This window comes from Papilio machaon, chromosome 12 (assembly GCF_912999745.1).
Source record: "Papilio machaon chromosome 12, ilPapMach1.1, whole genome shotgun sequence".
Taxonomy (NCBI): Eukaryota; Metazoa; Arthropoda; class Insecta; order Lepidoptera; family Papilionidae; genus Papilio; species Papilio machaon.
This window is the reverse complement of record NC_059997.1, coordinates 1,573,043-1,717,221: the sequence shown is the minus strand read 5'-3', so window position 1 is coordinate 1,717,221 and position 144,179 is coordinate 1,573,043. Positions and strand designations below refer to the sequence as shown.

The 144,179-nt window shown below is 32.3% G+C and overlaps 15 protein-coding genes and 1 pseudogene across 17 annotated transcripts; 10 read left to right on the top strand and 6 right to left on the bottom strand.

Moving 5' to 3' along the window:
• Positions 1-21,447: 21,447 nt before the first annotated feature.
• On the bottom strand, positions 21,448-24,428 carry LOC106718940 (prolactin-releasing peptide receptor). 2 transcript variants are annotated; one of them, XM_045680270.1, is made up of 3 exons: positions 24,305-24,428; positions 22,051-23,456; positions 21,448-21,692 (listed from the first exon to the last, which is right to left on the bottom strand). In XM_045680270.1, the coding sequence occupies exons 2-3, from the start codon at positions 23,360-23,362 to the stop codon at positions 21,664-21,666; spliced, it is 1,341 nt and encodes a 446-aa protein (XP_045536226.1). In that variant the 5' UTR covers positions 23,363-23,456; positions 24,305-24,428; the 3' UTR covers positions 21,448-21,663. The 2 variants fall into 2 exon arrangements, with proteins under 2 accessions (XP_045536226.1, XP_014368629.2); XM_014513143.2 differs by having other exon boundaries at positions 21,637-21,692; positions 22,025-23,456.
• A 15,822-nt stretch (positions 24,429-40,250) lies between these two features.
• Positions 40,251-46,977, top strand: LOC106718911 (peptide transporter family 1-like). Its single transcript, XM_045680334.1, has 14 exons — positions 40,251-40,315; positions 40,465-40,546; positions 40,650-40,791; positions 41,431-41,517; positions 41,711-41,985; positions 42,326-42,408; positions 42,898-43,068; positions 43,160-43,285; positions 43,487-43,609; positions 44,303-44,622; positions 45,315-45,534; positions 45,812-45,898; positions 46,293-46,442; positions 46,768-46,977. Exons 1-14 carry the CDS (start codon positions 40,265-40,267, stop codon positions 46,975-46,977), a joined length of 2,127 nt encoding a protein of 708 aa, XP_045536290.1. The 5' UTR covers positions 40,251-40,264.
• Positions 46,978-55,880: 8,903 nt separating this feature from the next.
• Positions 55,881-63,125, top strand: LOC106718910 (uncharacterized protein MAL13P1.304-like). Its single transcript, XM_045680161.1, has 8 exons — positions 55,881-56,039; positions 56,231-56,469; positions 56,996-57,113; positions 57,403-59,990; positions 60,504-60,661; positions 61,137-61,411; positions 62,230-62,434; positions 63,031-63,125. The coding sequence occupies exons 2-8, from the start codon at positions 56,241-56,243 to the stop codon at positions 63,094-63,096; spliced, it is 3,639 nt and encodes a 1,212-aa protein (XP_045536117.1). The 5' UTR covers positions 55,881-56,039; positions 56,231-56,240; the 3' UTR covers positions 63,097-63,125.
• Positions 63,126-67,920: 4,795 nt separating this feature from the next.
• Positions 67,921-76,531, bottom strand: LOC106718909 (drebrin-like protein). Its single transcript, XM_045680236.1, has 9 exons — positions 76,360-76,531; positions 73,409-73,580; positions 72,628-72,865; positions 71,457-71,554; positions 71,291-71,374; positions 70,217-70,356; positions 69,189-69,757; positions 68,603-68,701; positions 67,921-68,148 (listed from the first exon to the last, which is right to left on the bottom strand). The coding sequence occupies exons 1-9, from the start codon at positions 76,440-76,442 to the stop codon at positions 67,997-67,999; spliced, it is 1,635 nt and encodes a 544-aa protein (XP_045536192.1). The 5' UTR covers positions 76,443-76,531; the 3' UTR covers positions 67,921-67,996.
• A 2,376-nt stretch (positions 76,532-78,907) lies between these two features.
• LOC123721449 lies at positions 78,908-84,699 on the bottom strand (annotated as a pseudogene).
• Positions 84,700-84,946: 247 nt separating this feature from the next.
• On the top strand, positions 84,947-86,728 carry LOC123720937 (meiosis-specific with OB domain-containing protein-like). Its single transcript, XM_045680222.1, has 6 exons — positions 84,947-85,255; positions 85,329-85,390; positions 85,557-85,710; positions 85,897-85,977; positions 86,079-86,172; positions 86,461-86,728. The coding sequence occupies exons 1-6, from the start codon at positions 85,009-85,011 to the stop codon at positions 86,633-86,635; spliced, it is 813 nt and encodes a 270-aa protein (XP_045536178.1). The 5' UTR covers positions 84,947-85,008; the 3' UTR covers positions 86,636-86,728.
• LOC123720941 (meiosis-specific with OB domain-containing protein-like) lies at positions 86,672-88,820 on the top strand. Its single transcript, XM_045680333.1, has 4 exons — positions 86,672-86,705; positions 86,788-86,947; positions 87,176-87,278; positions 87,664-88,820. Exons 1-4 carry the CDS (start codon positions 86,672-86,674, stop codon positions 87,820-87,822), a joined length of 456 nt encoding a protein of 151 aa, XP_045536289.1. The 3' UTR covers positions 87,823-88,820.
• LOC123721510 (dynein axonemal intermediate chain 2-like) lies at positions 88,126-89,309 on the top strand. The gene is made up of 3 exons (XM_045680332.1): positions 88,126-88,340; positions 88,730-88,883; positions 88,953-89,309. Exons 1-3 carry the CDS (start codon positions 88,126-88,128, stop codon positions 89,307-89,309), a joined length of 726 nt encoding a protein of 241 aa, XP_045536288.1.
• A 967-nt stretch (positions 89,310-90,276) lies between these two features.
• On the top strand, positions 90,277-103,668 carry LOC106718936 (protein FAM166B). Its single transcript, XM_014513140.2, has 5 exons — positions 90,277-90,448; positions 101,993-102,094; positions 102,192-102,344; positions 102,777-102,973; positions 103,210-103,668. Exons 1-5 carry the CDS (start codon positions 90,378-90,380, stop codon positions 103,440-103,442), a joined length of 756 nt encoding a protein of 251 aa, XP_014368626.1. The 5' UTR covers positions 90,277-90,377; the 3' UTR covers positions 103,443-103,668.
• Positions 103,669-104,697: 1,029 nt separating this feature from the next.
• Positions 104,698-109,179, bottom strand: LOC106718930 (RAB6-interacting golgin). The gene is made up of 4 exons (XM_014513134.2): positions 108,932-109,179; positions 106,904-107,384; positions 105,306-105,446; positions 104,698-105,101 (listed from the first exon to the last, which is right to left on the bottom strand). Exons 1-4 carry the CDS (start codon positions 109,002-109,004, stop codon positions 104,807-104,809), a joined length of 990 nt encoding a protein of 329 aa, XP_014368620.2. The 5' UTR covers positions 109,005-109,179; the 3' UTR covers positions 104,698-104,806.
• A 221-nt stretch (positions 109,180-109,400) lies between these two features.
• Positions 109,401-116,520, top strand: LOC106718920 (proline-, glutamic acid- and leucine-rich protein 1). The gene is made up of 13 exons (XM_014513122.2): positions 109,401-109,544; positions 109,615-109,762; positions 109,901-110,021; positions 110,214-110,354; positions 111,282-111,427; positions 111,941-112,096; positions 112,358-112,453; positions 113,045-113,192; positions 113,574-113,695; positions 113,766-113,865; positions 114,394-114,573; positions 115,342-115,511; positions 115,582-116,520. Exons 1-13 carry the CDS (start codon positions 109,541-109,543, stop codon positions 116,498-116,500), a joined length of 2,451 nt encoding a protein of 816 aa, XP_014368608.2. The 5' UTR covers positions 109,401-109,540; the 3' UTR covers positions 116,501-116,520.
• Positions 116,521-116,879: 359 nt separating this feature from the next.
• Positions 116,880-119,837, top strand: LOC106718934 (probable tRNA N6-adenosine threonylcarbamoyltransferase). The gene is made up of 6 exons (XM_045680271.1): positions 116,880-117,081; positions 117,457-117,678; positions 118,002-118,152; positions 118,410-118,516; positions 118,628-118,794; positions 119,400-119,837. The coding sequence occupies exons 1-6, from the start codon at positions 116,967-116,969 to the stop codon at positions 119,640-119,642; spliced, it is 1,005 nt and encodes a 334-aa protein (XP_045536227.1). The 5' UTR covers positions 116,880-116,966; the 3' UTR covers positions 119,643-119,837.
• Positions 119,838-123,200: 3,363 nt separating this feature from the next.
• On the bottom strand, positions 123,201-125,394 carry LOC106718943 (respirasome Complex Assembly Factor 1). Its single transcript, XM_014513147.2, has 4 exons — positions 125,210-125,394; positions 124,747-124,850; positions 124,451-124,580; positions 123,201-123,470 (listed from the first exon to the last, which is right to left on the bottom strand). The coding sequence occupies exons 1-4, from the start codon at positions 125,309-125,311 to the stop codon at positions 123,420-123,422; spliced, it is 387 nt and encodes a 128-aa protein (XP_014368633.1). The 5' UTR covers positions 125,312-125,394; the 3' UTR covers positions 123,201-123,419.
• A 506-nt stretch (positions 125,395-125,900) lies between these two features.
• Positions 125,901-132,228, bottom strand: LOC106718922 (mini-chromosome maintenance complex-binding protein). Its single transcript, XM_014513124.2, has 9 exons — positions 132,071-132,228; positions 131,805-131,987; positions 131,109-131,471; positions 130,512-130,758; positions 130,167-130,284; positions 129,549-129,728; positions 127,861-128,104; positions 126,588-126,752; positions 125,901-126,137 (listed from the first exon to the last, which is right to left on the bottom strand). The coding sequence occupies exons 1-9, from the start codon at positions 132,173-132,175 to the stop codon at positions 125,928-125,930; spliced, it is 1,815 nt and encodes a 604-aa protein (XP_014368610.2). The 5' UTR covers positions 132,176-132,228; the 3' UTR covers positions 125,901-125,927.
• Positions 132,229-133,675: 1,447 nt separating this feature from the next.
• LOC106718941 (U1 small nuclear ribonucleoprotein A) lies at positions 133,676-135,378 on the top strand. 2 transcript variants are annotated; one of them, XM_045680145.1, is made up of 4 exons: positions 133,676-133,741; positions 134,149-134,387; positions 134,729-134,997; positions 135,145-135,378. In XM_045680145.1, exons 2-4 carry the CDS (start codon positions 134,151-134,153, stop codon positions 135,302-135,304), a joined length of 666 nt encoding a protein of 221 aa, XP_045536101.1. In that variant the 5' UTR covers positions 133,676-133,741; positions 134,149-134,150; the 3' UTR covers positions 135,305-135,378. The 2 variants fall into 2 exon arrangements, with proteins under 2 accessions (XP_045536101.1, XP_045536100.1); XM_045680144.1 differs by lacking the exon at positions 133,676-133,741 and adding an exon at positions 133,760-133,878 and having other exon boundaries at positions 135,145-135,377.
• Positions 135,379-135,856: 478 nt separating this feature from the next.
• Positions 135,857-141,633, top strand: LOC106718907 (integrin-linked protein kinase). The gene is made up of 8 exons (XM_045680143.1): positions 135,857-136,146; positions 136,967-137,132; positions 137,867-138,051; positions 138,300-138,469; positions 139,219-139,364; positions 139,700-139,939; positions 140,752-140,940; positions 141,438-141,633. The coding sequence occupies exons 1-8, from the start codon at positions 136,058-136,060 to the stop codon at positions 141,624-141,626; spliced, it is 1,374 nt and encodes a 457-aa protein (XP_045536099.1). The 5' UTR covers positions 135,857-136,057; the 3' UTR covers positions 141,627-141,633.
• Positions 141,634-144,179: the final 2,546 nt, after the last annotated feature.

Here is a 144,179-nt window from a genome sequence, read left to right as displayed (position 1 = left end):
TTGTGGATATTTTCTCTATTTATCTAAGTAATAATAATTTTTAGGAGTCTACGAATAAAGTCGAACCTGAATAAGCGAAAGTCCAAGGGACCGCGATATTATTTTCGCTTGTAGGGGTTTCTATCTAATCTGAATTTTTCGCTTATGGAGGTCGTCCGTCAGGATTACCTAGTTCTCACTTATCCGGAATCAACTGAAATTAACGAATAACATGCAAATTCATGCAATTTACTGATTTCCAATTATAATGTAAAGGAATATCAAAGAAATTGTATGTACATTCATATGTTTTAAGTAACACAATAACCTAACACAATTTCGTAACTTTATCCGAAGTTATATGCATTCATGAGTTCGATTGTACTGTTCGAGATTGGCAAATTTGTTCTCAAGTTTCCATAGGCAAACAAGTTTCGAATGTATTCCAATTTTCCCCACATCCAATTGAATTCAGTAAGCTTCTGCAAGTTCGAGAAACTTCTAATACATCGTAACAATAAATGAAGGTTATAATTATGAAGGTTAATATAAACGATAAAAAATACTGATAAACGAAATTAAAGGTGTTTCCCAATTTAGATATCAATCGATGGGTCAATCGGTCCAAAGGGAATCGATAGAATCAATCTGTCCAATGGGAAAAACAAATCTCATTGGGCCGATCGCTCAGTGAACCGATCATCCCAACAGCAAACAACCTCATTTGTTTAATGGTGAAACTTATCATTACATACTTTTTTTTTGACTGTTTTATCACATAAAATATGATAAATAATGTAAATGCACAACAAAAACACTTAAAACTTTTCCATGAGATCAAAAGAAAAACTAAGTAATACATTCAAAACATAGATGTAAGTTTTATTTGTAAAGTAACTAGGCAATCTGCTTTGTCAGCCATGACAGTTTAACGAGCTCCGCCCGGCAATACGTCACGCAAGTCTTTGTGCAACTATAGAAATATGATACTATAAAACAAACTGTCCGACCCGAAAGTCGACTATGTTTGCATAAATTGTGCCTCAACGTGAGTTAATGTTGTCGAAATAATCACACAGCAATATATTATCTCTTTCAATATTAAAAAAAAACTGACTAAATGATTCAGTTGGGATGAATTCGGCAGTGAACAATATTGATATCAGAAAGTAGCAACAGAGTGAACTTGCACAGCGAACGTTACTCTCATCTGTCTTTTAAATTTAGCAGACGTGATCAAAACAGAAATATTTTTTTTTATAAATCCTAAATAAATTGATTCTGAATTAATTACAAACTTTTAATTAACTCCAGGTTGCCTTTACATTACGAGCGCGTTCGACCAACCTATATTAAAGAGCAATGAGTTGACATTAAACTTTATTTTGGAGAAAAAAATATGCAAAGTTAATAAGAATCATGTTTCGATTACTGAGCTTTTATATTAAAATCGGATTATTTTAATAAAATTCAAAATACTTCATTTAATGGTAATTTAACCTACTTTAGTAAAAAATTATGTTAGTAACGACTAAGAGTATGGCAGTTACATCTGCAAACTTTTCCTTTTGAAAATCCTCTTCAGATACTGAATACGACTGGTCTCATATTTCATCGTTTAGTTACGCAAATAAAATTTGCTTCAATATTTCTGTCCCTTCGCAGTGATTATGTCAAACGTATGATTTATTTGAGAAATTGTGATACGGGTAATATTAATGGTCCGTGGTTAGATTTAAATGTACGAAAGGTTGAATAAATTTGTCAACATCAACCGTACAATGTGCTAAAAATGGCGCTAGTAAATTGAGTCTTGGATTTACTTGCGTACTGCGTACACCGGTACTGTGACGCTGCAAAATAAAGTTAACCTTTTGTTGTTTCTTTTTTAAAGAAGACATAAAAGTTTGAGCTGCTAATAAAATAGTATACTATAGATGATCATCCTACTAGGTATTATAAAAGAGATTAGAAGTTTGTTTATCAGGCAACTAACCGAATTATTTATTACGAAAAAAATATTACACTATATAAATATAAGTAAAGCCACGGGAAAACTTAGTTAAATTCGTATTCCGGTTACTAACAGTATTGTCAAGAATCAAAACATTTTCCTGTTTTTTACGTTCGTCTCTATACATTTTCACATAGGTACTGTGAGCCGGGTAACTGATATCCTTTCTCAGTGATCAATCATTCAGTTGTAGAGCGGTGAATAATCCGAATTGAATGATTTATGGTATTTGTGATATGTATATATTTCGTATATTTTCTAAAATTTATTAGTATTTGTGATACAATCCTAAAAGACTTAGGCCTAGCCTTCCTCAATATAAAGTACAGTACTATACCTGCACGAACTAAAAAACTTTTTACAAGATGCCAATTTCTTTTCTGTTCCATTCAATTGAATTGTTTTGTATGATCTAAACAACATGTAACATTCTTAATCTGTTATACTGTCCGTACTGTGAGGCCTAATTTTAGTCCACTTTTCCTTCTTATCCTTTTCTTACAAGGAAATGATGGAAAGGGGAATGTATTTTGCGGAAAAGGGGACGCATAGGAAAAGGAAATATTCTATTTCTGTACATGTCCTACTATGTTGATTAAATGTAACCATCGCCCTAATGCCCAAATTAAATAAAATGAACACCGAAAATTTAAAATTATATTAATTACACAGTTATAAAAAAAATAATAGTATTTATAAATATTTTAAATTAATAGACTTTACAACGAGTATATGTAATATTAAAAAATAAAATATTTGCTAGTCAAGATGTATTTGCGCAACATAAAATAAAAAAAAAATGTCTGTCTATTTGTCCGTAACTCCTCTTATTCTCAGTTAGTTTACAAAACTTAGGTAATTTTTTTAATTTCACGCACTAAAGTCGCGAACAAAAGCTAGTTTTTTTAATTTCACGCAAACGAAGTCGTGAAAAACAGCTAGCTAATAACATAATATGTTTCAATAATTAAATTCAATTCAAATTCAAATAATAATAATTAGCACAATATTGTCAGTGACAGACAACATAGAGATGACTAATTAATATTGATTATTTTGTCTGTTGTATGTGTAATTACTCTTACTAATTACAATATTCATGATATATAATTTACAATATTGTGAATATCAACTGCAGAAACACCCGAACAAACACTTGTTATCTCAGTTGCTTCAAAAATGTTAGTTAATATCTATAGTCCAAGAGCCAATGGACAAAGACTTTACCCATCTGATAATCAGATGAAAAAAAAAAAAAAAAAAAATGAAAAAATATTTATTGACATCCAAAAAATACAGTGAATTGTCCAGGATCCTCGCACTAGGCGCAGCCTGTATCGCGAGGACCCAGCTCAGTGATTTAACAAGAAACATCGTTAGATGGCAACACACGTGCACTAAACAATATTAGAATGGTTAGGAGTTAAGTAAACTACACAAGAAAACAAAAACATTCTCATTACAACTCAATCCATAAATAATCACTTAATTATTCTTATTTAATGTACTATTTTAATGATTTTCTCAGTTTCCGCATATGATAGTTTCCATAACCACGACTTCAATTTTAATTTAGCTTTGTAAAGTGAGTCTTGTTTAATGTCGCATTTACTTAAAATATTATTATACATATATGGCCCTAAGAAATGTGAGAATCTTTGTGCGAACGTGGAGCTAACTGTTGGAAGTGGTATTTTAAAAAGTCTTTTACCTTGAGAGTCCTTATAAATATTGTTTTTCATGACGGCTTTGTGCTGTATTAGAACCGTTTTTAATATATATATTTGTCTCACAGTCAGGACCTCAGCCTGTGAGTATAATGTTTGTGTCGGGAATCTTTTCTTTTTGCCGAATAGCACCTTAAGAACAGTTCTCTGAGCACGTTCTAATTCAAGCATGGTGGTTACGGAAGATCCGCCCCACGAGTTGATACAATATGAGATGATGGACTCGCAGAGCGCGGTGTAAAGATGGAACATATCTTTTATCACATGTTATTGATTAAAAGTCATGTATGTGATAACTTGCCTATATTATAGTGTCTTTTATGTACGTTTTTTTGTGTAATGTATTTTTTATCTTAAAATACAAATTTGGATTGATTTTCAAATCGGTATAATAATCTCTATTGATTTTACTTAAATACATAAGTAAGTAAGGTTACCTTGGCATATTCTCTGTGTTAAAAAAATATAACTTGAAATGAAATTCATTCGGTTCAAAAAAGAGAGAAGGTGATGAAAGAAAATTTATTAAAATTATTTATTAGATGGGTGAAGTACTACCTCCAACGGTCTTTACTACTACAAGAATTATAACAATGAATTAACAATTTAAAGCCATTCCATAGCCATTCCTTTCCAATGTAATCTTTAAAAAAATCTATGGATTATTTATTAAGCACAAAATTCTGTTTATGTTAGTTATTTTAAACTTCCTAATAATATTGCAATAAATACCATTCTAAATTTTTATTAAAAAACATTTATAAGATTTATTAGTTTCGTTAAAGTAATTAACGATATTCTTGATACAACAAATCCTGCAACTTAAATAGGATTAAAACTTAACTAAACTTCATAAAGTAACTGTAATCTGTAAAAAAGATCCAAAATTTAATTAATCAAGTTTTTAATTATTTTTTGAGTATCGACTTTCTTTCGTTGTTCACGTATTTGAGCCGTAATAACTGTTTAATTCGTCAAAACTTCAAAATGTACATATTTATTTAAATGTATCGTAATTTGTTGGCTTTCCGGTTTCCAATATCCAAAAACTTGTAGGAAATATTTCGTCATGCTTATCCATTATTTTTTTAAAGAGAGACATTAACATTCTTCAATAAAAATTTATGTTCAATTCGTGCAGAATTTCAGTACACGACGACGAAGGTAATGATTACCATTACTTTGAACATAATACCTCTGTAACTATGTCGCTGTAATATCAGCGCCGGCATTAGGAATTCAAATACAACGTTCTCAGGTATGCACGTGGATCTCACATCTTATCTGCGTTAACACGCTGTTATTTATTCAATTATTTTTACCCCAGAATAATCAAAAACTTGCCAAAGCTAACTCTGTTACAGTAATCTACTAAATGATTGTCTGTTGTTTCAAACCATTTTTGGAACGAAGTTCCTTATCGCGCGTTGTGAAAGGGGGCTAGACGAAAAAAATTCTTACGAAAAGTTGTCACGACACTTTTTGCTATATCACCATGGCAACGACGTGACAATATATAACGAAAATTCATAGAAATAAAATGTATTTCTTGTGAAGACTTAAGTTTTTTATGCATAGAATAAACATTGGTTCCTTCACAAATTAATTGAAAGGAACTTCGTTCCATCCGGGTGTCCCTTGACACCTCTCAAGTTTTTTTTGTACCCAGTTTACATTATTCCAGTCCAGCGATCGAAATCAGCGCTGGATAACAACTGGAAAAATGTCAACCCACGCTGGTATGCACTGATATGTACTATTAAGGAACGTTAATTTTGTACGAGTATTACGGAAGTGAAAACCTACGGTTATACTCAGTGTTGTGTTCATGACATTCCTAAGTAAGGTAACGTAAAATAAAGCTGCGTAATTCTGTCATTGTAACGTATAACACAAAGAGGCATCAAAATACCGCATTTAGTGAATACACAACACGAATTAAAGTCGACTCCAAAATTAAGCAGTACAATTTTTAAAATTCTACTTCCTCTGGAAGTTTTTACACGTTTTATAGCAAATTTTATCAGCATCATTTGTAAACCTATTTTGTTTTTACCTTTTTTTCCACGACAAGCTTTAGTTTGAAAGCTTATAAAATTTGCTATAAATTGATTTTTTTCATTTTATAACTCTAAATTAGCTTAACAGTGTAAAAGAAATTAGTTTCAAAAATCCGTTACTTAGTTTTGACGTTGAGTATAAGAAGGAAAGAGGTACAGTCACGTTCAATTAACAAGAATGTTACCATTCCTACGCGAAGAAACATTTGAATTTCGCTTTTAAATAGCACTTCCAAGATAAACGTTATCTTGTAATTAATTTGAAACCTTTGTATAACTTAACCCTTTAATTTGATATAACAATAATTTGGAATAATAATTGATACTTTGTATAACGATACGTTATTTACTGTAATTACCATCCATTAATATTATTTAATAACGTTAATCTGGTAAAGTCAAAATGTGTATGAGTTAAACAAGTAATATACATTTAAGTTAGTTTAAGTGAGTGACAAAGTTACAAGTTTCTTAGGAACATTAAGTTATTTCATGATGTAAACTTTGTGCACTGTAAAACTGTGACTTCTACTAAATCAACATATCCGTGATGTACTGTATAAGTTCAAATAATTGCAACGTAATTTGTTTTTATATGTAAGAGAAGAGAGCAAGCGAATGACAGGAACACCGAGTTTGTCATCACCGTCTGTGGATATCCACCAAAACCTACAAATGCGTTGCCTACGTTTTATATAGAGGTGAGTTCGCTGCTTGAAACATACCTAACCTAACCTAAAAGAATAAATATTATATTTTACATATAAATATGTTTTTATATGAATTGTTTTATTAAAACCTTGAGATCATAACTAGCAGATGAAATACGTCTATACTTATCAACTATATTTCTAAATAAAAAAATTCTTTACATTGTTACCCGCTGTGCCTTTGGGTATAAAAGAAATGTTTAACTTGTTCAAACTTTGGAATATTTACGTTAACAAAACCAGATTCCTTCCAATTATTTCCATAAAATATTTGTTAAGGAAAAACTTTTTTGATTCACGTTATCTTAAACACGGTCAATTAGAGTTTTACAGGAAAAAGACAAACGGGAAACACATATACCGTGAGTTAAAAGATGACAGCTAACCTTAAATAAGAGCAAATGTCAAGGATCAAGACGTGTCATATTTGCAAGATGGAATTTCTAAAATAGAAAATTTGATGAAAATTAGGTTTTTTATGTTTGAGGTTTTTAAATGGAATGCGTGTATTAATAATGAAATATGAAATTATATACGAAGGACCGGTGTCTATTTACATTATTTACTTAGGTAATTACAAGTTTACATACATAAAATAATAAATCCTAACCTATAAACAAGCTGAGCATTACCAGAGAGCGGTAATTTAGGCGAACTCGAGAAGCCGCCAGTAAGACGCCTCTGTGACTATTTGCAAATCGCTCCCTAATATTATATCTCTATTGTCAACTGGGTTAAGTTTCGTAAATAGCAAAAATTGATACCATCTCAACAAATGTTTATTCGCCTACGAGCTATTACTTGTGACTTTGTCCGTTTCCATGAATTTATTTAATTATTCACTACAATAAAAGCTCGTCTCAACGCTCGAGGAGAAAAAATATAGTAAGTCGCTGTTGGAAGAGCTCTTTACTGGCGATGATTAAAATCAGTTTAAATACGAGTTTATCCAAAACTATTAATGAAACAAATGACATGTTAATATAGAGAGGTGTATAATTTTAATATGGAAATTAAAAAAGAAACGAAAAGAATAATTGTAAATAAGACTTTAAAACTGAATACATATTTATTAAGTAGAAGTAGACTAGTGTTTGTAGTAAACGGTGAACAGACCGCTTCACCGACAAGTTTGTTTTCAATTACCAAATCAACTCAAATTACGTACGTTCTCCGTCAAATTTACCTTTGCACAGACCAAGTTTTGATCAGCAATTTAATATAGGGACAAATGGATTATGAAATAATACGCATAGATAACTTTATGATAAAACATTTTAGTTGCACGACAAACTATTTTCTGAAATGTAAAACTGACAAAAGATATTTGTGTATGTATGTTAGTTACTTAAATTAACTACATTAAGCAAAATAATTCCTTAAATTTACGCGTTTAATTTTTCATTTTGGCAATAAAATTCAGACCGAGGAGAGCCAGACAGTCTTGACAGATAATATCTGACTCTTCCGAATAATTAATGACGTGGATACAGGAAACTAAAGGAGTTCTCGGATAATAAATTACAACGAAACGGATGCCTTAATGTTGAATCCTAGTAATAATCGTACATACTAAATTCAAGATTACATAAACTAGCTTTAATGTGAAGCTGCTAGCATGTGAGGTGCGTCAATACGGTGTCAAAATTGCACCTTGTAGTCATATCGTTTCACTTATAATCTCGTTTTCAAATATCTATTCAATAAATGTGGAGCGTCAGAACAAAAACCTACGAATCACATATTAATTTTTTTTTAAATGCCAAATGGTTGTGAACCACGTAGTTGGTCTTATTTTTACACTTTTCCCATAAAAAACAATAATGTGATCTATAGGTTTTTGTTCCGATGCTCCTCAAATGTCAGTGCATTTGGACCAAAAAAATCTTGTCTTTAAGGTGACGAATGTTTATTTTTAAATCCCGAAAACATAACAAATAAAAATATGACGTTACTGTAATCTGACAAAAGTAATATTAATCACTTTTTTTTCATTATAACACCAGGCGAAAATCCTGGAAAGAAATACCAATATGTATATTGCGTAACTATTGTCTTAAGAAATAATGGCACAGTCCTTTGTACCATCTCCAACTTCCTTAATTTGTATTGTATACAAATTGCTCTATAGAGCTTATGAACTACTCCTTACAAGTTCACTTTATTATTAAATAACTTAATTGTGTTTTGTTTTTACCGCGAACTTTTTATTTTAATCAATCAACCACCTCGTCACAAGCCCGAGAAGTAAATATTTAATGACCTTTTATAATAACTACTACGAAAGAGTTCTAGCAAATGCGGATATATATTGTGTATAACCTATTCATTCAAATAGTCACATTATTTTAACAAATACAATCAAAAAAAAAATTCTGAAAAAAAAAAATTAAAATACAATCATATTCAAAAGGCTAATAGCTTCTTTCATTCATTTATTTATTGCTGTAAATAGTTGTAAAGGGTTCATATTTTATAGACAATAAAATTAAAACATACAATAAAATTAATTTAAATAAAATACAATCGCAATTCGTGGTTAATTATTACGTATTATTATTACTATTACGTGGCAAGATATAAAGAAGAGTAATTGTTAAGGCTTTATTAATTACTGCGACGCTTCGCAAGGAAATGCGTAGCTTATTTATTCGAGACAAGTCATGCTAGCCATTTCCCAGGACCATTTTAATACACAATGTGAAATATATTACTGAGTAATGAAATATTAAGCAAATTTACTTTTGTATATTAACTAGACACTCACTACAACTTTGTAGACAATAATAAACTAATAATTCACGGAATAATAATTTCTTGGTAACCTATTTCATGCGTGGAAGATACAAACATTCCCTTTGCTACCTACTCAAACTGACTTCTAAGAAGGTTTCGAGAGCCCTTTATTCCATTACCCACGCCCTCGTAACATGTAACGTACGAATGTTTGCATACACCCGCGCAATATTAAGTCACATTGATTTCTTTTCCACATTACCAACCAGAAGGCCTTTGCCTTTAGTAAATACCATAGTAACATAATAATTTTATTAAAAACAAAAGCAGGTTAACTTACTAAATTAAAGATGTCACTAGTTCGTGAATTCAAATTATTTTTAAAGCAATGACTTCCCAATTACACATAACATTTTGACATTGCAAGGAGAAGTGAGTTGGGAAAAAATATAATGGATTATAGAAATCATACTCGCAAACGAAACTCGCATTTTTCCTTTGTTACTTTATTACTTTTCAGGTAAATTTACTTCTCCGGTTAAACCGTTATATTCACATTAACAATTTCTAAGTTGCCCTCAATCTTTAAATGGGTGGATGGATTGTACTAGTTTATCTCGCATTTCATTAGCCTGGTATAAGAAACTAGGCAGATTGAACACAGTCGTCAGTATTATATTCACGTAGTAGAAGTTGCGCAACCTGCACATATCTGAGAAGAAATTCAATGATATGTGTGAAGTCAACCAACCCGCACTGGGCTAGCGTGGTTGACTATGGCCTAGTCACCCCTAACTTGGGATAGGCTCCGTGCCCCCCAGTGGGGACGTATAGTGAGCTGATGATGATAGATGTTGTGCTCAACGTTACTAACTTGGATTTTTCATGAATATTACATTTTAAATGCTTTCAATTCTTACTCGTGTATTGATAGAAGCAAAATTCGATTACTTTGATAAAATCTCTTGCTCTCGATATCTAATCCAATTCTTATTAAACCAAATAAAGTTCATTTGGTTAGAAATATATTCATGAAATATGGAATTCTTATAAATCAGAAAGATTTAGTTTTTTTTCTACTTGATAACTTAATTACGAATATATTTTCTGAAAAACAAAAACAAGCTTGCAATAAACGAAATTTTAATGATTTTTTTTGTCTCGGATATATGAAAAAAATAACGAATAACGATTTTCATCAACCGCTCATTTTTATAACATCAGGAAACACAACTCGAAGGCATAATTAACAGCAAATTAATATTGATTTTGTTGTATATTTGTGCAGGAAAAACAAACGATTTTCCCGCTTCGTTACAAAATTATTTTCTTTACATTTCATCTTATATTTTTTTTTTCAATAATGGGTTATTAAGTAACAGGAGACACTTTATGGGATGTAATTATGATTAAACCGTACGGGACGTGCCTACTTCTGTATACTTGGGAACATGAAAAAACTTATTAAAAAGTGTTCAGAATGGTATTTCTTATGCTGTAAAAAGCGAGTTCGGAAGACAGAGGCACAGGTTAATTATAGAAATAAATAATGAAAGGATGACTTGCCACCATCACCTTGAGTGTTTGCATAAAAAAACATTCTATACAAAATACAAAAGTGGCGACTAGGGATGCCCGAAATAATCAAATCTTTATGATATAAAGTGTAGAAAAAAGCCCGTTACGGACGTTCAGTTTTATCTGAACAGTCGCAGAAACCAACTGTTGTCTTTATACATATACTAGCTATCTAACACCGTCCGCGCTGAGTTAATAAAAACTTAATAATGTATGTTCTATGTTCTAAATCTGTGCCAAATTTCATCAATACCCATTGGGCCGTTCTGGAGATACCTTCAAACAAACATCCATCCATATATCAATCTAAACATTCGTATTTATAATATTAGTAAGATGTATATCGTTTTAATAGAGTAACGGGTAACTATATTAAATCTAACTTTCTTCAAGGATTGAGTAGCCACGCGTTGAGATATAAAAAATGAAACGAAAAGGATCTTGTGACACTTATTTGAAATTTACAAGGGGGCGCTGTGATCATTTATTTATTTGATTTCTGCGCACTGGGTTAAATAGTTTTGTCGGTCTGATTACTAGAACAATGTTGCCAGTCTATTATAATTGTAATGAAGTTAGTTTGGGTGTACATATTCATCATTTTAATATCGAAATGGGCCATTTACAGCTGCGTCACGTCAAAACTTTATGTCATATGTCTGAAATTTATTGCAAATAAAGTTATATTACGAGCAATTTCATAGCCATACCAAAAGGGTTTTAATTTCGTTTCCATTTGCATATACGTTTATTGCTTTTCTCCTAAAAGTACAACTCTTTATATTCGTCTATTAAAATTTGGAAAAGTAATTCATAACAAAATTGTGATAAAGCACGGGAAAAACTCTGATATTAAAAGACTAAAGTTAATGTTAATGTTTTTATGGCAAGGCCCAAGAAGTTTAAAATGTAATAAAACCTCGAATAACTGTATAGCTTCCACTCAATATCTAATTACTCGAATTTATAGCGTTCTATGTCTAAAATATTAGTTCAAATCGTAATAAAGTTGAATGTTTAAAGTATAACACTCCGAGAATATATAATAAATTGGGTTTAGGAAAATTTTCCAAGAGAAAGGGGAACCGAGAAAAATGAAAATAAATTGTCGGATCAGTGGTTCCGGTGTTCTCGGAGGACATTTATAAAATTATTTTACGCGAGTATAATGTGACAGAAAACTCAGCTAACTTAAATAATATCTCTTTTTTTAAGTTATTACTAATCAATTATATTTACGCGATCAGCTTATTTTACTGTAATTTTAATAACTACTTATAATACTGTCAGTTTTTTTCATTAAAAAAAAATATATGTAAAACCTTTTTGAATTTTTTACCTTAGAAACGACTAAATTTCTAAGTGATCGACATCTTCATAAGAGTTGTGTAATTTCTTTAGACCATTTAAATTTTCTGTTAACAAAATGTAATATTAACTATACCTTATAATTTAAATAACATTTACGTGCATATGAATAATGCTTTCACCTTTAGTTAGTTTAAAAAAAAACAAAACGTCTTACATCGAAAGCGTCTCGGATGAGAAACGGTAATGCTTCTTGTGAAGAATAACTTCTGTCATGTGCAGGATATTGAACTCATTTTTCTTTTTCGACCATCGCCAAACTCTATAAAGGTCTAAATTTTGCTGATTTTTGCATCACCACAAGAAAAGGCATCTATGATAATGCGTAATAATGCAACCAAGACGATTTATAAAACTGTATTTAATTTGATTTATTACTTCTATAGCCCTTCGTACACAAGGCAACGAAAATCTTTTAAACCCGGCGATTTTGGTCACTAAGAGACTTAGTCTAGACTTAGGCTATACAATGTCATAGAAAGAACCGTACACGTAGTCACGCCACGTTCGTTTCTGTTGTTGTCGTCAGACAGTCGCTCGCAACCTATTTGTCAAAATCGTGAAGAGAACAGTTGCTGAAAATTTCAATATGGCGGAGCAAATCATCTGTTGATATGTTGTTGCTATGTATAGAGTGGATGGGCGACTCGCGTCGACGATTCAACTTTGTATACGGAGCGTGAGAAACAAGATTCTCGCGGCGCAACCATACAATATTAGTTGCCTTGTGTACCAAGCTTAGCAACACAGCAACATGGCAGAGAGACACTTTTAATGACTTGAAAATATTTCCCCGTGAATGTTTGGTAACAATTTTCATTAAGTTCAACGAAGCGTTAATTTAATTTTGTTCAAAAGAAGTTATCTTCGCCCTCGAGGGCAGAAAGGGGCGTTTTTTTAACTAAATTAAGATTTCAAAGATAAAGTTAACTTCTATAATTCTAATACGGTTAACTCCCAACAAAATTCCAACAAAGAATGTTGATAAAATAATCGACTACTACGACGTGTTTTTTTTAATATACATTAATTTATTTATAATGTCTGTCTTCGTCTACATTTTCATTAATTTTCGAATTAAACAGTTACAATTCAACAAATAATTTATTGCAATTATTAAATAAATATTTATACTAACCACACATTTCAAATAGGTTTAAAAAACGAATATGTATTCTGAAATAATTATGAAAAAAAAAAACAAATGAAGCTGCTATGAAATGTTAGTTGTTTTCACAAAAGACTTAACACATAAAAACGTACGTTTTAAAATTAATAAAATTGTTTTATACTTAGCTCAGTAAAATTGCCCCAAGCATGTTGTTTTAGTTTTAGTTCTTTTATTTCACAGCTAATACCAGTTTATAGGTAAACATATTAAAATTATAAAGTGGAGGGATTTGTTTTTTGAACACACGGATATTTTTGAGTGAACAGTTAGTTATACGCTGTGAACTAAAAACCGAAAACTAACTGGCTGAAAAGTACCTCTTGCATTTGGCAACCCAGTTATTAAAAAAGTTAGGTTACGCTTTACCCTATATGGTATTTAACAAGTTTATTGGGTTTTAGTGACACAGATATAATAAAGATTTTTTATATACAAAACAAAATATTATATCTTGTGATTTTTACCTGAGTAAAGACAAGAGGGTAATGATTTTCTCGTGTATGTAAGTTTGTTTTGAGTATGTGGGTTTGAAAGAAATATAGTTCTAAATTAGTTTAATACGAGTTCGAATCTCATTCGGCATAACTTTTTTCTATTTCAGTATTTATCAAATAAGCAAGTGTTAAATAACATTACATACAATTTATTTAAATGAAATTTTAAAATTGTTTTAAAATGCACATAACAGATGGAGCTGTTTTATACAGCAGTCGGGTTTTTTAGTTTTTTTTAAATTAATATTTTATTAGTCAATGTTTTTTATGTTAATCAATGCTATTTTGGTCATTCAACGGTCCATACCTATATTATCGTCGTTAATAAATTTATCTACGTAAATGTCAGTTGTAAATAAAAATAGCTCTGGCATTAGCTTAGCGGAGAAGTTTAATGAAAATTAATTAAAAAAGGTCACAGGGTATATGAGGGCCGGCGGATAAACACACGGGAAAAACACGACAGATAAATTACGATGAATTATTATTGAATAAAAATACATGATGAACATTTTAAGGCTTATTATAAAGGATGATGAAGATCCTGTATCATACATCATTGGATAGGTATTTTGGAAGTAAATAAAAGTAACTATGTTGTCAAGTTTCATATATAAAGTTTAATGAGTCCATTAGAAGTTAAAAGATTTTTCGATATCCTATTTAACGTAATTGAGAATTCTCGAAAACGACGCGCTTTAACAAAAATAGAAGACAGTTAAAAAGAATTTTTAGGGGAATATTAAAGCCACTTGCCATTAGCTTAAATGTAAGTAAATAAAATTAAATCAGATAAAAATACCTCATTATCAACTTTATTTAGAATGTTAAAAGTTCTTAAATAGCTTTACTAAGATACTTTTAGAATCTGTTTGTAGAGATTCTATTCTATTATATTAAAGGTGGGTATTCACTTTCAAAACACTTGTTTAAAAACATATTAAAATCCTTCTTACACTCTTTGAAGAAACATTGACAAGATAATATGTTTTAAAACAAATGTAACGGCAGTGGTATTTCATAGTAAATTTTGTCATCACTATGGAAATTGTCAGAAATAATGGAGGGCCCACAATATCTATATCTATACAATTAATAAAATTGGAGTGTCTGCAGGTAATATAGACAAAAAAAAACTAAAATATGTCATTAAAAGATCTCCCTTTAGACAGAGTTCCGAAGATACTGGCAGCGTTCCCCCTTTGAATGGCTAAACTAATTCTTTGTCCAAGGTAATAATAATATTTAATGATAATGAGGTAATGATTAATAGTTTGAATGTTAGAAGTTCTACGTCAAGGCTAGTTGCTTCAACGTATACATCAAATACCTCCCCGTCATCTTTAAGTCGGTCATATTTTAAAGGTTGTATAAAACAAGATTAATATCACTCAATCTCGCCGATCAACAAACTCATTAAATATTCATGATCCGGGAATTTATTCCAAAGTCTGACGAGGTAAAGTTTGCCAGCGGCATAAGCCATTTTAATGAATCTGCACAAGGTTACAGGAAAAAAACAAGTATTGAGGAACAAATGTAAATTATACCACCTTCTTTGTGGCATCGAGGGAAAATGTTCAAAGATAGCCATATAAAGCCTTGGATAAAACAGTACCATGTGAGTCTAGTCTCACCAAAACTCCCTCAGTGGGTACTAACAAATTTATATGTTTATCCATCTTCAACGGCGAGGTCGAGGCGGCGAAGAGTGGACACCGCGACAATCGCGAGGTGTGGCAGTGGGCCTGGACTTGAGGAGTGGGCTTTACCCTTATTTGACTTTTTTAGATCGGAGGTGTATATCAAAAATATTAATATTTCCTCTTTTAATTTAATCTCTTTTATCCTTAAAAATCATTTGGAAATACCATAATAGAATAGTTTTATCTAAAGCAGAGTATTCTTATTTTGGGATAAGATTTCAGTATACGGATGGCTAGTATTCAATAAACAATTTTGTATATTTTCATCTCAAAGCTTTTACACACTGTGCTCATCCATGCAAGAAAGCAACGTGTGGAGCCGCTAGACTGAAAAATACATACCTGATGACTTAGGAATAAAAGGTTTTTACCTAAAAAGCTATTTCGAGTGATACCACTTTATAAAAAAAGTAATTCTTCTTAATTTACTTTTATTGATAATTTTTCTTTTATACCATAAAATATAAATTGATTACAAAAAAATTCCTTTGACATGTAATTTGTTGATGTTTTTTTAAAGAAGTATGTTCGTCGAAGCAATAAATGATAAATATTCAAAAACATTATTACCTCTAAAGAAAATACGTAGAAAAGATAGATCTAACAATATGAATAATTTCAACGTCGCGTCGTACTTATTCTTCTTTGTTGTACAAGATTATATTTACGCGGAGTAACCGTAGGTTTCTGGGATCATAATCTCCTTTCAAAACATATTGTTATCTCTGTTTTGTCAAAGATAATGGCAGAGATGGTGATATGTTTTATACAGAGATTTTAGTCTCAGAAACCAACGGCAAGCCAAAGAAAAGGCGAATCATAAATTTCCATTAGTGCCTATGACATATCAAATCCAAACACACTCAGTCCACTCGTCATTGTAGATTTGAAGCCCAAATTGACAAAATTGTGGAAATGCGACCAGAATAATTCCGATATAGTCTATTCTACATTGTGTAACGACACAAAAAACATGCGTAATTTTTTTAAGTATATTTTATTTTGAAACTACGAGTAGATAGATAATTAGCTTTCTATCAAGCTAGGCATTTAGTACTTCGATTTATTTATTTCCTTAGAAGTAAACAAGAACATTGCTATCCTGACCAGCGCCACATGAAAACGCGTAAATAGAGAAGCGACTGCTGCCAATAGACAACCGCAATTGCAGATTCGTGGCCTATCCTTAATCGACAGAGGAGGGAACGCACAGAAAGAGGACATATCCCCTATGTGCCGCTCCCCCTTCCCATCCTTTCCTTTTTCTTTTAGGATGGAAGGGAAAAGGGACTAAAATTAGGCCGCCGGCATGCACACTCATCAGGCGAAATGCTGAATAGCTTCCACTTCACGTCTGTCTTCTGTGTGGTCGTCGTATTTAACCGGGGGAGCCGGTCCATTCGTGCAACTGATGTTATTGTTGCTGGCGTCTACAAATAACAAAGTGAAATAAAAATAATAATTTATATTTTAAAGAGTATGTTAAAATAATATATTATATTTATTAATCCAAACCGAGATCGTACAAGTGATACTTCCTCGTTTAAAATAGCTTTAAAAAGCTTTTAAGTTAAAACTTTTAAACATGAAAAATATAATAATTTTCAAAGTTACCATTAAACGCTTTATAAATTCAGGCTATGTCTCGACATCGAACCACCATTGGCAAGTTTTTACGAGCCACCGGATTCATTACTTTGAGTACATTTGTTTTAACGACATTTACTTTGTACTAACAAAGAATTATAATGAACACTTCTTTTATTGCTTTAATTTAATTTTATATTGTGTTATTTTAATAGAGTTTCATTCATACTTTCATCATAGGATGTAAAATTTTATAATGATTTTCTTATAAAATATTTTTGACCATGTTGAAATGTCAATTTTTTCGTTGGATAGTAAACTTAAACTAACGGTCGTACTGTTAGGATGGCGTCCATGTGTCCTTTTTTTTAATGATACACACTACAAACTGCTAATTTATTAATATAATTAGAAAAACACTATTACATTTGACTACTGAAAATGGACTGTTCTGAATAGACTGCTCTTAATGGACTGCCCTGTATTACCGCGAGTCAATTTATACATTTAGTAACGTCAATGATGTTTTGGAGAATTCTGCAAACGTGACAGTTATGCCATATTGTTAATTGTTCATTACAGTACCATACGTAATTATATTCAGGCTATCAATTACAAAAGAAAAATCTATAACTACAGTCAAAATCTGTTATAACGACATCGAAGGGACTACTCATATTGAGTCGTAAAAACCGATAGTTGTAACAACCGGTGACAGGTATTAATAGGAAAGATATGTATATAACATTCAGCCAGGACCTTTGATTTTGGTCAATTTAACCGGTATGTTGTTCTAAACGACGTCGTCATAAACGGTTTTGACTGTATTAATAAAATAAGCCAGTTTCTTTAAATAATGTATATTCCATTAAATTCATTTGATAGAAAATAATTAATGTTTGTCGAGAAATATAATCCAGGGTTAAACTAAATAAGGAAAGTACACACGAAGTGTTCGCTAAAATCATAAAAGGAGTGGAATTAAAACTCTTAAAGTACTACACAGTGAAATGTACACCTTTCTAGAGATATTAATATAAGAGCTTTGGAGGATTTAATACATATCATAAAAGTCGAAAGCTTTCGCTTTGTTAAAAGATTACGTGGACTGTAATATAACATATAAAACTTTACATTACTAAATATTTTTTTTTATCAAATAATTTGTTATTATAAAAATTTTATCGATTTTTTTAATACTTCTAACGAGTTTATAAGAAGTTTCCTTTCCTTTCGTTAAAAGCTAAAAGATAAAACTATAAATAAAGAAAATGCACATCAAATTTTCTATGTATAATTTCTCATTTTATAACAAAAATGCAAATTAAACCACTTTTCATCTAGACTGGAAACTAATTTTCTATTAAGTGTACATCACTTCAGGCAGTTTCATTTTGTTATTATAAAAATTACGCTTGCTTTGTAGAGAATGTTAATATTTGAATTGTTGCTGCCATTTTATTAAAGTAAATTAAGTACACATTGACTGTTTGCATCATAAATAGAATCTACGATTTAAGTCGTTTCGCAAATATATTGCGAAATCAAAATTAACTGTGTTTAAATTAAGATAATCTTCGTTTTTTTATTTTAACATCGAATTTTATTTTAGGTAGCGCGGTAAAAAATAAAGTTATGAATTTCTTGATTCTAGACATGCTAAAGACGTGTATAACCATACAATTTCATAACCACATTTATAGGTCATGAAAAAAACAAATGTTTAACATTGTACAAACTTTTACAAAAAATAAAACCATTCTTTCTTTTTCTGAACAAAAGTGTGAGAACATGTGCGGTGTATATTGAATAAAAGTGCAAAATTATTTGTTTCAGCTTTCCAACAGTAGCTACTCGTAAAGTTAAGAGAGCGAAATGTGGTTACACGTTAATTAACTCTTGTGCGACTCAAAAACAACATAAGAGAAAAACAATGATATTTTTCTTTGTAAAATCAGATGCCTATTTTTTGTTAAATAAAGGAGAAATATTGGAATTCATTTTTTTGATATCATAATAAATATCTAGACAATAAGAAACCATAAAAATCACTGGCAATTATTCCTGTGATAATTCGGAAAAGAACTATTCAAATAAACTATAATATCAATATCTAATAATATATAAAATTCTCGAGTCACAGTTATCGTCACCGTACTCCTCCGAAACGGCTTGACCGATTCTCATGAAATTTTGTGAGCATATTCAGTAGGTCTGAGAATCGGCCAACATCTATTTTTCTTTTTTTTTTAACTGCGCGCGGACGGAGTCGCGGGCGACAGCTAGTATTTTATAATCCGGAATAATTCACAAGTTAACATTAACAACAATTCATATGTTTCGTAGCCGCGTGCTACGACCGCGTAGCAATATCCCTGTTCAGCAATCCCATTTATATTACAGCGAGATTTTAGTTTAATCTTTTAATAAACCCTCTTTGATCCTCTGCAGCTCTTACGAGTCTTTGTTACAATGTAAACAAGGTAGAAAGGACAAAGGTAATCCACTAGTTGTGGACCATTTGCATATTGATTGCTTGTGGCATCACTTTAGTCTTTGATGTAATCCAATTACTCGAAACGTCTTTCTATATCAATAAACAAGATCTTTTACTAGCGGTTTTATATACTGAGGTAGGTCACACTAGTACTATTTTTTTATAAGAGAAGGGGGCAAACAAGCAACGGACCGCATAAAATTATTTGGTCCGACGCCAATGGACATCCGTAAACCCAGAGGAATCGCAGATGCTTTGTCGGCCTTTAAGATGGTGATACGCTTGCTCCTTGAAGGACAGTAAGTCGTAACTGTTTGATGCCGCTGAGGACAGAGTATTCCGCAACGCGGCTGTGCAAGGTAGAAAGTTTTTAACCTCTGGTTACTTCTATCTATCTATTCTATCTGGAATCCATTGTCTGGTTAAATTTAGTTACATTTGTCTAAATTCATTCATTAACAATTATTTTATAGAAATATTCAAACACACAATTGAATAAACAGTATATTAGAAAACATAATTCATAATATAAATTTGTTTTTTAATACATCTCTTCAATTATAAACAATAACACGTACAGTTGAAAAACCTACATTGGGACACATGAACATCAATTATATTCCTATTATTACTTTTACTTATTGCTTAACATTGACTTAGAATATTATAATTATTTTTAATAATCATTAAAATATTAATAATCCATTCATTTCATTTTAATGAAAAAATAAATCGCAACATAGTAACATAATAACTTAATAAAAGAATTGAATAAATATATTATATATAACATTATTAATAATATTTGAATAATTATAAGTTATCAAAATGTTAACACAGATATGTTTGCAGATTTAGTTAAAAATATACTTAAAATTCAATCAATTTGTTAAACATATTAATCTTTATATTTGTTAATTTATTCTGTTCCCATTACCTTTCTCTCTATTTTTTCTGTCTGTCCATTTATCTTTATTTCTATTTATTTAAGCAAAAGGTTAATTATGAATTTAATTATTGTGCGCGCAGGATTAACCGTGGGTTTCTGAGACCAATATTCCCGTTTAAAACATAATTATTTTATCAGAAATAATAACATAGGTGACGATATGTTTTCTACAGAGATTTTGGTCAGAAACTAATGGTAAATATTTTAAAATTATGCTTATCTATAGTAGAATAAGTGTTTAAAGTTTTAAAAAATAAGTATTTTTACAATAACATTAAAATATTCAATTAATTCAAATGATTACAAAATTTGTAAGTTGAAAAAATATTGCAAGTATAATAATTATATAAATTTACTAATAAACTAATTTTTAAGACAGTTTTAATATTAATTACTTGCTCTTCAAAACATCTCTCACTGTTTTTTTAGGATAGCAAAAAAATTTAATTCATATAAAATTTGACAATATAATAAACCACTAATCTATCCATAATATAATACTAAAGTACTCTAGGAGAAAATTCATAAGACCTTAAACTTTAATTTGGAAATCTATAGGATAATTTAGTAATATTAGGTTCGAAACAATTGCTTATAATGACTTAAAGCTAGATAAAGATGTATAAAATTTATTTTTTAGTTACTGTCACATAAAAAATAAGTTTTTCTTTAGTTATAATCGTATGATAGTTAACATCAAAAGTAATAAATATAATTATACTGTATAGTAATTATTTAAAGAAATTATTTCTTGTATAATTATTCATTAAAATAATAAAAATCAGAAAGCCATTTAAAAAAAATAATTACACAACTTTTTATTCATAAGAGGGTGTGTTGATATGACAAGGATTTTTTTGTCAGTGGGTAGTGATCAATAGTGAACAATAACGAACGTCTAATTGTGCTTCAAACATCTAATAATAGTTGTTTTATATTCACTTAACATATATCTAACTAGAGGTAATTAAAATTCATAAGCGTATTGAAAAATTCAGTGGTTAGTAAACCAGTAGCATAGGACTTGCTACCGATAAAAATATACAATCCAAAAATATCGGGTATTCTTCAAAAATTATTTCATTCTTCAAATTGGAAACTTGTCTACGGCTGGACCTGTAAAAAATGTGATAACCATTAAAGTAATTTAAAATAACAATTCAATTGGTGGCGGTGAATAAATATGTAGTTCGTTCTTTTACTAACAAAATTATGAGCATGATATTGAGTCTTAAAATAAAATAATAATTATTATTAATTAAATTTCAATTGTTTTGGGTGCTTTTTACTACTTTGTACTAAAACAAAAAAAAAACTATTAATATTTAGTTTGAAAACAATTAATGCATTTGTATAAAAAAAAATAAGAAAAAGATAGTCACAATAAAGTTAACATGCAATGTATGATGATAACAAAAGCAAAGAGAGAAATTAATATTAATCCTCACCGGCGATATCATCCGTTAGAACTGACTTTGAGGTGGCGATCCATCAAACGACTCCTCATTGATTAGCCTTAATTTCACCGACTCCCTCCTCAGGTTGTAACTAGTCGATATGTGGCAGTGCTTCACGTCCACTGTGAGTAGGTCCTCGTTCAGTTCCACGCCACTCTTTTCCACATCTGCTGCGGCACTGGGTTTCCTCTTATGTCTGAAAGACGCGGGTCTAGTAGAACTTGACAGGTAACTATCAGTGGTCGTATTACCATTAAACGTTTTCTCAGAAGGACCAACTCCCAGCTGTTCCATTTGTATGTTGCCTCTGAACTGCACCGATGTATCTATGCAGGGAATCAACTGCTTAAACTCCTTACGAAAGTTCTCATTCATCCAAGCATAGATGAACGGATTGTAACACGTCGAAGACATTGCGATCACGTGACCAATGAAAAAGATTAGAAAGTAATATTTGAGGTGGATAGCGTAGATGTAGTAATCGTTACAAAGATTAATAACATTTAGTGGAAGCCAAGACAGACCGAAGATTGTCACCATAGCTATTAACATCTGGTTAGTTCTTCGTTTTCTGTTTTTATCAAATTCCTCTTTACGCGTGTTCTTACTGACTGCCTTTGCTTTAGCTCTATCATTCAACTTGAAGCTAACGCAAGTATAACAAAATGCTATCACTATGAAAGGTAATACAAATTGTAATATTGACGTCACGGATCCAAATACACGTCGCAATTTCTCCGTTGGCCAAGTCTCCTCACAAAATCTTCCAATGTCCAAGTCATAGTAAGTCATGTATATCGCGTAAGGCATGGTAACGGTGATAGCGAAGGTCCATATCATGATAATTACAGTAATACAAGTTTCAACTTTCATTCTAGGTCTAAACGGATAAATTATAACAAAAAATCTATCAATAGCAATAGACATCAAAGTCAAAGTGGATATGTATACGCTGCAACCCTGTGCAAAAGGCATTACGTGGCATAAAAGTGAACCCCAATTCCACGAGCCGCGGAACGAGTATAGGGGCGTAAATGGAACTGCAAATAGACACAGTAAAATGTCTGAAAGTGCTAAATTAGTGATGAATAAGTTTGTTACAGTTTGCATTGCTTTGTTTCGTATAACAACGAAGCAAACAAGAAGGTTTCCTAAGAGACCTAGTACGAAAATGATCGTGTAAATAACACAGAATATTCCTTGTATCAATTTGTTGTCTATAATATTCTCGTAGCCATTCGTCTCGAGGGCGGAGGTGATATTTCTTGAAGTGACATTATTAAGTTGCGTGTTGTTCTCGGTAGTAAAACTTAAAAGTCTGTCGTTCATCGTTTGATCGAGGCGCCGTTCGTTATAGCGAACAATAACTTCTAAGTCTGTCAATTTTACGAGCTTAGACGGTGGCTCAAATTTAATGTTGGACCTGTAACAAATATAAATTAAATTTTAACGATTTCATTTCGTAAATTTTCTCTATATTTGCCAATAAAGGGGCTTCGTTAACACATTTTTTGACCATACATATTTACAGTACATCACATACAATGTATTAACTAAATTATGTTTGCCACAGCCGAAGGTTCCAAAAAACCGAGATTTATTCTTATAACTGATTTAATTAATAAAAATTGCAAATTAAAACTTATTACTAACTATGCTATTTTCCCTCCGAAGTCAGGAATGGAATTGCTTAATATATTACAATCAATAATTATGAAATATCGGTGCCAATGCTGCCTCAGCGCTTCGTGTCCACTTAAGTGGGTCGCGGCGAAGTCAACGCACTGCTGCGTCGGCGATCGTTCTTGTAGGCATATATATGTAACAACTAGTGTGCAACAACTTAACAATTAAATGTAAATAATCCTTTCAAAATTTAACAGTAAAATGTTTCAATACATTAATAATAATAAGAAAACATAAAATAAATGGTAATTAAAAACACTTTAAACAAACAGTAACGCATTCTTTGAATATTAATATTTTATGTGAAAAGTGAGCACATAAGTCAAAATATTTTACGAAATCTGTATCTTGCACATTTCCTTAACATAACCTGATCGTCAGACTTTTAATAGAACGCCATACTAATATTTCGAATTAATTTTCATTAAAAAATCTTTACACAAAAATGAATAACCTCAATCAGATTTTCAAAATATTTCTAAACTTCAATCAAACAAAAATAATACACGAACTAAAGAACAACTCAATCAACATTTTTGAGGTTATAAATTTCGTTAACAAAACATTTTACATTTAATAACTCACCTACATGTTTCAGCGTCTAATTAACACGCGCGGACACCAAAACCAATATTAACTAACCAGTAACATGTTAGTAATCTGTAATCGATGCAAATTTTTTATTTATTTTCAGTAGCACGAGTCGCGTCATGACATGCGCGGTTTCGACTGGAGCATGCGCTGTAGCTCGTACTATCCCGGAGATTCGCAGGTAACAACTTTCGTCGAATACTCCATACCAATATCCGTGACATCGTTTCAGGGTTTGACTTATATCAGCTTTGTAAGCACAACGTACGATATTCTTTTGTTTCTTTGCAAGCTATGAGCGAGGAAAAAATCTATATTTTTGTTACTATTGTGTGTAGAAACTTTTATTTTCAAATTGTTTGAAGAGAAAACTTAAAAATACACATGATATTTAATTAAAAATCAGAAATCCCACTACAGATCACTTGTTGTAACATATCAATTTAAATAAATAAATACCAAAATTAATGTTTACCAAGATCAATAGTCACTTATTTAGTTGTCTTAATTAATCATAATGAAACTTTTAAGAATCATATTGCTTTTCTTCAGTAGTTGGAGGGGCAAATGAAAAAGAAAAAAAAAATCTGACGACCTTTTTAAAATCGACAACCCTGAACAGAATCAACGGAAATGGCAGCGACACCCCTATAAAACTATCTTCCGATGGAACATTGCTTTGCTCTACAGTCATAATGCACATATAGACAGACTACACATTTCTGTGAGGTTACCAAAAATTTTATGAAATAAGCAATTGGATGGATTGCTGAACGGACATGACAAGTTGTTATTGAAAATCTTTTGAAACCATCTTTGAATTAGAATGAAAAGAAGACTAACTGGCATACTCAGTCTCTCTCTCACACACACTTTCTCTTACTATCTCTCTGAGCTTGTTTGTAAGATATGAAAGTCGAGAATCAGAAGTCGATTTACACGTCTTATTTTCTCACTTGTCTCCATATAATGTATTTTGCAGTTAACTTAATATTTTAACATTACGCAAAATGATAGTTAACGGTTGCACAATTAAGGCCCTTTGCTTTAATATCTTAATGGACCATTCCCACTAAATAGTCGACCCGGGGCTCGTTTAAAGTTCTCTCAACTAAATTGGTTCTCATTCAATACTTCCATTATGTATGTGCTCACATAAAATGGTTTTATTTATGTTGCCAGTAATCGGAGAAATTGACATTATTATTATTGAATTATAATGCGTTATTTTGTGAAAACTTTTTTACCCGATTGACAAAGATTCTTTTTATGTATGTGGCTTTGTATCTATGTAAATACCATTGTGATGGCCTAGAGCCTTTACGACTGAACAGATTTTGTCGTGTGAGGTGTCATTTTATTTATTTAATTCCCCGGAATATCAAAGGATATATTACTTCGGCACTAAACACATGTCTAACAAATAAAACAATTCTAAAAAAAAGTTAAAAGGACTAGCTCAAATCTCACTCGCCATAACTTTTTTTTTCATTGCTACATCTTATTTTTTTCGAGGTTTTCGAGTATATTTTAAAGTAAGAAACTGTACCGTCAAACAGTAAAATTCATTTAGTTTAAATTAAAAAAAATACAATTTTTATTTCTTAACGCAAACAATAGATGGCGCTTTTTTGTTTAAGGTTAAAATTTCATTTAAAAGTCTTCTAAATTGAATCGAAACATATAAGTATCATATACTGTTTTTTCCCTCGGTCAGGAAAAGGGCAGGCAGATTATAATTTTGAGTTATTATTAAGACCTTGTTTTAATAGAAAGATATCCGTTTAATAAACTTAAATCATAAATATATTAGCCATGAAGTCTTGAAGATAGAACCATTAAAAACGCTCTAGTATACACTGGGAGATATGCCGGAGCGCTCAAGAAACAATTTGCGCCTATAAAAATGTCTCGACGTCCGCATTTGAAAGTAAATGAGATGAAATCTGCATGAGATCATGCTCGTTAGCTGTGTACCCATCTTGATATTGGTTAAATGATTCAACATTTTAATAAACAACAGTCTGATAAAAAGAATCGCAGTCTAACGATCTTTCTGACGACTTTGGGTTTTCGTCTTTAGGTTATAATTTTTTATCATCTACGGCTTGTAATCTTTTATGTTGATTTGGCATTTTTAAACTTTATTTTCTATTATTTGAAACAGTTTAAAACGGTTACTCATGTACATATATTTACATTTTTTATTTGCTTTAAATAATGCCTCACGAAAATTTAAATAATTGTTACTTATTTCTGATTTAATATGAAACAAGATATGAGACACGCCCCGTGAAATAACTAATGTTTTGTATAAGAGCATGGGTGAGGTTTATAAACACAAACGTGAAAATTACCCTTAATGGATATGTTATGTCAGATGTTTTAGTTTTCATAATTTCACAAGGCTTATTTGTACTAATTTTCCTGAATTATTCATTCACCAAAACAATCAAAGTTAGTTAAAGTTATTATTATTATACACAAGACAACACAGTAGTAGTCACACACATGTTTTTTTTTTCATTCTTACAGAAGAAAAATATGTTGTGTGGAATCGTACATATTATGTTGTACGTGTGTATCTTTGTATGTCTCTTCGATTCCCCCTATTCTCAACGGTTTTTTTTTGGCGACATTCGACATTTGAATACACAAACGGTTAAGCTTGACTGTTTGATTATTTATTAGGTTTGTCTATCTCTTATTGAGATAGTGTCGGTGGCTCAGGTGTTAGGCAATTGACCTGTAATCTGCAGTAGCTGGGTTCGGATCCCGCCATGTACCAATGTGCTTTTCGATTTACATATATACATTTATCAGTCGTTCTTAAAGTGAAGGAAAACATCGTGATGCAACCTGTACTTATTTACGAAGAAATTCAAAGATATGTGTGAAGTCAACTAAACCGTACTGGGCCAGCGTGGTTATTAAGTATGGCCTTATCGCCCCAACTTAGTATAGGCTCCGAGCCCCTCTGTTGGGACTTATAGTGAACTGATGATGATCTCTTATTGAACTGTTACATGTGTGTTTTACTAACTTTTTAATTCCTTGATAATAAAACAACACTTTCCAAATACATTTCTTAGTGCGTTATAAATTATTAAGTATTACATGAAATTAATGTTCCTATTATTATGTATATAATGTTCCTTTGAAAGCTCAGAGATACAGTACGTAATTTCCCGAGGGAAATAATGATTTGATAACATTTACCTTTGTGTATTAGAACAGAAGTGTTAGTTTAAGGTTAAAGGTAAAACAAACATTAAGATAAAAATAGAATTTGTAGATTGGTTGGTTTGTATACAAAGTGCCTAAATCTTCATAATTCATTACTGGAAAACAACGTGATTTAGGTATGTTGGAAAAGTATTGCTTAAAACATACTACCATAGGTAAAACAACAATATATTAAATTTTATTTTGATATAAGTAAAAGTTATGGTCATTAACTTGTATTGCCTTAGGCGCTATAAACAAATACATAAATGAATAGATATAACGAACATGAGCACAAACAAAAAAACCGAACTTATGTATTTGAAAATTTTGTCGACTTTTTTCTTTTACAAAATCTTCCTAAGGTAACCCCTTAAATAACCGACTTTCTTTTGCTAAAACAATGCAAGCAAAAAGTTAAATCAAATCTTCAAAAAAAAGTTTCATCAAAAACCCAGTGGATGTGTTTGTGTCCAACAATAAGATAAAGAAGAGAAAAAAAATGTAACATTAATTTTTATTTATAAAGATAATCTCGTATTATTTATACATTAGCAAATTATACCATACATCATACCAATTACGGCCAAGACCACCTGTGAAAAGAAAAAAAAAACTTAATTTCATTACGAAAAAATGTTTTCCTTCTCCGAATTATTAAGACGTAGACGAAAAGCTGTGGAACCGTATTAAGCACACAATAATGTTACGGAATATTAAATTTCATGTTAAGAAGCCTATTTGTAATTACTCTTTCAAATATAAGGAACGCCTTACGAACAAAATTTAATTTCAATACAAATTTTCCTCTTCAAAAGAGAATACTTCAAGGAGATTACTGAATTTATTCGCTACTGTATATCATTTTTGGGACTTTGCTTCGTTATAAGCCATTTGTATTGTATAACAAACAAAAAATTAAATCGGATCACAAAGTAAAAAAAACTTTCTCAAAATTTCGTTACAAATCCTTATTGAATACGTCATGATTTTTGGAACGAAGTTCCTTATCGCGCGTTGTGAAAGGGGGCTAGACGGAAAAAATTCTTACGAAAAGTTGTCACGACACTTTTTGCTATAGACGAATGAGCGCTACTTCACCATGGCAACGACGTGACAATATATAACGAAAATTCATAAAAATAAAATGTACTTTTTGTGAAGACTTAAGTTTTTTATTCATAGAATAAACATTGGTTCCTTCACTAATTAATTGAAAGGAACTTCGTTCCATCCGGGTGTCCCTTGACACCTCTCAAATTTTTTTTTAATGATTTAACGTTAAAAGTTAATTATTTCATAATTACTTTTTTATACTAGTGTTTCCATTTAATCGATTTTCAAAAATCGTTTAGAAAAAATCTGCTATCGGCGAGTATTCTTTTATTTTTCTATGTATCCGCTCGAAACTGGAACGTAATGTAGTTTGAAATAAAATTCACACTCACAATATTACTATGTACAGACTAGAAACATTTTACGACCCATAAATCTTATAAAGCGCTGTCATATACACGTACATTTCATCTTTATATTTATCTCTAGAAGTGTGGACGAAAAGTTCTATTTATAAAGAAGTAAATATGCGAAATTTTGATTCTTTTTCTTTTTAAGTTTATATTTTTGTTCATGGAATAATTTCATCCGTTTTCCTTATGTACAAAACAATGTCAATACTATTGAAAACTAAGAACTTTCATCAATTTTATTAAAACCAAAGTACATTACAGTAAAATTTAAGTATTGTAAATGTAGATATTAACGTTCTAGTGTACGATTTATCTCGATCAAAGGGCACATAAAAGGCTTCTTTTTAAATCAGATCCCTCGCTGTCTAGACAGCAAATTGAATTCAAACCTGAATAAATTTATTTAATGATGAAGTCATATCAATAACCAATCAGTACCATCCGTTGTAACAAAACTCTCCCTTCGCCTCCACCTCCGCAATTGCGAAGCTTCCGCATGAAATCTTATCGCATTTTTTGCGGAGTTGTAATGGAGGTTTATTTACAATTTACAATGCGAGACGTATCGAAATGCACATTTTTTAATCACATACTTTTTATTTTCTTAGTTTTTTTAGTTTTTATGTTTCGTTAATTTTTTCAACTTCCGCCTTCGCTTCCTTTCTGCGAAGCTGAGGAAATTCACCTCCGCATCTATACTAACATTTACATTAATAAAATAACTGTTCTAATGTTGCCAATTAATTTGTCCTAAATTCGGTGTTATAAAATTTCAAACATTCGCTTTCAGTCGACTAAATATAAGCTAAATATTGACCAAGTTCGTTCTATATATGTAATACGTGACAATGTGTCTGTACAAGGTTTTTCAATCACGCACGTCCCTAAAACTCACACACTCATACTTCCAAAGTGGGGCATGCGTTATGATAAGTAATGATAAAGACGCGACCTAAAAATTCAATGTATGCAGTATCACGTTAAGACACCTCATACGAGCAGATAAATTTCTTATTAATTTTTAAAAACGGTATCATCATCACTATATCGGTATCTGCTCACTACAAGTTCCAACTGAGGGGCTCGGAGCCTACCCTAAGTTAGGGGTGACTAGGCCATAGTCAACCACGCTGGCTCAGTGCGGGTTGACTTCACACATATCATTGAATTTCTTTCTCAGATATATGCAGGTTTCATCACGATGTTTTCCTTCACTGTAAGAGCGTCGGATAAATGTACATATGTAAATCGAAAAACACATTGGTACAAGGCGGGATTCGAACCCAGGACCTGCAGATTACAAATCAAGTGCCTTAACCCCTGCGCCACCGACACTCTATTAGTAAAAATGGTATATTAAATGTTAATAATCATAATAAAATTATTATTAAAATAAACAGATATTGAGATAGACAATTTCTATTTTTTTTGGTCGGTAAAAAACTTTTTTTGTATCTGGGGAAATTGACAATAACTATTCTGGCTTTTTGGAGAGGAAATGAGATTTGGCTCAATGTAATCCCGTCGGCCGTCCACAAGTAAATAAGTAGCTATCGTGGAAAAATCAATGATTCATCTCATATTGTTTAACAAAGACATTTTTACTACAACAGTATGAATATTTTCTAAGGTCAGTCAGTAATTAAAAAAAAACAAAAAAGAATCCTGTTCACTTTAAGTAAGCAAAGAAAAATAAACTTTTAAAACGAATATTTCACCGCATTTGTAAAAACGTCGATTGTGAGTGACCGGCCAAGCGAATGCTAAATTTTCCATTGAATTACATTTCGCTGAATAAAATGTGCACAACGAAAATAAACTGCAGCATTTTAGTGTTCTGAGTTGTTTATTGTGCGACTAATTTGAATAGTACTTTTAACTTAACTAGGTCGCTCAATTACACAATAATATAATTTAACACAATATTTGCATTTTAAACGTGACAGCAATTTGATTTCTATTTAAGGGCAATCATCAGTACGTAGTTTGAAATACGTAATTACGATTTTTGGACATATAAATGCATTTTTTCCTGGACATTTTAAGTATTTATTAATGAGTACATTATTTTACTTTTAAAGGTTGCTATTTTGTATTTCTCTTCCTCTCTTACTTCAGTAGAAATATTAACCCAAAATGTTTCGAACAAAAATCTTAAAAACTAGGAATGTAAAAAATAAACAAATTGGAAATTAAAAGAACAAACATGGAGATAAAGATATTGGGGTTGCTTTGTATTCAGTTTATCCGAAAATCTTTTCTACACCAAAACAAACGCATAATGTTAAAAGACTGGACGGGTTTGAGATAAAAGGTTTCATACGATGAAAATTACTCAATTTTACTTTCATATTAAACTAGCTTTTACCTGCGACTTCGTCCGCGCGGAATAAAAAAAAAAGAAAACTGGGTAAAAATTATCCTATGTCCTATTCCTGGTTCTAAGCTACCTGCCCACCAATTTTCAGTCAAATCGATTCAGCCGTTCTTGAGTTATAAATGGTGTAACTAACACAACTTTCTTTTATATATATAGATATAAAACTTTACCGTAGTTTCAAACTAGGCCAAATAAGTTTTTAGGACTATATTTTATGTGTACTTTTATTTTACCCTTTTAACGTCAGATGATTCTTTTTTTACTTGAACAAATTCACTATAGAAAGTAATTATTGGGTCAGAAAAAAAATTATTAGACGTACGAAAAGAAAATTTTGTAGCAAAAATCCTCAGAATGGTCGACCTCAACTATCCTGTGTTTAATCAGTTGGATAGAACACAGACAGACCGTCCGTCACGCTTTAGCGAGCCGTCTGTAATCGCTGTTAGTGCGTACATTTCATTAGGAGATAAAAGTCATTTGATCTTTGTCCGTTTTGCTCTCTATTCTTTGAATATTTGATTAAATTAATACAAATGAAGAATGAGTTCGCAAGTTTAACATCATGAGCATATAATAAATTTGCAGGAGATGCCCAAGTGAAAGATCGATGAGAAAATTATGCTTATAGGAATACAATAAATTCAGTGATGGCAATCCATAGAGAGTCCTGCGTCCAATGTTTTTGTCCACAACGCAGAGTAATTAATTGAAAAATAAATCTTTATACGCAAAGACAATTTTTTAATACATTGGTGGGGCTCTGAATCCTGAAATAGTTGAAACTGTTTTGGGAGACAGCGCGTTCTCTTATCTATAATTATTATCTAAAGGTTCAAGTACCTAAGTATTTTTCTAGAATGTACCCTCAACTATAACAATTCAAAGTAAAAGAAAATAAAGCGAAATATGAAATAGAATATATCATTTTGATACTATTTATTTGAATATTTATATAACAGATACTTTGCATATTCCGGGACTCAATAAAAGCAATACTTTCTTTACGACAGTAATTTGTCTGATAAACTACCCTCACTAGCTCTCTCTGTTGAGATTCGAACATTGAATTTGGAAAGGAATAAATACAAATTGATATTGATGTGCAATAACGTCTGAAATCAAAGTAATGTTTCTTGTAGTTCTTATATATATATATATATATATATATATATATATATATATAAATGTATCTAAACTTATACATATATATGTACATAGTTTCTTCCATTTAAAATCGCAGACTATTTTTTTTCTTTCTTTAACACTTTATTCGAACTTTTTATTTAGTTTAATAATGATTTTTGTTTTCATTTTATCATAAACTAGCTTTTACCCGCGACTCCGTCCGCGCGGGGAAAAAAAATGCACACAAGATAAAAAAGTTCCTATGTCCGTCTCCTAGTTCCAAGCTACCTCCCCATCAATTTTCAGCTAAATCAAATTGACCGATCTTGAGTTATAAATAGTGTAACTAACACGACTTTCTTTTATATATATATAGAAGATACGCAACAATTTTAATTAGTAAAATGCATTGTTAAAATGTCATTGGTTTTTCATTTCAGTTCCACAAACAAAATAAAATGTAAATTTTCCCCGAGTGCAGTCGGTTGATTGGATTTTACGTTCGTCTTTTTTGCATATATTTTAGTATGAAAAATATTCAAACAGTTGTCTGCGATGTTAGCTTTTGTATTCGTTTTATTAAATTTATTCATGCATACAGTTAGGCACGTTTACGAATGCAATACGACACGGAAATTGTTAACATTAAGCATAATAGTTTAACGTACTTGAGATGAATTTTGTAATTTACAATACTTTCGAAATGATAAAATATTTAATAAATTTAATCATATTGCAACAAAAGACTGACTCATTCAGTAAAACCTACCAGCATATAGTTCACTAATCTGAAGATTAGTTATTATCTCATTTAAAAATAATTCATTTCATGAAAACTTATCGTTAAAACTAAGAAATGTTAATAATAATTTGTAAGTAACATTTTAAAATTTATTTAAAACTAGCTTTTACTCGCGACTCCGTCCGCGCGGTATAAAAAATAGAAAACGGGGTAAAAACTATCCTATGTCCGTTTCCTGGTTCTAAGCTACCTGCCCACCAATTTTCAGTCAAATCGATTCAGCCGTTCTTGAGTTATAAATAGTGTAACTAACACGACTTTCTTTTATATATATAGATGTATAGATTCCGAGCGGACGGAGTCGCGGGCGACAGTTTTAGTATAAAATTCATTATTGTTTCAATTTTATAACATCAAGATAACGTTGTTGTTTAGAATAGTATGATTGTTATTGCCCATACGATATTATACTAAGGACATTGAAACAATAATTTTAGGTAGCCGTTACGACTCAAGGTATAATTGCATAAGTTTAAATTGCTCGTTTAATAATAGTCTCTAATACTTTACTCGACTGGCTTTTAAGCCATTATTATGATATACCGCATATAGTAAAATGTAAATTTGAAAGCTTAGAAATAATTGTATTATCCACATAATCTCTAACGATATAAAATGCTACAAATTTTGTCGTGAAAAAAAGAATGTTACTGCTTTTGCTTGTATACTTTTAAAATTGTAATCAATGACCTCGAACTGTCAAAATTCGTTTGAAAAATGATGACTTTTATTGTGAAATTTGTTTCATTACTTTTTGTTACTTTTTTTTTAAAATTTGTATTTCACTTAAAAATAAATAACATAGCTTTTGTCCTGGAATTGACGAATACGTGAAGATATATTTTTTAATGCCAAAATTTTTGTTTTGTTTTTAATAGAAATAAGAAATTAGATTTATACATTTTACTCTCTCTCTCTCTGCGCATCGTTTCCTCACTCCTGAGGGTCGCGACCTCTCCTCTTGACCATCTCGCGAAGGGTGGTTCTCCATTCTATGCGGTTTTCGGCGCTGTGGATGGCATTATGTATGCTGGAGTCGAGTGTAGTGCGTACTTGGTCAGTCCAGCGCATAGGGCGGCGCCCTCTGGGTCTCTTTCCCTCGATTTTTCCCGTAATGATGTTTTACTAGCTGACAGTAATTTATTGCCTATATATTTATTTTGAAAAGTTTAATACTTTAAATTGATGATACAAATACGTCTATTTTTAATTAATCTGTTTTTATTAAGGTACAGTTGTGTAGATATAAAATTTTATGACTATAATTTGTAATTTCTATTGAATTCTATTATAAAGGTATACATATTTATGGAATTGACTGTACATGTATACATCATACTATAATAAGAAAATAATAAAGTTTGTTATCTCAGACACTTGGACAGTTACAATTTAAACTTTAGCAATCCTATCCATGATTACTGTGAAGCTTGACTCAACAACTATTGTATAGGTTTTGTTACTCGCAAAGTTTGGAAGCTATTGAACTCTGTTTTAAATAGACGTATATGTCTACAGTATTAATATTTCTTTAAAGTAAAAGAAAAATATTCAACAAACTCATAAATCGTTTCCTACATAATGGTTGAATGATTAAAATTTCAAAACAGGATTTTTTTCTTTAAGAAGAAATAAAAGAGAATACTGCAATAAAATGTTTACGAACTATAAATGTTGTGAAGGCGTAATTAATAATTGTAAATTTTAATATTCAAAATTAACAGTATTAAGTTAAAAAATTGAACATGAGCTAAGGAAGTTAATTAAAACAGTGTTTGAACATGTACAATTTTATTCTGACAAAATTTCATGAACGTGTTATCGTGTTTTAATTGAAAATTATTTATCCCAGCCGTGTCGCGTTCATGTTTGGTTTGTCAATTATATTTTGATATTATATTTCATTAAAATATAATTTTATTTATACCATATAAGTACCACAAATATCAATGTTTACAAATAACTAAAGGATAAATTTTAGGAGGATTTAAGTAGAGAGAAATGTGAAAGGAACAACGATTGTAATGGCGGAATAAACATCGATCTGGAGGTTCATCGAAACTGACGACGTTGAAACTTATGTCAATACCATACCTTAAATTAAAAAAAAACTGAGATAATAATGTTTTTTGGACAGGCGGTTCCGCAGTGAAAACTCGAGGTAATTGAGATTGTCACTTGTCATGCTAAAATGAAAGGAGTATAAATAAAAATAAATTTATAAAATTCTGGACCAATTTTTACTTGATCTTCTAAAACTGTGAAGGACACGCTTCGTAACTTAGATCAGACATTTAACCAATGTTTAATTTTCAGAAAAAGGAAATTACTTTTTTTTTACTGAAAATAAATGATTTAGTTTTTAAAATAATACCATTCATTAAAGTCTTTTAAATTATATTTGATGGAAATTAAAAATATATATCTATTACTAAAAAAAATCCCATTGACTAAGGTTTAGTCACTTTCAATATAGGGTAGGCATGTTGCCCTCAGTAGGGACGTACAATGAGTTGTTGACAACTATTAATAAATATTTTTTCCATAATGAATAAAGCAATGCTTGACCACGATCCTACCCGATACGTATTTTGTCAAGGGTCTATTTAATGTAACATTGAGTTTTAGATTGATTACGATAGTGATTTGGGGAATATACCTGCGTATATATTTTGGATAGCAAAGGTAAAGGTAACCTTTTGTGAAATGAATGTAACGGTTTTCCATTGGAATTGCAATTACATGAGAGCGGCTTTGTAAAGCGAGTGGCGTCCTGACTGTCGACTGTCGACTACAGACCTCTACGTTTCATCCCGGATGTTAAATATTCGGACAAGCTGATTTCAATTCAAAAGCTTCAAAGGAATATTACGGGAATTTCCTAATCACATTAAAACGTAAAATCAGTTATTGAAATGTTTTTACATTAATCAATTTTATAATAGCAATTTAAAAAACAACTTGTTGTAAAAATGTATGATTACAAATTACAATATGTATTTTAAATAGGAGGGTTTTCAAGGTGTGCTCAAATGAATTTATTATTATGTGGATTTTATGTAATTTATTCCATTTTCTTCTTACTTTAGAAAAACTCAATTTAATTTTATTTAATTTTATGCACATTAAAAAAGAGATAGATTGGAGTTTGCAAACAAAACAAACCAACTTTAAAGCAAATAAGCTCTCCTCTGTCATCGTAAATGTACCACCATTTCCCCTACAAAAACATTTGTCATAAGTTGCTAAAAATCTTTATAAAAGAGCAGTTAAACTTCAGTGTATTGCAATACGATAGCGCGAGACGACCCACTTTTAAAATCGTCTATAAAGTTGTTTGAAATTGTGCAACTTGTAGTTAAAGTTTAGTGAGTCATTCAATTTTCCTGTTTTACGTTTATCACTTCTACCAGTCTTGGAAATTAACTCTGTAGACAATTCTCTAGAAGAAATCTCTTTAAAAAAATGTTACTAAAACATTTTTGTTACACGTAAAAAGAATATTGATAGCCAAACTTAAATAAAATAAATACTAAAAGCATAAAGGATTTTGGAACGAAGTTCCTTATCGCGCGTTGTGAAAGGGGGCTAGACGGAAAAAATTCTTACGAAAAGTTGTCACGACACTTTTTGCTATAGTAAGTATGTTAACGACGAATGAGCGCTACTTCACCATGGCAACGACGTAACAATATATAACGAAAATTCATAGAAATAAAATGTACTTCTTGTGAAGACTTAAGTTTATTATTCATATTTTTATTATTTATTTTTATTTTTTATTATTCATATTTTTATTTTTATTGTTTATTAACATTGGTTCCTTCACTAATTAATCGAAAGGAACTTCGGTCCATCCGGGTGTCCCTTGACACCTCTCAAGTTTTTTTTTTATTGTAGCAACAACTTGAAAATTCATGTATGTCATGTATTGTACTCCAAAATTACTCTAACTTTAGTATCCCATTAAATTAACTACTAACGTTTAAATAATAACATCACCATAGTTTAAAGCAACATCAATTTAAACTTTAGCTATTAAATATCTAATGTAAATTAACTTTAGTTTAACCAACATTATGGAATTTGTTAGTTTTGTTATTAATTCTTTTTATTTATTTTATTTATTTAAACTTTGTACATACACATGAAGTATTGTACTGGAAAGCTTAACTCTAAAAGAGTTCTCTTACAGCTTACCATTATATAGATATTCTTCGACAATGTGAACGAATTGTGTAAACATTTTGCCGAAATACTGATCTTATTATAATGTTATATTTATTATTTACAATATTACTAGCTGTAGCCCGCGACTCTGTCTGCGCGTAATAAAAACTTAATAAGTAACCTATGTATTTTTTCAGAATATGTTCTACACCTGTGCCAAATTTAATCAAGATCCGTTGAGCCGTTCCGGAAATACCTTCAAACAAACACCTATTCATACATCTAAACATTTGCATTTATAATATCAGTTTTAGTTTTTTCTTGGATTTTTAAACAGTTTTAAAAGATGAGAATATGTTTTTGTGCATATTTCGGCGGTGAAAATTGAAGGTTATGATAATTCAAATCAAAGTCAGTGATGTAAGATAGTATTGTTCAGTCATTCAAAACATACGATCCAAAATTGGTAGGTACAAACTAGAATTTAGAGTGAATTTTATCCAGACAAATACTCTGTCCGATAACTGAATATACGAGTATCTTAAATATAGATTTTTATCACAATGTAAAACCAAAACAAATTCTACGTATTTGAAACACAAACAAAGCTCTCAATATGAAATTGAAATTTTATTCCAAACACGCGAACGACATCTTTTATATTTATTTAAAGCGTTCACATCGACAAACTCTTATGCATACCTTTGACTATAAAGGAACGGACTAGATAAAGTAAGAGCCGTCGCAACGTTGCTAAATAAATTCTGGCACTTGTGCATATAATGCTTACATCTTTATGAATGTATATTTAGTTAAAAACTTGTACACAAGCAAACAAGTTATTGTTCATTTTTCTAGACAGAGGAGAATGTGCGCGACTGACAGATCCTGCAACTTGAAATTCAAAGATGCATGTCGAAGGATATGATTTAACTTTCTAGCAACGATTGCAAGGAAAACGTTTATCTACATTTTGTTTTCAAACGCTCCTTTTCCGTTTGTGATATTTACCTAAACATTTATTAAAGTCTTTGTATAAATAATTCTGTAGGAAACGCACCTGCGTTTTTTAGATAAATTATACTACAGTTTCATTTGTTTTAACCACATACAAAACAAGCAATATAATGTATCTGTAATTCAATAAGACTATATTATTGCCACGAATATTTTTTTTATTACTTGGCCAGTTTACTTATGATGCGAGGGTAAAACACATTACCCTTTGCGAATAGAAAAAGCAAAATAGTTTATTAACTCGAACACGTCAAATTCGCGTAAAGTAATATTAAAGTGGTAAATGCTCGTTTACTATTAATTAAATCGATAACATCTCCCATAAAAAACTGTGATGGACACAGGGCCGTCCGGGGCTGCAAAAGCCGCAAGGCGCCTCGGCGCCGGACATTAGGGGCGCCGGGTTTCCGAGCCTGGGACTACCGGTAAACGTACGTATGCACTATCAGGGGCGCCAGTCTGAGTTTTTCACTCGGGCGCCCAATATGGTTAATACAGCCCTGGATAGTCAATTAACATGTAAACAATTTCAGAAAAGTGTTCCGACGCAATGTATGTTTGAAACTAAGCGATCATTATCGTGCCTAGTTCTAGTTTTACACTCTAGTTTTTTTTAATTAATTAATCTTTAGTATCGTTAATAATACTGTATATGAAATGAAGGAACTTTATTCGTACTTTTAATACATCACCGTAATTTATCGTAAGATGAAGAAAATAAAAATAAAGATTTTTAAACATTTGATTACTATTCTGTAATGACCTATATGTAAGAGGCTAGAATTTAAACATATAACCTGTGACAAATTGCCTGAAGACAGTAACAATTGGGCCAAAGGTTTACTAATTATAGTGAGTAAGTCATGCAAAACGGAATAACTGGTAGAGCGTTAATCGAATGTCAAGTATTATTGATATCACAACGTAGACTCTACACTGTATAGGTACACGAGTTTATATTTAGACTAGTTGGTTCCCCCGGCGTTGTTCTGTGGAATACTAAACTTAGCCTTTATTCCAATATCTCGAGTAAGTTCACCTTATCATCCTACTAATATTATAAATGCGGATGTTTGGATGTACGGTTGGTTAGATGGATGTTTATTAGTAGGTATGTCCAGAACGGCTCAACGAATCTCGATGAATTCTGGCATACATGAAGATCAAAGTCCGAAAGAACACATAGGTTATTCTGATTAAGATTTTTTTTCTTTCGCCAGGGCGGAGTTGCGGGTGATAGCTAGCTTTTAATAAATTTGAGAGAGGATAGGAGTTTATTTTGTCAATTCTTTTTTTTTTATTTCGTCTAAAATGTTTCTTAGTTAAACAATGAACAATCATATATACTTGTATTCACTACGAGTATAATACTTTATTGCAATGAAGAATAGTTTTTTTTTTATTTCGTTAATCTTATCTTACTAATATTATAAATGCGAAAGTTTAAATGAATGAATGGATCGATAGATGTTTGTTTGAAGGTATTATATGTAGGAATCTTGATAAAATTTGGCATAGATGTACTCGTAGAACATATTCTGGAAGAATACATATGCTACTTATAAAGGTATTTTTTTAATTCCGCGTGGACGGAGTCGCGGGCAAAAGCTAGTATAGATAATAAAACGAGTAATTAAAATTGTCAAACTGGTAATTAGGATTGCATTTATTTTGACTTTATAATGAGATTAACCTTCATTAAATATTTACTGATTATAAAATACGCTTTTAACGCATGAAATTATTTCTTTGAAGTGGCATTCATGTGTGACCGTATGTCAAAAATGGAAAATAATAGAAAACAATATAACAAGGTAAGTTTAAAAAAAAATAATGCTTAAGTTTTGATCGATAGAGTCTTAAACTAAATTCATATGTAAAGAAATTTCAAAAAATTACAAAAATTTATTGCCCCCATTTTGGTCCCGTTTTTATTGTATATTTGAAAGTTTTTTTTTTACAGAGTAATGATCATTTCCCGAAGATTATTTTATTGATCCTGGCAGCCGAATTCTGTGAACGAATGTCTTATTCTGGAATGCGAGGTAAGTTTACAAATAATTTCATGAATTATAAAACAAAAAAAATCGAAAATCCTTGTCCAATTTCGAAATGTGAAATTATTATTTTTTTCATACTGTCTTTTAGTTTTTCTAACCTTGTACTTGCGCAATAAATTGGATTACACTGACGATGAGGCAAAGGAAATATATCACATGTTCAATGGAATGGTCAGCCTTTGTCCCATATTCGGTGGAATAGTAGCTGATAATTACCTAGGAAAATATCGGTAAGTTGGCTTTAATTACTATAAAAAAGATTCATTTTTGCACGAATTGCAGGAGTATAATATTACACGTTTTACACGAATTCAATTGAAATAAGATATTATATTTCGGAAGTCACTGGCTGATAATGTAATTTATTGTCTATGTATTTATTTTGAATCGTTTCTGTGTTTAAATTGATAGTATAAACATGTTTAGTTTTTAGTAAGTCTGTGTTTACAGCCTTATAAAAAGTTAAATTGTTTAAATAGGTTTTCTATAATTTCTCATTTCTATTGAATTCTACTATGTCCGTTTCATTGTTATAGGGTTAAAGAGTTTAAACCTTGACACCGCTTTTTTTATTTTTCGTCATCAGCTCACTATGCGTCCCGACTGAGGGGCTCGGAGTCTACCCCAAGTGCGGGTTGGTTGACTTCACACATATCTTTAAATTTCTTCTCAGACATGTTGGATCACGATGTTTTCCTTCATTGTAAGAACGCCGGATAAATGTACATATGTAAATCGAAAGTCGAAAAACACATTGGTACATGGCGGAATTCGAACCCAGGACCTGCAGATTGCAAATCAAGAGCTTAACCCCGGAGCCACCGACACTATATCTTTTTTATTTACTACTAGGTAATATTGTATTTCAGAACAATACTATACATGATGTTTATTTATGTGATGGGCAACTCATTAGTAGCTGTTACCGCGATACCGCAGCTAATGTTCCCCGGTCGGTGAGTTACAAGCTTTATTATTTTGTTATTATTATTCGAGGTCGAGAGAACTGCTACGTAGCATTAAGACTGGCGCGACCAAACAAATAACCTATTATTTTTAAAAGTTTTCACTTGTATTAGCATTACTTTAAAGTAAATGGTGGCTAAACAGCGAAGTTATATTTACTTTATCAATATATATTTTTTTTAGGCTTTGCACATTACTGGGTTTATTTCTAATCGCGGCTGGCACTGGTGGTATCAGGCCTTGTGTGACTGCCTTCGGAGGTGAACAGTTTGCTCTGCCGGAACAGGAGAGACTGCTTACATTGTACTTCAGTATACTCTACTTCAACTTGTGTGTCGGTAGCCTTATCGCGAAAACATTAGCTCCTATATTCAGAGGCGACGTCCATTGCTTTGGTGATAAAGATTGTTATCCACTAGCGTTTGGTGCGCCTGTTATTGTTATTATTTTATCAATAGGTAAGTTCATTCTAATTTCACTAAAGTCAGCTCTAATTGTGCGGCTCAAAGTCTTTGGTTACTTAAATATTCGCTTCACTTAATGGATGCTGTATTCAAGGTTATAAAATTGTTGGAGTTGGAAAAAAAGGTTGTATTTACCATAGTGAATGCACACCCTAAGCGGACTTTCATTGTCCAGACCGATTGTAATGCCAACTTCGGTTAGGATTTGTCTGTTCAAAATCCTAATTTATTGTTGTACTGTTCTATTATTCTGTTATACTATTGTTCTTCTGTACTATGTACTGTATATTTTATTGCGCGATATTTACGTGTCGTTATTATATTTAATTTGCAGTGTTGCTTGTGAGCGGGAGACGTCGTTATATAATCAAAGAGCCAAAGGGAAATATTGTGGTTGATTTTACTAAGTGTATTTTTGTAAGTACTCTTTACTTCATAATAGTTTGTTGAGAAAGGAAAATGGCACATTAAAAATCAACATTGGTTGGAAATTTTACTACATAATTTGCGTAGAAGCTTCCATATATATATATATATAAAAGAAAGTCGTGTTAGTTACACTATTTATAACTCAAGAACGGCTGAATCGATTTGACTGAAAATTGGTGGGCAGGTAGCTTAGAACCAGGAAACGGACATAGGATAATTTTTACCCCGTTTTCTACTTATTTTTTTTATTCCGCGCGGACGGAGTCGCGGCTGAAAGCTAGTTTGAAATAATAAGGAGAAAATTTTAGATTCGTATTTTTTCTTGGGTAAAATCTGAAACTACTGAAGTTACTTTAGTAATTTTAATATCCATAAGAAAATATTTCAATAACGTTACTACTCAAATTTATAAAATAAAGTTAATGGACTCTATTTCATTTTTTTTTTTTTAATAATTTAATTCATTTTATTCCCCAGTTAGGGTTAAAGCTAAAAATAACCAAACGCAGTCAAAACAAACACTCTCATTGGTTGGACAGTACGCGACACAAATACAGCAATAAATTTATTTGTGACATAAAGAGAACCTTATCTATACTTAAGTTGTTCATTATAACTCCGATATTTTGGTCGCTTCTTGAGCAAATGGTAATGCTATTTTTACTCTTCTTCTTCTATATAATTATAATATGTAGAATAAGAAGATAATGTAAATGAACTTTCTAATTAAAATCGACAGGGTTCTAGTTGGGCGTTACAAGCATCAAGAATGGACGGCAAGTTGGGATCTTACACGATCAAACCTGATCAGTTGATTGTCTTGTCACCTATATCTGTTATGAGTTTTATAGCATTGTCACAAAAGGTACGTAAGAGCCTTACGATACAATGCTCTGTTGACCGCGACTTCTTCCGCATGTTCATAAAAAACCGGGTATTTATTTCGCAAAATTATTTTAAACTTCGTATCCTGTATTCTTTGCAGACATTCTCATTTGAAGTGTCTCATTATGTTTCTTTGGAATTAGTATATTGTACTTTTTACTTTACTTTTTCATATTTCCAGTATCTCTATCCATGTTTAGCTAAATGGAATTTATTAACCAATCCCTTAAACAAACTGAAAGTGGGAGGCATCATGGCTGCACTGGCGTTTGTAGCGTCCGCCAGCGTCGAAACATATCTCAAGGTATTCAAAATTACAAAACAAAGTCCAACCTGGCTAAGCGAGTGTGGTTCTTTCTGACGGATGACCTCCTTTAGCGAGAAATTCGAGTTAGAAAGAAGCGTCTATAAGCAAAAAAATATCTCTGTACCTTGAACTTTCGCTTATCGCGGTTCGACTATTTATAATTTTTATTGAATTAAATATGCCATTAAAACTAAAGTAACTTACTATGGAACAAAAATGTTTTTAAAATTGCTATCTTTAACTTCTAAAGTTTTCTTTCATTGCCATTTACTGGACCGCTCGACGGACTGCTAATTTCCATAATTTAAGAATTTTGGAATTCTTTGAAATGTTATCTTGGTATTAAAGTAATTTTAATAGACGTAAAAAAATCATAATTTTCCATTAAGACAAGTTCTCTAAGAAAATATGCGAATTAAGACATAAAAAAAGTCTAATATTATTAAATGTTGAAACAATTTGAAAATTTTAAAGCACTCATTCGCACGGGCGCTTTTTTCATACGGCAGCGCTTTTAAAACGCGACGCTTTTTATCACAAAGCCTTACATTTTGAGTACTGGGCGAAGAAAAAAAGAATGCTTTTAAAGCGTTCATCGAGAGCGTTAAAAAAACGCCCGTCCGAAAATACTTACACCATTGGCTTTTTATTAGTGTTTAAGCTTTGATTATATCTTATATTTTACCACAGACAACGTATCCAGAACTACCACAAACAGGTTTTTCACAATTAAGAATTTTCAACGGCAATAATTGTAATGTTACAATATTCAATGAAGCAAAGAACATTTCCTATACAATACAACCTTTTTCACAATTCACCAACACCAAAGTAACCGTATTGAATAAAGAATCTGTTACTTTTAATTTCGTTAGTGATTGTTTTAAAATTAAACATGAAGAATTATTACTAGAAGAAAATAATGCAAATTCATTCTTTTTAACTAAAAATAATATATATATTTATGAAGATAATATTGAAAAAAGTAAATCAGGATTTCCTATGGTAAGGTATGAAATTTTAATATGTATAATTTTTATAAACTTTCCTATAGTTTTACCCATAAAATCTTGCTTTTAAATTCACTTCCCGGTTACTGATTACGCTGAAATTTTACACACATGTGTAAATCATGTGGCAATGCAATAATATGATGACATGGTAATGATCTGATGATGGACCTGGAAAATGGCCATAGGTCATAGGAACTTAGCAATGAAGCGAGCGTCGAGCGTCGGTGGCTCAGGGGTTAAGCACTTGACTTGCAATCTGCAGGTCCTGGGTTCGAATCCCGCCATGTACCAATGTGTTTTTCGATTTTCGATTTACATATGTACATTTATCCGACGATCTTACGGTGAAGGAAAACATCGTGATGCAACCTGCACATATCTGAGAAGAAATTCAAAGATAAGTGTGAAGTCAACCAACCCGCACTGGGCCAGCGTGGTTGACTATGGCCTAGTCACCCCTAAATTGGGGTAGGCTCCGTGCCCCTCGGTGGGGACGTATAGTGAGCTGATGATGATGATGATGATGAATGAAGCGATACAACCTCATTGAGTTTGAGCTCGTTTGAAACGTCGTGACGATTCTTTGAGCTTTTAATTAACAAGCTTGTTTTTAAAAGTTTTTTTTTTCTTTTTAATTTTTTACAAAGTTATAAAGTTATGTTGCTTACGTTTTATTTTTTTCTATACAGATTTCTAGTCACGGATGATGTCAAGAAACCTATAGAAATGTACAATATGAAATCAAATCATATCGAAGTTAACATGTCAACTACCAATATAGATACTCGATGGGAAGTTTTTAGATCAAAATATTCTATAAAAGTTGGTGAACAAGAAATTCTAGACAATATTCAACTCGAAAGCGGTGGAGTTTACAATATTATTATAGCAAAAAATGCAACGCATTATGTTAGTATGTTTATAAAGAAAATATAACGTGTCCTGATTCCTTAATTACTAAAAGCGTTCTAAAATTATAGTTGTCATTAGCTAATTGGATATATGCTTAGAGGGATGGATGTTTGTTAAAAGGTATCTCTATAACGGTTCAACGGATCTAGATCAAATTTGGCACAGGTGTGGAACATAATGTGGAACACATAGGCTACTTACTAAGTTTCTTAATACCACAATGACTGAGTTGCAGATGACAGCTATGTTCATAAAAATCAATAATGATTTTCAGATCGCGAATGTTATATTGATCACGGAACCAAATTCAATAACAATATTACTCCTCATACCACAATTCATATTTCTCTCAATAGCAGAAGTAAGTATATTTTTGTCTAATGCATTTTAAAAAGTTTTAATATAGTATTTTTTTTTAATATTATAAGGTGGCAAACGAGCAAACGGCCACCTGGATTCGCCGCAATAGCGAGGCGACCGTTGCCCATAGACATCCGCAAATGCAGATGCGTTGCTTACCTTTAATCAACGGAGAAGAGGACGCACAGAAAGATTATATTTCTCTTTCCTATGCGTCCCATCCTCCGCCAAATCCACTTTTCTTTCCCATCCATTCCTAATAAGAAAAGGGTGGGAAGGGAAAGAGGACTAAATTTAGGCCTCCGGTACCACACTCATCAGACGAAGCGCGGAATTGCTTCCACTTCACGCCTGTCTTCTTTGTATCTCTCAACAATTAAAGATTAAAATGTTAGGTGATGTATGCAGTAACAGGCAGTGAGCTTGCATTTCGAGAGGCGCCAGAAAATATGAAAGCTGTTGTCGGCTCAATTTGGATACTAATGCAAGCGTTTGGCAATATACTTATTATTATATTCACTCGTTTGTTGGTTAACGTACAGATGGTAAGGATATTTATGATTATCGCTTATTTCGTCACTTGCGGTGAAAAGGGTTACATCTCATAATTTCACACAATGTTGTCTTATGAGATCGCTTATTGGATGTATCTCTTTTCGTCGTATGTTTCGATTATACCCACCAGACACGGGCCTATTTGAATGGAATCTACAAAATTTGGTACGTAATAAAAATATCAATTACTGTCATAATCTTTTTGATTTTTTTTAATTTAATAACTTTGTTTAAAAAATAAATTTGATTGTTTACTTTATTGTAAACATTACTTATGTTACTTTAATTAAATTATTTTTACTTACTTTTTTCCAGCAAACACAATTTATTATGTACGCAAGCTTGATGTTTTTATCAATGGTGATATTTCATTACCAAAGTCGTAATTACAAGTTTGCGGAAAATGTTAAAGACGAAGAATTACAAGAAATGAAAGGACATTCAAAATATGATACTAAAAAACTTAAATATAAATCTAACGACTCAAATTCTGAAGAAATAAGTTTTGAATTAATTAAAGATTAGGTAAACGAACATGGAAATGCGTTAAATGTCGGAATTAAATGTATACCTCTAGTTAGTATCAACAAAAGTTTATGCTGTTATTTAAGAATATCTCTCTTTGTTCTATTGTTTGATATGGTATCAGTTAAAATAAATTTTATTTACTGTGTCCCAAGTTAAGGCTATGTTTTAATTTTTTAATATTGTTGAAACAACCTATACTTTAGCAGGCTAGATTATTTCAAAATAAATTTTATAATATAAATACGAACGATAAGATGGATAGATGTTTCTTTGAAGGTATCTCCGGTACGGTTTAACGGATCTTTGAAATTTGGCACAGATTTAGAATATAGTCTGGAAAAACACATAGGCTACTTATTAAGTTTTTTTTATTTCACCCGGACGGAGTTCGGGCAACAGCTAGTCATTAACAAATAATAATTTGCTGTATTTTTAAACAATTCTAATCAAAGAAAATAAACACCTCTGTGTATTGGATTTCAACGCAATCTCGCCAAGACATAGGAAACTTGATCGAGTGAGATAAGACATTTTATATATTGTTCTTATCTGTTCATATCTGTTTAGTTATGTGTTCAGCTCTATTGATAAAAAATAGCATGGGTTAGATAAGAGCTTTCTTAATAGGGATTTTTCACTAATGTGAGAATTTTTAACTTCAGTTCAGTTTTTGACTTCTAACGCAAGAAGTGAGAAATATATTTGTATATCAGTAGATATCAATTAAAAGTTAAATAAAATATAGATAATTAATATGAGTAACATATTACGATAATAATCGTAATATTAGCAGTATCCATTTTTTATTCATTTAATTTTAACCATAGAAGTACTTAGGCTTTTATATACACGTTGTAATACAGTTGAAATGTTCAAATAACAAATAACATTCAAACGTATTATTATATCTAGTGAGCTGATGAATGACGCGGACAATATCGACAATTCGCACTAAGACGAGAATTGCAGTCGGAATCCCGTTGGGAAATTCTGCATTCATTTACATACACGAATTGCGAAATCACGCTTCATATATACTGCATATACTCGTACTATCTACAATCTATATTTGACTATTTCCAATTTTCTATCTACTTTTTGGATTAGAAAATGTATACTACAATGTAATGGATAAAACTCAAATAATAGAAATCATCCTGAGAATGTTTTTGGCACCCATTTACACTTTACTCGCAAGTAATGCATTAAGTTTGTGAGTTAATAGCAACTTTGTGTTCCAAAGTCCTAAGTTACATTGTTGGACGGATTTTAACATTGGATTGTTGGATTGTTGAACTGTTGGTTTGGATTTAGTCGTAAGTATTTAACAGAGAAATAATATTACCAGATTATAAACTTCTTCTTCTTCTTCTCAACCACGTAACGCCCACTGCTGGGCATAGACCTGTGCAACCCGCATCCAGGATAAACTAAATAACGCTTTTTATATCTCAGAGAAATAAATATTAAAAACAATAATAATCGTTTATCTCTGAACGTATAAAATTAAAAATTACGGTAAGCTAACGGAATACTAATTCGCATAGAAAACAATGTTACCGGTTATAAAATTCAAATAAAACGACCGTTATCGTTTTATAGGCGCGATAAACCGGGAATAAGCAATTTCCTAAAGACTTAATGAGACGAGACTCACCAAATTTATTATTGTTACTATACTTCCCAGTCTAAAGATCTGTAAAAGTTCAACAAAGTTTTTTAAGTTTAACATTGCTCTGATTCGTAGATATACTGCTAGATAAATACGTTACATAACATCTACAAATTTATCTACTATCCATGAACGTAAAATTTCATGACGCAAGAAAGAAAATTACTGGACTGTATCTTACTGTGACTATAATAATAATAATAATATTTATTTAATTCAAGAAAATCTCATATAATTGTTAGTAAAGTCTTATTTCCTAATGTTAGTAAATAAAATAAAATTATGGTAACCGTTATATTATCTACATTATTTATCTAAAGATGGGAGTTGCAGTGCAGGTAGTTGAAATTTCGCACAACTGCACTGTCCCATCTCGATGCCCAAACAATCAGGAGAGAGTTATTGCTCGCTTGAATGCGACTTATTAGAGAAGCGCTTCTAAACCGCATTATCGCATAAAAGTTATTGACTTTGGCTTCAGTAAACATAGCTGAAGCACTACAAAACCGTGGTAACCCCAACATTGCTCTGAGACCGTTATAATGTATTTAAAAATAATATATATTTTGTTAAGTACTTATTTACATCACACGCTTTAAATGTTAGTCGATTGCAGAAATTAAAATTGACTATTTGTATAAGTTAAAACGACTCTATTCCTTTTATTAATCTCAATAAAGTATCAAAACTAAGTCAACATTTTTGGCAACAATGTATTTTGTTATGCAAATATGTTAAGAGAAGCGATCAAATTAAATGATCTAGAAACTTTATACAAAGTTGCAATGCGTAAATAAAATCTACATCATGTGGTTATTAGAAAACTTTCTTTCAAATGCACTTTTAAAAGTTTTCCTTATACGCTGCTTCGTTATTACTTACCTGGGATTTCTTACAAAGTGGTTGGAAAGGCGCCAAATATTTACACTTTCTTTTGATAAACATTCTACAGATTATACAAGGTACAGGTACTAAAAAATTCTTGGATAGAGTAACTTTTACAACCCAACTTTAAAAATAAGATTAAAACATTAAAATATAATAATATTTTTGCAATAATACTCAACAAGTGAAGATGTAAGAAAGTATTTTGAAGATATACTTCAAGTAATAGATTAAAATAGTAGTTTTACATTATTTTTAAATTGAAACTACAACTTACATAAATGTATTTTAGTGTAATACTTATTATTACCACTTACAACAATTCAGATTCAGAAAACCCTGCACTTTTCACTCCCTTTTGTGCGCGACTGCAGAGGTTTTAATAAAAATAAAATAGCTCTTTGTTCTTTTGCAACACTCCGTTTTCATTGAAACTAAAGTTCATTTTATTGTGTGTTATTTCGTGTCGCTGTCTCCATAAAAGAATTACCATAAAGAAATATTAATATTACAATTATTATAAACTAGCTGTCGCCCGCGACTCCGTCCGCGCGGATTAAAAAAACATAACAAGTAGCAGCAGTGTATTATCTACATTTATGCCAAATTTCATCAAGATTCGTTAAGCCGTTCTGAAGATACCTTCAAACAAACATCCATCCATCCCTCAAAACATTCGCATTATAATATTAGTAAGAAGTAAGATATTTTCCTTTATTCAGTATAAAACGTTTCCTTTATTTAAGGTAATAAATGTAGTAAAATAAATATAGTCGACTACCTAGCTTTAGAGTGTTAGCGTAGTGGTTAAGCACTTAATCAGCATTGGGTTCGATCCCCGCTATGTGTACAATGTGTTTACGGTTTGAACATCACATGTTCATTTATTCGACGTTCTTATTATTATTATAATAATTCATTTCTGGGAATACCCAGATATATACCCATAAACCCATACCCATACCATACCATAATTATAATAATAATTTAGCGGTGTAAAATTACTTCAAAACTGAGTTTTTCAACACAATTTAAATACAATTTTAAACCTAATTTTTGTTAATATTTTATTATACATTCTTAATTAAATTTTTCTTTATAAAGTTAAATATAGAAAAGTTTTATTTAAGCTACGAAAAGAAAGGAGTTTTAAATTGCATTTTGTACATTGTTGTTACAAAGAAAACTTAAATTTTTCTTTTTTAAGTCTTTGTATTGACATTTACTTAAAAAAGAAAACTACGGCTTTGTTAAACTTAGTTCAAAACGTTTGGACCGATGCCAGGCATGACATTTTCAAATGTCTACTGCATTTAATGGACGTCTAAGTTTTTTGTAAAACGTACAATCAATATACTTTAAGTTGAAAGGACAATTCACTTTGTAATTTTCTTTATAAAATATAAAGAATGGCTTAAACCCCAACAAACTAATGTGAGATACTTTGTACACAAGAAAATATATCTTATATATATAAAAGAAAGTTGTGTTAGTTACACCATTTATAACTCAAGAACGGCTAAATCGATTTGACTGAAAATTGGTGGGCAGGTAGTTTAGAACCAGGAAACGGACATAGGATAATTTTTACCCCGTTTTCTATTTTTTATTCCGCGCGGACGGAGTCGCGGGTAAAAGCTAGTATTTTATAAAATATAACTTACCTTTAAAAAATTGGAAGACAAAACTTAAGCAAGCAAAGCTTACTTATTTTGTACAAATACGGGTAAAAAATTGTACCATCTATTTGAATCAATTAAAGAACCTTTAGTAACTTAACTTGCTATTAGTTTTATTCGAATCGACATAAAAAATTATATGGAAAAGACCTATTTTTAAAATAAAAACCTACCGCAAAAGCCAAACTATAGTAGAGTCGAATACCCTGAATAGCTGGAAATTCTCAAGGCAATAAAGCGATATTTCCCAAGAGGACTCTAAGTAACACTTCTCGCATTTAAAATAATGGTTAGTTCCTTGTTTGTAATGTTTAAAATGTAACAAAAACTAATAACGGCTTTGAATGCAGTATATTATCTATTTGCTTGGATTCCTTGCCCGGAATGTAATAAAAAATATACAGTAATGGATGCGGTATAATTAAGCGATTCGTACGCTCCATTGAGTCCCTTCGCTGGATAGATAACAGACAGACAGGCGTCTATTTCTCGGATGAGTTTCCAATAATCGATGGGAAGGAACACATCAGGCGTTTAGTAGACATTTACAGATCTTCAGTATTCTCAATTAGGTAATGGATTTTATTATGGTTTTCGCGTTTTTTTTTTTATTAATGTTAAAAGGTATTTAAGTTGGTATGCCATGTCCGTTCCATTGTGACCATTTATAACTTCATAGGTACTACTTATTAATGCGTCAATCGATCTACTGGCTTCTTTTAACATAATCTTTAATCGTTTATACCTTTTCTTCATCTATGTATACAAAATGCCAACTGAACTAATTTCATAGTGAAAACAGTCAAAAAATCTTACTCTTACTAATAATAGAAATGCGAATGTTTAGATGGATGGATGTTTGTTTGAAGGTATGTCCGGAACGGCTCAACGGATTTTAATATAATTTGGCAAAGATGTAGAACATAGTCTGGAAGAACACATAGGCTACTAATGAGTGTATTTTTTAACTCTGCGCACACGGAGTCATGGGCGACAGCTAGTTGTGGAATAAAGTTCAAGCTGCTAAGACAAACTAAGAAAAATTAATATTTAACAATTCTTTATTAATTCTATTTAGTTCTAATATTAGTTCGCTAAGACGTATATTATACTGAGAACCACAAATCCATGGTTATGGATTCATTACTGTTTTGCGTTTAGGCTCTAGTAACTGAACGTTTCATTTAAATATTATTGATAAACTATTTTAGTCTTCATAAAAAAATACAAATTGAATCACCAAAGCAATCCTTTCTCAATTCTATATATCCCTCTTTTAGGGACTAACGTAAATCTTCTAAATTCTTGTTTTAAAACCATGTTTCAATTACAAAAATGTGTGTATCGAATACAAAGACATCATTTAAATTGGACAATAATATTGTGTTACTAGTAAATTGTCTTAAAAAATACATGCTAAGACGCGCTCTTATAGTCTCTCTATAGATAAACATAGATCTTAGATGTTTGTCTTTCTACTAATGAATTTACCGTTCATTGCTCTAGACTAATATATAATATTAAGTCATAAACATCCGCGTATCTCAGGGGATTAACTCAAGATTGCTTCCTCTCTGTTCTCTTCTATCCAATTTATTTGTTATACTAGCTTTGTCATATTAAACTAATTCAAGTATCTAATACGTTCGGGAATAAATGTTACTACCTCTAAATTATGCAATGTGCTAAATATAAAAGAAAATAAAGTAATATTTATCCCATTTGGTACCGTAGTTTACAGTCCTGAGTGCATCCAGAAGAAGATTTAACGTATACCTGTCTCTCACTCCCCTTTTGCGATACATCTTCCTCTTCCGTCATGTAACGAAATGTACATAAGCGTGACTCTTGAAGAATTGTTTGTTTTTTTCATAAACTTATTGATTGTCATCGGTTATGTACCGAGAGAGTCGACATAAAGATTTTTATATCGTCTAGTTACTATAGATTCAGAATTTGTTTCTTTGTCAGGGCCCACTTAATCGTGTGAACCAAAAATCAAATTTAAGTATTACAAACCTTATACTCTTTTTCTATAATAGTAAAATATTCAGGTGATAGAAGATGCCGAATTGTGATTGGCGAAGGCGCCCCATTCGTCTGTGACTTACGACGGCAATTTATAGATAATGGCATTTTCGGTCCATAATGCATAAGGGGTAAATTGACATTATAGAGTAAGCAATTTTTTATAATTTTTGCATTTTACTTTATTTACAAATAAACTTTTAATCATCATTAATGTGTATATTTTGTAAATGAAATAGGATTCACGTCGTTGTTAGAATTTATGACCATCTGTTTCGTAACAGACAATCGTTAGGCTATTGCATTATATTTTATCTGTGCTATACACAACAAAGTAGGTTAGCTATCATTAATTATGTTATATTTGAATACAAACAAACGAAGTGGCCAGTCACGCTAATTATTAATTAAGCTTTCGCTTTGTAAGACCGCGCTCGTAACAAATATATTTACAGTACTTAATATATTCTAAATCCTTTAGTGCTACCTAATAGACATAATAACTAAACTTCATATCTTTTACGAAGTTTTTCTTCTAGTTGGACCACAGATACGAAATTCTAACCAATACAAATATGTTTAATATGTGAAAAGGAAGACAATAACAAGCATGTTTTTTTAAATAACTGGCTGTCGCCCGCGACTCTGTCCGCGCGGAATGAAAAAAAACTTAATATGTAGTCTATGTGTTTTTCCAGACTATGTTCTACATCTGTGCCAAATTTCATCAAGATCCGTTGAGTCGTTCCGGAGATACCTTCAAACAAACATCCATCTAAACTTTCTCATTTATAAGATTAGTAATTAAATTAAATTTAAGAGTGTTTAAAAATCATTTTGTGGCTGTTTTTACTATGGGAGGATTATCCTCCCTCAGTATAAAAGAATTAAAAAACTTTTCAGTTTGCTTATTCACTTTCGATACCAATTCGTAAAAAAAGTGTTAAAGATTGGCCGTAAATAATCTAACTAAACTTTTTACATCTTATATTTTTTATAAAATGTTGCTTCGCCGTATTGATTAATTTCGACTCGCTAGACAATACCTAAAAGAGTTCTCAAATTATCATTACGACGAACTATCAATGACAAGATCTTTACGACTTAGGGCAAACATCAAGCAAAGGTTTCATATTTTATTTCGGACGACGAGATTTAAATGTATCTATTATTTTTTACGACTCATTTTCTAACTGTTACGGTTGAATAAATCAAGACATAAAAATTTACACCCCCATAAAATATGTAATATAATGTATAAAGTTGCAATAGAGGCATACATACATCAAGTAATATATTATGACTTGGTGATAAAAAATTGTAGTGAGACCGTGTACTAAGATCAAGGACTTTCTAAAGAAACCAAAAAAGCCTAAGTGGATTGGCAGCAGGCAAGATGACCTCCCCAAATCTTAGCGTGGCAGCTGTATCTATCCTTTATGAACCTCATGACGAATCACAATCATGCATGCGTTCAAACATTAAACCAAGTCTAATAAACAGGTTTTTAGTAACTAAAATTTGTCTTCACGCCTAGCTACTAGCCTGTCTACCGTATACTCGTAGGCAGTGTCTTTTTAAATTTAATACGCACAATATTTCAACCGTTAAGCTTTTGAGGCTCGCTCGCCACATATATGTGTAAATACTGGTGAAATAATTGCATCGTAGCGAATTAAAGTGAAGGAATAATAAAACATTACTTATATACGCAAGACGATCACTTTAGCGCTAGTGACAATAAACCACTGCGGTTATTATATCATTAATTTTGTTCAATATTTTTATTGTTATAAAATTGTATTGGTAAAAAATTAAAATAAATAAATAAAAAAGTTGTAGTAATAGTTAATTAAATCATTAAAACTTTCTTGAAACATTATCATAAACTAGTATATAGACGGCTAAACACTGACTCAGTGAGCGACTCGCCGCGTCCGCGAAATAATACAAGTACAATGCCCGAATACTGAAACGTCACTTAAATATGTAAGAGCGTCTTAAATTATAAGACCACGCTTAAATGGTCACCCTGATGAAGGATTAGTGGGTGCCAACATCGGGCGAATACGTGAGTGTAATAGTAATAGTTTGTATATTAAGTTGATTTATTTTTAGTAAATATCTACTTTTTCTTAATATTTCATCACAGGCGACAACGTCACAAACGCATAACCAATTTCTAAACTCTGTATAAAATTACACGAGGATCTGGTGACATTTTTTGACGTTTATTCGGGGGCGCTAGTGATCTGCCATAGTTCTAGTTTGACTTATGCTGATGCCCATCGGTTCAGATTGCCTTATTATGTCGGTCTATAGATTTTTAGATTTCCTTTGATTTTGGCCAAAAGCCTTGAATCAATTGCTAATACATTTAAGAAGTACCAAATTAAACGTTCCTACACAGGCTCGAGGTCACCTTTTTATTTCAATTTCATTCTTATTATTAATAAGAGAAGCTTGGTTTCCAGGATATGGAAATTAATTTAATTAAATACACACAAACAATTAAACACATTTAATGTTTTATTTTTACCATTGTAAACAGAGAATCAAAATCTTACATAGCATTTTCACTTTTGACAATGCTTACGAAACGGAACGTTTTGTTATTTAAAATCGAACAACAATTCAACCGTCAAACTCACTTCTGCTCTTGTTTTCAAAAAGTTTGTTATTATTTGTTTGTGTGATTCGTGTAACAAAAAACTTTGACAACGATTATAACCATGTGTAAATATTGAATAAAATAAAGTTGAAATATATTTACAAACCTTATTGGCGCTATACAGGTATTAACTTCTACAAAATTTTTTTTTGTCACAGTAACTAGCAAATGTTACAAAAAATTTAAAATAAATACACCAAACCTCTAAATTCTCATTTCATTTGTTTTATAACTGTAATATAACTATTTAACTTTAATTAACTTAACTTACATTAACCATATTGTCAAATACAATTCTGTTAGTACATTTTCCAGCTGAGTAACAATGCATAGATCAAAAATACCGTCTCCCGCTCGCTCTGAGGGTGCGAAAGTAACCCCAAGGAGGCATCGATTTAGATCATCACGGAGCGTGTCGTCACCCGCTCGTTCAGATGTTTCAGTCAAACTATCGTCCATTGTACAAATGCATGCAATGCAGTCACCTTTACTATCACCCCTCAAGACTCGGAGATCTGTGTTATCCGATAACACTGATATTGAAGTGCCCGGACGTAAGTAAAACTTTAATAAAGTAATACTTAATATGCTTCTTCATGTATTTTTTGTTTTAATTGTGTAATTTTACTACAGTAATACCTGGATTAAAACATTCATTTGTTCGTCTTTAAAAAGAATGTAAAGGTTGACAATCAGCTCCAACCAACCTTCCAGGATGTGGTGCATCTTTGTCGAAAATACATGAATCCTAAGTCAAGAAAAAACATAATAATTTTCTGAACGACATATTAGATTTCATAAGCAAACTAATTTTTAATAATATAAATGAAATAACTTAAAAAATCATTTACTTTGCTTATTTTTACTTATTAACTCATTTATTAAGTTACTTTTCTGATTAATTAGCTAAGTAAACACCTTAAACTATCATTCAAGTTAAATAAATTTTTCTTGACATATTAATAGAAGCAATTTAGTATTTCAAAACTTTAAAGTATGTAAATGTAACTTAACAGAGCCATCTAGATATCCATGTTTATAATTTGAATTAAAAAATAATCTATAATTACAAATTTTTAGGCCAAAGCTGGTGGAAAAGATTAGAGGAAAACTCGAGAGATGTAATGGAGGTATTTGAAAGCAAAACAACGGAGCAAATGGAAAATATAGATGAATACATTGAAGCTGATTTTAAAAGGTAAATTTAATTTTAGCCATTATAAAGAATGTATAAATAAAAACAAACTGCTATTTATAATTGTTTTAACAATCTCTTAAATTCTACTTTTTAATCGGGAAGTGCCTGAAAACCCATTCACTGAGTTTAGACTAGTGTCGGCTAACCTGAGCTACCCCTCTTTGCCATCGCATACATAATGGACCTATCTGTGTTGTACCGCTTTCTTTGATGACATTTTTTGACTTTAGCATTACAACACATGCTATTTTGAACTAAATTTATATATAACTTTTTTAATCTCTTACAGTCAAGAGAATAACTACACACTGGACTTGCCAGAAAGCAGTGATGGCGAGTCAATTAATAGTATAGTTCTGCCTCAAAGAAAGTTTTTTAGTCAAAAGCAAACTCAATCAAATAAATTGTTTAATAAAATTATAGAAAATAGAGAAAACTTAACACATCGTAAAAGTAAAGCTAACACCGATAATACAATATTTGTTGGTAAAAAGAATTTCTTTAATAAAGACACAGAAGTAAGAAGAAGTAGACCAGCTTTCCCACCAGGGCTGCTAAACATGACAGACAAGACTTTAATAAATAAAACTCACGATATCACAAAGCATGAACAAGTTCGGAATCTTTTAGGTAACCGTGCAGGTACAAAACGCAAAAACATGTTTGCTGATTTCATTATGTCAGAAAGTGAAGATGAAATCCCTGATATTCAACCAAATGTGTTTGGATTTGCAAAAAGCAAACAGCCACAACGTAAAATTTCTTTACAAGGCACCCGTAACACTTCACCAAGATCCAATGAAACTGATCTGGAATTTGATGATTGGCAACATTTACCATCATCGACAATGGTCGACAATGAGTTTGGTAATACAGAAAGTTCTCCATTAAAAAGACCAAGATTGAGTAAGCCTGATAGTGTTATAGAAGAAGTACGAGGAAATGTTAGAAATAAACTTGACAAAACTAAGCTAACACTGATTATGTCTCATGGTTTGGAAGATGATAATGAATTTGAAGAATCTGATAAAAAGCGAGATCCCAAAAATACGCATGAAAAAACACTTACACAAATACCTGAAACAGATACTGCAAGACCATTCATAGCAGAAATAATCGAAGTTGAAAGTGATGATGAGCACAATTTTACTTTAAGGTATGATAATGATGATAAAAATATGCAAGATGATGAAATGGACGTAACTGTAAAAGAGCTTGAAAAAGACAATTCGAACAGTAATAAAAATAATATCAACAAAACAGTAACTGCTACAGACAAAGAATTAAAGTCTCCAAGATCACTGAAGGATAATGTGCCAAATGCTAATAAAAGTGTTATAGTTGAAGAACAAGAACAAAACAAAAATATCTCCTGGAAAGTACTGAAAACACATAAAGAACAACATGCTGCGATTATTACTAGAGAAGATCTAGTTGAAAAAGATGTGAACAAAACCATGAACACTTCAATATCGGCGTCAAATAATAAAGACGCTTGTGATGAAATAGACAACCCGGAAATAAACATTGAAAGGGGAAACAGTAATATTAACAAAGAAAAAACTAATTCCGAAACAGAAGTAATCAAAAACCCATCTAATGATATTCCACAAAAGAATGCTGCAATAATTGAAAGAATACAAAAAGATGATGTTATGCAAAAAGAAAAATCTAAAAATAGAGAAGATAAATTTAACCAAGTTGAAGCTCAGCAAGAAAGAAATAGTATTGAAAATATCAATGAAGAAATCCAAAAATTTGTAGATGAGAACATGACAGTGGATGGTAATATCAACAATTCTGGTAGAGATTTAAATAAAGTTAGAGAAGAAGAAAATCACAATGTAAATAATAAGGAGGATACAGAATCTTGTATAGAAACAACACACATTCATATTAATGATGAAACAGATAAGAACAACCATCATGTAGCAAATCCTAAATTAAATGAAAGTAAGGAAGAAACTGTTAAAAAAACTCCAATTTCTACGATGCAAGAGAAAACTAACACAAGGTTCGAAGAAAATCCAGGAGCTGTTGAGGAACTACAAGAGCAAAATGACAATTTGAATGAAAACACGGAAATGAATAAAGTAGTGAACGAAAGTAATAAAGAAACTCGAAAAGTCGCAATACCTTCTGTGGATGCGAACATCAAACAAGCAGATGGGGACGACAATAATGAAAATTCAGAAGTAGATGAAGAACATAATCCGGAACATAGTAAAACTACAAATAAAAGTCTTAATTCAGTAAAGCAAGCATCTTCAAATGAAAATATACTGACAGACGATGAAGATAGTAAACACAATGATGAAGAGAATATCACGGAAGATAATGAAACTACAAATAAAAGTCATGAAGAATCAAATAAAATGACATCTGTTGATGAAAATAATATAACAGATGACGAAGACAATGAAGAAGAAAATCAAGTTGACGACGAAGACAATGCGGAAGTAACTGAAGAACAAAATGAGACAAATGATGAAAATGATAAACAGGCTGGAGAATCCTCAATGGATGCGAATATCGAGTCCGATGATGGTGAAAATCCTGAAGACAGTGATGCAGAAGATAATGATGAAAACGACGCCGAAGAAAATGAAATAACAGAGGAGAATGATGAAGAAATGGATAGTGAACACGAAATATCTTCTATAAATAAGAGTATTGAAATGGAAAATGAAGAAATTGATGCAAACAACGAAGAAGATAATGCAGAAGAGAATGAAGTGGAAAATGAAAGTGATGAAGGAATCAGTGATCGAATTGGAATGCCTTCTATGAATATTGAAACAGATGATGAAGACAATAATGAAGAAATAAACAATGATAGCAATGCAAAAACTGATAACCAAGTAACATTTTCAAAAGGTAAAGAACTAACTGTCAAGTATTTTAATTTAATAACACATTCATTATAAAATTAACTACTTAAAGTAAATGATGAATCCACTGATTAGTTCGTATTTTAAAGTGATATTTACTCAGTAGTTAATCAAGTTATCTCATCAAAAACACAAATTAGTCAAAGAAACATTTTTTAATGCTTCGCTGATGTTATATAATGATATAATTGGAACGAAGTTCCTTATCGCGCGTTGTGAAAGGGGGCTAGACGGAAAAAATTCTTAGGAAAAGTTGTCACGACACTTTTTGCTATAGTAAGTATGTTAACGACGAATGAGCCAGCTGAGCTACTTCACCATGGCAACGACGTGACAATATATAACGAAAATTCATAGAAATAAAATGTTCTTCTTGTGAAGACTTAAGTTTTTTATTCATAGAATAAACATTGGTTCCTTCACTAATTAATAGAAAGGAACTTCGTTCCATCCGGGTGTCCCAACACACCTCTCAAGTTTTTTTATTTACTGTCATTAGGTCGAATATATCTAACTAATGTAACTGGGGAGTCAACGCACTCTTACGCTGAGGAAGCAGCAGACTCCGACCCTGAAGATGCGCAGACGCGGCAGCTGGCGCTGGAGCAATATCTTATGAAGATCAAAAATGATAATATTGAGAAGAGACGGAAAATGGTATGTTTTATAGAGTGCTAAAAAAATTTTTTACTAGTGGTTTGTTGTGTGCTGAAAGGTATATATTTATTTGTTTGTAAAAATAATTCTAAAAGTTGTGTAAACTCATCTATACATATAAAAGAAAGTCGTGTTAGTTACACTATTTATAACTCAAGATCGGTCGAGCTGATTTAGCTGAAAATTGATGGGGAGGTAGCTTAGAACTAGGAGACGGACATAGGAACCTTTTTATCTTGTGTGTATTTTTTTTCCGCGCGGACGGAATCGCGGGTAAAAAGCTAGTTTATAATATAACTTTAGAATACTAGATATTGTTTCAATGTATGAAATTTTCTCAGAGTTCAGATTAGTGTCTGAATTTCCAAGTTTAAAGTTAAATCAACAGTTAATACCATGTTTTCAGTTTTTGGTTGTATTTAAAAAAAACTTTTTAAATATGTTTTAATTTCTCTGTCAATTTTAAACATTACAGTTAGAAGAGGTCAGAAATTCACTAAAGACAAGATCAAGGGAGCCTTTTAACAATTTCAAAGCTCCCGCTCGGCCTAGACCAAGAACTCAGCAACGTTCCGATGTACCTCAACAGACGAAGACCAATAAGAAAACATCTCTACTGAATGTAGAAAACTTACCACCAGAATTGTTAGACGATATGAGATACAAACCTCCACGTAGATATCAGCCCAAAAGTGCTGCCTGGATCACAAAGAAACTTTATAAATATCTTGAAACTAAACTAGAACCCAAGTAAGTAATAGTAATAAAATACCTAACACATTAATAGAAATTACTTCATCATCAGCTCACTATACGTCCCCACCGAGGGACTCGGAGCCTACCCTAAAGTTAGAGGTGACTAGGTCATAGTCAACCACGCTTGCCCTGTGCAAGTTGACTTCACACATATCATTGAATTTCTTCTCAGATATGTGCAGCATCACGATATTTTCCTTCACCGTAAGAACGTCGGATAAATGTACATATGTAAATCGAAAATCGAAAAACACATTGGTACATGGCGGGATTCGAACCCAGGACCTGCAGATTGCAAGTCAAGTGCTTAACCCCTGAGCCACCGACGCTCAATAGAAATTACTTACATTTTTATATTTATTTTCCTAATGTATTTAGGTTCATATTGAAAGCAAGGAAACATATAGTCATAGTCTTATGATTGTACAATTTATATCGGAAATACAAACTAAATGTGATGGGACACATTAACTTCATACAACTGTAGAAAATACAGTTTATCGATAGGGAACAAATAAAAGTGAATTTTTTGGTTCAAATTGTTGAAATTAATGAAACAAACATATTAGTGTCTTTTGATTGTTGTTATTATAATTTAATTTAATTGATGAATTTGGCAGTTATTTTCTTCTTTTTTTTTTTTGCTATGTCATAGTAACATATGTATTATAGATATGAAATATTAGTGTCCTTTTATTTTTGTGTCACTTCTAAAAAAAACATCCTATGAATTTATTTTTATTTTTTAATTTATTTTTATTTCTAAAATGACATTTATTTTTTTGCTGTGTAATAGTAAATTTTTTTTATAGATATGACTACAAGGCTCGTGTGAAAGCGGAGAAGATAACAGAGGCGCTATACGAGTTCAGTAAAGAGATACGTCGGCAGCGTGTGGCCGCTCCTCACACTGTCGACGTCATCAAGCTGCAGCTGGCGCGCGCAGGTCTCGTCACAACGCACTACGACTTCTACATGTTCATACACGAGTTCATGCCCAGAGAGATACGGGTTAAGGTTATTATTCAAAATATATATCTAATATATAAAATTCTCGTATCACGGGGTTCGAACTTGAACTCCACCGAAACGGCTTGACCGATTCTCATGAAATTTTGTGAGCATATTCAGTAGGTCTGAGAATCGGACATCTATTTTTCATAACCCCCCCCCTCTTAGTTTATTTTAACTGCGCGCGGAAGGAGTCGCGGGCGACAGCTAGTATTAATATAAAATATTATATGTCATGGCATTTCCACATGATGAACTGCATAGCAAACATCCTTACAGTATAAAACCAATTTGACACTTTATATAATAATTAACACGATAACATATTTTGTAATAACAATAAATAACAGATAACAATGATTAAAAAAAAATTAAGTAATATTTTTTGTCATTTTCCTTCCTAGAAATTAATTTGTTGGTTGTCAATAACATCTGCACAAGATCGCTTTTTTTTCTATTTTTACCATAGATTATAGATATATCTCTAATATATTTACTCTATATTTTAGGCATAGACTATCTGAATGGTTTCTTAACTTTATCTTTCACACATGGATCAAATTAAAGATATTTTTTTTAATAATTATCTTTTTTGTTCCCAGGTTGTACCCGATGTGGTGAATGGAATACCCTTACCAAGACAGGGTGTGTTCTCTAATATTGTTTGATACAAAATTAATTGTTTCTGTAAGATTTAAGGAACTATATTAATAAAAAATTTCAGTAAATTTCATTTTGTGTTTTAATTGTTGCTTTAATTTATTTAGAAACAAATTACAAGGAAAAATACATTAAAATCGATAATTAAAATGAAAAAACTTGTGAGCCGTCATGGGACGCCTGCCAGATGTGAAACATCGTGTGTGTACAAGTAATATGCATAAAATATTAAATATTATGATTAAATAAATAATAACGATAATGATAACAATGATTTATTAATAATAATAATTATATATATATGTATACATATGTGTACCTTAGTATAGCGTGGCAACCCGTCGCCACGGCAAGCGTCGCCACGCCAACAATTCGGTTTACAAGTGATCCTATAGATGTTTCACATCAAAAAATTAGGTTAAATAAATGAAACAATTATATTATTGATTCTAGGACTTGTTTATTTTGAAAATAGTTGGATACAAATGTACACCTATGTTACAATACAATGGAGCACCATACACATACTAAATACAGCAGTAAATGTTCACGCCTCAGCAATACACTTTAAAAATACTAATATTTTATACATGAAAAATATGCGATGACAAAATTCTGTGTTTTACGAAAAAAAAACTTAAAATTAGAAAAATTCTACACAAACTATAATCGAGTTCTATCTTTCCATATGATTGTAACAAATAGATATGAAATCGATTTTGAATGTCCAGAATCGATTTTGAAATTAATTTGATAAATCGATTCTCCATCTAATTTTCTGAAGTTCAATAAATTGTTTGCGATAAAAATGTTGATGTTATTTGAAAAAAAAATCAATGATTTTTTTTAATTTTTCAAACATTTTCAAACGGTGCATATAAATATGAGATTATGATAGTTGTCTAAATACAAATATAAAGCTTATTCTTTTGAGGCATATGACAAGATAAGTATTTATAAAAAAAAAGTACATCGAATATTAAACGTGGTATTGATAATGCTAAAACTTAAAAGTGTAGGATATTTTAAACTAGTCTTCTAGTCATTACAAAAAAAAATGGGACCCATCTGTAAGCACTTCCTTTCGATTAAAATAATTTTTATCAAAATCGGAGCACCAGGGGCGGAGTTTTGCAGTAACACACATAAAAAATACAATCGAATTGATAACCTCCTTTTTGAAGTAGGCTAAAAAGAAACTGACAGAAAAACAACACTTTTTATGTTTAATTTTTTACTGTAATTATGTTAAAAAGACGGGTAAAAAAAATTGTTGAGTCGACTTACAGAATTAAGCTACTTAAAATATCTCCTACTAAACTTAACAAATATACGTTCAGTTCATTCTAATTATTTATTAGCTATATAATACGTAATAGGGCTGTAACGAATGTTGTTCACAATCGATATAAGAAACAAAACTTTGACTAGAATCAAACATATTAAGCCCCAAAATATAAAATAATAGTTGATATTAGATTTCTACAAAAATTTATTATGACATTTAGGAAAACTGCATTTTATTTCCTTTCTTTGTTATATGTTATATATTTATAAATTATCAACTATTTCCTTCCAATTTTTTCCTTAACCAGGGCCAACAATTCTTCTTGATTTTATGCACACAAGAAATAAGTATGAACAACATTAATTTTATAAATAAGTTCCCTAACCGTTGGTTTCTGAGACTAAAATCTCTGTATAAAACATATCGTCATCCCTGTTATTATCTTCTACAAAACAGAGATAAAAATATGTTTTAAACAGAGATTTTGGTTTAAGAAACCTAGGTTAAGTTGTCACAGTTATATTTCTGTAAATCATTTCGTTCCAACCCTATAACATAAGTGCTTGTTTCAAGTTGATAGTGCAGGGACGCAGCCGTTTGCTCGAGTCCTAGTTCAATTTAGAGCAAGTTGAACGTCACAAGTGAATCGCTCAGTCGCTAGTTCGACGTAAACTCTTACAAACATGTCAAACGTTTGATATTATAGGGGTTCCACATTAGTGGCTTTACGAACCATTAATGGCGACACAAAATACCATGTCATTTTTATGGTGAGAACGCCCCCGCGAAAACCATCCACATTCACGTACAATACAAGCTTCTTCGCGGAACTAATGTGGAGTCGCCATTAAACAATTATTAAGTGCAATTCCTACGTAAATATTTTCATATTACATCATATGTTTTATATTTCGAAACTGCACTCGCGCCTGCGCCCGCATATTAACGTGAACAAGCAATAAACGTAGACTAAATACGTAAAATAATAATCTCTAATTAACTAATATTGAGAAGTGTACAAAAGAATCAATAAAGAAATACGTATATAACATGATTCAAGCTATTCAATAGATTTTGCATAAATATTGATTTATTAGCAAAAATAATACTACTTTATATAAATGCCGTACATATATACTAAGATTCCCTAAATTGTGACGAATTGTGACCAAAAAGTTGCCAAAATTACTAAGATTATGAGAAATATAATAACATTATTTTTAATTAGCAAATTTAAAAATGTATGAGTATGTTTTAATGTTAAATGATTTTATTTTATATATTAGCTTATATTATTGTGTTTTATTAAGGCACAATAATTCAGCCAAATTTATCTAACGTAAGGACAGTTACAAGAAATTACTGTATTTTACTATATTTAAAAATATATAGGATATTTAATGCGAAATGAAAAAATAATGAATAGAAAACGCTGACCTCTATAAATGGATAGGTCATTATTTGTAAATGACAGCTTTTATTTAGTTCCGACTTAAACGCGCGTTTAAATTTCTTAACAGTTTTTCTCTATTATTAGTTCGAATTCTAACCACCGCTATCAACCATAACGATCAGCGCCAAAATGGCGTAAACCAAATAAGCACAAAATACTACGACATATAGCCTATCCATGTATAAAGGTGAGTTTTATAAATTTTGAGATATGAATAGATAGTATATGGTTTCGGAATGTATGTCGTACTGTCTTTAAGGTTTTTTAAATCAACCGTCTTAAGTCATAATCTTAGTATTAATTTCAATCCAATTACATTAAACGTTATTAATTATTAGTTTCCAATATATAATTGTTCAAAAACGGATTGTAAACTTTGGCACTACTAAGACACGACATTGAGGTTAGGAAGTTTCTGGAACTAGGAACGCACCTAGAAAACTAACTTTACGGCTTAAATTTTATCAAGGATAGAGATAATATAAGAATTATCTTATAAGCTGTTAGGCTATTTATTTAAAACTATATACCAATTAATAATTGCAAATAGATTAACTAAATCTTTTAAGTTCCTTACAAAGAAATCTCTAAACGTTCATAAATCGTAAATAAATTAACTAATAATATATTACCAAATAAAAAAAAATTATCACTTAATTTTTGACTCAGGCTGAAATTGAAACGATAGACTCAGTCTTACTACTTTCCTACGCCTTTCTACTACTTTCTACCAAATCTTTTTTTACACATTTTTTTAGGGTTGGTAGTTTTTATTGATTTGTTTAGCTTTTAAAATTTAATAATGCTACGATGCATTTTTAATTCGTAGATATCAATAATAAATAATTTTGTCTAATCAAATTCAGCCTATATATAAGTTATGAAAAGTAAGTACTAAATGAAAACAAAAAAATGGAAACAGAAAACTAAATTTTAGACACAATTGTTTAACCATTTTATGATCAAGGGAAATATTTTTCCCTTGTACAAAAAATCGTTATCGATTATTCAATTATTATTTAATTGATATTTTTTTTACTGAATGTCAAAAAAAAAAAAACGTATGTCCAAAATAGGAAATGTGTTTCTGAACGAATTAAAAAAAAACTACTAAGCTATTGTAGTTAAAATATTGTGTTGTATATTTAGTTTTAGAAATCTTATCATCCTGTAAGTGTTAATAAATAAATATATAAACATATCCTAATGGAGATTATTTATATAATTTTTTTAACTTGCTTTGAAAAAAAAAATCAAATCAAAAGAAATGCAATTAAAAAAAAAGATATTTTACAATATATTGTTAAAAATATAAAAAATAGTACGTGTTATTAAATCTATACTTACACTATAATGTAGTGAAAATGTGTTTATAATTAAAAAAAATTGTGAATTACTACACGCCCACAATAACATGATACTTCGAGTAAATAAAATAACCTACAAGAAATTTCTTGTATAATGTCATAGTAATTGTATAGAGCAAGTATGACATTTTTAAATCAAGCGATGAAATACACTTACACTGAGGTGTCATGTTATGGTGGTCGAGTTGTATATTGTGGGTTACTGTAGTTTTTTTTTGGACATTTATCTTGTAATTTGATTAGAAAGATTAAAATTGTATTAATTATGAGAGAAAATTCTTATTTTTAGTTTTTGAAGATTATTAATAAAAAAAAATGTATTATTGCTCCCTAAATTCATAAAGTCAATGTTCACAATCTCACAACACATTTGATATAATTTTACGGATACGGAAATCGTTATTAATAAAGAAAGAAAAAAGTCAAATTATAGATAAAAAAATTCAATAGTCTATAATCTTTGAAATTTAAAAAAAAAAATTAAAACTAAATCAATACTGACAACAAAAACCATATGATTCCTTAATTAAAAAAAAAAAAAAAACATTTTGAAAAAAATTACAATTAAAATAGAGGATATTAAAATTTCAAATAAAAAAAATTATAACATTTTAAAACTGAAATTATTTTTCCGGAAACTACAAAATTAAATTTCACAGATAAAAAATTATTTTGCAATTAATCAATAAAAAAATAAACTTAAATAATGTCTTATTCATATAACTTTATATAATGAAATATTACATACAAATCAAACTGTATACACGAATAATACAAATAACTTGTTACCTTGGATTACATTAACGTGGATGGCAGGGTAATAGTTCTACATAGTTGGCAGGGAAGAGACCAAAAACACCTCTAGGTCCCAATCCTTGCCACCAACCAGCGTCTATTTGTTCAATATGTGTTATTATATCACCAGGATCAAATGTTATTTCTGATTCGTCCGCTGAAAAAACGTTATTATAATTTGTAAAAATCTTTATTATTTACTGACTTAAAAAAAATAATTCAGTGATATAAAAAGTACTGTAAAATAATCTCTCCTAAAACTTACTCATTTTATAAATGCAAATGTTTAGTTGGATGTTTGTTTGAAGGTATCTCCGGAACGGCTCAACGGATCTTGATGAAATTTGGCATAGATATAGAATATAGTCTGGAAGAAAACATAGGATACTTTTTTTTACATTTTTTTACTATAGACAGAGTCGCGGGTGACAACTAGTAATATAAATATAAAAATTTGTTTTCATTGAATAGTCTCTGAAACGAATGAACGGATTTAAAAAATTCTTTCACAGTTGGAAAGCTATACTATCCCTGGGTGAGATAGGCTATGTTTATTGCTAGATTTTTTGTAAACGCGGACTAAGTCACGATCAACTACTAGTAGTGCTAACCGGCTTGGTAATCGTAAAGCGCTCGTGCTGTGAGACCCGGGTCATCGTCCAGGTCCTCGTATATATTTCCCTCCTCCTCCAGACCTTCAGGGGACACATCTGAAATAGCATCATATAAAAAACATGTTAATCAACAAGTTTTGAAACAATGCGAACATACTTGACTTATATTTGTTGCCGGATCTAAACATAACCATGAAATTTAATTGCAGTAAAACTTTTTTTAATCCTTTTCCTCTTCCCATCCTTTTCTTATAGGAATGGGATGGGGAGGTGAATTTGGCGGAGAAGGGGAAACATCCTCTTTCTTTGCCTCCTCTCCTCTGTCGTTTAAATGCAACGCATCTGAAAATGTCTTTAGGCAACGGTCACTTTGGAGTTTTGTTTCGAAACTTTAAAATCACATTTCAACATGTTACGAGACTTGTTTTGAAACATTACACGTTGATATTTAATAAACCATATCATACTAATTTTGGTATATATGTAGAACATAGTCTGGAAGAACACATAAATTAATTAGTTTTTTTTTTTTATATCAACGCAGACAAAGTCGCGTGCAAAAGCTAGTAATAAATAATCTTACCATCTAGTGTTGTAGTTCCATTTTCTTTCTTGTAATGAACATTTTCAATGACAGTATTCTGTCTACTGAGTTCAGATCTAGCTTCAGCATCCTTAGTGTACGGTGACCGTTTGATAGTACTGAACTTGTTGTCACTGTCATCGTCGTCATTTTCATTTGAACTGGAATATGACGCGTCAAACATGTCATTTTCAAGAATATTCTGTTTGATCATCGGCTCACTTTGCTTCAGTACATCGTCTTTGTATATTTCATTGTATTCCGTATAATTTATTGCACTGAAGGAATTAGCTTCATTATCCGTACTCGGACTCAAATCGACAGATGGATCTATTATAGGTTCGTATTGTATTTGAGAAGGTCTTTCCAAACTCATTTTTATCTTGTCTATATTCTTTAATGGACTCGTTTTGCTTTCGTTATCTTCGACTTTAGGTTCTTCGAGTGTGGTTTTTGTGGGTGATTTGTTTGGCGATGTGGGGATTTGTGGTGATGTGTTCTGAGAGAAAGTGTTGATACGTTGCGCTATCACTGAACTGCGTACCGGCTTCTCGGGTATCGAATTTGATCTGTGAAAAAAAATTAGTAACTCTATTCTTTGTAACCTTAAATTGTAGAAATTTAACAGAGTCGCCAAAACGGCGCATGTGATTCAAAAAAAAAATTAATAAATCACCTACACTCCCAACAGATCCACATAAATAATTCAAAAACTACTTTTTAGTTTTTCAATAAAGTATTAAACTACATGTTAATAATCATTTCTTTATTACTACTAAGCCTCCCTTGATCATTTACTGACGATTTCCGATGGTTTAAATCGGGGATCCCCAAACTATTTTGAGACAAGTGACCCCTTTTCCAATATGAACCGTTACCTCAGACCCCCATAGCCAAATTACCTACTTTTAAGATCAATTATAATTATTATTCATTCTTACTTAAGTCAATAAAAGAAGACAGAGTGAGAATTAGCAATGCTTTAAGTTATATCGACTCCTTTGGGAATTGGGTTTAGAGTAATATACCTGGTGGATATCTGTCCCTGCGCCAGGTTCTGCTGGAACAGTGCGCGGGCGGCGGCAGTGGAGGCGCCGATGAGACGCCGCGCCTCCGCTGACCTCTGCCGCCGCAGCGCCTCACCCGCGCTCACACCCGCGCCTTCGCCCTCACACGCGCCCACATCGCCCACATCGCCCACACCACCCACACCACCCGCAGGCACGCGCCTACACAGAGATAATACGCGGACACTATAACAGACCAGTCGTCAAATCGCGAAAGGATTTGTTCATTAACTTACTGTTGGTATCCACTGTCGAAACAATATGAAACATAATAATATCATTTATTAGCCTTTAAAAAGACAGAAAACATTATATACGAAGTTCAGACACACCAGAGACAAAGACAATATGGCCGCCAACCTGAACTAGTCGGAGAGATCGGTCAAGAAATTTGGTGATTGTAAAAGATCAATTCGACGATTCAATTATAAGGGAACATACCCATACTACGTGACCTATTTTTTAAGATTTTTCGACCCCTCCCTCCCCTCGGTGACCATTCGTAGTATATGCCAAGACCCCCCCCCTCCCCCTTTAGTTTTCACGTAGTAATTCATAATTATGATTTTTAATCATTTCACAGGCAAAAATTGAAAAAAATAATAATTTGTTTTTATTGCATAAGACTGCAATAAAGACGACTTCCAAAACACATAAAACTTCTTGTAGCCTCCTGGATAGAATCCGCAGAGGTCGCACGCCAGACAGGTTGTCCACTGCACCACCATGCACCTACTGTGAGTTTACAAAGCGCTAAACACCGCGCTATATTCGAATATAGGTCGAAAAATACGAGATTTCTCTCATTAAAATCGACTACGTGACAAAAAGCTGAACCACACCCCCCCCCTCCCGTGACTGACCGTAGTATTTTAAAGACTCCGCCCCCCCCCCCCTAAACGGGTCACGTAGTATGGGTACGTTCCCTAACCTAACAAAATATAAGTTACAAGAAAAGTTCAACTTTTTTTTTCAGACATCATTCATATTTTTTCTTCACATTTACCAATGTACAAATAAAAATAATAATTCTACGCACTTTTCTTCCTCTGCTTTAGCTCTTCTTGCTGCTTCCAGTTCATCTCTCCTTCTTACTTCTTCTTCTGCTTTTCTTTTCTCCTGGAAATTATATTTCCAAATGATTATCGTGTCATCCTAAAGTACAAATAAAATTTGCTATTATAAACATAAGTTGACAAACCTCTTCTCGTCTCTTTTTCTCAGCTTCAATTCTCTTTTTCTCCTCCTGTTCTTCTTTCAACCAGAACTGATCTCGTTCTTTAGAATTGATTTCTTGAACTGGAAAATTTTATAGATTATAAATGTTTTTATAAAATTTAAACGAATTTAAACTTCAAAATCGAATTTAGTTCACAATAATGTTTAAAAAATCGGGACAAATACATTTCTCTGTACGTTTGGATCCATTTCAAAGATTCCTTAAATTGAATGCTACATTATCCCCAACTAACATATATTGTACTTATTTTTTTTTCAAAAACAAGATTTCTAAGTAAAAATACCTCTGCGCAAGCTTCGTTTCTTACTCCTAATTTCATCAAGGATCTGTTTAGAGACGATACGTTCGTAGTTTTTCAAAACAGAGCTACGAGAGTTAGTCATGTCTCGGAGTACTCCTCCGCAAATGTTCGCACACAGACTAACGCCTCGTGTTTACATTACATGTTGTGAACAATGCAAACTGCACCGCGTCCGACGTATTGTTGTCACACATTTGGTAAACAATACTTGTATGCTTTATAAAATTCTTATTGCATACCGAGTGAATATTACATGACAACGTGACACGTGTTAAATATTTCCTTTCGGTACAGAACTAGGTACTCTGATAGGTTTTCATTAATACTAATAATTTCTTCAACTATATTCCATACTAGCTTTTACCCGCGACTCCGTCCGCGCGGAATAAAAAATAGAAAACAGAGTAAAAATTATCCTATGTCCGTTTCCTGGTTCTAAGCTACCTGCCCACCAATTTTCAGTCAAATCGATTCAGCCGTTCTTGAGTTATAAATAGTGTAACTAACACGACTTTCTTTTATATATATACTAGCTTTTACCCGCGACTCCGTCCGCGCGGAATTAAAAAAAAAACAGAAAACGGGGTAAAAATTATCCTATGTCCGTTTCCTGGTTCTAAGCTACCTGCCCACCAATTTTCAGTCAAATCGATTCAGCCGTTCTTGAGTTATAAATGGTGTAACTAACACGACTTTCTTTTATATATATAGATATATATATATATATATATATATATATATATATATATATATATATATATATATATATATATATATTCAAGCGAGGTTGTGTATTATTTACAGGATGTGTTGCAATGTTTAATGTATTACCTGGATTAACTTTCCTATATGTGGTACCCACTGGTCCACTTGGGGGTATCTCCTCCTGCCGGCTGCTCTTGAAGTTGAAAGCGGATCCGGCCTTAGCCAGCTTGTCAAGGATAACCTTCTCATCGAGGTCATCCTCGGTACGCGCGTGCATCGTCAGATGGAACCCAGTGAACAGTTGAGCCACGTGCTGAATGTGGTTTGCACATGTACCCTTACGTACCGTCGGCGCGCCTTCCCCCTGTTAAGAATAACTGCATTCAAAAAGCACGTAAAATACGCGCTAGAGTAGGAGTTGGGGAAACTATAGCTAACCACATTACAATTAGCTTTATTAAATATTATAGTCAATTACTTAAATTATTGACATCAATGTAGTGATATGCTTCAACTCAACAGAATGCTTTTGGTGTATGTACTTCATTATTCATTAGTAAAGATAGAATTTCGCAAGCCTATGCATAATAATGTCTCAATGATTTGTCAAAAATCCGCGACAGACGCTAGAGTCACAGTATAAAAAAGTTAAAATATATTTGAAACAATGTTTAAGGTTTTCTATGGTAAGGTCCATAAATTCCATATTTTAATTGTATCATATTCAAAAATATTATTATTAAATAACATTGACTGGAATTAAACATGCCTTATTTTGATACATTCTTAAGATTTTCACATTATAAACATTCTACTACATATCTTTGGAAATAGTAAACATATGAGAAAGATAAACAAAAAAAGATAAAGGCATAATATCTCTTGATATCTGTTCATGTAATCTTACCTGCCAATTGATAAGTAAATATTTGGATATAGTGCCATCGGGTAGATCCACTTTCAGGAATGCATACTGTATCTTCCCACTGTTGAAATCATCTATCAGCTCAGTGAGCCCACCGTCACCTTTGCTCACAAACTTCAGGTCGTTAGACAATCCATCGTAGCCAAATAGAGCCCTAAAGATATCAAAAATTTATTTATTAATAATATAAAAGACACTCTAATGACTAAGAGTAATATATGCTGTTCCAAATTAACACCTAAATAATTTACTTACAAATACTTAATTTACTAGCCAGCTATATAAATGTCTATATTTAATTTTTCTGGTTAAACTATGAAATGTATTAACTGCCTTTAGTAAAAAGTAATATTTGTTTTGCAAGATTTTAGCCTCAACAAGGCTCAAAATAACAATTTATTTTCATGCAGTAAGTGCAGCCACCACTTTGACCTACTCATCAAGAGTAGTATTAAAACAGGAAAGTGTGGGTGCAGGATCAAAATGATCAGGAACTTTCTATGTTTCCTTTGTCAAAAAACTAGTACAAAATCACATTGTCATCACACTCATTTATGAAAAAAACAAGTTTACCGATACATTTTCATGTATAGATAATTCAGCCATGAAAACTCATTTTAATTCACAATATTTTTTTAATACCTCAATAATGTATGTTTTTATTAAATATACTAGCTGTCGCCCGCAACGCCGTCCGCGCGCAGTTAAAAAAAAATGAAAAATAGATGTTGGCCGATTCTCAGACCTACTTAATATGCTCACAAAATTTCATGAGAATTGGTCAAGCCGTTTCGGAGAAGTACGGGAACGAACATTGTGACACGAGAATTTTATATATAAGATTTTGGACATACCAATATATAAATAACCAGTGACTATATATAACAAAGCTATATTAAAGAGAATGTAATCAAAAGGAATAAAGGGACAATGGTTTGTGCAAAGAGATTCTATATTTAGCATTGCTGACATTTACATATATATGTCCCATTCTTTATCAAATGATTACATTAATATGTAATAAACTTATTATTCCTTATTCAATTCAATTATCTTACTGTTATAAATGAGAAAGTTTGAATGTTTGTTAAAAGGTATCTCCAAAACAGTGGCATGGATCTGGATGGAACTTGAAATAGACATATAACATTGTCTGCGAGAACAAATAGACTAAATTTTTTTTTATTGTGCAGAAATGTAATTACATGCAACAGCTACTTTTCTTCTAAGTAAGGAATCAATTTTTATAATTACTACAAATAACACTAACTTGTAGCAATTAGTATATAGCATATTATAAAAGAAAGGCAATTAAAAATATTTATAAACAAAGAGCAGGGATCCCCAAACTATTTTGGACAAGTGACCTCTTTTCCAAAATAAACCATTTCCATAGACGCCCATGGCCAAATTACCTACTTTTAAGATCTATTAATATTATTATTCATTCTGACTTAGGTCAATAGAAGACAGAGGTAGAATTAGCATTGCTTTAAGTTTGATATCGAACCCTTTGGGTTCCGTGATCTACACCTAGATATAAAAAGATTATGACAAAGTTAGATTCATTAATTCAATTTTTACTGAACCTAAATAATGTTATGCAATTTCAGTTTTATTTGACAACTGAAAATTTTAAGTGGTAATAAACTTCTAAGGTCAAAAAATTAAAAACAAGGTAGCAAACCAACCTATTCGTAGCACTTCTTTCGGTACAAGAGTTATAATCTATGTCCGATGTTTGACACAACTTAATCTTTTTGTTCTCAAAAAAATGGCTTTCGTTTTGGATGTTTTTTTATGTAGTAAATCACAGTTTCTTTTAATTAAATAATTGTATTCGATAAAATAGTGTTTTTCTTCGTAACTCAATCTATAAGTTAAAGATTCATATAAAGAGATAGTCGAAATATGAACCCTACTATAAAGTTGTTATTAATATTTTACATATAAGTAATAATAAATATCAAAACAAGATACATAAAGGATATACATATATATCAATGATTCATATCAATTTATCTATCAAATATCATGTTATATTTACAATAAATAAATGCATGTGTGCAGTGTATGTTATGATCTCATACAGTTATTGACTCATTGGGTCAATTTGTTCAATTTTCTGTCTTCACACGTGATGATTGTGGGCAAATATTTATAAATCATATACCAGTCATATGATTTTGTTTATGCTTGAATATATGTTAGTAAATTATCACTTGCATTATCTTATAATAGCATTTAATATTACATTTTTAAACAAATTTTGCTGGCAGATACTTTAACTGCAATGCAATTTTAAAGCTTTTAAAACATATAATGTTAGCTACTGTAAAAACCTCCGCACTCAGATTTCTTTGACGAACACTAAATCAGAGGATTAATAAAGATATGTTATCCTGAACCTACACTAAGGGAAGCCATTATTGACCTTTTAACAACTCTGCAATTTAGTATTTTAGAGATAATCATTAACTGGGTATAGCATAATCAAAGATGCATAAAAGTTGCAAATGCATGATAGGATAAGTAAATGGACAACCATATGTTGCCGAATATAAAGCAATTGTTGCACATATTGTTTTAAAAATAAAACAAAAAAATTATATAAAAATCATGAGTGTTCCTACCATAGCTAAATTGCTTAATGCTCAATTATAGCTTTTGAAATACTCAATTTAAAGAACTCATTATGTTTATTTGATGGAAAAAAAATTAATATAACAGTTTAAAATCTTGTTATACGTATTTATATGTATGTTATATGCATTTTCCCTGCGGTTTACTAAGTTGATACCTAAGAAAACCTTTGATACGTATATGTTTTAATGCAATACCGGCTTCAGGAATTGATTCATTAATGCATCACAAAAAGACTGTTTATTTAATTTTGCCAGCATGTAGGTCGTTCTAGGAATGCATAAACTCACCAGTTGGTGTCGGTTTTTTCGTCCAGTACATCCTTCCATGCCGCTACCAGGGCTTCTCGATGTTTTTCTAAATTTATGGCCATTTTACATTATTTGTACTAATTCAGCGATGAATTTTTTAAAAGAATATAATAAGAAATAACGTACAACGCCGGACGAAAGACTGACTCACAACAATATTTTATATAGATAAAAAAAAAATAATGAACTGTCACTCTGTCATCGACAAATGTGAACAGATAGTAATCAGCGTTAGCAACTTGAAGTGGACTGACTATCGAACCAGGGGCGTAAAATTATCGTACATGGATCGAAATTATCGTACTCCGAGTGTATGATCAAAATTTTGCTGCTCTAGAAAATTACTTCTTTCTTCACTTAATTTGAATAATTCCGTTTGTCAGAGCGAATACGGACATATAATCGTAATAATATAACGAAATAACTGCCAACTTTTCTACACAAAATATACGATACATATGAAGTGTGAATATAATCGAAATATCGAAATATCGAACTTATATTCTCTTGTTCGCATTGGTAGATGCCAAGTCTATGACACGGTAATAATAGTACCGTGAGTGAGAGAGATACAGTTATACCCAATTCCTGCGACGTGACAAAGACAGGGATAACTATCTTCTGTCCCTTTCTGCGTACCAGGCTTTGGGGTTTGTTTGGAACAAAGGTTGTCCCCTACAAACAACCTAGGTTGTCCCTAACAAAGTTTGACATTCGTGCTATTTTTCGAAAATTGTGAGTACTTAGTGGCTGTAATTGTGCAAAAATATTTTGATATTACAGTTTTAGTGAGATCAAGTGTATAAAACATGGTATACTGCTGTAATGTTGGTTGTAAAAGCCGTAGTCAGCGAAAAGAGAAAAACATAACCTTTCAATCGTAAGTACTGAAACTACGCACTTATTCACATGTATTCATACAAAATAAGGAAGAAAATACAAACTAGTTGTTCTTTACAGTCTTTGTAATAACTAATATGTTAAAATACGGGTAAAATCAGCTAAAATAAAATAGTATTTTTCGAACATTATGCGCCCAAACGCAGATGTCATTTGTGTCAAATAATATACTGTAGATCTGGGAAACAAGCGGCCATATTAAACTTCTTTTCAAATTGGTTGGTTATTACCCGTAAAAATAATACCGCCATCTTGTTGTAAAAATTACCCTGAATTTAGGGGAAATAAATTATAGTATGTATAATGTATATAAATGAAACAATTCACATTTTTATACTATTTTCAACAGATTTCAAAAGGAGTTTTTAATTCTGGTATATGCTGTGTTTTTAAATATTTGATACTTTCTTATCCCGTTGATTTTAAAGAGTATGCTTTTTAATTTGTCCCATGTAAATTTTGTTTCTTAGAAATTACAATCAAAATAGTTTAATATTTAGTAGTTTTACATGTAGTGTTCACTGTAATGATATACAGAGTAATTTAAAATTATATGACTATAATATTGGTATGTTTTTTGTAGCTTTTTATGAAGACTTAGGGCTTCGTGCATATCGAAGAAAAATAGGACATCGTTTGAATGCTCGTCTAATGGACCTAAGACTGAAGAGATGCCGCGCTTTGTTGAAGCAGTACGCGGGAAAAGAATATCGGGAAATTCTTTTTTTGGAGTCACTCAAGACATCCTTGATTAAGGCAGCCGCCGATATTGACATGGACCTCGTTCGTGCTGTGATAGACGACTGGCCGAGCAGATTGAAGGCCTGTATTCAAAATCACGGATGTCATTTTGAATAAACTTTAGTGTCATAAGAATCTATGTTTTGTTAAGTTCATTTTGGTATATAAATGGTCACATAATGAATAAACTTGTTTCAATTATTTTATATTAAACATGTGACAGAATTTATGACCTGACTAGGTATTTATTTCAGAAAAAAAGTATTACTAAAAAAATCTGTTTACGTAATCTTAGTCACATAAACAAAAATTACGCATTGTTTTTATATTTATTACGTTTATTAATTACAATTTAATTGGGAATATATAAATTGGTCTATATTAAATTATATCGTAATTATTCATTTTCGGGACAAAACAAATAACTGGTAACCCCAATCCTTTCACTTATATATAGATATAGTCTATAGTACTCTCTATCTGTCCCTTACGGGTGAACGCGCATGCCATATCTATATAATTCTTCATCTGAGGTAGATGCTATACTAACCAATAGGCAACGAAGTACGGAGCTGAGACGTAAAGATAGTTATTCTGTCAATCTGTCATATGACTCGATTTAGTCAAACATCGGAATAATTTAGTTGTTTCAAAAGTCGATGTACATATTTAATAAGAAACTTCTTATTATTAAAAATTATAAAGTACATTAAATTAATAGAATGTAAATGTGAAAATTTCATGAATTAAAACAAACAATTTATCAAATTCGATTCGAAAAACCGATTAAACCAAATCGATTTGAATTGCATCGAGTTGTGTTAAAAAAATTTAATCCAAAAAGTAAGACAGTGTTGCCAATGCTATGGCAATTACCGTATTCAGGTGTTTTGTGCCTTTCAGACAAAATATGTAACATATTTATATACTGTATTTTTTTTTTTTGTTGACGCGGGGAATGCATTTACGCACTTCGCCGTCCGTGCTGCGGGGGCAGCAGGGACGGTTTCGTGTGGGACTCGCCGGCCGCAGAAGGCGACCGGAATACCCACTAAACCCCGCGGTGTTCTCCTTCGCCTGACCGGGCCGTGGCATCTACGTTAGTTTATCCACGACCCGGCTAGGGGAGCCCCTTGGTAGGGGCTCGACACGTGTAGGGAGGGGCTGTTTTTAACACCCCCTCCCATCACCCTATGATGCCCTCCCTCGGAACACAGGAGAGAGGGCATCCGCCACATTCGGCGCAGCAGGCCCCCCGGCCTGCCGCGCGTGGCCACCTCAAATTGGTTGAAGGGCCGCGGCGTACCTCGTACGTCGGCGGCCCCTCGCTGGGGCCCTGCGGGGCATATTTATATACTGTAGAATAAGACTCAGATGTGTCTTGATCAACATATATCTACTTTAAAGTCAAGACACGACACTACTTATATAAAATGTTATTTGATAATTCATATTTTGCACAATATTGCAAAGAGATAATAGGCGATTCGATAAAAAAATACTTTTATTATTATTAAAAAGGTAATGCATGGTTTATGTATACCAGTACAGCAGAACACTTGCGCTTAAAATCATCGCTGGCATACAACTGGCTTAATGTAAACAGTAACTGGCGCGAGTTGGACCATACAGTTCATACCAAGCCAGCGCTACTGTACTACTGTACTGGCATACTGTGTGCAGGCACAATATTAAAAATTATTTTTAACATCTGATTTACATTTATTTGAAAAAATTAAGAAAAAATCATACTGTGACAATCTAGATTAGCTAAATTGACTATTGCAATAGTCTGTTTATCACAAAAATCCGGAATGCACACTATTCTTGTAACTTGGCCATCAGCTCCTAAAATAAAATATAGGTGTTTGTAAATATTTAAATCTCTGAAAACTTAAATGAAAAATAAATATGTTTTACCTTTATGTAAATCTGTTGCAAATTCTCTACAATTACCACTGAAATAGATTGCAGGACAGTTGTAAATAGTAAATGGATCAGTTTCTATGCAAGGTGTACAAGGGACAGTATCAGGACATGTAGGTGCAAGATGGCGCCACTGTAATGTCCTTCTCATAATTTCTAATTCATTATCAAGTTTACTGTATTTCATTATATCTTTAATTGGTTCCCCAGATGAACCCAAACACAAGAAACCTGGAAGAAATTAATACAATTAATCATAATATTGAGTTGTTAATCATAAATTAAGAAAAAGTATTTACCCCCAATCTCACATTCATATGGATTAGATACTCGGTTAAATGATTTATACTCCACAGACTTTGGGAACAGACCTGAAATACAACATCTTATTAGTGTATTATAAGTAGTGATTATCAAAATAATTTTATGCATTGTTAACTTACAGTAGTGGAATGGCTTCTGAGGTAACATGATACCTGAAGGATCTTTGCATCCAGGCATTAAATCCACCGGAGCCACTGCACTTAATGCCGCAGAAAAAGCATCAACTGAATCAGCAGATGCAATAACATCTGATTCATTTAAAGTTGCCTCATTTGAATGATTTGCGAAAACGCCACCTACAAGTATATAAATATTAATTTACTACATCATTATCAATGGAAATCACCATCATAGAAAAGATCAGGTTTACCTGCAATAATAACTCTTACGATCTTAGAGATTTCTTCTTGATATACTGTTGTACCACAAAATCCAGATATCCATTCAAGGAATAGATTCAATGAAAATAAATGTTCAGCTGATTTGGATGCCATATTGAGACCAAACATTAGTACTACATATCTGTAACAACATGAATCCTATAAGTCCATTGCAATAATTATATTACAGTTAAGAGGCAATCGCACACAACTTCGAGAGTGCAGAATTTTTTTAGCACATAAGTCCACATGTATAACCTACATTCCTCCAAAACTGTTTACTCGTCGGATCAATTGGACTCTAGGATCTACTGGCTCTCTAAATGCTAGGCAGTATGGCTTTATGCAGCAAAAAAGCACCGAAGACGCCCTGTACGATCTTGTATCGAAGATTAAAGATGGCTTACGACAACGTATGATGATAGTCGTAGCCGCCCTAGATATTGAAGGCGCTTTCGATAATGCTTGGTGGCCAGCTGTAATTACGGAACTTGCCGCTAAAAACATTGATAGTGCTACAATACGTTTGGTAGGAAGCTATTTATCTGACCGCACTGTGGAAGTTAGATATGCAGGGGCCCTAGATGTCAGGGAAACCAACAAAGGCTGTATCCAGGGCTCAACCTGCGGCCCGCTCTTCTGGAATATTCTGATGGACCCTCTGCTTCAGGCGGCTGACGGACTAGAAGCTCATATCCAAGCTTTTGCCGATGACATAGTGATAGTCGCCACAGCTTCTACTACAGATAAGGTCGAGGAAATCATGACAAGGGCTCTAAGCGCAGTGTCCAGATGGGGTGAATCGTTCAGAATGCGCTTTGCCCCACACAAAACGCAAGTCATGCTCGTCACCAAAAAGCTAAAATACCGGGCCCCACGCATACATTTTCAAGGAACCGAATTAGATCTCTCTGATTCCATCAAAGTCTTAGGCCTAATAATTGACCGAAATCTGAACTTCGTAAAACACATCTCATCAAGACAAGATAAGGCAATAAAATTATTTAAGTCTATATCCAGAGCAGCAAGTGCACATTGGGGCCTTAACAGCAACGTCTTGAGAATTATATATAGTGCTGTAGTCGAACCAATCGTTCTTTATTCCGCAAATGTCTGGGCTCAAGCTTCTCATAACAAGACAAATCGTAAGCGATTGGACAGTATAGCAAGAAGCTTCTCAATTAGAATCTGTAAGGGACATCGCACTATTTCCACCGTAGCCTCAGCGATTCTGGCTGGCATCCTCCCTCTGGATCTTAGAGCTAGAGAACGAGCTACCCTGTACGAGATCAAAAGAGGAAAAGAGCTTCCCGAACTGCCTGGTCGAGCTGTGGAGCGTGATATTGACCCACATCGACTTCCACATCCAGCATATAGGCAAAATAAAACTTTTAAAATTATATCTACTGAAGAAGATCTAGCAAGATTGAGCAATAACAAATGGCACATTTTTACTGATGGAAGTAAACTGGATGGAAAAGTCGGAGCGGCTGCCTCGTTTTGGAAGGGAGGGACAGAGAAGCATTACAGTACAATAAGGCTGTCCAATTACTGTAGTGTCTTTCAGGCGGAATTGGCAGCTATGAGACTGGCGCTGCAAGTCATCACCCGGAAGCCCAAAAGCTACAGCGAAATAATCGTCTTGAGCGACTCTCGATCAGCTTTACAAATTATATGCGACTCTTCTTCCCTGCATCCACTAGCCGTAGAAATACGCGAACTAATAACACTAGCAGAGCACAATGAGATAATAGTCGAACTCGCATGGATAAAGCACACTACGGTCTTAGTGGCAACGAGCGCGCAGATGAGCTAGCCAAAAAGGCCGCATTGACCTGTGATAAGCCACCGGCATATGATAAATTTCCGATCACGTTTGCAAAGCGCTCCATAAGGGAAGCCTCCATAACAGAGTGGCAAACAAGGTATGATGACTATAATGCTTCCAGCCCTCTAAAGCTCTTTTTTAACAGTGTACGAGTGGCCTATCGAGTCTTACGAAACTACGAGCATAACAACATACGTACCCAGCTGCTGACTGGTCATGGGGGCATTAAGTCATACTTATATAAATTTAAGCTCGCTAATAACCCATCCTGTCTATGCGATAATACTACTGACGAAACCATAGCACACATCTTTCTGGATTGCCCAAGATTTGCGAGACAAAGATACGCCTGTGAGAGTACGATTGGTCAGTCTCTAACAAAAAATGCCCTACACTTAATAATGGAGAATGATACATTAAGGATCATATTATTAGATTATGGATCAACCATTATGCGCTTGGCTGCGAAGGCCAATGGCTCCAAAGTTGCCTAAATTAATATTCACGAAAAAAAAAGAGAAAAAAAAAAAGAAAAAAGAATAAAAAAAATATATACATATCTATATATATATATATATATATATATAAAAAAAAAAAAAAAAGTAAAAAAAAAAAAATTAAGGATGAAATCCATATGTAGTAAATATAGCTTAATCAATAATTAAAATAATCCAATTGCTTTATTAACAAATGTATATAATATGTGAATTGTAATGACAATATTTATAAACAATCCGAGGCCCATCCCCATCACTGTACCTTTTGTTAAAAGCTCACTATGTGTTGGGGGACCTGAATATCAAACAGCTCATATAAATATGTATGATGTATAATTTCTGTTATATTGTAATGAAAAATATAAATTCATAGATAATTATAGATTCAATTCATAGATAATTGTAGTTATTGTAATTCGATATAATTGTTCGTTAATATTTGGGAAAGCCGTAAATGTACTAAATTTAATTATATTAGTGTTTAGTATAGCTACAGAGTAATATAAGGAATTTTAAGGAAACCAAGGTTGCTGCAGAACTGATAGCAGCAGGGATAAGGGAAATTAAAAAAAAAAAACCTACATTCCCTTTAACATTTAAAAAATTGGTTATTAAGCAGTTCAAATACAACAAGTGTTTGAAATGTTATATGTATAGATGTGAAAAAGATACAAAATAAATCAATATTTTGTCATCCCCCTCATTCCTACCAAAAATACTGAGATAACAATATTATGTTTTGACAGTAAAAATTTAAATATGGTTAGTATAATTAAGAATGTCAACTCCAAATCAAATCTATGCCAACTTGGGAAGTGTTGTAGACTAAAATAGAATTACATTTATGAAGTGAGGTGCATGAGAATATTACCTATCAGTATTAAGCTTTGGTAAAGGTTTTTGTATATTGCATTCCGGCCAACAAATATCTTTGATTGTAAAAATCCCATCTTCATCTTCAGACCCTGAAAGTTATGGGCATTAAAAAGGTAGAGATATCATATTTCTTCATACATACTTAGCATACATTTTCCACACACTAACCAAGTATTGCAACAACTACACCAGTAACCACCTTATGTACATCAATACAATTACTAGATAATTTGATCCTTTGAAGTTCATCTTCTAAAACAAGAGGTATCTGAGTCATGAACAAAATGAGTTCTGAAAAAAAAATCACATGTAACATGCATGTCCTAATAAAAGTAATGAGAAGACTATTTAAATATGAAGAACCTTGTAGGCTGAGGAATAATCTCCAACTGATCTGAAAGTTCTTTCAGAATACTGGGTTTTAATTGTTATAGTTTGAAAAGTGTACCAATAATAACACATTGGGTGCCTTTCTCACGTAATTCACACAATTTTAAAACTTTATATTTATTCGACCATTTCTTATTAATAATTGGCCCTAAAATATTTCTGAAAGTATTCAATCTTGCAGAATATATATGAGCATACTGTTTGGAAAAGTCGCGGGATACTTGATAAAACCGTCTTGAACAATCCGTGTATTTTATGTTTTGTCTTTCTAATTCGGATGGTGAAAATTGATCTCGTTTGTTAGAATCTGGTTTAGACTTGAACAACATGATGATAGTAACTATATCATAGAAACGAAATATAGATGTACAAACTATTATTTCACCGAATTGAGTTATTTCTATTTGATTTTATATTATTTAATAGCAGTTGCCGCTATATTTTGACATTGACTTTAAGTTATCAATTATCATATCCGCTCCGTTATGCAACGAAATTTGCAAAACATGTATATCTGTCAGGATAAAAGAACTTTTACTTTAAATTCTTGTAATAATTTATAAATGTCTTGTAATATTATTAAATAGGTATTAACTTCAGCATTAATATAATTAGATCCATTTTTTTTAACTAGGATGATACATCATTAATGACAAATAATCTCAACTAATATTCCATTGCATAAAAAAATGAAATTGGCGGGAACCGAAGTTTTTTAACATTCTGTTATTTCTGTTACTTTCTGTTTGGTTTTCGATTTCTTACCATGACGGGAGTACAAAAAGTTTGTTTAAATAATTTAAACATAAACATTAAGAATGCTTTAGTGATTGGCATAATTATAGCTAAAAAATGTCCAAGAACCTTTAGTCCCAAAGAGAAAAGTAGCGAATCACGAGGTGTGATGTCTTTCACTATAAGGGATTCCCAAATTGATACAATAAATGTCGATGTGTGGGGTTCAGATTACTTTGTAACGACTTTTTATAATAGATTCATCGTTGGAGATGTCGGTAATAACCTTAACAATTTCAAAATATTCCTTTTTTATTTATACAAAAGTGTTGAAACGAAAGTTTGTTGCAGTTGAAATTTATTCGCCAAAAATTTGCGTCAAAAGTGTGGCAGATGAAACCTTTAAACCACAGGTAAAAATCCTCTTACAACCTTATCTTAAAAAGTTTAGATCACTCAATTTGTTATTTCAAACCGTATCAGAATTTGTCTAATTAATAAAATGAAAGTACGTCTTAGATCTTAATATAAGAGAGAAAAAACGAAATATTTTTATTACATATCATTTTATTCCTCGAGGTATCATCTCCATTTTACCTATCTATCAACGAAGGATCCTCCGACGTGAGTACTTTCAGTGGCGATACATATGGTGCGTATTTACCGCTGCTCCATATTCCGAGTAAATCATCAGCGGGCTACTGTGGTCTCGCTGAAGTAATGAAATTTACTGGTAAGATATTTTGCTTTCTTTTTTGTTGTTTTCTTTTACTACTAGAGGATGTGGGTCGGTATGCCGAGGAAAACCACTTCTATCGTATCATAGTTATGACCAATGAACTTGTCAATCTAATCTATCTTTTATATAGATTGTATACTCCATATATATTTTTTTAATTTAATGTATCTTTAATTACAGAAGGAAATGGAAATATTTATGTAGACTTGTTAGTTGTTGTGAAATCTGTGCAACCTGTGAAGATGATAAAAACTAAACTCGGTATCATTGTTTGCATATTATTATTAAATCTTTTTTTTTTTAATTCTTTTGCTACATAAAAAACAATTTCGTAATAAACATAATTTATTGTATTGCATAAGGTGTGGAAATGCCGGTACGTGCTGTAGAAATAGTGGACAACACAACGCCCGCTTCTCTCTATTTGGAGATGTTTGATACCGATACTATTCAAAGGTGAATGTTGCGTCATGAAAAGGAATTTTGTGTAATTGTTTTATAAGCAAAGCACGTTTCCTGAGTGAATTGAAATTAAAATGTAATAATAATAGTTGTCTGTAAGAAGCGGCGTAAAGTACATGTTTAGTATGTGTTATTTATGTTTAAATGTTTCGTCTGTTTAATTATTTGACGAAGTCTTCACATTTAACTTTCTATCCCTGCTATAAAGCACATAAAATTTTTGTTATAAGTACAACGGATGACCACTAAAACCGTCTTTTAAATGTTTTTAAAATGTACTAGGGCGGAGGAATGGCGTCCATTAGGAAGCGTGTTGTTTATCGCGGACGCGCGCGTGTCGTGGCGCGGTCGTGGCGCGCGGACGCAGGTGTGCGGGCGCAGCGTCGTCACGCATCAGCCGCACACTTCTGACGCTGAGGCGCTCAGACTCTATATACAAGACCGAGCTGGTACATGATACAGTATCTTCGTACAAGCCGATAAACTGGTTTTTATGAATGCTGGATTTCATACAGAGAATTGCGGTCGTACTGTCATGATATTGTTATATTTTTTGGTTAGCTTCTAAGCTAACTCGTACAAAAGGGAGCTGCATGTAAGTAATTTCAGAGGGTGGTGAGGCGGCCGCGTGGTCGGAGTGGAGCGGGCAGCGCGCGTGCGCCGCAACCGTGGAGCAGGTGCGCGACCGCCTCGCTGACGGCGCGCCCTTCTGTGCCTCGCTTCATGCTCTACTCACACATCTCGACTTAGACGATCTGATTAACTCTACGTAATTTTATTTATTCTCCGTATTGTCGTTACAAAAATATTTTCAAATAATTAACTGAACCGACAGCCGATGGTTATACAAAGAATTTAGACGTCAACGGTATTTTTATTAGACGAACATAGCAGGAGTTTTACCCGTTATTCGAGCGTATGTAAATATAAGTCCGCTTCATTGTACCCAATTTCGAGTCAGTTTTGTATTATTTAAAATTTTCGTCAATCAATTTAGGGACAATAACTGTGAAGAGTTAAGAGTGCGCTTCGCCGATCACACCGGGGAACTGACCGCTCGTCTTCCAGCAAATATTTTACAGAACACGTTAGGTTACACGGTAAGTATTGGGAAATCAATTATACTTTAATAAGAATCTGGAAATTTATATAACAGCTTTAGTCTGTTGCTAAGATTATTATTTCAAGCAAAGTGTAAATAGCAGGTGAATAAACGGATACTTTGTAGTTTTATAACTTTAACACAATAAGGTTTAATCACTGATCTCTATACAAATGAAAATGATCGCTGCTTGAAAATAAATTCTTTAACTTTCTTCCGCCTTAAATGATACTGTTAATGTTATTGACAGTTAAATACATACAACCTCTATGATCAGTGCCAAAATGGCGAAAATCAACAAGCACAAAATACCACGGCTTGTAGCCTGTCCATGTAATTATAGAGATCTGTGGATATAATAAAGTTGTAAATTCCTTTAATAGACGCAACAGTTAAAAGCGATGTCGTCAGAAGAACGGGCAGCTGTCCGCTGGCGCCTGCTGCTGGAGCAGTGCTGCGCCAAGTTGGCCGCCACGCCGCCGCGCCTCATCGTGCTCTCTCTGCGCAAAGCCAACCCTGCCGACCCTATACCACTTTACTAAGTTTAATGTTGCCATTCATTGATTCCTTAATAAACTCTAATGTAGGCTAATTAATGACGAAAACCTTTTCGTTATTGTCTAAACATAGACATAAATAAAAAAATTACTTACTAAAGTTATTTTATTGCTCCTTTTCAAAGATTCATACATTCATAAAAGTGAACATATTTAGCTTTTGCAAAAACACATACATTTTTATTCTATTCGTACAAACCAATTTAATGATCAGAATAAAGAAGGAGTAAGAAATATAAAGGTAGTACCTACAGTAGCAACGGTATTGATTAAATAACATCGAAAATTATGGAGAAACCAGAAAAAAATGAAATCACTTATGAATATATAAGGAAGAGAAAAGAGTTTGGAAAACAAACTTTATTCGAAGATTATGGCCCTGAAATGTGTGTCAGTATTCCATGCAATCCTAGTCAGTATAAAAATTATATACTACGCAATCCTGTACATGTCGCCGTACAAAATGCTCCAAATATGTCCGAAAACTGGGTTAATTCAACAAGGTAATGTATTTGTATGTGTAATTGTAACATAATTGTTATAAAGCCCCAATTAAAATTTTCGATATTTTATAAAAAAATGACGAAAGGAATAATGATATAATTGTAACTTACAAGTAATTCAAATTTGTTAATAGTCTCACAATTAATTCGTTACAAATTAACTTTATAATATAACTAGCTATCGCCCGCGTGGAATTAAAAAAAACGTAATAAGTAGCCTATGTGTTCTTCCAGACTATGTTCTTATGACAAAAGACTGTCTTATTAAAGACTATGCCAAATTTCATAAAGATCCGTTGAGCCGTTTCAGAGATACTTTCAAACACCTGTCCATCCATCTAAACATTCGCATTTTTAATATTAGTAAGATACTTGGTATTGTTGGTAAGTTATAGGGCGGAGTATACAAGTTCAGGTATAAACCATGTCGAAGGTGGCTGGCCTAAGGATATAAACATGAATGACCCTGAAGCCAAACAACGATATCGTCGTAAGATAGAAAAGGACGACGCATACATTCATGCTGTTATGCACCTCGGACATGTTAGTAAACATTACAATTAGAACTCTAACGGTTTCTTCTGCATATATACAATTCTCGTCATATTTTAGAGTATGGAGCATAACATATTACAAAACAATGCGGTAGATATGTATCAGATATATTATTCGGAATTGCCATCAATACCGCCGGTGGAAAGGAGCAGCTGTCACACGGTGAATGTATACCGCGAGCCGGGAGCGCGGCGGCCTGTGCGCTCGCTGTCGTGGCAGGCGGACGGGGGCGCCAAGCTCGCGGTCGCGCACGCAGACATCGAAGTACTCAATACTAGATCACTGCAGTTCTCTTATATATGGGACATAGGTAATCCTTACTCATTTAGCAACGCTCTCAATATCTTGATAAGCAACTGCAGTCTAGTAACCTCTCATTTATCTAAATCTAACTCTAAATGTTATCCTAAGTGATTCATCGGTCTTATTATATTTAATCACAGTTGGGCACAGTTAATCGAAAAGTTAACTTCGTTAATCGTTAATTCGTTAATTAAAAAATTAACTTCGTTAATCGTTAAAGCGTTAAATTCTCGAAAATTTAACGCAAGTTAAAGTTAATCGTTAACAGTTAACCATACCAAAATGATACATACTAATTTCACACTTATGTGGCGACACTTGTTTAAAATAGTAATTTGACTATACATTTATAGAATGTACACATTAGTATAAGAGACAAGTATGAATTCATTTTAGTATATTTCATTACGAGTGCGGAAAGCCTGTCATTGCAAAGAGTTCCGACAAATGTCTACCCGAGCCGAAGCGCATAGTAATGAAATCTTCACAGATAGTATATAATCAAACGACATTAAAATTTTTAAACAACAATTCTTGCTCTAAGTAAAATTTTTATCTATATATTGAGATTACTAGTCGGTACTTTATTTCATTAATTAATTCTTAGAATACAAGGATTTTGTAGACATTCGGTTTATACAAAACAAATATTTCTAAACTAAAGCAAAATATTGCATAAATTAAATTCACAGGCGCTTTTATTTATTTTTATACGACCTTTTCACGGTAAGGAAATTTAATACTTTTATATAAAATGAAATGAAAATATTTAATAGTTTAGTCAATGAAATATAAATATATTTGAAAAAATATGAATTAAGTCTCTTGACTTAGTGCTTGAAAAATATATTAAAAGTTGATGAATACTTTGTAAAGGCCATGAAATCGCCTAAACAAAATAATTCATTTCTGTTTTTGGTTACTCTGACAAATACTCGCAAATTGGAAAAGCATTTTCTAAACATACTTTTTTGTAATATATTTGTGAGATTTCTATTGCGCGCGCAATTGAAATTAAAAATCACAACTTTTCCTTTGTAGCGCCTCAGCAGTAGAACGTTAAATTTTCCGTGCATTAGTCTCGATAAACACTGCTTGGTGGGCAAACGTTACGAATTGATAGGTCGCACGATGTCGTTTTTTAATATCGTGGTAATACAAACAAACGTTTAGAAAATCATGTGGGTAGATGTTACCGGGCGCGAAAAGCAGAATTATTTATCACAGCCCAACGGATGTTTTATACCGGGGTGAGTAGCTTTTAAAAAAGTTTTTAGAAAAGTTTTGCTAAATAACTTGCTATATTTTATAAAACAAAAATATTAAAATACCATTTACAATATCCATTTGCAATTAAGAAAAAATATATTTTAATTCGACACTAACAAGAAATGCAAAATATTTATGTTAAAGTATAAACGCCAAAAGAAAAATATTAGCTATATGTAAGACGACTCTTCTTGCTCAAGATCTTATTTTATAGGGTTCTATTTTTAGTCGAGAAAATATTTCATTATTTTTCAAAAACTACGATTCTGACTTTGAAAATGGAAGGAGAAAGTCAAAAGGATTCATTGCTTGTCATAAAGCATAAAAAACGCTAATTTTCATCGATGCTTTTGATTCAAGCACACGAAGGACAATACTCAGTTGCTATGGATACTAACAATAAATATTCAATTATTTTATTCTATTTAAAGTATGTCTTTTGACGACTAATTGATAGTATTATATACTCGTATAACTCTTAAATAAATTGTAATCAAGATTACATTTAAAGTTTAAAATTATGTACTTCATATTTTCATACATTCGTTGCAACATCACTTCGTAGCAATTGTTGCAGGTTGTACCTCGGTAATAGAACTATGCCCACCTATGAGTACAAAGAATGCAATTTTAAAATACACCCTTGTCTTGTTTGTAATAATGACTAGAGACCTAGATCCAAATGCGGATCCATAACCTTGTATTTTGAAGATTGAATCATTCACCGATGGTAACATTATTGCTATATAAGGGTGACTGGGGCCATAACCTTTCTTGATTACTGGTTCAGCGCCGGTCTAGATCTTAACGATTAAAACAATCTAGATTCTAGATGATCTATCATATTTCGAATCAGGTTTTAAGTTACATAAAGGCATATCACGTTTAGTGAGTGTTATGTCCCTGACACTGCATTGACCGTAACAGTAACGCGCTTGATTAGGTAAGTTGTCTATCAAACAATCTGTTACATACGTAAATATATTCAGTAACAGGGCGATAAATACTCCATATATCTGGTATTTTGGTTGTATATTTTTGAGTAATAAAACATAGTGTTCTATATTAAAACATCTTACTAATATTATAAATGCGAATGTCTCGATGGATGGATGTTCGTTGAAGGTATCTTCAACTGTTCAACGGATCTTGATGAAATTTGGTAGGGTTGTCTGACATAGTCTGGAAGAACAAATAGGATACCTTTTTTTTTAATTCCGCTTGGATAGATTCGCGATCGACAGCTAGTATTACACATCAATAAATCAGAATTGACATATTTGTTTGATAATGATATAAATTCGGCTTAAAAGTAAGGCGGTGATTTTACTACGATTTTTCCAGTGACGTATCAATATTAAGCATAATAATATGTTGCAATTACTAACTTACCTGATTTTTTCTCATTAAGTAAAGCTTTGTTCAATTTGACGTAACTTTAATTGACGTCAGAGAGAATGTTTATCACTGACAGTAGGTAAAGAGGCGTCTGAGAGAGCTCGAGAGAGGGCAAATCCCGTTCGGGGACGTCGCAGGCGACCTCGAAATGGTCCGCGTTGACGGGATTGCTGATAACATGATTGGCTCTTGGGGTCTCCGGTACATAGGGTAGGGGCACTAAGCACCAACAGAGGGGCTCCGAGGAGGTAGAAAATTGTTAGGGAAGGGTTACTTTCGTACCAAAGCGCTGGGGGGCCGCGGTTGCGTTCCTATTTGGAGATCCCGTGACTCCTCGTTAGTGCTGTGGGCGACCACCGTGGGGTTTTAGTCGGTGCAAGCCCGACATAACTTATCTTTACCCCTATAAATATAAGTATGCGTAAGGCATTTCCCCACGTTAAAAAAAAAGGTAAAGGAGTAAAATAAGCTGCCAGAGTCAATGTTAGCACCCGTCTTTTTAATTTATTACTACGACAAAGCGTTACTTTTGATCTAATATATTAATAATTAAACAAAACAACAACAAAATAAAAACAAAATTTATGGTCATGAAAAAGAGTCCGACAAGTTTCTCAGAAGTCTTTATAAAGAATCAACTTTCTCAGATCGAAATACGCTTAAACTACCAGATGTTAATCACTAAAAAAAAAAAGGAATCCGAATACGCGTGAGAACACTCATCGAAAAAAAATTCTCATAAGCGCACATAACAAAAATAAAGTTACGTTTCACACAAACGGAAAATAGCTGAAGAATCTGAAAATATGTCCTCAAATATGTGTTTAATGTAAATGTAAGCTTGGTTTCCAAATCCAATTTAAATAATGCGTTTTTATAATATATCTGGAACGTTCCTGACTTATAATGGGTACCTGATAGTCTGGTGATAAGTTAATAACGAGCAAACCGCATAGTTTTTTTTTCTCTCATTAAAATATTACTAACCAACATAATTTAAATGTATGTACATACAAAAGTGCATAAATAACAAACACATGGATAAACTTCACTTAATTGTTTATGCATTACGAAGATACAGAATTTATAGATCGAAGTGAAATCTTTCATAAATGTCGTGGTAACAATGTACTTAATATACGATTCACAGCCGACGAAGCGCATCTATAATAAACGCAACAATACAATAGTATCCATTTTAGATTTTCATTACAAAAACTAAAGAAATAATATCATCGTAGCAAAATGTTGGGGTCATGTGCACGACTATACTCATGACCTTTCCAATGACGTCACATTTTTCTCAGTGTACAAAAATTTACGTAATAAAATATTCTAACTACGAGGGGAGGTCCAAAAGTTCGCGGAATGAAAGGGTTGTCAATGAAATATAACAATAAATTTATTTTTCCTTTTCAATATAATCACCCTTAAGTCTAATACATTTATTCGATCTATGAATTAATTTTTCTAAACCATCGAAAAAATATTTTTTGTCTTTGGCCTCAAAATGGGCCGAAATTGCCTCCTTCACTTCATTATCGTCGGAAAATTTCCTTCCCCTTAGCTCTTTTTTTAAATTTGGAAATAAATAAAAATCGCTAGGAGCCAGGTCTGGACTGTAGGGTGGGTGAACAAGTGGTTCGAACCCATGTGTGTGCAGAGCAGCCATGGCAACTCGGCTCTTGTGAACCGGCGCGTTGTCTTGCAAAAGCAACACACCCTTGGCCAATTTTCCTCGACGTTTTTCTTTAATTGACTCCTTTAACTTTTCTAATATGAGTGCGTAGTATTCTCCGGTTATAGTGGTACCTTTTTCTTTATAATCAATGAGTAATATTCCCTTACAATCCCAAAAAACAGTGGCCATCAACTTTCCCGCCGATTCTGACACCTTGAATTTTTTGGGAGGTGGTGTACCCTTTTTGTGCCATTGCATGGACTCCTGTTTGGACTCAGGTTCAAAGTGATGAACCCATGTTTCATCTCCAGTAACAATCCGCTCCAAAATCTGCACGGGCTCGTCTCCACACAACTCCAAAAAGTGCTTAGACGCGTCGACGCGCTGCTGTTTTTGAAGCGGCGTGAGCATTCTCGGCACCCATCTTGCACTGACTTTTGTCATGCCCAGGTGGTCGTGCAGGATACGCAAAATAGTTGTATCTGATACTCCAACAAATGCAGATAATTGTTTCTTCTTCAAACGTGTGTCTTCGAGTACAAGTTTTTCGGCTTTTTCGACGATGTCTGATGTGGTGGCGTCAGCTGGCCGCCCAGAGCGAGAGTCGTCTTCAATTGAATCTCGACCATGTTTAAAAAGACCATGCCACTTATAAACCATTGTTTTACCAGGGCACTGATCTCCATAAACGGCTTCCATTTCATTTAAAATGGTTTGAACGTTTTTTCCTTGCTTGGTAAGGAATTTTATCACAGCGCGATGTTCAATTTTCTCCATAGTTGCAGTTTGCTTCCGGATTGACTTGTTCAGCAGGCGAGTACTCGTAAACGAATGGCACTATAGGGTTGAAATGTTATATATATACTAATTATGAGTGCCCAATTAGTATGACACTAAGCGAGCTACCCTATCCCCACTCCATCCCCTCCATTCCGCGAACTTTTGGACCTCCCCTCGTAGCTTATTGAGCATTGCATAGTTTCTTTCATTGCAGAAATGTCATGTTTGAACTTTTTCTTTGCATTTGATGCGAGCCTCGTGTTAATAAACACGTTGTAATCTTGTTTTACACTGCTATAACTCTAGCATCTCAACCTGTGTTATTTATAAGTATAATTTAAATCATATTTATTAGTGTTAGTCTCAGTATTGAGTTAATCGAAAACGCTTCAGACAGATTTCTGTGAAAGGAATTACGCTCGGGTGTTAATTTGAAATATATTTGTACCTTTTATTACTTATATCTTATATATTTTCTGTAGTGTCAATATTACCATGAGTTTATATTGTAGAAATACTACAAAAACATAATATTATCTCTATTTTTTCCAACAGAATGAGCGTGATGACAATATCATGTTATACAGGTGGATCTTATTTGATTTGTAATCATGATTGAATGTCACAAATACTTTTAGATTAAATGAGATTTCCAAATAAATCACGATGTAGGTAGTACATTCTATTGCTGAATCCACAATTGCCTAGCACAATGGACATCGTCCTACCTGCTATGATTCTTTAATCGACTCACCACACCCAGTATGCGACATTTCATTTGAAATCGACAAAGTTATAATTTGATAACATCGAATTGTAAAATAAAAAATCTTACATACTTTTATGTCCAAAAAAAACATTTATAAAATTATTAATTATAATCGCAGAAAATTTTTAAGTAGGATTTTAGGATAAACCGAACACCAACAAACTAATTGTAGTCTTGTCAAATGATAAGATCGACATTTTATTTTTAAAGATTTTTCTACAGTGGTAACCCACGGTTAAATTATAAATAGTTAATGGAGCTCAAATTACATCTCTATATACTTCAAGGCTATTCTTTACCCTGCTATGAAAACAATACCTACATACTTCTTGTACTTAAGTAATCGTAGTGACTGTGTTATTACCCTTATCCATTTGATCTATTCCCTCCTTCGTAAGATACAATCGAACAAATAAGTTTGCCGAGACCGGACTATTAACTTACGGAAAAAGATTAGCAAGTCAGCGGAAAGTATTAAGACTGATGGGTAAAGAAGCATTAAATATATAAAGCTACATTTTGTTGGATTAAAACTTCACTGATATATTTAGAACATCTTAATAAATTTAAGTTATCTGATCAATGACTTAGACTCGATTCCCAAATTGGTCCATGTCCACGAGCCTCGGTAGAGGAGCACGATGTCCTTATGTAGTGGTCTAAGCAAGAAAAATGTTGCCTATCTCTAATTTAAACAAAACATACAAACATACTGTTCGTAAGAAACGGGATTCTTACTTAGGCTATTTGAGCTCCCGATATTTCGGCACAGTTGCATACGCGATGTTCACGGGTTGACAGCCAGCAACAGCCTAATCCTGGTAAGAATCCCGTTTCTTACAAACAGTATATTAGTAAAAACCACTAAAGTCTGAAGTTATAAAATATATAAACTGGTGATGTTTTTAGAATTATCGTCATTAAATCCGTATGAGAATGTATAAACATTGAAACATTTTTAATGTTATATTACTTTGATATTACAGGCATTGATTATGTTTTGAAATTATTACATCTCATGTACGTAGATTTCATATTACAGTAATCTTGTAATCTATAATTGCGTTTTGCTGAAGCGTTAAATTACAAGGGGTCTAAAAATCATTCCAAGTTGGATGACGACAACATTATCCTGAATATTTGAAATACATTACTTGTTCGCATATAATAATCTTCAAAATGAAAGGTATATTGCTTTATACCTACATACATACATATTTCAGCTAGTTTTAATTCATTATAAATAATAACTATGTCAGAATTATAATAAAATTACTTTACGAGTGACCCGAGCAATAACGAGATCAAGAGATTAACTAATTAACATTCTTCATAAAAGTGGTGCTTAAAAAGATTTTCTACGTTTTAATTTTACTTCTCTTTACTAATAAAACTGGCTAGCGACAAAGACAATCACAGTTTACATACCACAATTAACTATTTGATAAATTTACTATGAAAGTACAAGCCAACTCAACTGCAACTTAACACTTTCACTGTATTTAACAGTGGTAGATCCCGCAACAACAATATTTGTTGGGTGCACGAATTGGCTGGGTCGACCGGTGCAATACCACGACCACACAGAAGACAGGCGTGAAGTGGAAGCAATTCCGCGTTTCGTCTGATGAGTGTGGTACCGGAAGCCTAATTTTAGTCCTCTTTCCCTTTCTTAATAGGAAAGGATGGGAAGGGGAAGTGGATTTGGCGGAAGAGGGGACGCATAGGAAGGAGAAATATCCTCTTTCTGTGCGTCCCCTTCACCGTTGATTAAAGGTAGGCAACGCATCTGCATTTGCGGATGTCTATGGGCAACGGTCGCCTCGCTATTGTGGCGAATCCAGGTGGCTGTTTGCTCATTTGCCACCTTATGATATAAAAAAAACACTATTCATCTATCCAAGCGCCTTAACATTGTTAAACACATTTCTCCCTCAAGGACAGTCCTCATAAGCGAAACAATATCCCGATGGTAGATGTAACACAAAGGGGAAGTCACAATCACATCTGGACCAGTCGCAAATGACCCCCATGGGCATAGCGACCGGCTCATCACATGTCCGCTGTGATGGCGTTGGTCGACACTCGCTGTCTACACGGTGCATATTCTCGGGACAAGAAGCTACACCTGAAAATAACAACATTAGTCCTGGTAGATCTAAGAGTGAAAGAGTGCTCCAACTTCCACTCACCCCACCATAAACTATCAGAAGTGTTCCGCAACAAACGAAAATATTTTATTTATTGGAAGTGGACACTTTCGTGTCCGTCATTAACTTCCATTGGTTCTTAATGACATAAAATTACAAAGACATTATTTAATTTAAAAATTTCATTATAAGTATAAAACTTTATTAAAAAATTGAAGTGTACATGAACTTACAAGTATTGTTATAGGTGATACACCCCGGTCTGCCTATAGAGGCGAAGTACATCGCGTTAATAACTTCTAAAAAACAAAGAAATAGGCAAAGGGACTGCATTGCGTGCTGCCACTGATAATTTGCGGGTTACAATGAATGAAGAAGTGATCGTTCGATTCGTTTTATATCCATTATATTTGTCAGCATTATCCGGTTTACGTTTTCATTATCCAAATATTCAACATTGTTACCTAAACCGCCAAAATGTTTAACAATAAACAATCTTATTGCTTTTGTGACATTGTAATTACAAGTGCGCATGTAAACAGATTCACGTAACAATTACCGCTGGACAATAACATTTCTTTATTTTAATGGCTTTAGTCATGGCAACTTCAGTTGACATCCTTAGGACGTACTCATTGAGTGAATATAGAAAACCGCGGGCCATACAATAATATTATCGATGAAAAACGATACTTTACTAAAATTAGAAGTTAATTTTTGTTTGTAAAAGGTCGACTAATTTCGCTACTACCAAGAAATACAATATATTCAGAAAAAACATAGTCAAAATTCAACTTTCTACATTTATCAAATTACCATCAACAGAAAATTTGGAAGGTTCTTACGTTCGAATGAATGACACAAAGTTCTAACTGCAGTTTAATTAATTTCCTTGAATTAGGACGCACATTGACCTTGTTTGGATCAAGTTACCATAGAAGTATAAGCTTCGGTGTATGTTATTTTTATGCTATATTTAAAACGTTTTAAAAGGTGTAAGGTATGTTACTTGTCTTCACAGATGTGACAAGTACATGTTAAGTATTAGCTTTGGACGATTAGTGAACTATATAAGTACTATATTCATTTTTTACCTAAATAAAAAATATAGTTAGCTATAAAACAGAAGAGGGAGAGAGATATTCTATCCAAGGGTAATTTTAATATTTTTATTGCTTTAACATCTCAAAATATTACTGAATAAAATAAAATAATTTGTTGTTAAAAAACGTTTTCACTTTTTTCTCTTTACATTTCAACTATCAATTTGTACCGACTACAACTTGACCTACATTCAGGTCCACGCTAAGCGGGTCAATGAAGTGGAATATTTGTATGGCAAATAAATATATGACGGTATGGTATAGACAAAAGACTGACATAAAGTTTAATTATTTCCACCATCGAAACACCCATTTAAAACATATCAAGGAGAATAATGTTCTGTAAGTATTATAAATACTGTAAAGAAAGGAAGGGTATCCTTGTTTTGCATAACTGTGCGAGTATCTAATTCCTACGGATTGCGTAAACGGAAGTCGCATAAACTATTCCCACGATAACAAAAGACAAAACGTTTTAACAAATGAATAGTTTGCGTAACATCTTCGCGAAGTGAAACGGAATGCAATCATAAATTGTAGAATAATTCAAAATAATTTCTAATATCTTCCAAAGTTCCCGCTGCACCGTCTCTCTAATGTAGCCGCCATTCCATGATTTATCCTTATAATTAAGACTTACCCCTAATAAAGAATCTCTCTATCCCTCTTACCTCCCCTAATACACATAATGAAGACTTAAGAGTTAAGATTTAGCCGATTAAGTATAACAAAATATAAATTATCGGAGTTGCAAAACTTAGCAAATTAATGTTGGACACGAACAACGATTGTTTTAATATGGAATTTTTGATGAAGAAATTATTGTCGCGATAATAAATCAAAATAAAGATATGTTAAGAGACGGAATCGAGAAGGAAAAATTTGAAATAATATACAAAAAGAAAGCGAGAAACCCGTTGACGCACCACATAGTGATGAGAGTGAACCCACAGATATGGAAGCAACTGACCGAGGCAGGCAGAGTACGAATTGATCTACAACGAGTTAGGGTCGAAGACCAATCGCCGTTGGTTCAATGCTCGCTTTGCCTGGGATATGGCCATCCTAAACGTTTATGTACAGAAACTGTGGAGAAATGTAGCCACTGTGGGGGGCCGCATAAGAAGACCGAATGCGTAGACTGGCAGGCTGGTCTGGAACCCATATGCTGCAACTGCAAAACGGCCAAACTGGATAGAGCAGATCACAATGCGTTCAGCCGAGAGTGTCCGGTGCGAGAGCGATGGGACGCTATAGCCAGATCGTCGTTCTCATACTGCTAAAGGCGCACCGGGCACTCTTCTTAAACCCACGCTCGATCATATTCGGGGAGACAAGATGGAGATTGTTCGCGACGAGGTCTATAATTCTTCGGTTGCTCTCCTCGAGATTATAGATAATACGAGAACGGCAAACAGGAGGAAATCTCGTGACAAAATAGATAAAAATCTACAAGAAAATAAAACTAATAAAAAGATAAAATTTGGAAAAATTATTAATAATAGTCGGAATAAAATAGTATATAATTTTATAAAGGCTATTATAGAAATTCGGGACAAAAAATTCAAAATTAAATTACTAATGAAACAAAAAGAACTGAATTGTTATTGTGAATCAAAATCAAAATTTAAATTTAAATACTTACCAATAAAAAACGAGAAGACCGGGGAAAAAAGAACCGTACATCCAGCGTCGCCCCGAGCTGCTGCGAGTGGGCTGTGGGAAAAACACCAAAAAGCTATAAAGGATATAGAGTTGAACGATGCCGAGGTCCGCAAAACCAACGGAGAAAATACTCGGAAACAAATGCCGAGTTGCATGATGAGGCATGTCACCCGGCACTTATCAGAGGAAAAGTCGTGTGGACCTCTAAGTCGTTGAGCCCGAAAAAACGCTCCGAGAATCAATGGATTGACCGCCGAGTTTTGCTATGCGGCAACAGCGCAGAGTCTAGAGGTGCCCCTAAAAAGAGAAAAAATAAGTCTGTCTTTCATCACCGCGCAAAAGAAGCCGTCGCGGTCGTCCCATGCATCTAAAATACTTCTGCCCTTTTGGATCCGCCGATTTTCGGTTACCTGAAACATAAAACGCAACAAAGTAAAATTAAAATTATAAAAGAAATCAAGACATAGAAATAGAACAAAATTTAAAGAATCATAAAAACTTAAAACAGCAAATAGTAAAAAATCAAAATTGGAGTTACTGAAAAGGCACTTATCGGAATTTGTGAAACAAAGCCGCAACCGTCGACGCTTCCTTGTATGTATGCTTGCATACAAAGAGAGAAGAGTCACCCCGCCTATAACAATAGCACCAATTAGATGAGCAATCAAAAAACAACTAACATAAACTAAACAAAGGGCAACAAAATAATATAACGAAAACAAAGTCTCTGACCCTTATGTCAGGGGGAGCAGCGGGGAGGCACAAAAGGAGCCTCCCATAAAAAAAAAAAAAAAAAAAAAAAAAAAAAAAAAAAAAAAAAAAATATGGAATTTTTGTATCTGTGCTAATAGCAAATAAAGCCGGGTAAAGTACCAGGCACCGCCGTTCCCGCCCTACAATGATTCTACATACAGATTGGCGGGAAAACGCGAAACATTCGATAAAAGCAATTACAGAACTAAACGTCTACCTTTGTGCCAGCTACGGTGGCAATGAATTATTTTTTAACTTGTATCTGCGGTTGTTTGTACTGGCAGATATTTTTTTTTAATTTTTCCTCATCTCACCGATATTGGGAGTTGGCAAGCAAGCCCTTACTGCCACATTAAAAGTACTTTAATAGTTACTCAACCAAGCCTTAAAATTACACGTAAGGATCTGCTTAGAGACCAATTAACAAGTGTATCAGTTAAATTCAAATTTTAATAAACTTGAGTACATATAAAATAGTTTGTGTTCTTTTTTCCCTTTTGAACTTGTCACTGAAGATTTCTCTTATCTTAAAAGGTACTAATTTACGTTTCTAGGTCTTATTATAATAAAACAATAATATAATACCTAACCTAGTTTCCATAAATTTGAGCGTTTGCGTGTGTGAGCTTAGTATCAGATGTTTATATAGTTTTCCAGAGCCGCATTCAGCGCGTCGATCGATTTACAAATTACAAGGTCAATGACAAAGCTTTCACGGAAATTAACTTACGAATATCTTTTTTGGGCAACATTAAAGTACATCGATATTTAAGGGATTACATTTTTTTTGATTTGGCCATCCAGATCAACGTTGACCATAGAAGATTTTTGTTATTTCAAATATTTATATTACACACACGTTTAAGACTTGTCTAAAAATTGAAAATGACCAACCTGAATAACGTCATATAATTTGGATTTTAAAGTCTATAATAGCCAATATATAGTTTTGTACTTAGACATTAAAAGCTCTTTCATAGTAACGCTACGACTTCTGTAGCCCATGATCTCAAAGATATGGGCCGTGTTAAAGACAAGAAGATAAGCTGACGCCCTTCTTACCTACTTTAGTTAATAGCTTTTACTTTGAACACAAAGATTCACAAGGTGTTCAGAATTATTAAACAGTTTTATCGCATTATTTTTTAACTAATCGCCATTGAATATCCAAACCAAAGAGGTTAAATAAAGCATCTCTACTAACTACCTATATATTTTAATTTCAGATATACTGGCCACTGTCCTATGCTCAAATTTAGATACGGTAAATGTTACGGAGACAACACACGACAAATACTAAGAGAAATAAGAAGCAAAGGATTGTTTAAGTAAGTCCAAAGTCCACTGTTTGACGAACTCGTGTCTCGCCTCTTCAGACATCTTGGATCTTAACGCTTGTTCATACAACCATCTCTGTTCTTACAGTAAGCCCCTAGAATACCGTCCTCGTGACAACTACGAGCTAGATAACATGCCGCGTCGTAATTCACCCACCACCGACGTATACGATAGCGTGAAGCATCGCCAGCCGGCGTACATGACCGGATACACTGGATATGTGCCCGGCATGAACTTTAGGTATAGCAAACTAGCTTTTAATCTCAGTTCCGATCGTATTTAATAAGTTCAGAGTAATATAATCATCTTGCGAGTTCACTATCATACCAAATAAATCATAGTGGCATGGAACGTGTTATTTTTTCTTTGAACTTCAGTAGCGGTTGCATACAGATAAACTGCTATTTAAGCTAAATTTCTTATATTATATAATTCCATACTTTTCCTAATTACCGTTTAGCAACAAAAAAATGGTGCATCCACATTATTTGTTTGTCCTAATTTAATACCCTGGTAAGAAGACCAAGTTGTTTGTGAAATAAGTGGTGGCGCTACTGTCGATACCATAAACATCCGAATCTAAATTTTTTAACACTTTCAATACCGCTGCGATGTTTACTTACCAAAGTGAACTGGGCGACAAACTGAATATATTAATGGTTTAACTTACAGATATGGCAAGTCATATGGCCGGGCGGCTGATGACTGTATGGCAGATTTCTCAGAAAACCAACGAGAATTGAGACGTAAAGCGGATTTCAATAAGAGCTATATACGTTCAAGGAGTGCTCCTAAAATGGAAACAATACACACCAGGGATGAAATACGACGCGATTTAAATAAATTCAAAGAGATCAATAAATTCAAAGGTAAAATTCAATTCTGTAATCCGTTAATTAAATTAGGTATGACTGCATTTTTAATGCATTTAATTATTAAATTACGATTAACCTACTTCAAGGTTAATGTAAATTTAGTTTAATTTAGACATTAGTTGAATGTCGGATTTGAACTCGTATGTTTCGAAATCCGTCTAGTCGAAACCATTAGACTAAACAAAATTGAACCATACGTATAATTTATACTCCCAACTTTTCAATTCCAGACCACGTAATATCACCGGAATTCCCACCAATAGCTGGATATACTGGACACATTCCTAGAATAAAAGGATCAGAGGCATCGTTAAGTCAGCGATATCATTGCGCTGCGAAACGCGGATTGGAACTTATTAAAATAGAGAGAGAAAAGAGAAAGGAATTGCATGACGCAGATGTTAATATAAAAGCTATTCTACGAGGAGAAAACAAGAAATATTCTTACTGGAATTGGGGATAGCATACGGGCAGAAGAATGTTCTTCACAAAGTGTCGATGAGCATTCTTCTATAAAATAAGCAATAATGGAGGAAAAGGATCAGTATTTGAAAGTGTTAAGTTTATAAATTTAATGATAGTGTTATATTATTTTAGATTTAGACCAAGATATCGAGACTAAATGACAAAAGCTTTTGATCGATTAACTGTACGTAGGTTTCTGAGGCCATATTGTTATCTGTTTTGTCAAAGAGGCATGACGATGTGTTTTATTCAGGGATTTTGGTCTCAAAAACTCACGGTAAATTATCGAATTCTTACTGTTACTCTTTTGTATTCGGATCTACGTATTTTTCATCTGTGAAAAGAAAAAAAACTTGAGAGGTGTGTTGGGACACCCGGATGGAACGAAGTTCCTTTCTATTAATTAGTGAAGGAACCAATGTTTATTCTATGAATAAAAAACTTAAGTCTTTACAAGAAGTACATTTTATTTCTATGAATTTTCGTTATATATTGTCACGTCGTTGCCATGGTGAAGTAGCGCTCATTCGTCGTTAACATACTTACTATAGCAAAAAGTGTCGTGACAACTTTTCGTAAGAATTTTTTCCATCTAGCCCCCTTTCACAACGCGCGATAAGGAACTTCGTTCCAAAAACTTATTGTACTGTACTATACTTATAGATGAGACTCTTGAAAGTGTAACTACATTTACGTAGTTTTATGACTTTTTTACTCTGTGCAAGAAAAAATATTTTGGTATTTAATTTATTCTGTTAATTTTCATAACATCGTCTTTTTTTCAACATTCCAAGAGTATACTACTATACTTCTACATTGAGAATGTTCCGTTTCATTCAAATGTTTTAAGTTCATGCAACAGTACAAAAATTATAAATAATCAACATATTAATTTAAGTCCAAATGTTATAAATCTTAGAAATTTTAAGCATGAAAAATTCCTTAGATTTAAAAATAAAATTCCACCATAATGTTATAGATTTTTTTTATTATCGTAAAAAATAGTTACAAAAATATGTTAATTCTAGGTGTAATTGAATAAAAATTAAATTCAATTTAGTTATTAATCATAATACAATGTATTAATTTTAAATATAGTTGAAATGCAATAAAATTATTTTTATATCTAACCTTAAAACTAAAATTTGTCATGTTTTACACGACCTATTTTCTTAATAACATTTAAATAGATAAGTTCACATATCTATAAATAATAAGGCACATATAAATAAAGTTTTTAAATAATTGCACCAACATATTTGGAAGTTATTTAATAATTAAATATTTCGATACTGGCAACATTCATAGATAGTAATGACACTAATGTTAGAGAATTTGTTATAAATAAATTTTATTTTAAAATCAACTATCGTTTGTTATTTCTATCATTTTACCATTTCTCTCATCGATACCATCCACAATAACTGGTTTTTTATCTTCTATATGTGGTTCAGGATTCGGTTCAGTCTCACTGACAATAATTTTCTTATCCGTTGCAAGCTCCAACATTAAAGTTTCCAATTTTTGCGCTTTTCTCGTTTCATTGTGTGTGATCAAAGCACACAAATGTTCTGTAAGTAATTCTTTCTTCTCTTTTTCCTTTTGCAAATTAATTTTCGCTTGAAGAAACTCCTTTTCCACTTTCAAATATTGTTTTCTGGAAATTGAAAAAGACGAACATTAAGAAAATTTTAATATAACGAAAATAAAAATTTTCAGAGAATTTATGATAAGTCATCTAATATTAAGTGACCACCTACGCCTGTAAAAATCCGCAAAAATAAAGTAACTGCAAATGTTTTGCTAAGCATAATAAATAGCTTTATTATGCTCGAAGGACCAAATACTTCTCTATACTTACTCTGCTTCAGAGTAACTTAAACAGGCTTGATCAATCTTCTTTCTTAACAAAGCCACATCATGCGAGAACTGTCCATCTAATACTTGTAGCTCTTTTTTTATTTTCTCCAGCCTTAGCACTTCCTCTTCTGTTTGTCTTGTCCTAAAAAAACATATGTCAAGATTAAAATCTGTAGTTAAACGAAAAAGAGGTATCGTAAAATCTCATATAAACTCGAAAGGCAATATTCCAGACTATAGAAGAACATGCCAAGATAATTTTCTTTTGATCGGTATCCGAAATTGGAACTTGTTATCGAAGATGTAACAATTACTATAAAAGCTAACCCTTAATATCGGATGGGGCAAAAATACGTGTAAAAAAATCCGCCTATGCCTACCGCAAAAAACCGCGTGTAACAATAATTAGGTACATAATTATCAAACATTTTTATTAATATACTAGCTGTCGCCCGCGACACCGTCCGCGCGCAGTTAAAAAATTGGGGGGGGGGGTATGAAAAAGAGATGTTGGCCGATTCTCAGACCTACTGAATATGCTCACAAAATTTCATGAGAATCGGTCAAGCCGTTTCGGAGGAGTACGGTGACGAAAACTGTGACACGAGAATTTTATATATTAGATAATAAGCACTGAAATTATATGAAACCGAAATTATTTACCATATTGTTTTTGTGAGTAGGTAATACCATTTGCTCATAGTAACACATACTTGAAACTGAACAGTTATCACAGCACTGAATTGGACTATTTCGCTCGCCAAAACTCGCTCTGTGTCGCAACGTATTTTAAGATAGGCTGATAGTGTATAGATAAAATTGATGTTTCATACACACGATTGAATTAATGGAAAGAAGTCTATTTAACGATTGAAGTTTATTTGCAATCATGATTTTGGTATTTCTTAGTTACACATTTCCGTTGCGATTTTTTTGATAGGAATAGACCAACCTACTAACACAGTCTTTAACCTTGCCACTATTTGAAGTTAACATAAACACTGTTAAAAACTAATAACATACCCAAAAAATGAGAATAGATAAAATTTAAAAGTACCCTTGCTCCAGAAGAAAAGGAATAAAATCAATACCGACTTAGCAACCATTTGCAACTGTTAATCAGGTTACAGAACAATTTCTCTAGCTAAATAATTTGAAAGTTGCACCATTCATGTTTCAACAGTGGTAGACGCCAGCAACAACAATATCTGTTGCACGAATTGTCCGTCTCGCCCGGTGAAATACCACGACCACACAGAAGACAGACGTGAAGTGGAAGCAATCCTGCGTTTCGTCTGATGAGTGTGGTGCCTGCGGCCTAATTTTACTCCTCTTCCCCTTTACAATCTTTTCTTATTAGGAAAGGATGAGAAGGGGAAGTGGATTTGGAGGAACAGGGGACGCCTAGGAAGGGGAAATGTCCTCTTTCTGTGCGCCCCCTTCTCTGTTGATTAACGTAGGTAGGTAACGATAGGTAACGCATCTGCATTTGCGAATGTCCATGGGCAACGGTCGCCTCGCTATTTCGTCGAATTCAGGTGACCGTTTGCTCGTTTGCCACCTTTTCATACAAAAAAATGTAAAAGATTTTTATATTACCTGTCTGCTAGCGCTTTTGCTAGCATCTCTTTTCTCTTCTTGTTTTGTTCTTCCATCAATTTCTGTTTCAGTTGCAGCTCTTGAAGTTTCACTCTATGTGCTGCCAATTCATCCTCTGAATAATTCTCAACACCTCTCACTATATCCGGTGTCACAATACTATCTCTTCTATCTAAACTGTTCTCAATCTCTTCTCCTGATAAACTATTAGATTCTTCATTTTCTCCATCTGTATCATTCTTCTTTATATCCTCAATCATTTCTTCTTTATCATCAATGTTACTAAGAGTGTGTTCTGAAGGTGTTGTTGGTGTCTTTATACTTAGTTTGCATTTACTAAATTCTATGCTGTCAATAGCATCATCTGAATCTTGTTTACGTAAGATTGGTGATATGTTTTTAATTATACCTTTTTTCGGTTTTGCACCTATTTTCTCAATCTTACGTACATTACTTAAATCAAAATCAGGATCTATTATACCTGTTGAAAAATAGTATTGGTGTTATTATTGATGTAATTACATGAAACACTTGATAAAATCTATATCTATATATATAAAAGAAAGTCGTGTTAGTTACACTATTTATAACTCAAGAACGGCTGAATCGATTTGACTGAAAATTGGTGGGCAGGTAGCTTAGAACCAGGAATAGGACATAGGATAATTTTTACCCCGTTTTCTTTTTTTTTTTTTTTTTTATTCCGCGCGGACGGAGTCGCGGGTAAAAGCTAGTTTATAAGACTTATTTACAACTTTATTGATTTTTTGAACAGAATCTTATTGAAGTAATTTTGCTGCCACTACCTCTTAATTTGCTTTAAATTGAAATTTACTGTGGTCCCAAAAAAAAAATATTCAAACAATTTTATTTGTGGATGTGTACCCAAAATCTTTTTAATAGGTGTTCAATTCCTTCTTATTAACACATTGTTGACCGGCAATTTTACTGAAAATCAATTAGATAAACAATCCGCGTATAATTCATTGAAAGATTCTTCATAATGTTCCGTCATCGTTTTTTAAATTTTTTTAATTATTAAATATTTTTTTTACAAAAAAAAGATTTGGCGGGTCTTATAAGCAAGAGAGAGCTTGTTATACTCACTAACCATTGCACTGTATGGTCGCCAACAGAGAAAACAACAGTGATGTGAAAAAAGTGCATCTAGAGTTTATTCATAGCCGGTAAGCAATGTTTGGCCATAAAAACACGAATAAACTCGTGACCGGTCAACAATGTGTTAATATAAAGAATCATCAAAAATTTCTTACCATATTGATATATGTTTTTAAACTACATATACTTCTCACAACATGATATCGTTTAAGATAAAATTAACAACTTTTTTTTTGTTACATTTATCATTTTGTTAATTAAAATTTGTAGGTCAATTTAGATCACAATATAAATCATATATAAATTCATATAATCAAACCATACAGATGGCAGTTATAATTATACTAACTGATAAAGCTATGGAATATTTAAATTGGAATGGATATGCAATAAAATGTTCAATTATCTTTAAATGGCTTCCTGTGGAAACACATTGATAATGAGCCTGTTTAAACCTCCATGCACTTATTCATTCATACTACAATAAAAAAATACAGAACAGATTTTTTGTTTGAACTAACTTTTATTTGAACAAATTTACTTTACCTTAATTATATCCTAATACAATAAAAGATAATTTTGTTTTATCTCTAAAGGATTTAAAAATTGCACAGTGATATTTACACTTTAAAATTGATTTTGGAATATTTCAACACTGGACTATGTTTTCAAATATATGGCATGATTTTTTAAATTTAAAAACATAATACAAATGAAGATATGACTAATTTTCGCGATATTTATAATACGTGTGATGTTGAATTTTTTCCGGTGACGTAAACATATGAATTCAAGCTCACATGTACCATAAAACAATACATACAACATAACAAAAACTAACTCGGTTGTGTGTGGTAAGCTGTTTCTCATGTAAATATAAAAAAGTAATAACATGACAATTGCATTTACCGCTACTCTTGAAAGATTCCGCTGATTTAATTCTCTTTAAATCTTCCTCACTAAAACCTGTGAATGTTGACATTTTTAAACAATCACTTTTTTACTGCCTTGGTCCTTTACGTCTGATAACACAAAATGTACAAGAAACTACATTTAAAACAATGAAACATAAATAAAACAGCTAAAAATTGATGCAAAAGCAGTTTATAAATCGTAAGACGATTGTTTTGTTGTTTGACAGAAATGTGACAGTGACACAATCCAAACGAGTAAAATCGTAACACGTTTGATAAAAGGAAATTCATGAGAAGAATCCTTGACATCCAAACATGTTTTAAATCACTTATTAAACATTTTTATTCAGTATCCTCATATTTTTCATAACTAAATTTGTTATTAATCTTCTCAATGTACTCAAGCGCAGCCACTAAGGGCGCAGCGTAACAGAACGCAACAAATATCGCAGCTGTCACCCCCAGTCACTGTCATTTAGCTGTCAGATCAAACACGCATGTTTATCCGAATAAATAATTGATTTAATAAGAATTCAAGACTGGTTATGACTTAAAAATAACCACGAAATAATCATTCAAAAGGAAATTTTGATTGTTAGCAAAGATGTGTACGTACTTGAATAATAAATTTTAACTTTCGTGTTTGCCACTTTATAATGCAGTTTTCGTTTCTTACAGCTGAAATTTTGAAGAAAGTGCGTGAAGTTGACCCAAATAATAGCGACGCAGTCAAAGAAGTACTGACTTCGTTTTTCCAAAACATAGTTAAATATACTGAAGCTAATTGCAATAAATGGTTGCGATCGTTAGAGGATGTACTTAGCCGGTATTATAACCTATCATCATTCTTTCTACTACATTATGACTACGTTTACATAAAAATAATTGTATAAATGCTAAACACATGTATACAGAGATTATCCCTAAAATTAGTTTGTTTATAAGAGAAGTTATTTGTTTCTAGGTTCCCCAGATATTGTTCCACTCATAAGACTACTATAGAAACACACCTCACACATTTTATAAATAGCAGTAACTACTATGATGTCATACAAGCAGCTAAATGTGCCCATGCTTTACAACAGGTAACAATTTACAGTAATATAATAAAAAAAACTATAATTCAAACTTAAAAAATCTTTTTGAAAATTATTAGGCCATATTGTAATATGCTGAGTTCTCGCTGTTGTGTTCACACTTGTTAATAAACAGTATTGTTATATTCTACTTGTACTATAACAGTTGATATTTACAAAGTTACTTATATTTATTCCCAGGTATCATGGCCTCAAGATAAAAGTGTCACAGCCAAGTCAGCATGGCGGGATCAGATGACCCTCCTATGTGATGCAGCACATTCCCTTATTGATGCTCTTTTCATTCCCTCTGTTGAACTCTACCAGAAGGGAAGTAAAAAGGTTTGATCTTGAACTCTATATTGCAACAACAATCAAATAAGAAAAGTTACATCTTATTAGAGATATAATTATTTCATTCAAATGGGTTAATTCAATCTCTTTAACAATTATTGTTTGCTTTTGATGAAAGAGTTGTATCATTTAAAAAAAAATTAAGCCCATAGATAATAACAACATGATGAAGATTCAGAAGTAACTAATTTAATAAAATTAAATTCATTTATTTCTCTATATATAAAATTCTCGTGTCACAGTTTTCGTTCTCGTACTACTCCGAAACGGCTTGACCGATTCTCATGAAATTTTGTGAGCATATTCAGTAGGTCTGAGAATCGGCCAACATCTATTTTTAATTTTTTTTTTTTAACTGCCCGCGGATGGTGTCGCGGGCAACAGCTAGTTTCTCTATAATATACTATGGTATGCAATAATGAAATTGTTCATTGTTTTCACTGTTAATATTACTTCAACATATTAAGTACTAGCATTTGCATACAACTACGTCCTCAAGAAATTAAAAAAAAATATTACAATATAGTCTATGTCACCCAAGGATATTGTAGCTTGCAAGAAGTGAAAGAATTTTTCATATTGGTTCCGTAGTTTCAATAGGAGCCTATTCATTGCAAATAAACACCGAAATCTTTCTTCATTATAATGTTACTATAGAAATTAACCGGTGGCTCCTTGAGCTAGATGCCAGACGCGACGATCTGAAAGTCCGGATAACAGCTATAATTACGTGAACGGTGTGCTCTCGTGTCTGCAATGTGCGAGCATTTTTTCAAACAAAATTGGATGCATAAGCCACATGCGAGCACACCAACGTCAAAACCGGAGTTGAAGACAGTCGCCGTGGCCGACATCGGCCAGGATTACATCATCATCACTAAAGAAATTAAAAAGTATAATTTTTTATAATTTCAGAATGATACACAGAAGAATTCAAGTTCACCGCTAACAGCAGCTTTGTCTAAAATAAATTCCACTGCTACAGCTGGGGCTACAAACAGACAAACCTTGTTGCAGACTAGACTTAGAAATGTATTTATTTTTATACAAGCTATGATTGTGTAAGTAATAATTATGATTAAGCAATAGACTCGTAAATAAATAAATCATAAATTATTTTTCGTAAAATGTTATATTTTCATAAATTTCTTGTATATCATAGGAAGTTTTAAGGTAGCGCCAGATATTGAGAAATTGAGGAGCAGAAGGTTAGCGTGGTTTGCTCATGTTATGCGGAGTGATGATGTTCATATAAACAAAAAAGTAATGAGATTGAATATGGATGGCTATAAAGGTAGAGGAAGACCAAAGAAAGTATGGATGGATTGTGTGAAAGAGGATATGCGTAAGAAGGGGGTAAATTCAGATATGACGGCTGATAGAGATGTATGGAGGAGTAGTACATACTGTGCCGACCATCCATAGAGATAAGGGCAGGTAGATGATGATAATGTTTTTTTTTTTTTAAAACATTTGTTTCTTGGTATCTTATTAAATATTTCAATTCAAACACAAATATTTTTATTCATGAAACTGTTTGCATTTAACTTAAACTTAATTTAATTTTGTTATAGAGAAATTTATCCAGTTCCAAAGCCGATTCAGCCACAGACTATATTAAATGTAATTGTCCGTTCACTGAGTGTTACCAGCGGCAAGAAATCACAAGTCACGGATGTTGGTTCACTTAAAATTCAAGCGCTTAGAACACTAGATGCACTGAATGCTTGGTAAGAATTTATTTTGTTTTTCTACAACATAGCTACTATGATCAAAATTATGGACTAATTATATCTGAATAATAAAACCGAAAATCACATTTGTACATGGCAGGATGCAAACCCAGGACTTGCAGATTACACACGATTACGAAGTCAAGTGGGTTAGGCACTGAGCTCACCCTGCGCTCATTAGTTTAAGTCTTATCCCTTCTTAATAATGTCAAATTTTAAGCAAAAAAAACTACTTGAGTAATTTAATTTTTTTTCCAGCTTAGGAGCAAATCTGATACCATTTTCACCTTTAGTCTTCAGGATAGTGATGCAAACATTTAGATGGACTTCTGACAACCAAACTGAAGGCTCAAGGTGAATGTCATTTATTTGTTATTCTATAAATTATCTATACATTAATATATTATAATATATTTGATGCAAAAGTATTTTAAAAGAATTAAACTAACAGCGAAATAATGAATTTAACTCTACTTCATAATAATCCTCGCTGTAGTATAAACTCAAACCGAACGTAAATAAACAAAAATGTCAGACGTTCCGCAATGACGGATGGAAAAAGAGACTGCCACGAGCAGCAGCGCATACTTCCTTATAAAACCTTTTGTGTGGCTACCCTCAACAGTCCTAACAATATTATTAATAAAATTGGAGTGTCTGTATGTACTATCGAAAAAAAAACATTTTTTTTAATTTCAAAACGTCTGGACCTATTTAGACGGGACTTTGACTGGAAGGTAACTAATGCTTGATCATATTATAGGCTACTTTTTTAATTTCTTAATTCTTCTCAGACAAAATCGCGGGCGACTGCTAGATTTATCTTAATTCTAGGCATCAGTAAGATTTTGATTAAAATTATTTTCATAATAAAGGTATTGATTAATCGTTCATGGATTTTGTATGCATCTCTGCAGTGGAAATTATGTTATAACATGTTTCCAGACAAGTCCGCAGTCACACATACAAAAGTCTAAGCAATTGGCTAACCACACTGCACTCGCACCGGCTCTCGGGACACACTTGGGAAGATGAAATCACCACACATATCATTGATGATATCACACCAGTGAAGAAAACCGTAGAACTTACTGTGAGTTATATATAATCTATATATATAAAAGAAAGTCGTGTTAGTTACACTATTTATAACTCAAGAACGGCTGAATCGATTTGACTGAAAATTGGTGGGCAAGTAGCTTAGAACCAGGAAACGGACATAGGATCATTTTTACCCCGTTTTCTATTTTTTTATTCCGCGCGGACGGAGTCGCGGGTAAAAGCTAGTTCGTACATAAATCGACCCATGCAAAGAAAAGAGTGACATCTTTTGAGAGATTTAATAATAAATATGACCCTTTTCGTACTATGGATCGAAATTTTTAAGAGATGTAACTCTTTTCCTCACGGAGGTCAAATACGCTTTATTTTATTTTCAAAATTTAGTTATTAAATAAGATATTTGATTTAACAGATGACTGGAGGGCAGCCTTTAAAAAATCTAAGCAAAAAAGCTAGAAGAAAACTCCAGAATCAAATGTTAAAAGAAAGCACAATATCTACGCACATTCCAGGAGAGAAGAATAAAGTTGTAGAGTAAGTTCTTTTGTGTTAATATATTTATTATGTATTTGTATATTTTGACCATATATTTTTTTTTTTTCAGATTTGAAGAAATCAAAAATGACATTGCTATGTCAGCTTTAGGATGTGCGGAAATCTTCTTGTCCGTTTGTGGGGTATTTTTGAAGCCAACTACGCACAAGGTATATCACTTAAATGTATTTAAAAGTATATACTCCTATGTATAACTAGCAATTGCCCATGACCTCTTCAAATCGAACTGAATTAAAAAAACAAGTTATAAATATAGCCTATGTCACTCAGAGATAGTGTAGCTTTCAAACAGTGAAAGAATTTATCAAAACAGTTCAATACTTTCAATTTCAATGCAAATATACAATCAAATCTTTCTTTTATTATAATACTAGCTTTTACCCGCGACCCTTTTCAATTTAGTTTCTGGCATCTTTTGAGGTGAAGAGTGACTATCTTACTAATATTATAAACTAGCTTTTATCCGCAATCCGTCCGCGCGGAATAAAAAAAAAAAGAAAAAGAAAACGGGGTAAAAATTATCCTATGTCCTTTTCCTGGTTCTAAGCTACCTGCCCACCAATTTTCAGTCAAATCGATTCAGCCGTTCTTGAGTTATAAATAGTGTAACTAACACGACTTTCTTTTATATATATAGATTAGTGTAGATAATAAAATTTAATTAATTTTTTTTCCAGTTATTCCAAGAACATTTAGTCCGTGAATGTTTTAATGCTAGTACATACTCGGATGAATATGTACTATCATTGCTACGTACATTAGAAGCTTCCAGAAAGACGACCCCTTCGACAGTACCTCCGCCAACACAGTACTGTCTGCAACTATATAGCACATTGTCCAATAACCAATGTATAGAAGTATGTTGAATTTTTTATATAGAAATACAGCCTCATTTTATCTCATAAAATTTCAAAAAAATATATGGGTCATTCCATGTCAAATCGACAATTTTATAATCAAGAAAAAAAAATAGAAGCGATTGTCGTCACATCTTTTGATTAACGGGGATCATTGCAGAATTAGTTGAAGTATTTTTAGAGCTAAAAAAAATTAAAAAAAAAACGGTCGGACTTTGAGAAAATAACGTTTTTTTCAAAAAAAACTAAAATATTTCATATATCTGGGATTCTGAAAATTTTTTCATATTTTTTCTAAAACTACATTTAAAACAAAAATTTTGAAAAAATAAAAGAAATAAAAAAGTTCCCAAACGGTCAATTTTTGAAAAAGTTCTGGCAATTTAAAAATAAAAGATCGGTTTTTCAAAAATTCATAACTTTTTTTGAGTCGGGAAAAAAATTCTGAAAAATACTTTCGGGGGGTAGAAAAAGATAGAAAATTTTCAGCGAAATCAAAGGGGGTCAAGTAAAAAATTTGTCGATTTGACATGGAATGACCCATATGTATTCTAGGATAAAAATTTAAAATGTTGATTTATATTTTCAAATAATTATTATATTTTCAGCAAAAGTGAGCTTAACACTTTTTAAAGCGCTTTTCTTATTTGATGGTTTACTTTTTACTCTATAAAGAACTCTATTACGAATACTACTAATATGTCTAGTAACCATAGATAGTAAAACATAGTCACAAAACTTCACTTAACTATCTCACTTTATGTTTAGATAGCTAGATTCTGTTCGCAAGCATTACTGGATATAAGGATGCATTTACATTGTTCTCCGCCATCACTCAACTTTGCACTAGAATTGCCAAAAGAAAAGGATCCAATCGAAAAATCAAGGGTTGTATCAGAAAGAAACGTAGAGGCGTTGAAAAAACTCCTTGGAGACAGGTATGATTTTTTTTAAACATTAAACTCATTAAATTTGAATTATGTATTAATAATGCAACTACATTTGCAGAATGCCTGATGAAGAAAATATTGAAGTGATAACAATTCACGATGAACCATCAAAGAAGAGACCACGCCTAGATCAAGATAATATAAGTATTAGTAGTGAATCTGTATGTTCTGTTGAAATAACTAATGATGGTAAAGATAAAGAGGTAACAGAAGAATTAGAAATTGAAGGGAATGAAGAAGAACTTGGTGAAGAAGTGACAAATAATGATGATGAAGATGTGGACATGCGAGCCGGTAATTCTATAGAAGATGTGGATGGAACTACAAAAGAAATTGAAGATCAAATAGTTGATTCAGCTGAAAAAATATCGGAAGATGTTAAAGAAATGGAAACTAAAGCAACAAGTATATATGACGCAAAGACACAATTAGAAACAAATATATCAAATGATGACATCGATGAAGACAATCAAACATTGTCTATGGAAGTAGCTTACGATTTACCGACCGCAGTCGATAAAGTGAGGGTTCTAGATCAAATGGATGATGATAATCTACCAAGCACTAATGACACAGACGATGTTCAAATAACTTGCGGGCAAGTTATCCTAACTTCACAAGATAACGAAATAGAAAAAACTAAGGAAAGTGACGAAGTTACATTAGATGTTAATAAGGATGAAGACGCCAAAAAAGTTAATGAATCCAACCAAACTTCTGATGTTATAACAATTGATGACACAGTAACATCTAGTTACAAAGCAGTTACTGACGACGTAGTAACTAATAACGCAGTAACAACTGATGACATACTAACGAATGGGGTTGAAAAGACTAATGGTAACGTCAATGAAATGATAACCCAAGTTCCTGATAGTAATATTACAGATAAATTATCTAAACCTGATGATATTTCCGTTGATGACATGATGGCTGATTTTGTAGATGAAGTTAATGATCAAACTGCGGAAGCTTAAAGACATCTGATTCTTTATTAGTAATTATATAAGCGTAATATGTATCTTGTGCCAATAAATATATTGTTTTCTATGATATCATTTTCATCCTGTATTTAGTTTATTCTGCATTTCTAATTAAATGTGGTTCTTATTCTCAAAAGTCTTATTTTATTTTATGAAACCTAATTCACATTACAGTAGAATTCTATTAATGAATTGAACTCGTTAAAAATAATTAGGGGATATGAATATGATGAATACATCGTTATGACAAAAAAGTATATTTTTATTTTAACGGTTTTTGAAGATGACAAGGTTTGGTTGAACTGAAACCTGGTATCCAATGCTGCAAAGATTCAACGAATTAAAACTGTCAATGTCAGTTTGACATTTTTCATCAAAAGCTCTAATTTTTGCCGAAGCCGCAATTTGTAAACATTCTTAATTTTTTTTATATAAATTGAGTGATATATTAATAAAAACCATGGTTACTGCCATTGGATTTGAGGGCAGTGCTAATAAGCTTGGCGTCGGTATTGTTAAAGATGGAAAAATACTTGCTAATTGCAGGCGTACATATATCACACCTCCTGGAGAAGGTTAGTTACGAATTACGATTAAACTCTTAAATCTATTGAAACATTCAATATAAACAAGTGTTTTAATTTTGCTATATTGTATAAAACTTGATGCGCTAATTTGTAAATATTATAGTTTTCAACAGATAACATTTTATAGAAGCATGATCCACAAAGGATCCCGGAAGGATCCATTAACATATGTTTATTTGAATTTATTCTGATTATTTTGCAAAGTAATATGTGAAAATTTGTATTTTTCGAAAAATAAATTCACTTTTAAGAGGCCAAAAGATATATTTAACTTGTATTTTGATAAATGGATGTGGAAAAAAGAAGGCTTGCATTCTTCCATCTATACATTAAAAAAAATAAGAAATCGTATATTCTTCCAAGGATTTCTACCTCGAGAGACGGCAGAACATCATCAGGAGAACATACATGCAGTAATGCGTGAGGCATTTGCTGAATCTGGTCTTTCTCCTCGTGATATTGATGTGGTGTGCTATACCAAGGGGCCAGGGATGGGTGCACCATTGTTGGTTTGTGCGATTGTAGCCCGCACTTGCTCTAAGATATGGAACAAGCCAATAATAGGAGTCAATCATTGCATTGGACGTATCCTTTTCACAGTAAACATACTACTAATTATACAGACAAAATGATAACATCCTTCTTATGCCTTCATAATTGTTATTTGAATGTTTTTTTTTTAATGTATTTAATCAAGTCTGTTGTTTTTTACACTTTATTTTGATAATGCCAACTTTAAAAGAATTTAGCTTTTAAAACAAGCTTTTTTTTTTTAAATTCGCAAGCTTACGTAAAAAAACACATTAACATTTCAGAAATATTAACCAGTGAGACTTTAAAAAAATTTAAGATACATCTAGGATATTCTATTGTAGATAAATCTAAACTCCTTAACCAGTTACATCTAGATATTGAAATGGGCCGCCTTATAACGAAGGCTAAGAACCCGACAGTGCTGTATGTGAGTGGAGGCAATACGCAGATCATCGCCTACTCGCGGCAACGCTACAGAATCTTTGGGGAGACCATTGATATTGCAGTAGGCAATTGCTTGGACAGGTATTGAAAATTTACTTTGACAAAATGACATTGAATTGTAACCTTTTAAAGACTGATTCTCAAATATTCTATATTTCATCTGACTGAATTTGTCTTACTTTATTAATCATAGGACAGGAAAGAGTATTTGTTTGGGAAGGAGATGGATATTTTTATCCCCTTTCCATCAAAGGTATTCCATTCTTGCTGAGAAAGAGAACACATAATATTAGGTCAAATGCTCCCACCACATAACTATAAAATATGACCTGTTTCAGATTTGCCAGGGTACTGAAGTTATCCAATGCACCCAGCCCCGGCTATAACATCGAGCAAGCCGCCAAAAAGGGAAAGAAATATTTGCACCTACCCTACAGTGTTAAAGGTAAAGTAATTAATTTTAAAACAAATAGATTGTAAATTTTATTATTTTTTTATTAAATTAAAAATACTTTCCTTCCATAATTTAATTTTAAGGTTATAAATGTTTATTTAGGTATGGATGTGAGTTTCTCTGGCATCCTGTCGTACATGGAGGACAAGATCAGTGAGCTATTGAAGGAGTATACTCCTGAGGATCTGTGCTATTCGCTGCAGGAGACAGTCTTCGCCATGCTGGTCGAGATCACCGAGAGGGCTATGGCACACTGTGGATCCGAGGAGGTTAGTATAAAGCCCGTAACAAGCAGTCATAAAGTCCGAATCTTATAATACCTAATCATTTTGTGTTCAAATGGAAGTCTTTTTATTGTGGTTTTTGAAGATACGTACAACAAAAACCAAATAATACAAAGAAAAAATAAAGTTAAATTTTATTATCTTACCCACCACTTTATTAAAATTGTTTATCAATAAGGATTCCACATTTCATAATCAATAGAATGTTCAGCTTTTTCGTATTCAATAATGCATTAATCGTTGGCTTCTGAGGCCAAAATCTCTATATTGTCAAAGATAATGATAGTTAAACAGGAATAATGGTCTCGGAAACCAACGATAAAGCATCCAGTCCTTCACAGCCAAATCATCAACATCATCAATCTGCCTTTATCCCTATGGAGGGTTGGCACAGTATGTACCTACTACTTCTCCACACATCTCTATCAGCCGTCATATCTGAATTTACCCCCTTCTTACGCATATCCTCTTTCACACAATCCATCCATACTTTCTTTGGTCTTCCTCTACCTTTATTTCCACATTCAATCTCATTACTTTTTTCACAGCCAAATCATGGTTACAAATAAATATGCAACCACATCTTCCAGGTACTGATCGTAGGTGGGGTAGGTTGTAACCTCCGTCTGCAAGAGATGATGGGTGTGATGTGCTCTGAGAGAGGAGCGAAACTATTCGCCAGTGATGAGCGCTTCTGTATTGATAACGGAGTGATGATAGCCCACGCTGGAGCCCTAGCTTATCAATCTGGCGCCAGGCCTGAGTTTGAAGACTCCACTATCACGCAGCGGTATCGCACTGATGATGTACTGGTCACCTGGCGTGATGACTAAGTCTTCTTTACACAGTTAGAGTCTTTTTCCACTGAATTAGCCGTATGCGACTGCTGCACCAGTATAAAATATACATATATTGGTTGTAAAATAGTACTTGAGCGTGATAAAGTCGCATTAGTGGAAAATAGGTTTTATGTGAACATTTGAAATTACAAATAATCAAGTGATTAAATGCATTTTTTTCTTAGAGGACTAAATTGATTAGTACATAATTATGAATATCTAATACCTGAAAATCTATCTAATTTTATATTCATATAATAGTAGTGAAATATCTTGACTGCTCTTCATTTTGCACGAGAGAACACAATTTGAGGTATAGCATGATGCAGATGACCTTTGGCCGCTAAGATATTTGAAAAGAACTATATTAATCTACTGGCTATTTCAATATCTTCACTGGTATGTTATATAACTATAGAGGATGACCTAAAAGTCTATGTTACCAGGTCATAAAATAATAAAAAAAAATAACTATAGAGGTATTTCCTACTTTCTACTTAGACGCCATATTAATAAGCTGATTAACATTAGATGAAATTCTATCAGCTGTTTTTAAGCTGAATTTAATTTAATTTTGACACAAATCGATGCCTAAAATATAGCATTCATAATCTTATCTGTGTAAAATATGTTAAGTATTTTTGTTAGTTTTTATTTTTATTGTTAAGTCATATAAAGTTATATGAATTTTTATTGTTTTTTATCTTTAGTAAATAAGTATAGCAGCAGGTCTGTATAATAAGTCAATTTTTCAATTACATATTCAATAGTTAAAAATATCCAAAGAATAGTACAGTCAAAACCGTTTATAGCGACATCGTTTAGAACAACATACCGGTTAAATAGACCAAAATCAAAGGTCCTGGCTGAATGTTATATACATATCTTTCCTATTAATACCTGTCACCGGTTGTTACAACTATCGGTTTTTACGACTCAATATGAGTAGTCCCTTCGATGTCGTTATAACAGATTTTGACTGTATTTTATGTATTTATCTTTTTTAAAAAAAAAAAATACTACGTAAACGTTCTGAAATAGTTTACGTACTAATGTATGTTTTTGAAATTATTCTTTATCTTTTATTAAATGCGGTAATTAATTATATAAAAATACACAGCAGGTCTGTGTATTGATATTTTTAAGTCTATATAAAACAGGGCATTTAGTTGACATCATAAATAATAAAGTGGAATATGAAAACGGAACGTAAAACTGATGTAAAATTCAATCAAGTGTCATCGACATCGAGCTGTCATATCGACTGCCGTGAAACTTTTTCATCCTTTACATTCTCTTTAACGCGACACTGGCGAAACAATCAGTGCCCAGTTGGCACACCTAAAAGCCACTGCTTGGAAATTGAATTGAATTACATTCTCTTTGGCAAAACAGAGACGATATGAATTAATAAATACCTACAAGTTTCACTCCTGTTATGTTATGTAAACTATAACTGTCAGTTTCGAAACTATAACTGTCTGTGAAATTGAGGAATTAATGTTTATATGTTCGGTTTATATTATTCCAGTCCAGTCGAAGCACTCTACTATCAATCGGTTACTACAATTGGAATGTTGTAATTCTCTAAAACACATACAGCGTATTCCAGTTTAATCCAGCGCTGGTTTCGGCCAATGGACTGGAATAATGTAAACTGGACATTATTAAATAGTGTAAACATAATGGTTTCACATATTTCATTTGTCATATTTAATCTACGGATTTAAAACTGCAGGGTTATTTTTATTGTTTTGTTTAATTATTGCAGTACTTATTTTTAATATTGATGTGTAATAAAATCAATTTAAAAATAACTTGTTTTATTTTTTACATACGCCATTTTGCATGTTTCTGTAGCGTAGCGTGTTTTTTATATTTATTTTTCAATAACTGAGGTTATTAAATTTTTTTTCAAACTGTAATGTCCCATACGCAATTAGGTGAACCAAATACATAAGTTTCTTAAAGAAATAAAAAACAAAATAATAAATCAACCATTTTAATATTTGTTCAAAAGAATACAATAGACAACCGAATTCATACACAGATTTTTGTATCAAGAGCATGTACCGATTAGAAACTATTCCCTACGAAAGATTAAAATCCCGACCTATTCTGTTTAGGATTACCCAATGATTTTAATTTTTTCCGGAATAGTCCCTTATCTGCACAAGCCCTTAAACCTTTAAATTACAACATAATAAATAAATTGCAATTAATTCAAAAACAATTACAACATTTCATATTTATATTATGTATTTTATTTTCCTCTATATAAACATAAAACGGAACTCGAAGAACATATAAAGAAAAGAAATTCATATCTCTGATACTGACATTCAATTACACTCGGCAAGGAATTTGAGCCTATCACGAATACTTGCGATATCGATATAATAGCTTTCGTATCGTCATCTTCAATCATGTCAAATGGAGCTGCACAAATTTGAATAAATACGACGTTGACGATACGATGTCGATTGTCACAAATATTCGTGCTAGGCCCAATTATTATTTATTGCATTGCAAATACTATCATTGTATATTAAATAGCATCCCAGTAAACTTAACAACACTAAATATATTTCATTTTTATTATTACCTATGAATGGAAAAAGCTTTATACAGTACTGATGTTTTCAATTGCTGTGACACATATTGTCTCTGTTTTTTTTCAAAGATAATATAAGGGGTGACTATGACTGTAGTATACATGTCTGCAGTTAAAACCCACAGTATGCATTTTAAAAAATACACGAATCAGCGCTATTCACTAATATTCACTTACAAGTTATTGGACCAATGAACAGTGAATACTTGGTCATATAAGAATTTTTTTTAGAAAGTTAATTTATTAAAGTGGGATTTCTATAATTCGAACCATATCAATATCTTCAGTAAGTCCAAAAAAAATCCGTTCCCTTCCATTGAACTCTCAATAAATCAGTATCTCGAATTATTTATACTTTATAACATCAAAAAAAAATTATTTCCCTGCTATATTATCAGATATCTTCGGCTCTTAACTTCTCGATGACTTTGGGACTCCAAGACATTCAAAAAGAACTATGTATATTTTTACTTGTTTGTTGGCAAAAACACATCATGATAAGACAAAATAAACAATAAAAGGTAAAAAATACCTATAAATAAATTAATTTAAATATCTGAATTGAATTTTTGTACAGCTGTCAGCTGCCAACTGTAAAAAATACTATATCATAATATGTATTTAATTATATATAACATATTGTTTTTTCCTTAATGACACAATCACAATTTTACACAAAAAAACCAAACTAATCAATTAAGATACACACATATATCTGAAAAAATTTAAAATTATTAAATAATATTATTGCTTCAATTATTTAGTCCATACACTTATATCTTAAAAGATGCATTAGTTATTCATTGAAAATATATTAAAACTCAGATTTTGTTTAAAACATCAGAATTATATTTTATTATTATATTATTTACCAGATTCTAAACAATGTATTTTAATCATATGGTAACATTGCTTTTCAGAGTATTACTTTGCACAAATGTACTTATCTTAGTTTCCTTTAAGAATTAAAAATATTTCTCGCACAAATAAATAAAATATAACATGAACCACATCATAAATTATGCGATTGCAAAATAATCTATTGATATAACAAAAAAAATCTAAGCCTACCTTCAACTTCTGAGACACACATCACTATCCTTGTTCTCACTTGGCAGTATTCTTGGCTTATGTCCTCAGTTCATTAAACTATCTTTTCATAAACTCTCACTTCCATGTAATCCTGTGTAAATAATTATCCATGTCACCTGTAATAAAGAAGTCCATTAACATCTGTTAATATATCCTGAAATAGGGTTATATTCTCCCAAGTAGGGTTGGCGACAGGCAGATGGCCAGCCGTAAAAACTAAAGCCAAAACTTTAAGGTTTATAAAAACTTGTGTGCCAACCCTACGTGATTGGGAAAAGGACAGAGAGATGATGATGAATATATCTTGAAATACAAAATAAATTATTTCTCATAATAATGAAATTTTCTTGTAGGAATTATATAATAATATCTCTACTAATTTTATAATTAGGAAAGATTCATTTGTTTGTTTGCATCAAATTGGTTCCATAACTACAAAACCAATTTGGATATTCTTTCACTGTTGGGAAGCTAGATTATCCTATGACATAGTCTAGAGTTTTTTTTTAATCATGCATAGACAAAGTTGCAGGTAACTGCTACTAAATAATACAACTAAAGACATAATTTACAGATTTTATATAAGATTAAAAAGTGGATAAATTGCCTGTATTTAGGATCTAGAAAAAGGAAAAACAAATTGTAAAATATAAACCATTATAAATATTAGCTATAGGGTGTTAATACTTTGTGCTAAACAATATTTAAGAACACCTAAAGCTTTTAAGGCATCTTAAATCTGTCATTTAATCACTGAAATAGATAAACTTTATATCATCATCATCATCATCAGCTCACTATACGTCCCCACCGAGGGGCTCGGAGCCTACCCCAATTTAGGGGTGACTAGGCCATAGTCAACCACGCTGGCCCAATGCGGATTGGTCGACTTCACACATATCATTGAATGTCTTCTCAGATATGTGCAGGTTGCATCACGATGTTTTCCTTCACCGTAAGAACGCATTGGTACATGGCGGGATTCGAACCCAAGACCTGCAGATTGCAAGTCAAGTGCTTAACCCCTGAGCCACCGACGCTCTATATAACTTAACTTATATATTTTTATATATATTGTGAAACTTTATATATTTACCAAAAATCCAGCAAAAGCAGTCATGAATCCTTCTTTAGTGATCTCCCACATACCACCATATTCTTCTTCATCAATGTTTTGGTAATTGCTAACATAGAAATATACAACACCAGCATTTACAGCCACAAATCTGAAAATAATGTTCTGTGTCACAATAAAAGGCAAACAAACATACAAATTATATTTTTAAGTATATATTTATTACATAAAATCACGACTACTAATTAAATTCATATACTATGTTATGTATATTAAATTTACTTAAAGTCCTCTTTAAAAAAGTAAAGCATACTTACAACAGGATTCCGATAAAACCTTTCAAAGGTATAAGACCCCAACAGAGACCTAGTACTATACCAATGGCTTGTCTCATCCAATAGATAACATCAAGAAACTCTTCCTGCAAAACACAAAACATTTTTCAGTTTATAATTTGGTCTGATATATGAGTATTTTATGTGTGGAATTTAAAAACAAAACGACTTGAAATTTTTTTATGTACCTATTATTACCTCGTAATCTTTCCATCATTCGCTTTATAATAAATGATAAATTTACAAATGTACTGGAATTTTAAGTGAGAAGTGCATATTTAATTAATAGAACGAGAACTAATTAAAATAACTTAGACAAATTGTCATAATAAAGTATTGAGTAAAATACTGTTTATTTTTTTTTTTATTTCGAGCAGCAATAGAATTTAATATATACCTTGATAATATTTAAAGTTATCAAGAGTCCCGTGATTAAAAAACTAACCTTGTCGGGCCATTCTGTGTTGGAGGTAAACGCTTTTGTCCAAAGAGACTCTGTAACTTTGCCTTTACTAGCACCATCTGATGTTTTATTCTTAGTCGACATATTTATAATATTAACTTCTTTCAGTTTATTTATTAAAATTCAATCAATATATTATAATCGACTATCGTACATAAAGTCAACATAAAATGTTACACGTCACTGTCAAAGTTGACAACAACGTGTAACGTTTCATAATTAAGCAAGACAGTAATGCCATGAAAATAAAAAACTCTAAATAAATTATTTTATGAAACATTTAATCCACAAAAAAAATCTATTCCTTATTAAATCTTTGTCTTAAATTTACAAATAGCAATTCACCTCTATTCTCGATTCTATAAGAAAACGCAAAAATCGTGAAAACATGTCTATGGTTTCTTTTTCTGAAATAGCATTATAAAGTTAAATATTTTAAAACTGCGATCACCTCATACTTAAAAAGTAAAATAATTAAACAAATCAATCTTTCCACTTTAATAATCACCTGCGATCCAAAGAGGTTTGCAGAGAAAGTAGTATATATAATTATTTTAAACCAGCAGTTGCCCGCGACTTCGTCTGCGTGGCATTAAAAATCTATTAATAAATATATCCTATGTTTGAAAAAAATTTCAAAACGGTTCAGTACTTTTAATAAATAAATCATTAATAAAAAAGCAACATTTATTCTTAAAAATTACAATGTGGGGGCGATTCTATTTTTCAAACGTTCCAGTCTTTCACTTTCCATCTTCCGAGTGATGTCCCAACAATCTTTAGTCAATGTGTCATAACCTCGGGAGAGACTGACAAGTCTGGCCAACACAAGATGTCGGTGCAAATCATCCGCACTGAATGGATTGTCGGAGTCCGCTTTACGCATTTCTATAAAATCGTCTTCCACAAACTGAAAATAAATAAATTTCAATTATCAATTTTAAAATATGTTGCCAACAACAATAATGACATTGTCACTGACCAATTGTGAATTTAGTCTTTTTATAATTTCACTAATTATGTAATTTCAATATGTGTCATGATCTTTTCCATTAGTTTATAACTGTCAGAGTTAATTTAAGTTAGAATGGAAGTTTAACTCCATAGTTATCTATCTTTATTATACTTTATCTATATATATATATATATAAAAGAAAGTCGTGTTAGTTACACTATTTATAACTCAAAATCGGTCGAACTGATTTAGCTGAAAATTGATGGGGAGGTAGCTTAGAACTAGGAGACGGACATAGGAACTTTTTTATCTTGTGTGCATTTTTTTATTCCGCGCGGACGGAGTCACGGGTAAAAGCTAGTATTATATAAAAATACATCTAAAAAATATTAAGCTACTTTTTACCTTTAAATCTTCACTGACAGTATATTTGACAAGTTTCAAATTGGTTAAATATTTTCTGATTGTATTCATAATTTCTTCCTTCAAATAATAAGTTGCAGCTTCGACTATTGCATCAAATATTTCTAGACATGACTCTTCAGGTCTCAGGGGAATGTGATAATCACTCTGAAAATTATTTACAATGATTTCAAGTTTCGTTATTTCAACCATTTTAAGTTTTTAAATATAATTAAGGGCACATTATACAGTCAAACCTAGATAAGAAATAGTCCACAGAGTCGAAGAGAACTGTGAATTTGTTCTCGCTTATTTATAGAGGTTTCTTCCTAAACAGAGATTCTCGCTTATGGAGTTCATCCATCATGACCGGATATTGACTTGCTTATCCAGGTTCGATTGTATTTGCAAAAGAAAATCGATATTTTTTGCATTGTCAGGTTTTCTTTGAAACTTTTGTTTCAAAAGACTATACTTTTGTGTCAGAAAGGTTTTTTAAAAATCCTTACTGGCATCATCATAACACTCTTCTAAACTTGTATAACAATCTGCAAATTAGGGAAGGAAACCATTGTGATGCTGCACATATCTGAGAAGAAATTCATAGATATGTGTAAAGTCAACCAACCCTTCGGCATAGTCACCTCTAACTTTGGGGTAGGCTCCGAGCCCCTCAGTGGGGACGTATAGTGAGCTGATGATGATCAATTAAAGCAGGGATTCCCAATGTCAGTGGTCGATATCGGTTTCCTAGGGGGTCGACATAAACGAAAACTGATTTTGGGGGTCGACGAGGTCTAAAAATCGACCCCTATTAATAATAGTCTGCTAACTTAAAGCATTGCTAATTCTCACTCTATCTTCTATTGACCTAAGTCAGAATGAAAAATAACACTCTATAGCAGCTATTTTAAGTTAGCGGACCAATATGAATAAGGGGTTTGATCTTAAAAGTAGGTAAATTTGTCATAGGGGGTCTGAGATAACAGTTCATTTTAGAAAAAGGGGTCACTTGTCCCAAAATAGTTTGGGGATCCCTGAATTAAAGTTTAGAAAGAAAATCTATATATATATATATAAAAGAAAGTCGTGTTAGTTACACTATAACTCAAGATCGGTCGAACTGATTTAGCTCAAAATTGACGGGGAGGTAGCTTAGAACTAGGAAACGGACATAGGAACTTTTTTATCTTGTGTGTTATTTTTTTTTTATTCCGCGCGGACGGAGTCGCGGGTAAAAGCTAGTATTGTAATAAAAATACAAAAAATATCTCACCGGCAACAGCGACTTTCCTTCAGACAGCAATAAAACTTTAATATCCGAATCAAATTCCATCTTATAATATTTAAAGTCGTATTCAACTTTCTGTGTCGTGATCATATTTCCAAGTGCAGTTATATTTCCAACTCCTGTCGAGTCCAGGCGTCCTTGTTCCATTTTAGTCTCGTCTAGTACTAAATGTGTGTGCTTACTTAATTGTAAAATACCACTTGTTAATCTATTACAATCATAGTCCTTTCTGAAATTATTTAGTATCAGGTAATTAAATTAACCGTTGGTTTCTAAGATCAAGATCTCTGTATAAAACATAGCGTCATCTCTGTCATTATCTTTGACAAAACATGGACAACAATATGTTTTAAACCGGGGTTTTGGTGTCAGAAACCCTCGTTTCGATCTTATACCTAAACTAGCGACCCGCCCCGGCTTCGCACGGGTGCAATGCAAAATATACCTACTACAGAATAAATGCACAATTTATTTAAGGTACTTAAATGGATAAGGATTAATGCTGTATTGTTTAAAATCACTTCGTAAAAGAATAAAAATGGTTATGCTGGGTTATCCCTAAGAGATAGACATATACCATCGCGGACTTTTTTGTTGAACTTTTTAAGGTGAACAATACTGTAGTACTGTAGTACATTATTTTGGTCTATCTCGTAGGGTTCAGCCAGCGTTTGCAATATAAGCGCAAAAAAACGTGCTTATTTACGACATCACATTAGAAAACTTTAAATTTATCAGTGTTTCTCTACTATATTATGCATTTATTATACATACAAACCTTCCTTAAGAATCACTCTATCTATTAAAAAAACCGCGTCAAAATCCGTTGCGTAGTTTTAAAGATCTAAGCATACATACGGACATACAGCGAAAGCGACTTTGTTTTATACTATGTATATATTGATTGATTAAGTAACTAGTTCCTCTAGAGAAATGTTATTATTCATACAAAGTCGCCAATATGTTTTATTTAAATTATTTTGTAAAATAAAGTTGATTAATTTCGCATAACAAAGTAGCTAATGTTATGTGACAAATTTCCCACAAAATAAAGGGGGGAAAATTTACAAAACCATCGTAAGTCCTGTCATGATGTATTGATTCGAATGTTGGGCTGTTAAAGGGACGGCAGAAAAGAGAGTACATGTGGCGGATATGAAAATGTTAAGATGGATGTGTGGTGTGGATAGGAAATGAGTATATTAGAGGAAGTCTGAAAGTAGCACTGGTAGTAGAAAAATTGAGAAGTAAAAGGTAAGCGTGGTATGGACATGTTATGAGGAGGGAAGAATCGCATGTAGCAAAGAGAATGTTAAGTATGAGTGTGGAGGTACATAGGTAGAGGGAAGAGATGGATAGATTGCGTGAAAGGTGACATGATCAAGAAGGAGATAACAATGGAGTTGGCAGGCAGATTGATTTGGAGGACGGAAACTTGGTGCACCGACCCTACGTAATTGGGACAAGATCAAAGAGATGATGAAATTAGCTAATGTTATGGGAGAGTGTTCCAACATAAATATTTTTTAATTCATCACAAGTTTTATCTAAAAATGTATACATTGATGATATTTCAGCTTTGAATTGGATAGAAATATATTTGTCTAATTGGATTACTGTTGTTTTTTTTATATTGCTTTTTTAAAATTAGTGTTTAATAATGTATTACTTACTTAGGTAACAGAGCCATGGTATTTAAGTTGTCAATTGTGAGAGGCAGATAGTAACTTTTGGTAACAAATTGTTTTATAATATCATACAATTGTTTTGCATAGTTTGGATATTTTTTTGTTGGTAAATTTGACAGATTCAAACAAAACTGTCCAAGTGCAAGAGTATCTTGTCTTAGGTATCTGAAAAAAAAAATATTTTAAAGCATTTATAAATCTATGAGATTTTGCCCGCGACTCCGTCCGCGAGGAATTAAAAAAACATAATTAGTAGTCTATGTTTTCTTCCAGAATATGTTCTACATCTGTAGCAAATTTCATCTAGATCTATTGAGCCATTCCAAAGATAACTTCAAACAAACATCCATCCATCTATACATTCGCATTTATAATATTAGTAAGATAGTCACTCTTCACCTCAAAAGATGCCAGAAACTAAATCATTAATTGAAAAGTTTTTTTTATCTATTTTATTCATAGGATTTCAAAACTAAATTGCTGACAGTTATATTATGCTTAGTCAAAATACAAACTGACAAAGTTTACAATTGTTAGGTAACATATTTGTTACTCTTTCACAATGTAATTGTATATTATAAAAAACGATATATTTCAACTTACACAGACGCAATAAGGTGACATATCAAATATTCAGCCGCCAATTCATCTCCAAGCAATAATTCTGTTAAAGCTTTTAAAAGATGCTCTCTCGCTGAACTTGCTTCTTGTAATACTTTTGCTGTAAAATACAATTGTAAAGCTAATTTGTTTAATTTTTATTCCTCAACCATTTTTAGCAGAATAAGAGACAGCCTGTTACCTAAATAAATGATTCAATTTTAATCGGTAAAGTTTTTATTTTGTATTCTTAATAGAGTACAGTGCATAGCTTTTTTGGTTTTTAACTTAGTATTTTTTTTTAATTTCTTGAACTTAAGTTCGTATAAGACAGTGTTTCCAACTAACCTTGATCAAAAGTATCTGTTAACAACGGATTACAGTGGTCAAGTTTCTTCACAACAACAGCATGTAGCCGTGGAACTAAACTCGGTGGAGGATTGTGTGTTATTGTCTCAGCATCTGTTTCACTCTCTGGTTCCAAGAATGAGTTATTTTCCTGTTGGAACTCACCGGACAGTGAAGGATCAACAGATAAAAATCCTATCACTTCTATCATATCATTTAATTTTAGATTTTCTGATTCATCGTATATCTAAAATGGAAAACAAACAGTTGAGCCTGGATAAGTGAATAACACTGTCTAGTCTTGACGGAAAAACTCCATAAGCAAGAAACATGGTTTAGAGAGAAACTTCTAAAAGTGAGAAAAATACAGGGTTGGACTCTCGCTTGTCTATGCCGACTATAATTTAAATATTTAGCCAACATATATGGAACAAGGAGGAAAATGATAAATAGATGAAAAAATGTACCGTAAATTTCTTCAAGACTAATGTTAGTATTTTATAGTATTGGTAAAGGTCCCAAGGATACCTCTGTTTGTTGCTACACATAATTAGTTCCTGATTTGGATGACAGCCGTAACAAAATATAAGTTCTCACCTTAACAATGCATGATTTACTTGGAACATCAGGTAACGGAAAGTTTAATAAATGCTCTCTGGATACCACTTTACTCCCATCATCAATTTTTTCCGATGTCTTAAGTTCTTTATTTCCACAAACATTATCTACAACTTCCATATCCTCAGGATCATCTTCAGCCTCATCGTAGCTTCTTTTGAATTTTATATTTGTCAAGCCCAGTCTCTTTGTGGTATTTGGTTGGTCATTTAAATATGTCAAATGGTTCCGACTATTCTCTATTTCTTGTGCCCAGTCACTTAGACCAGGTAGAGAAATAACCACCATAGCCTGTCTTTGTGCACTTTTTAAGTTTTCTGTATAATTAATCTTTTCATTTTCCTGGAATTACATTTAACAATTACAAAAATTTGTTTGCGTTAATTATAATATAAACATAATTGGTAGGATATATCCAGAACCAATTAAATCAACTTTTGTGAAACATGACACCCTTCATTCTGTACTGGCTATGAGTGGCTGCAAGTCCATTGGTGCACCAGTCCTGCTCACCATGATGGAGGGCACCCAATAGGCTCGAAACTAATTGGTGGCAACACCAGATGAATGTATGTAAGTGTAGCTTTTTTATTTAGTCATACCCACAACTGCTAGGCTAGTGGCATTTAAAAAATGTATACTTAAGATGAACAATATAATGAATGATCAACATACCAGTATATGAGCTGTATCACAATATTTTCCAGATTTTACTTTGACTTCATTAGTAGCTGTATTGTAAACTTCAAATTTTTCAAAGTAAAACTCGGGGTTATGCATATCCTGCACCATACCTCGAAATCGAACTAGTCTACCATCAGACAAATTGTGTGAAGCATTAGAATTCAATAGAGGTATCTGAAAGGTTATATGGAGGTCAAACAAAGAAAACAATATTTTATTTAGAGGACTATAGCAAAACTATTAGAGTAAATGAGGACCTGATACCAATTATCAAGTTTTGATAATTTGTTTTTCCAGTTTTCTTCATTAGCCATCCACAAATCAGGCGTAACGGAGTCAAAGTCATACGAAAAATCATGCATTTTGCTTGTAGTAAATTAAAATTTTATCGATATTTAATGAACACATACACGAAAACTCTTTCAATTAAAAGAACTTAAATTAAAAAGTAATATAAAACTTTTTTCATTAGTAAAATAAAAATTTATAAAAATATTTAGTTAGCAGTTATTATTAACATTCGCACTTTGACAGCCCGCGAAAAATATGACCGTCATATAATCTTTGGTTATGGTCACAGTTACCAAATAAATGGCTAATAACAATTTTCGACAAAAAATCATTTAAAATCAGAACTACTTGCACATGAGAGGGCATGAAGCAAACCGTAAAATACTGATAATTTAATAAGCCGTAAATGTGGCGCCAAGACAAAGTACTTTTAAATCTAGAAGATTTTGTTGCAGATGTTTGCATTCTATATTTTTTCTGTTATAAGTTTATAATCTGTACTTTAGGGATGTTAACATTGAGTGGAAAAATCGATTGTTTGAAAATCGATTTATAAAGATAAAATAAACGATTTTGGTCGATTTTTCAAAAAATCTTTAAATTTCAGGGAAGACAGAAATATAATAGATTTTTTCTTAAACACTAATCTTAAAAACAAATCATTTCATAAATGTTCCTTTAAACACAAAAAAAATATTTATATTAACAAATATCATAAGCTAGTTGTGCTAATGACTTCGTCTGCGTGAAATACTGTCTTCGGGTAGCATTTTAATTCATTATCATCAACCTGCCCTTATCCCTATGGAGGGTCGGCACAGTATGTACAACTCCTCCATACATCTCTATCAGCCGTCATATCTGAATTTACCCCCTTCTTTCGCATATTCTCTTACACACAATCCATCCATGCTTTCTTTGGTCTTCCTCTACTTTTATAGCCATCCACATTCAAATATAATTATTTAGTCAAAAAAATTTACTTGAAATTATAAAAATTACATCGAAACAATAAACTTACAAAAAATTCACATAAACCTTACATATTTCCATACAAACTTTCATCTTCTATTCCCTATTGTTATTTTGCTCCCTTGAGGGTAAAACTTTTACAAATTTTGTATATCACATTTATTTATATCAAATTAACAGTCTAAAATAAGTTTCAAGCTTCTAACTGTAAAGTTGATGATACTTTCATACAACTTCCCATCTCCTATTTCAACCGCTTGCAAACCCTTTTTTTCTATTTAAAAAGTATAGGTTACTTTATCCTTGTCATTTCTCAGGCTATAGCCTATCTTTGCACCAAATTTAATTTTAATTGGTTCAGTATTTTTTAGCGTGTTAGCGAGACATAGTTGTTTTCTCGTTTAATTTAATACTAGATGTCGCCCGTGACTCCCTTCACGCGGAATTTAAAAAAAAACTTATAAGTAACTTAAATTTTCTTTCATACTATGTTCTACATCTGTACAAAATGTCATCATCTGTTGAAAAATCGAATAAATTATACAATCGATTTTAAAAAGTCGAATTAAAATTTTTAAAATCGAGTTTACTTTACATCCCTACTTTGTGTCCGACGCCGACGCGAAGCCAAGCAATTTAATTTATAGGTTAAAAAAGTAAAACTGGTAAAGATAATTTTTTTATTGAAATGTGTTTGTGTTTTCATTTTGTTGGGTAATTAACATTTTTAAGGAATTAGGGAATTTTCAACCGTTCATCATTACTAATTGTTCCCTTCTATAACTAATCAATTTGAAAATGAGTAAGTTTTTCATTCATTATTATTCTAATTAACAACTCAAATTTACACCTAAGTTAATATTAATTTATTTTATGGTTTTGGTCACAATCTCACTATACTTCTAATAGATAAACGATGCACAGAAAAGTATAAACAAAAATCATAACCTATAAATAAATTTATAATTTCCTACTACCGTAAAAAAATGTCTATACTTTTTCAATACATTGTTAATTTCTGTTGTATAAGAAAACCAATTTAATCTTACATTTATTATAATTACTTTTCTAGCAATGGATATCCGACCGAATCACACTATTTATATAAACAACTTAAATGAAAAAATTAAAAAGGATGAACTTAAAAAATCACTATATGCAATATTCTCACAATTTGGCCAAATATTGGATATAGTTGCAATGAAAACACTGAAGATGAGAGGTCAAGCTTTTGTTATATTCAAAGAAATATCCAGTGCCACTGTTGCATTGAGGAGCATGCAAGGATTTCCTTTTTATGACAAACCAATGGTATATTTACATTTATTTTCAATATATCGACGCTGGAAAGCATAAACGCTGTAACTCCGAAAGTATGAACTTTACAGGAGAGCCAAAAAATCATAACTCGTGAGCTGATACGCCTACTAGCATGCGGTATTTAGCAATGTTGTGTAGTTTGTGCTAAACTATAATAAAATCATTATCGTTTGATAATGGTTGAAATTATTAATGTGTGAAAAACATATTCGCGATTTCAAGGGTTACAGCGATTATGCTTTCCAGCGTCGATATAATATTACATTCATATCAAGATTATTTTCATTCTGTAAATAAATTATATATTTAAGCTTTTCTATATTTGATTTCAGAGAATTCAGTATTCAAAAACAGATAGTGATGTTATTGCAAAGGTTAAAGGCACATTCCAAGAGCGACCAAAGCGTCCCAAATTACCTAGAAGTACAGAAGATGGTAAAAAGAAGAAAAACAAAGATGCAAGTCGTGGGGTCATACCTGGCTTTGGTCAACCAAATATGCTTAACAATGTTAATGCAGAACAACCTCCTAATCAAATCCTCTTCCTTACAAACTTACCTGATGAAACATCTGAAATGATGTTGTCTATGCTTTTCAACCAGTAAGTATTTTTTACAAACAAAACTTTTTAAAAATGTTAATTGTACATAAAAGAACTGTAAAATGAAAGAATTCAAAAATGTAAGCCAGTAGTAATGATAGTAAAGTTTTAAGATTATAATTAATTTTTTCTATTTTTTTTTTGCAGATTTCCTGGTTTCAAAGAAGTTCGTCTTGTACCGAACAGGCATGATATTGCTTTTGTTGAGTTCTCTAATGAAATGCAATCTGCAGCTGCCAAAGAAGCTCTACAAGGATTCAAAATAACACCAACACATGCAATGAAGATAACATTTGCAAAGAAATAGTGTTTAGTTTATATTTTAAATAAAAACTTTGATATATTTGAGAACTGTTTTGAGCATTGCACTACGCCTAAACAGCTCTTCTGCTGTGATATTATTTCTAAGGATGTACTTTGTTTTTTTTTTTTTTGCTTTCACCTATATAACGAAACAACACCGAGTATCAAGTGCCAACAGAAAAGCTTGGAACAAAATTAAATACTACAAAAAAAAAATGACAAATTACATAGAAACTAGTCCAACCACGATGATTGCAATTGATTGAGAACTATTCCAGAAAAATGAAGTTGAACATATTAATATCGCTAAAGCACTTTTTTGATTAAATTTTAATTTTTATATTTACGAATACTCCTTTGTCCATATTTGATAAAAAGATTGATCAAGCAAAATGGTCAAACGATTTTGATATCAAGGTCCAATTTAAAGTTATTTCGTACTAGCAACTCTATTAAATATAACCCGTTCAATTTAAAAAGGATATTTGTCTGAATAATTTTCTTTACAAATTCTAAAACGAATGTAGAGAGATGAATGCTTATGAAATTGACACAGTTATACTTTATTTTCGGTGATTGCGAAACTGTCAAAGTAGAGCCTCTAATGAATGACTCCTGTTGTGACTTTATTTCATTTTTCTTTTTTGATAACAGAAATCAATATAAGTTATTTAATTAGATACACTTATCAGACGTGATAAATATTGACACGGGACAATCTTAGATAATCCTTAAGTGTAATCGGTGAAGTTTAAAAATGGAAGACATATTTCAGTGGTGTAGAGAAGGAAACGCTTTGCAGGTGCGAGTTTGGCTTGATGATACTGAACATGACATGAACCAAGGGTGAGTTTAATAAGTTTTCAATACTCTAAATAAGTTAAAACACAACTTGAAGGCCTACATGTGCCTTTTAAGGTATAAGGAATTCGCGTATCGCCCACAGATGTTTGTAAAGTATGTTGTGCTATAGTTTATTTTTATTGTAAGACCATATCTATGTGTCATAGGTCATCTTAGTATGTAGCTTGTGACTTCATAGGTTTATTGTAAAATGTCCTTAAACCTATTGACAATTCTGAATTTTACAAAATCTAGTAAGATTTGTTAAAAACGGTATTACTTATAGTAAAACTATAAACATGATCAATCAGTACCAATTTGAAACAACTCACGAATTCCTAAAAACTGATGAAAAGTATCAAAATCCAACCAATTATTTATGAAGTTGTATGACTCATGTTTATTTTGAAAGGTCATTAACTGAGGAAAAGCACACAGTTGTAGAGAAGAGATTTAGGTGTGGCAAGGCAAGGGCAAAAAATGATTTTACCATTTTAGGTAGTGATTATTTAATAATATAGTCTATGGTCTCTTTGAGTTCTTTACTCATACATGAGTAATTAGTCTATTTTTCCGCATGGCATGTATGCCAGTGTGATAAATATAAAAATGATATTTTTCCTCATTAATAACAGGAAAAAAAATTCAATCAATTCAACTGTTCCCTTTAAAGTATATGTTTTAAGATATAGCATTTTAAATTACCTAATGTGGTGACTCTTCTATAAACTTTTTGCATAAAATTTTCAAGGAAACGGCATGTATATTTATTTTAAGCACTCAATCAAATTGTCTTTAAAATCGATGTAATATTTGTTGTCAGAGATGATCATGGCTTCAGTCCGCTGCACTGGGCCTGTAAGGAAGGACACATGAAAATTGTGGAGATGCTAATTCGCCGTGGGGCACGAATTAATGTTACCAATATGGGAGATGATACACCATTGCATTTAGCTGCTGCACATGGGCACCGGCCTATCGTACAACTGGTAAGTATAACTATTTTCATATATCTTGGCTGCCTAAGGTCGTAGAAGAGCTGTGCAGTGCCCTCTCCTCACATCCCCCTACACCCCGCTACTCGTAAAATTGTGTTCTGCTCAGCAATTCACACAAAGTTAAGAGTTCCAAGATATCTGAAAACATTTATAGTTATAGTATTATGTTGATAATGTACTGTGTGGGTTTAATTTATTAATTACCACACACAAAGTTGTTAATAGATCACCTTGAGAGCTGATTAGTGTAGATTTATGAGAAATCGATACTAAACATCTGTTTAATATCAAATTATTGAAAAGATATCCATTAAATGAGCGGTACAGTCATCATCAGCTCACTATACCTTCCCGCTGTAGGGCTTGGAATCTACTCTAAGTTAGGGGTGACTAGGCCTTACAAACCAGGACCTGCAAATCGCAAGTCAAATGCTTAACCCCTGAGCCATGGAAACTCTTTTTGTAGTACAGTCAGGTAGACAAATTTGATAAATAAATAAATAAAACTATGGAACTTGTAGCCATTTATTCATATGATTGTATGTTAGTCAAGTAGTATTAGTACTCTATGGGATTAAAGTTGAGGGAAAACTTTTGAAATTGTGAAAGTTAGATGATGAGTACTGCCCCCACCAAGGATTCCCCAACAAGGGAATCCTTGGTGTTGTGCATTCGCACAGCCTCTTTTTTCCTTTCGCTCAATTTATAATTTTTATTATTAACAGTTGCTACAAAACCGAGTGGACGTGAACTTTACGAATGAGCATGGCAACTCTCCATTACACTATGCATGTTTCTGGGGCTACAGTGCAATTGCTGAGGACCTTGTACTTGCCGGAGCACTAGTGTCTCTTGCTAATAAAGATGGGGATACACCCCTGGATAAGACTAGAGGACAACTGGTACAAAGGTAATTTATACATTTTAATTAATTTGAATTGGTGCTTAATGTAGTGTAACCTAAATATTTCAATACTTAGTAGTTACGTCTGGTTTTCTTTTTGTATATAAAATTACAACTTTTTCTATATATTGGACTTTTTGTGATGATGTAATTTCACTTAATTTCTTTTTTTATTGTTACTAGTGTACAGTACCAATGCTTAATAACATGATCATTCTGTCTACCTCTTTGCAAATACTTGTTTAATTATACAGATTGCATGAACTTGCCGTTCAACATGGACAGGATCTAAAGAAGATTCAATTCAAAGATCAGTCATGGCTCGGCTTGAAGACCAGAAGCCGTGATGCGACACTTTCACGTCATAAAGGCATCAATATTAATGAGCTGGCGTTGCATACGAGAATCGCTGTCACTCCATCTGGTGAGATAACACTATTTTTAATTTTTAACCAAATAAGATACAGTTAAAGCTTCATAAGTGAGAAGTCTCTATCAGCGAGAGTCATTGTCCGGTTCCGAAGGACAACCTCCATTTGTAACGGTAGGGATAATTGGATAATGTTTGGATTAAGTTTAGAAACTAGACTTCTTTAAATGGAATATTCTAGACCTAGGCCTTTACATTTCATATTATTTATCTCAGTCTCAATAATTAGTACATATTTATTGAATACAATTTCTATTTTCACATCTTACTTCCCCCCAATTATTACCCCAAGTGAGTGGGATAAGGCCAGAGAAGGGATGACTTCTTACTAATATTATAAATGCGAATGTTTAGATGGATGGATGGATGTTTGTTAGATGGTATCTTCAGAACGGTTGTATGGATCTAGCTGAAATTCGGCATGAATGAAGAACATAGTCTGGGAGAACATATAGGCTACAAGTTAAGTTTTTTTTTATTGATTCTGCGCAGGCAGATTCGCGGGCGACAGCTAGTCTACCTGCCCTAGCAGGGTTGCCAGATGTTGTGATAACTATTTATAAAATTAAAACAACTTTTTCGTCCTTGATCCAATTTTCGACTATATATTTAAAATTGACATATCAAAAGTAAACAATAGAAAAAATAAATTATAAAAAAATATGTCATTCGATATTTGGTTTGAATATATTCGTTGAGTAAAATCTTTTTGCTATTCATTAACAAGTGTGTTGTATGTTTAGGTGAGACGTGGCGCGGCCGGTGGCAGAAGAACGACATTGTGGCTAAGATAATAGCTGTGCGCGAGTGCACGCCGCGTGTACAGAGAGACTTCAACGAGGAGTTCCCCAAACTGCGCATCTTCTCGCACCCCAACATACTGCCTGTTGTATGTTACATTATCTATATTTGTTTATTATAAACCACAATTAATACATTTGTTACATATAAATGTGAAATTTTCAGTCCGTAGCACTCAACATGTCAAAGGACTATTTTTTTTTGTCTATATACAATTGATTAAAATGGAGTGTCTATTTGTAATTTTATAAAATATAATGTTATATTTCGCAAAATGGATCCTGATGAAATTTGGCACAGATGTATAATACAGTCTAGATATAACATAGAGTATAAATCCCATAGAGTATAAACTTACTAAGTTTTTTTTTTAAATAGATAGTGATAAATATTAAAAAAACATAATTCTTATGATGTTTCCAGGTTGGTTGCTGCGTGTCTCCGCCATCTCTGGTGGTGATATCTCAGCACATGTCGTGGGGCTCACTGTACAGTCTGCTGCACGGGGGCGGGGGCGGGGGCGGAGGCCGAGGCGGGGTGGTGGTGGACGCGGGGGCTGCGCTGCGCCTGGCGCGGGACGCCGCCGCCGGCATGGCCTATCTGCACTCGCTGCAGAGAGACCGTGCGCTGCCTACCTATCATCTCAACAGTCGCCATATTATGGTGAGTTAGGTTATAACTGATACAAACACATATTACGTATCTATATTTATGTCCCTTTGGTTCATTTGAAATTAAAATATTTAACCAATGAAAGCAGCGGTCACATGTGTGAACAATTTTCGTTCCCTAAAAACCTAAAAAAATTATACGTCATAATTTCTTAATCTTTCTAGTCTCCCATTATATCTCTCATTGACTTTATCATAAACTAGCTTTTACCCGCGATTCCGTCCGCGCGGAATTAAAATAAAACACATGATAAAAAAGTTCCTATGTCCGTCTCCTAGTTCGAAGCTACCTCCCCATCAATTTTCAGCTAAATCAGTTCGACCGATCTTGAGTTATAAATAGTGTAACTAACACGACTTTCTTTTATATATATAGATAGATATAGATGTACGTCTGTGGTGTCTGAACGAAAAAGAATGTTAGATGGATAAGATTAAGATGCATGAATGATTGATTGGTTAGAACGAGATGGATTTATGAGAGCGATAGGAAGAGAGAGTCGAGTTAAAAAAGACGGAAGACAAAACATGTACGAGAATTAGTTTAAAATCTATATATCTATATATATAAAAGAAAGTCGTGTTAGTTACACTATTTATAACTCAAGATCGCTCGAACTGATTTAGCTGAAAATTGATGAAGAGTTAGCTTAGAACTAGGAGATGGACATAGGAACTTTTTTATCTTGTGTGCATTTTTTTTTATTCCGCGCGGACGGAGTCGCGGGTAATAGCTAGTAGTGAAGAGAAATCTTTTATTTCTGCCAACCACAAAACTATATAAATGTAATTGAATTTGTCCAGATCGATGAAGACCTGACGGCGCGCATCAACATGGCGGACTCGAAGTTCTCGTTCCAGGAGCGCGGGCGAGTGTACGCGCCGGCTTGGATGTCTCCCGAAGCGCTTCTGAAGCCCGCAGCGAAGCGCAACTGGGAAGCTGCGGATATGTGGAGCTTCGCAGTGCTTCTGTGGGAACTCGCCACTAGAGAGGTCGGATGATTGAAGCGAAATCATTATTAACATGTTTTTTATTATTCAACTAGCTATCGCCCGCGACTCCGTCCGCGCCCAGTTAATAAGCTCATATGACACGTTCGTAGATTTACCATAGCGGCGCCATCTATTGATTACTTACTCAACCCAGTCGAAAGGTATCGACATCTGTTAGAATCATTTGGAGTTAACAGATAATTGTGACTGTCAAATAATAACAGACAAATAATTAGCAATAACTATCCTATCTCTCAAGTTGGATCGAACTGCACATGGTGTGCGAATTTTATTATAATCGGTTAAGTGGTTTAGGAGTCCATTGAGGACAAACATTGTGACACGAGATTTATATATATTAAGATTGATTTCATCATTATTAAGGATTTTTTATAATAAAGGCAGAGGTAGATTTTTTTTGGCAATCCTATCAAATATGATAATTTAAAAAAAAAGTAGTTTTGGTTTTTCAAAATGAAAATACTTTACTTATTTAGGTACCGTTTGCGGATTTATCTCCGATGGAATGCGGTATGAAGATAGCACTCGAAGGGCTCCGTGTGACAATCCCGCCTGGTGTGTCGCCGCACATTGCTAAACTGATCAAGATCTGTATGAACGAGGATCCAGGCAAACGACCTTCTTTCGAAATGGTACTACCTATATTGGAGAAGATGAAACGCTGATTAAAAAAAAAATGTCTATGGTAATTTAAATATCGCAACACCGCAATATTAGGGTTGCCTTTAACAAAATAATAATTTAAAATAAAAAGAATGTCTAACATTGGTTAGCTTGTTTGTTTGATAAAAAAAATATAGGTACATAATATGGATTTATCAAAGTACAGACCTAATAATTTCGTTGTCAAATAACTAAAAATAAATACTCTGTGCTAAACATAACATATTAAAAAGTAAACGCAAATGTTATTACTAAAGCACAAAATAATTAATGTTATATGTATGAAGTTCTTCGTTTTTTTTTTAAGTAAAGATTTTAAATATGCTGTCAAGTGCCATTTTTTTGTGAAAACGATATATGTGAGTTATAGACATGCAATATTTTTTTTGTAAACATCGCGGACATGAAAATTATACCACCTATTTCATATTCTATTTATTTTAGCATTAAAAAAATTACAATATGTATGACTTTCATAAAAAATTTTAACATAAATTTTGAATTTAATATAATGCTAAAATTAATAGGATATTTTTCTTTATTTCGAAACTGCCAGTATTTCATTGTTGTTTTAGTACTAAGGTTGTGTTTCTAATTTTTTTCTTGTGAAAATCTTAATATAAGCAGTAAAAATAGGTGCTAATCTGCCTACATTAAATGTTGCCCTATAGAAAGCACGACGTAATAAATATATTTAACATACACGTGTAAAATATTTACCAAATTAGGTTAAGAAATATTTAAAAATACTAATTTTAAATGTTATAATTTTTAGATGAAGAATCTCCAAGCCAATCAAATTATTTTATGATTTTTTTTATTTTATGTACTTCTTTTATCAGCTTTTGCAGTGTATATTCTGAAATTAATTTCTATTGAGATATTTCTTTTTTTGAAATCCAAATAATTATAAGAAATAAAGTGCCTTATGCTTATTTGAAATAAATATGCCTTATATAAATGATAAATAAATGTAATCTTATTTTTGATGTGAAATGTTAAATATACTAACAATTTATGAACTTTGTTTTTTATTTTATATTAGCTTTTACCCGCGACTCCGTCCGCGCGGAATAAAAAATAGAAAACGGGGTAAAAATTATCCTATGTCCGTTTCCTGGTTCTAAGCTGTCCACCAATTTTCAGTCAAATCGATTCAGCCGTTCTTGAGTTATAAATAGTGTTACTAACACGACTTTCTTTTATATATATATAGATTAAGGAATACGCTTTCACACAACCAAAGAAATCGCATTAAAAACAAAGATCATCTCAGAATTTTAGTGCGTAAGATTGTGTGTACGGGATTGTACAACACTAGCTAGGTTCTTCTGAATTTACGTCACTAAAGCGACAGTGGTGCACTTTACAAGTTGAAAAATAAATAAATTGTCTATGCTTTTATATGAATGACATTTGAACTCGCTGCCTCTCTCTGGCCACGGAATGTGATGTCAATGTCACATATTTGACAATTTATAAAGTAAATGTGAAACAAATTATAATGTTTTTAAAGTTAATTGATAATTTAATACGAATAATATTTGTTTCGATTGAATTTAATTGAAGATAAAGCGTCTAACATGTATTTTTTAGGCAGCAGTGACTGATTAAATTTTATTTGAGGTCCGAATCAACAAGAATAGAGAATGTCAACCTCCCAATCAGATGCAAACGCCTTACCAAGAATAACCGATGTGGAATGGAAGTTGGAAGCTCTAACAAATACGCCTGGAGTTGGCTCAGACAAATTACTGTACAGTGTTGTATTGAAGACAGATAAAGACGATGTTCCGTTTACCTGTGATACACAACAATTGCAAGATCTTGTGTATAAATTGAAAGATTTGGTGCGACATTGTGAGAATGTTAAAAGTGAATTAACTTGAATGTGTTGTTTATAATTATAACGTGAACTTCACCAAATAAACATGTAGTAATTTGGTTTTGATAATAAATATATTATGAATTTAATAATAATAAGTGAACATTATTGTTTTGTTATCACCATTAGTACAATCACTTATGCAATACTCAGAATTAATTATGTCTTTTTTATGGAAATTATTTTCTGTATAATATAATAAAAATTGTGTAGATTTCTTCATTAAGTATTTTGTGTACATATTAAAAGTTATCCAAACAAATGTATTAAAATTTTACTATTTAACTATGCTTTGGCTATTTATCCAACTCACTGTTTGTATTTAGTTTTCTTATCCAAGATTACTCTTTAATTTAATGGTAAAGGTTTTTAGTCTTATTGTTCTAATTACACAGCTTTTCTGTTTATTTAATGGGAAAATAAAATATATTTGATATTGTATTTAAAATAACTTTATTCAGAATACATCCATAAAGACTGAACACACAAACATATGTTCAAAAACAATTCCATTGCACAAAACAAAAAAAAAATCACAGAAAATGAACTACTTGTGAGAAAGCTGCATTCAAAAAACCTTATCATAATGTTAGCTTCTTGAGACTCAAACACTTTAAAAGTAATGTTATATATATCTTAGAATATCACAATATATAAACAACTTCAACTA

Bases quoted from the DNA above. Each gene is read 5' to 3' on its own strand.
- LOC106718907 (XM_045680143.1), top strand. From the start codon at position 136,058: ATGGAAGACATATTTCAGTGGTGTAGAGAAGGAAACGCTTTGCAGGTG. The intron at 138,470-139,218 runs GTGAGATAACAC...TTGTATGTTTAG, and splicing joins AATCGCTGTCACTCCATCTG to GTGAGACGTGGCGCGGCCGG. The intron at 139,940-140,751 runs GTGAGTTAGGTT...GAATTTGTCCAG, and splicing joins TCAACAGTCGCCATATTATG to ATCGATGAAGACCTGACGGC.
- LOC106718934 (XM_045680271.1), top strand. From the start codon at position 116,967: ATGGTTACTGCCATTGGATTTGAGGGCAGTGCTAATAAGCTTGGCGTC. The intron at 118,153-118,409 runs GTATTGAAAATT...GACCTGTTTCAG, and splicing joins GTAGGCAATTGCTTGGACAG to ATTTGCCAGGGTACTGAAGT. The intron at 118,517-118,627 runs GTAAAGTAATTA...ATGTTTATTTAG, and splicing joins CCTACCCTACAGTGTTAAAG to GTATGGATGTGAGTTTCTCT.
- LOC106718911 (XM_045680334.1), top strand. From the start codon at position 40,265: ATGTGTGACCGTATGTCAAAAATGGAAAATAATAGAAAACAATATAAC. The intron at 40,547-40,649 runs GTAAGTTTACAA...ACTGTCTTTTAG, and splicing joins GTCTTATTCTGGAATGCGAG to TTTTTCTAACCTTGTACTTG. The intron at 41,518-41,710 runs GTGAGTTACAAG...TATTTTTTTTAG, and splicing joins CAGCTAATGTTCCCCGGTCG to GCTTTGCACATTACTGGGTT.
- LOC106718930 (XM_014513134.2), bottom strand. From the start codon at position 109,004: ATGTCAACATTCACAGGTTTTAGTGAGGAAGATTTAAAGAGAATTAAA. The intron at 105,447-106,903 runs GTAATATAAAAA...ATGTTTTTTTAG, and splicing joins GCAAAAGCGCTAGCAGACAG to GACAAGACAAACAGAAGAGG. The intron at 105,102-105,305 runs GTAAGTATAGAG...TTCAATTTCCAG, and splicing joins TTAAGTTACTCTGAAGCAGA to AAAACAATATTTGAAAGTGG.
- LOC106718910 (XM_045680161.1), top strand. From the start codon at position 56,241: ATGCATAGATCAAAAATACCGTCTCCCGCTCGCTCTGAGGGTGCGAAA. The intron at 56,470-56,995 runs GTAAGTAAAACT...ACAAATTTTTAG, and splicing joins TGATATTGAAGTGCCCGGAC to GCCAAAGCTGGTGGAAAAGA. The intron at 62,435-63,030 runs GTTATTATTCAA...TTTTGTTCCCAG, and splicing joins CCAGAGAGATACGGGTTAAG to GTTGTACCCGATGTGGTGAA.
- LOC106718922 (XM_014513124.2), bottom strand. From the start codon at position 132,175: ATGCATGATTTTTCGTATGACTTTGACTCCGTTACGCCTGATTTGTGG. The intron at 131,988-132,070 runs GTCCTCATTTAC...ATAACCTTTCAG, and splicing joins AACTTGATAATTGGTATCAG to ATACCTCTATTGAATTCTAA. The intron at 129,729-130,166 runs GTAAGTTGAAAT...TTTTTTTTTCAG, and splicing joins TGTCACCTTATTGCGTCTGT to ATACCTAAGACAAGATACTC.
- LOC123720937 (XM_045680222.1), top strand. From the start codon at position 85,009: ATGACGGGAGTACAAAAAGTTTGTTTAAATAATTTAAACATAAACATT. The intron at 85,391-85,556 runs GTAAAAATCCTC...TTATTCCTCGAG, and splicing joins ATGAAACCTTTAAACCACAG to GTATCATCTCCATTTTACCT. The intron at 86,173-86,460 runs GTGAATGTTGCG...AAAATGTACTAG, and splicing joins GATACCGATACTATTCAAAG to GGCGGAGGAATGGCGTCCAT.
- LOC106718936 (XM_014513140.2), top strand. From the start codon at position 90,378: ATGTGGGTAGATGTTACCGGGCGCGAAAAGCAGAATTATTTATCACAG. The intron at 102,345-102,776 runs GTATAGCAAACT...TTTAACTTACAG, and splicing joins GTGCCCGGCATGAACTTTAG to ATATGGCAAGTCATATGGCC. The intron at 102,974-103,209 runs GTAAAATTCAAT...TTTCAATTCCAG, and splicing joins AGAGATCAATAAATTCAAAG to ACCACGTAATATCACCGGAA.
- LOC106718940 (XM_045680270.1), bottom strand. From the start codon at position 23,362: ATGAACGACAGACTTTTAAGTTTTACTACCGAGAACAACACGCAACTT. The intron at 21,693-22,050 runs GTCAGTTCTAAC...CATTTTTTACAG, and splicing joins TGATGGATCGCCACCTCAAA to GTCCAGCCGTAGACAAGTTT.
- LOC106718909 (XM_045680236.1), bottom strand. From the start codon at position 76,442: ATGGCCATAAATTTAGAAAAACATCGAGAAGCCCTGGTAGCGGCATGG. The intron at 70,357-71,290 runs GTAGAATTATTA...GGCGCGTGTGAG, and splicing joins AAGCAGAGGAAGAAAAGTGC to GGCGAAGGCGCGGGTGTGAG. The intron at 69,758-70,216 runs GTATATTACTCT...TTTTTTTCACAG, and splicing joins CAGGGACAGATATCCACCAG to ATCAAATTCGATACCCGAGA.
- LOC106718920 (XM_014513122.2), top strand. The intron at 110,355-111,281 runs GTTTGATCTTGA...TTATAATTTCAG, and splicing joins ACCAGAAGGGAAGTAAAAAG to AATGATACACAGAAGAATTC. The intron at 112,454-113,044 runs GTGAATGTCATT...ACATGTTTCCAG, and splicing joins AACCAAACTGAAGGCTCAAG to ACAAGTCCGCAGTCACACAT.
- LOC106718943 (XM_014513147.2), bottom strand. From the start codon at position 125,311: ATGTCGACTAAGAATAAAACATCAGATGGTGCTAGTAAAGGCAAAGTT. The intron at 124,851-125,209 runs GTTAGTTTTTTA...TGTGTTTTGCAG, and splicing joins ACACAGAATGGCCCGACAAG to GAAGAGTTTCTTGATGTTAT. The intron at 123,471-124,450 runs GTAAATATATAA...TCTTTATTACAG, and splicing joins CTGCTTTTGCTGGATTTTTG to GTGACATGGATAATTATTTA.
- LOC123720941 (XM_045680333.1), top strand. From the start codon at position 86,672: ATGAATGCTGGATTTCATACAGAGAATTGCGGTC. The intron at 86,706-86,787 runs GTACTGTCATGA...AAGTAATTTCAG, and splicing joins TCATACAGAGAATTGCGGTC to AGGGTGGTGAGGCGGCCGCG. The intron at 86,948-87,175 runs GTAATTTTATTT...CAATCAATTTAG, and splicing joins GACGATCTGATTAACTCTAC to GGACAATAACTGTGAAGAGT.
- LOC106718941 (XM_045680144.1), top strand. The intron at 134,388-134,728 runs GTATATTTACAT...ATTTGATTTCAG, and splicing joins CTTTTTATGACAAACCAATG to AGAATTCAGTATTCAAAAAC. The intron at 134,998-135,144 runs GTAAGTATTTTT...TTTTTTTTGCAG, and splicing joins TTGTCTATGCTTTTCAACCA to ATTTCCTGGTTTCAAAGAAG.
- LOC123721510 (XM_045680332.1), top strand. From the start codon at position 88,126: ATGGAGAAACCAGAAAAAAATGAAATCACTTATGAATATATAAGGAAG. The intron at 88,341-88,729 runs GTAATGTATTTG...ATTGTTGGTAAG, and splicing joins AACTGGGTTAATTCAACAAG to TTATAGGGCGGAGTATACAA. The intron at 88,884-88,952 runs GTTAGTAAACAT...GTCATATTTTAG, and splicing joins CTGTTATGCACCTCGGACAT to AGTATGGAGCATAACATATT.